Raw genomic sequence first — 122,366 nt, forward strand, 5'->3', positions numbered from 1 at the left:
CCAGAGGGAATGCAGTGGAGGAGCTCGCCTTCTTCTCTGGGAGAGGCCAAAGGCAAGAAAAGGCAACCTGCTGTTCAAACACCTCGGGTGTGATGTGAAATAATACCCTCAGTCACGCTCTTCTGGCTGCAGCTGAAGCAACTTAGGTGACTTCTTTCTGCTTTCCAGTGATGATTTGCCACAAGTCCCCAGCCCCCAGGGTGCGCTGGTAGAAGTGACCGAACCAGGCCTGGTTCTGCCCAAACAGCCCAGCTGAGCTGGAACGTCTTTGTTAGCAGGCTTTTTCCAACTTCATCCACTTTGAATTTGATTAGGCAACCAAATGCACATCATGCCAGGCTAGCAAATTTCACATGGCAGAAATCCCTCGTTTGGGGATGGGGGAGAGGAGATGGAGGTTGGGAGATGGGAAGAGTAACTTTTAGTCTGGGTCAGCTGTAAAACTAATGCCTTTTTTTTTTTTTTTTTTTTTTTTTTATCTGCAGCAATGATAAAAGCAGAATACTTTGGCAGGAAGACACAGTAACACCTGCATCACTACCAAGAGCTGACGGAATTATGCAATTCCAATAGCTTATTATAAATTAACCCACAAACAAGGGCTCCTTGACACATACAAAAATTACAGAAACACTCTAACACCTGTCCAGTAAATAGAGTGAATTAGCAGCACAGTAATAACATCTTCTCCTTGCTATTTACAAACACAAACACCCAAAGCCGCTAGGAAGGCTTGACCTACATCCACCTGCTCGTGTGCTGTATGGGTTTACGCCACAAGAGCCAGGCTAACAGTTAAGCTCCAAGGACAATAAATCCCAGATCAGCCTGTCAGAAGCACAAAGCAAGTGCTTCTGCTGCAAGATCAACAGTGGTGTATAATAACAAGACTTCATTGCGATAGAACAACCAGTATTTCGGCAGAAAACTACAAGGAAAAAAAGTCATTATTGGGGAAAAACTAATTTAAAGGTTAGAGTCAAACAGTTCATCTTTAATTGAATCCCACTGACATCTTCTCCCCCTTGGTAACACTCAGCTGGAGCCATTTAATAAGAACAGAAGGGCACAGCAAACAAGAACACATTTCATTTCTACGGCAGACCTCAAGCACATCTGACTGCAGCCAGCACCCCGTTACGGAGACCTTTAGAGCACTGTACTTGAATGAAAACTCCCTGAGCCACCAGAAATCTCTACAGAGACCAGCTACATTTGTTTTAAGAGAGAAACTCAAACTAAACCTTCTGCTTCTCAAGATGCTGCGATCAGTTCTGTAAATCCTTTGACACTTTCCCCCAAATTCTTGGGCAGCAGCTTCCAAGTGTTCAAGTATTGCATTTATGGCAGAAAGATGTATAGTTGCAGGGAAATGCAACAAAGGTTATTGAAACGGTGGAGAGGTCTTGAAGGACCATCTACTGACAATAAAATCTAATAGACTTCAAAAATACAGAAACTGTCAAACAACAAGTTAAAAATAGATAAAGGAAGATGCAAATTACTATTCATCATAGGTTTTAATTCCAAGCAGAAATAAGAGTTATTGAGACCTATTTAAATAATCTAAGGAAAAGATTTGTCTTCTGCAATTTACACCAACTCGAGGTAAGTATAAAAATAAAATAAAGCTCTCATAACACTTTTGGCAGTTCTTCATGTTCTCATCTCAGAAAAAAATCAGAACTTTCTGTTCTTTTTTACTAGTATATTTGGAAACAGAAAAAGGTTAACTAAATTTTCCATCTTGGATTATTTTAAGTTTTTATGCAAATTTGGATTATGATGTAGAGGTATTTACAGAATATGCATGGACATTCAGATCTGAGCCTCTTCCTCCCCGGTCCCCCATACACAAACGTATTATTTGATTACAATTATGTCAAAGGTCATTTCAATACAAAAGAGTAAGAGATCCATTTCATTCTGATATTGCTCTGTAAGGTACAAAAAAAAAAAAATTATGAAAACAATGAAAATATTGCTGTTGTTGTTAGGTTTCCACATCCACTATAAAGCCAACAAGGTGAGACTACAAGTGTAGAAGCACAGAAACAGGAGCTGAGGGAGTTGCACCCACCCAGCCTATCCAGTGCCCAGCTCCCTTCTCTTCCATGCCCCAGAACAACTGAAGTCAAGTATTAGTTGGTTTCAGTCACCATGCTTCATCCTTTGGCTATTAGGTTTGTACTACATTTCCAATCCCTACTATATCTTAACAAACACTTAGGAATTTTTTCTTAAACTGATTTGTCCAAGAACATCACTTTATCTTTGTCTTTCACTATTTCTTTAAATGAGAAGTTCTGAAATACGTTTTCATCACCACAGTAAAGATGGTTGAGCACAGTATAAATCCAAGGGATAAACGCTGCAGTTAAGTCCTTGGCATCTGCACAAATCAGATACCAAGGTCTTAAGCTACTCAACCTCTTCCTCCACCCCCCCAAAAAAAAGATGGATTTTCAGGAATATTTAAGCTACCACAGTCAAAGTTACGTACGAACAGAGATACCATGACAAAAAGCGTTTCACTGCCAGACTCAACTATAAACACAACATATGTAGCAGGGACACGGATCTACACCAAAAGATAGTAAGATCTGTAACAGGCCGTGAAATTAAAATGGCTTTCTCCTCTTCCCCCACAATCTCCCATGCACAAACTTTACTCTTCTGGCAGGCAGTTCCACTTGTAGTTGAGAAAAGCTATCGGTTCTGATCCCAAAATTTCAGTGCATCTTTTAGACGAAGTCAAAGTCTACAAGGAACTTCAGGTGAAGTACTGCAAGTTAAACACAATTTTAGTGGAAGCTGGTACCCAAGTACTTTGTGCTTCTGCGAGCTACATGTAGATGACCAGTCCACAGCCTTTGGGAAACGCAGGCAATGCAACGGAGCTGCAGCACACCGTGCTGCTTGGAGCATCCCGGGCACCAAAGGCTTCGTGTCCATGGACAGCTCCACCACGGGCTGAGAAGTAACAGGGATGTGTGTAACTGTGGGCCTGCTCCCACTTCGGGACACCACTAACTTGATGGTTGTTTCACAACTAAAACAGTGAAAGCCTTTAAATACACTGCTCTAAGAGAAGCCATCAGCACGTAAACTAGCAGCACACGTGAGCCAAGGGCATAACACACAAATACCATGTTAGAAAGCACTATGTGACAGTCAGTCAACACTACTAGGTGGTAGCAGGATGCAGAAGGAACAGAATGAATTTCCTCCTCCTACTCTTGACACCAGTGGCACTGAAGTTATATCCCACTTGTCTGGATCTAGAACAAACCAGGTGAAGGTTCACAGCAAGCCGATGAGATCTTACATGCCGGGCTCTCGGACTGGACGTGTTGCTGAACATCTGACAGCTCAGTAACACTCTAGCTCGGGTGTTAAGAGCAAACATTTCAGTTTGGCTTTACTTTTGCAGTTGGTCAAGGATGCACATGGAACAATTTTGATCTACTTAAAGGAATAAGATCTTTTTTAAAATCCAAAAATTTGTTAATAGGTTACAGGCAAAACATAGCATCAATGTAAGTAACACTTCAGAGCAGGGGAAAACTTAAGGAAAGTAACAGCCCTGCAAACATAAAGAGCATAAACACACACACTCAACAGCAAATCCAGCCACACATCTGAAGAACCAAAGCTGATATGCACGTATCATCTTGTGCTGACAGAGGCCAACACGCTATTTGACTAGCAGTGAGTAGTTAAACTGTACCTCAAACTGAGGATTTTTTTTTTTTAACAGAATGGTTTGTACATAATCTAAGAAATGTGGCTGTCACAGAAGCCAAATCTTTAAAAGGCTGTAAAACTCTCAACTCCCTAAAATAAGAATTACCGCATATCTTTCATCCCTTCCTTTAAACCCAGCAGATCTGTTTTTCATCACAGCACAGTTTGCATTCCACAAGGGCCAATATCACTTGCTTACATAATAGTAAAACCAACCTTGACACAGACAGCGCTAATTAACAGACATAAAAACAACTCAAGCAGCCGCACAACGCAGACTAATCCTCGCTGCTATAAATGCCAGAGACATCTCAACAAGTGCTTCATGTGTTTGCGCGTAGGTGGAGCAATCAGTCATTCAGCCCAATCTTGCACATGTAAACAAGCAAATGTGATACATAAAAAACAGAGATTATATCTTACCTTATTTAAATGCATGAAAATAAAAATTAAAGAAAAAAAAAAACAGGAGAGGGTGGTAAATCTACACACTCAAATCTAATTTCCAGTTGAAGCTACGATCCTAAGTTAATAAAATAACTTGAAACTTTTTCACTCACCATCAGTCATACAGATACAGTCTGGCAAGCAGAAAAATACACTAAGCACAATTCGTGACATGACCTCAAGCTTCCCCCAAACAACAGCTGCTGCCGACTGACAGCCCAATTCATTGTCATCATACAGCCAACAAATCTGATAGACAGACCACCAAAAACTCCCCCAGCGCAGAGGAAGCCTCCACATTATTCACAGTTCTGTCCTGCTCTATTCAGCCTTGTTCCTTCATTCACCCCTTGTGATGGATTTATGCCAAGAGAAAAGAGAGCTACAAGCAATCAAGGACGAGTAACCCTCCAGCTCTTCGTACCTTCGCAGTGCCACCAAAATTGGCAGCCCAACAAAGGAAATGCTTTTAAGGCTTCATATTTGCTGTAGTGAATTTTCTGCCACAAAATTCTTGTGAATACCTAAGATTGGTGTCAGAAGATTTAGTGCCTGTAAGACATGATTAAGAAGCATCAAAGACGTACCCATTTCAGTTAGTGTTGTACTTCATAGAAGTGGAAACAGCTTGAAAACTTTTTGCTTGCTTTGTAACAAGTATATCTAAATGTGAATTCTTCCCAGAACCTTTTAGCAGCATCATTTCGTTTATCCATAATGACTGCAGCCGACCCAATGCTCAAGGGCAATCCTGTCTCAAATTCAACATCTACTCTTAGGCTCCCTGAGTGCTTCTTGGTTTGAAGCCACCTGCCCTCTCTCCCCACCCCAGAGCATAAGTTAAAGAAAGAAAGGAAGACTTAGGAAAAAAATACACATACTTTTGGAGTGGAATTCTCAAATATTTTGGAACATCCAGGACTAAGGACTGCATAATCCAAGCAAAGCCAAGAATATGTTGCATGCTTACCTTAGATTTACAAAAGGTACCATTGGATTTCTGATCCAAAAAGACCGAATCCTTACGCAAAGATCAAAAGTGTTCCAACACAAAAGGCCGTGTCACAACAACAAAAGCAATCAACTTTCTTTTTTAAACAAAGGTAACAAAGGAAGGTGCATTGCAAATGAGAATGGCCAGGTACTTGCCCAACAGAATTCAATTTAACTGAAGAAGAATGCATTATACCAACATGCTGCCGGGGCACCTCGTCATAGAAACACATTCGTACTCCACGAAGAGGACCGAAAGCAATGAGCATATTTCATGGCACCAAATGCATTTCAAACTCTCACGCCTGGTACAAGGTCCTGCAGATTTCAGCCAGATTCTGACCTCACCACTGCAGTACCTCATGGTAACTCCAAACTTAAATGAACTTTAATTGCATTGAAGAAGCCTCTGATGCTTTTTTTCTCTTAAAAGCAATGCAGAAATACAGTATTGCAACAAGCCGGAGAAACAACCCTCTTCTAACGCAGATGTGCAATTGGCACACAGCGTACCTACCGACGTGAATCACGGCCAAGCACACGCACTTACCCGACACAAATTAAGACTACCTAATTGTTTGGAGCCACCTCCCTCCCTCCCACCCACCACAGCTCAGCTCAGCTCCGAAGTTAACTAATTCAGTTTTCCTCTGCCGGCTGGAGCCGCCGCCACAGCACCCACACCCACATCCGACTGACACAAACCCTCCCGCGACGAGCAGCGCCCGGCAGCGCTCAGGGCCGGCGCCGGCAGGAAATGCCGGGCTGTGCCTGTATCCCACCCGGGCTCTGCAGGGCCGGGGGGCTCGTTTCGTTTCCACCAGCCTCGTTTTTTTATTCGCTTTGCGCTCGAGCTGCGCTGCGACCCCTTGGAGCTGCAGCAAGGCACCCACCGCCCCGCTGCCGCTGGCGTTGCACGGGCGCTCCCCACCTCCCTCCCGCTGCCGCTGCCCGCATCCCGCAGCGCTTTCCGTGCACGCAGCGAGCCTCCGCGCTCCCCCTGCCCTCTGCCTTCCCGTGCCACAACCGCAGCAGATCCCCGAAGCCGTGCCCGGCAGCCAGCCCCGTCCCGGCAGCTCGGCGCCCCCCGCTCACCTCCCCCCCGGCGGCGGCGGCGGCGGCGGCGGCTCCTCCATGTCGGCGGCAGGGAGCAGCGCGGCGACGCCTCTCACGCGCGCAGCGGGCCCGGCATGGCGGCGGGGCGGGGGCGCGGCGGGGCGGGGGGAGGCCCGGAGGGGCGCGGGCGGGGGGCTCGGCTCTACCCGGCCGCCGGGACCCGGCCGCCCAGCGCCGCCCGCGCGGCCGCCATCTTGGGAGCAGCCTCGCAGGGCAGCGGAGCCGGGAGCATCGCTACGGCGCGCGAGGAGGGACCAGCCCCGCAGGACGCGCTCGCCGCCCCGTCGCTCTGCGGGGCCCCGGCCGGAGCGGCTGGCTCGGGGGAGTCGCCCCCCGCCGGCCCTCGTCGCCCAGGCGCCGCCCCCGGGGCTGTGCGAGAGGCGGTGGAGGTCCCCGGGAGCCCTGGGGAGGGCGGAAAGTGCGGTGGAAGCGCTGGCAGCCGGTAGCGAGCCTCCCTCCGCTCCTTGGTGCCGGGCTGGCCGGGAAGCGGCGGGGAGCAGAGCGGGCGGCTGCCGGGTGCACCTGCTGCCCGGTGGGTGCCACAGTGCTGGCACCCCCAGCGGGGTCCCGGACCCGGCATCACAGTCCCCGAGGCTGGAAGAGAGCTCCGAGATCACCCGGTCCAACCACCCCTACCACCAGTGTCACCACTAAACCATGTCCCCAAGCACCACGTCCAGCCTCTCCTTGACCACCCCCAGGGACGGTGACTCCACCACCTCCCTGGGCAACCCGTCCCAGTGCCTGACTGCTCCTTCTGAGCAGAAATGTCTCCTCACTGCCAGCCTGAACCTCCCCTGGTTGCAACTGGAGGCCATTCCCTCTGGTCCTATCACTGCGAGAAGAGGCCGACCCCCAGCTCCCCACACCTCCTTTCAGGTAGCTGCAGAGGGCAATGAGGTCTGCCCTGAGCCTCCTCTTCCCCAGACCAAACACCCCCAGTTCCAAGAGCACAAACATTACCATTCAGGGACAGAAGACAAACCCAAGTTAGTGGTTACTGTGAGGAAGACTGCGTGATTTATCTGAACGCTTAGCATCTCTCTGTGGCCTGCTTGGGTGATGATCGACACGTGCAGAGGTTGGAGCTACCCACAACATCCCTAATAGTTCAGAGACATGAAAGGCTAGAGGCCCCATGAGTAGGCACATGGAAAAATGAGCTCAGGTGAACAGTTATAAGCATAGCTTTGCAGGAATAAATAAATAAACAAATAAATAAATAAAAGTAGTCTTCATTTATTCTGCTGCTTCTGGAACAGCTTGCTTCATTTTAGAATCCTAGTCACTCTAAAGCCTACAGCAGTGCTGTTTATCAGCTTAGAACAAAGAACTGAAGCCACGTTATCCATTTGGAAATACAGGGAGGAAAAATGTAATTTCCTGAACTATAAATTGGCTGGAATACCAAAGCTAACGCCCTTTAAATGTAGAGAAATTCCATGGGTTATTTAATTGTTCTCGTTGGTGAGAGCCTCATCTTTTACATTTGACAGGACTGAAAGAAAAGCAGAAAACCCTGGTATCAGTAATGTGTGTACAAGTGGTATATGTTATTTCTGAAGAGTTATATTTAAACCAAGAGAGGAGTGGAATCAATAATAGGTTCTGCTTTATGCTCAGTTCCTTCATTAAGTTAACTTACAAGAGTTGTACAAGAAATTCACACAGACTTCTAGCCTGGTGGTAACACTCAGTTATAGTCTCTGTTCATGACATAATATTGTTCATGTATCTATCCAAGAAAAACAGTTACTACTAGTTAATTTTAATAGGCCCTTTGAACTATGAGAATATTTTTAAAGCTGAAATGCAGAAGATACTTCTAATATATGTTTTCACCATTTGTTGGTGAAATATGTTAGCCCAAAACCAAACAGCAGTTATAAAGGCAGATATACACAATAAGTTCCCACAAGTTTGTTATCATGAACAAAAGTAATGACATAATAAAAACATAAATTCTCCAAATCTAAAGCAAAGCTGCACAGCATGCACTTTTTTAGTGTATTTGCAAATAATAAAGGTTCAATGCCGCCGATCAAATAATTTCATAGCAATGACTTTTATTGTTGTTTTTGGCTGTTATAGGTCATTATCTGACAGTACTCACTGTAATGATATGTTAGAAGCACGAAGTTTCTATTAGCTAGCAAATATATATATATAATATATATATATTATATAATCTATATAATATATAATGTATTGTATACATATATAATATAATATATATAATATATTTTATATATATATATGTATATATATACATATATATAAAATGTCTTGTGCCATGGATGTGATGGTGTGGATGTACAGACATTCTAGGGGCCCATGGCAAGGGTGGAAATGGGGACTGCCCACTGCAGTAAATATGAAGATAATTTACTGAAGCAAATTGGGGTTCACTGCAGCCTCTGAAACGTGGAGGTCCATAATAAACTTCCTTGCACGCCTCTTCCCCTTTTCCATGAGGGCAACCCAGCATGTTGGATTGCATCACTTTTCTGTGGTGTACCATGGAGAATATGCTAAAACTAGAAATAACTGGCCAAGCAAGCCAAGGGGATGAGTTTGATACAGTACCACTTCTCTGGGTGCAGTAGGCCATAGTGAGCAACATACATAAGGAAGAAGATGAGGAGAGAGATTTATAGTCTTGCCTCATCTTCTCAACAGGAGAGATTTATGAGTGGCCTACAGAGAACATGGAAGAGAAGGGAAAAAGCTGCAGGAATATGTGTGGCTGATGATATGAAACAGCAGATGACATTCAGGTTGTCAGAACCTATTTAGTGATATTATTTAGCAAAAGCAAAATTTAAACAAGTTACAGAGGCCTTACAAAAATTGATATACTTAACATTCTTTTAATGATTTTTTCTTCATTTAAAGAATATCATTATATTTCAAAGGCTCCTTGACTTCCTGCTTGTGCATCTAAGCATATCAAAATGCAGAGTTGCATGGAAATTGATAAAGGAAGTTGTTCGCTCTGATTCTACTACTGGAACAGAGGAAGGCACAAAAAGAAAACAGACATCACAACAAATGATGTCTTAATCTGTCAGAAAATTGAGTTAAAATATTAGTAATAACAGATTTTAACTCCTGAGGTGGCAATTAATCATGACCCCAAAATTGTAGGCTGAAAAAAAACCACTGTTAAAACAATCCAAGTTCTTTTAGATTAACTTCTGTTTTCTGAACTTTTAGGTTGATTTTACTTCTTTTTTCAGCAACCATGTGGGTTCATATTCTTAGCAGATACTACGATTGCTTAGGAATTGCTTTTTATTCCAGCAGTATGCCTTTTATTACACCAACAGTCCTAGAACTTGCAATAAAAATGTAAGCGATGGCAGTAGCATCCTAGAAACAGAAATAGCTCAAAAAAATCTCTTAAATAGCTTTTTTAAATTGTACTCCAACTGTCCTTTAAATCTCTGTCTATTCCTTAGCCATAGATTTTGTCGTTCCTGTCTCCTTATTTCACCACAAGTATCAGACAGGACTGTACACGCAAGTGTGATTTTGCAATTTCTGAGTTCTACAGCTTTTTTCTATATACAAAAGGTAATAAGGAAAAGAAAGATTGGGTCAATGTAGGTAAATAAATATGTTATAAGAATGTCTTTAAAAATTTGTTTCTCCCAGAAACCGTCACAAGTCCAAACTTTCATTTTACGAATGTTATGCAGAATAAAGTGTTTTGTTTTGTTGGTTTTTTTTGTTTGTTTGTTTGTTTGTTTTTTTAAACAGAGTTGATGAAACATAATAGTCAGATGGTTCTTCACTGTGAACTACATACAAAAATAAAACCCTGGACAAGAACGGTTTTGTAGATTTAGATTTTCCTTCCAATAAATTATTGATTTCATTTCCACTGAGAACTGTTCAAAAGTAAAAGCAGTTAATTAAACATAGTTGCACTTACAGCAGCAGACACTGGAAAGCAGCCTGTTAAACACAATTAGTCCAACACAGTTAGTAGTTAAATGTGCTGAAGACAGAATTTTCATTTTTTTCTTGTTCATAGATTAGAAATGCTCTTCTGCAGACCCATGAAGAGTAAAACATGAACCATACCTGCATTTAATATCTAGAAGACCATCTGACAGCATTTCTTTCTTTTGCAGATATTGAAGCTAGCTACTCCAGAGTCAAAATAAAATACCAAGATGTATTTCCACCTGGAAATATGTAGATGCTTCCATCTGCAGTTCTTCTGCTCTCATAGAAGATCAGGAAGGTGTTTGTTTGCTTGTTTGTTTGTTTTTTGAAAGAAACAGGACTCTGTTTACAGTGTCCTATAACTTGAGCATTGCTGCAACTGCTTTGAAGTGTGAACCTCTGAAAGAAATTAAGGAATCACACTATATAGCTCTGTTCAATCATCTGTTACCACAGTGATTCATTCACTTCAGAAGCTCGCATGATAGCTGCCAAAGCTTGTTCAGCAGCATGGTTTAATAGCCATGCTATAATAGGAGCCAGCTAGCTTGACAGAGGTAGAGTATTTCTGTCTAAACACTGTCATCTCACATGCTGCATGTAAGATCACACAGGGCTTGATATCTGACTCATCACTATTAAAGGAGAATTTGTAAGTAACAGTAGCATGAGGTCAGAAACATTCCGAGAATTACTGTCTTATCACTTCAACTCAGTATTTTTTTTTTTGTACTTCCTGTCCTAAAAAGCAACTGTGTGTAGCACTGCTACTGCCATTATTAAAATGGCATGACCCACATGAGAGAAGGGTGACCCTCAGTTGTGCTTAAGGCAATATGATTTTAGCATGTAAAGCTTGCCTTTGTGCTTAGTGTCTGCCAAGCTGGGCACATCTAAAATCACTGACAGACATTCAAAGGTACATAGAGACAGGGCATGGGCATGACTGTGTTCAGATATAAAGAGACTCAATTTTTTTCTGAGTCAGCACGTATATTGCAACAGTCTGGCTACAGTAGCTCATATCTCCCCAAGAATGAACTTTGGACTTGTGAAAATGAGTTATGCCGAATTTAATGCTACTTGAACTTGACTACCACCACCAGAGTAAGTTTGTTTAAAGCTTGCTTCGCTCCTGTAAGTCACACTGTAATTCTTTCCCCAGCTGTATCATAGACATACACAGTGACCAGCCATGGGACGTTTACATACATGACCAAGATCATGGCAGTGCTTTGTCTGTGTTTGTGTTCGATATAGTAATATCATAAACAAAGGAGCTCCACCAAAAATTTGGGGCCTATCCTCTGGAGCCATGTGTTGTAGACCCAGGGCATATCCAGCTGTTTTCTGACAGTGAAATTTAGTGCATCATTGCATGTAACACCCCATGTTTTCATGGATCTTGCAAGTCTGAACACTTGCTTATATTAAAAGTTTTAAAGTGATGCTATTTATTTTCATCAACCCAGAAAAGCAGGAAAAAAAAATGTTCCAGACTATCTTTTAAAATGTCTGGTTGTGCATCTGAAATTCTTTCTATATCTGCCTTACAGCAGCTGCAAAACAGCTGTGAGATCTATATAGAGATTCCCTGCCTAGGTTTTTTTTTCTACAGCTCCTGTCCATCTCTCTTCCTCCAACAGCTCTTAGTGTAAAGTGAGAGTAGTCATAGAAAAGCAGTGTAGCTGGTATGTTCCTTTACCTCAGTAGTTCCTGGTTGTTGCATCAGCTGTAGGAAGTTATAAGCAGCCAGGAGAAGATTTTAATCTTCATTTAATGTTAAACCCTGCAAACACTTACACACGTATCAATTCATTTGTATAATAGGCATATTGAAATCAATGGGACAACCCTGAGAGAGCAGTTACTCATATATACATAAATGTTTATAGGATTTATTTCCTGCTTCTGCTCTGAATCATCTGGAATAATTTAGCACCTACAGTTTCACAAGGTGAATTAATCTTTCATGATTTAATCCCATTGACGGTTCAGTCCTGCTGAACAGCAAGCAATAGGAACTAACGTATTTAACTTGTCACAAAGCACCCCTAACTAAAGGGTAACAAGTTAGTAGCTCATTCCACAACTCCCAGTTGTCTCAAATTCTGCTGTGTTTCAGGTCTTATCTTACTCCCACATCTCTAAGCAATTCATTAGTTAAAAAAGCTGTTACTTTATTATGAACATACGTTTTTTTCATCTTTGTAAATACTTGCATATACGAATGTACTGTAATTCCTACAGCGTAAAACACTAAAGAGATAATTGCCTGCCATTTTATGCTATGTCAGTGCATTCAGAGTTGTTTATTCCCATTTGAGTCTTATTGGTCCCTATCATTATTTTTATATAATTGTTTCGCATCTCCTCTTCTTCACATGTACTGATGATTATTTTAAGACCGATGCTTGCTAGGAAACAGCGCATGGCACTTGACATAACTGTTGAATGATGTGAGCTAATCTGCTTTCCTGGCAGCAGTAATCTCTCCAGCAACAGCCAGCTGAGGAATCCAGTTTATGACCCTTGTACTAGGAAGCTGAGGTCTCTGTGGCATTCTCTGCTGAGCAGCTACAGAAGGTATAGCCTCCATGCATTTACCTCCTCTGTGAGCCAGTTCTGAAGGAGTCATGGATGTTAGTTATGAATGGCTATTTCTGAAACATTCCTAGACAAAAGTAACAGAAAACCATAATGGACAGCACTAGAAGCTCTGGAAGAGCTGTGAAAAGCTGGTCATCAAAGTTTAACAGCTCTTCCATCCATTTTTCTTTTCTCTTCCCTCCCCTGAGACTTTCAAGTAAATGAAATTCATATCCTACAAGATTTTAAAGAGTCCCTTTTCCCCATCCACTTTGTATAATGGAATTCACACACCCTTCTCCAAACAACAACAGAGCACTACAGATCTGCAGGTATCACACAGCATTTGGCTGGCCTACAGAGTATCTTTCACTGAGATGAGACAACCCCAAGATCTCCATGTATTATATAAATATACATGTATACTGGTTGTAGCCCAGGTGATAAATTGTAAGGCAATGCATTAGGCCTGTTTGCTTGACTGACACCTACTCTGTCCCATGTTACGTCTTCTCTAGGACAGATTCCTGAATCCTGAAACTCAGAACAGCTTTGAGAAGCCTTACTTGTTTCAAATAAAAACCTGTTTGCTATGTTTTCAGGGGAATGACCTTCTTTCCCTGAAAGTGGCATTACTGCTGACTGGAAAATACGTTGACTGGAAAATATGTTACAGATAAATGCAATACAATCTACTTCCACTACATTGACTAACATGTGACAGATTTACGGATGTAACCATGATGTTTTTGAAAAAGGAAAAGCAATTCTGGCAACATTTGAAAATTATCGTTAGGTTTTATTTTAATGTAACTATTTTTTATAACCATAGCAACAGCTTTAGTGAAAGTGTTCTGATTATAATTATGAGAGGGTGCATCATTTTGCTTTTTTCCTAGGCTCAGAATTTTCCCCAAATCTTCACAAGAAACCAATACTTTCCAGATTCAGGCCCCATCCAAGAAAGGCTTTTGTCAAAATGTGGACAAAATGCACTTAACAGTGTGGAATCCCATTCATGTCCTTTCATTCCTAAGGAGGGAAAAAAAAAAAAAAAAAAAAAAAAAATCTTTTTTCCTACACAGAAAAATGTGGAAAAAAAGCATGTGAAATGACATTGAAATAGTTTGGGTGAAAAACTCAACTCAGTCTAAAGCCAGTGCAAAATAAATGCTAACTACTAGTGACATACTGATGCTAAGGGAAGAGCAGACTATCAGGGAAATAATTATTTCTAGTGCATCTGAGAAAGGAAAGTTCAGTAGCATAATCTGAGACATCAGTGTTAGTTAACAAACATGAAGACAAAGTTCCTATTACTTTCATAGGAATACTGTTAGTGTCATCTGTGTATGACAATGGTTTCACTAACATCACAGCTGTGTTTTGTTTGAGGTAAAAAAATAAAAATAATAATAATAAAAATTTTAAGTGTTGTCACTGATTTATGTTGTAATATTATGTAGATATTATGTAACCCAGACATTACGTGTAACCTTATTGTTTTTCTTAGCGCTATGAATGCTTTTGAAAATTTATTTATTTATTTAAAGGTGGTTGATATCAGCACCTTTGGTAGATTTCACTGTGACATAAAATGAGCTTTGTTCTCTAAGAGTAGCCGTTTTGACTCCAAACTGTACTCTGAAGCCTTTCAGTTCCACAATATTGCTCTCAGCTGTAGTGATAATCAGAGATAGAAACAAAGGTGACAAAATTGTGTTAGTTCTTGTTTCTAACCAAAGAAAATAGAATGAAAATGAGAATGAAATGGAACTGGTGGAGAATGGGATGACCTTGAAATGAAGCTGAGGACATGTCATTGCCCAATTCATCCTGTCTTACAGGCTGAATGCTGTGGCATGTTTTGAACCCTGTTTCTGGTGTATATCAGTATTCTGAAGTCTGGGAGATAAATTTTCTTCCTCCTTACTCCCAGAAGAGACACTAGTCAATTAGACCTGCTACTCAGCCTAGGTATTAAATCACTAACAGAAAACATCCTGAACTCAGTTAAAAGACCCTCAGCTTTCTAATGATGCATGGGTGTTACAGTATACAGAGCTAGGGAAAAAAAAAAAAAAAAAAAAAAAAGATTTTCTACAGATTCAGCAAACAGTTTTGAACTGGATGAGCACACATAATTCTTTTGGTAGTACTGAAGAAGGGCAGCAGATGAACTTGCTTTTTCACCTGTCGGAAGCATTTGTTGTGGGTCAGTTACAAAACTTAATCATGCGTTGCAAAACTGCAACGTGCCTGCATGAGATCACAGAGTTATTTATCTTCTAAGTAGCTCTTCAGATGGACACCAGCACTTTAGATGGACCTATGAGCTATAGCTGATCTGCCTGAAGCTGTCACTCACAATCATCTCTATGCATAGATGACCATTCACAGAATGAGAAGACAAGCATCCTATAAGCCATGGAAGATGACTCTAATACATACTGTATTTCCAAAGGAACAATTAAGGTTAGTGTACCAATAGGACTATTAATCTTTCTTCTCTGTGTTCAAAATTTCAAGAATAACACTTCAGTTAATTTGCATTAAAATGTTAACTTTATACATTGATGAAACCACCAAATGACAGCTGAGTTCTGGGCTCCCCAGCATGAAAGAGCCATGGACATACTGGAGTGGGTCCATCAAAGGCTTACAGAGATGATTTAGGGTGTGGAGCATCTGACATCTGAAGAGAGGCTGAGAGAGCTGAGACGTTCAGCCTGGAGAAGAGAAGGCTCAGGAAGGACCTTACCAATGTGTATAAATAGCCAGGAGTAAAGAAGACAACACTATTCTTAATGGTGTCCAGTGGAAGACAGGAGGCAATGGGCACAAACTGAAACACAGGGAATTCTGTTTAAATGTGAGGGAAAAAACATAAAATCTTACCATGAGGGTGGTTGAGCAACAGCACAGGTTGCTCAAAAAGGTTGTAGAGCTTCCCTCCTCAGAAATATTCAAAACCCAACTAGTTGTGGCCCTGAGCAACCTGTTCCATCTGACCCTGCTTTAAGCAGGGGGTTGGGATAAGAAGATCTTGATAGATACCTTTCTGTCTCAGCCGTTCTGTGATTTCATCACTGATCTCATTATCAATTATCAATTATCATTATCTAATTATCAATTACAATCAAACTCTAATCCAGAAAGATTGCTAGGAAATACAACTATTTAAAAGCACACAGTACAATAACCTTTTGTTACTATTTGGAATTTTGTCATAAATTGTATGTTTGTTTTGTTGGTTTTGTTATTTTTTCAAGTATGGATTTTAAAAAGGTAACTGTAGGTAAGAATAAATTATTTTAAAATATTGTTCACCGGTGTTAAATAGCCACTTCTTTTTCTTATTAAATTGTAACTTAATGTCAGAAGGTGCACAAAGACTGCTTATATAAGGATATAAGGACAACTTTGTGTGAAAATCCTTTTTCTCCTCCTAAAGTGTCATTTTTAATGATGTTTTTTAAGAAACTCTTAAGCAATAATTAACATTATTATTAACGATAAATAACAATGTATTTTGCTTTCATAATTCAGTTGATACAAAGTCCCAATATTCAAATTCTATAAATTATAAGCCACTGCATTTTGCAAGTCAAATAAATCAAGGCTGTGATTATTTGGACGTTCTCAGCTTGGCAATAACTGGATGTGATGCCCATATTCACTGGTACAAAATCAGGTTCTGAAAGTATTAAACTTCCTTGATTTCAACATTTCTATTCCCTGTGTGAGTTTTGCTAAACCAAGGAACAAATTGGCTGTTCATTATGTTGTTCATGGCAGTGCACCTCAACTGAGCTTTCTGATGTGTTTTAATTATTGCACTGTCTGTATTTGAAAATAGTCTGAGAGCATGTTTAGTGTGGAAAGTACCTAAAATCTATTTATATTACCAATACTTTTCAGTTATCTTTCATGCTACACTTCTTATAGCTATTCCAAATCTCCATGTTGTACCCACAACAGCCTGCCAAACCGAGTGTTGAGTAAGAGGATTTATCTGTGAATGGATCCCTCTCCTGGAGTTACTAGCTCAGAAAGGGAAATTTTGCCTGTCTAATCATTTGGGTAAGGGCAGAGCTATCAAAATTACTCTCTGATGCAATGCAGTGAGTATGAATCTCCTGAAAAGCTGTGAGCTGGAGGTGTCACAGTCACAGCTTGTAGGGTTGTCATGACAGAGTTCCGTTTCCTCTAAACTGTAAGGTCAAATGACCTTTATTTTAATTTTGAAGATTTCTGTCTGAGAAAGTAGTAACAAGCAACCAGCCTTTTAAATATGACATCGAATGTCCACAGCTCAGTAACTAAAGTGCACTGACAAGTTTTCTGCATGGAATACTACTTGCAATTTTTAATGCAAACCAGAAGTTAATCTGATTAGTAGTTTGACATACAGAGAGCCTTATATTCATGCATAAATATGAGGATTCAGCATGAAACAGTTGCACTCATATTGGCGGTCAGGGTTCTAAAAGCTGATTTATGGAAATGTGGCTTTTTGCATAGAGAAAAAATCTGAAAGATACCCTTTAAAAATGTACAGTGTCTGTATTGAGGACCACATTGAGAATCAGCCAGCTTACCTACATGATGTTACAAAGCAGGTCTGCTAGGTTTTCTACCTGGCTCTTTTTAACGTACTTCATCTTCTGCTTTTTTTTTTTTTTTTTTTTTTTTTTTTTTTAATTTAGAAATGTAACACTAGCTTTGTATAATATGGATGGGGGAAAACAAAGAAATATCCTTAGATAAATATGATTACAGCCACAGCAGGGCCTATCCAGATGTGATATTAAATGATAGGTCCTGTTAGCAATTGTAGTTAGATACAGCAGAGATAGAAAGCGTAGAACAGTAGAAACAAGAGGTTGGTGTAGGTGCTCCTTTTCTAAATTGAGCCTTGTACAGTTCTGGCTGAAGGACCATTTAACCATGGTTGACTGAACTGAATTTGGCAGCTTTTGTCTGCCTTAAAAATAACTAATTGTAAATTAATTTGTCATTTATTATGTGTATGTGAACCATGCCTCTCACCTCTGTATATTGCCTGATTTTTCTGCTTCCACACGCTTGGATTACATGGCACTTTGTTCCAAAGCAGTCTCACTCAGAGTGCTCTTCATTTCTGTATGATCTGCCATGCTGAAAAGGGGTTTCTTGGTGTATTTATATTGGGAATAAACTGGCAGAACCATAAACACAGCTCCAGCAGTGCTTATGTGTGTAATTGAATCTCTTCCCATTGCAGCATGAAAGTGTGACAAGGTGTGCATTTTCCACCAGAATAGCTAAATCATTGAGCTGCTACTGGCATACATTATAGCCACCCATCATTAGCTTACTGTGAAATTTGCATTTATTGTACATACAAATAGGAAAAAAAAAATAAGATACAGTTTCAGTGCCAGAAAGCTGCACATTTATTTATTTATTTATTGCCAATAACAAGGAACCCTCAATTGAATGCGCTGCCCAGTTTTGTTGCTGAATGCTCATCCAACTGCCAAGTATATAATCAAAGCAATACCTGAACTCCTTGGCTATAAACAAAAGCCCTCATGATCTCCTTAACACCACCATCAACCCTAATATTCAAGGCTCCTATTTCCTTAAAGTGCTGGATGGGGAAAGAAATCTTTGCAAACGCCCAGCCTCATTCAAGCAAGAAAGTTAATTAATATTAACATTTTTCAGTTTAGTTCAAGTTCATTGAACCATGCTAGCCTGTTTTGCATTTTCCATGCGAAAAGCAAAGGTACAGAGGGATTTGCAATATCTACTGTATCTCTGAACATCTTTGGAAGGGTATATAGGTATGCATTTAATTTGCATTTGGTAGGGCTAAGCCTTAAAGAAAACATTTGCAAAATCAAAAGACCTGCAAATTCAGCAGTGACCTGGCAAGAAATCCCTGTGGCTTTGCAGGAGGGTGAGGTCACTGCAGATGGCCAGACATGTCCTAGGCCAGCTCATTTTTGCTGCAGGCCTCTTTGCTCCCAGAGTGCAGAGTCCTGACCTGCCATGGAGAAGGTGAATTGCACTGCAGAGCTTCTGCTTGTCCCTTCCTTGCTCGAGTGCTCCATCTCCTTACCTCCACGTGTAGCAGCAGAATGCATGGCCCACACTGACTTGACTTTCAGGTTATTGTGATGTGAGTCATAACCTTGCTGCATGAGATCTGCAAAGGTAGAGGAATGGGCAACTTGACCAGGGAGGTTTTGGAGGACCTTTTGGTTGAACTTCAACACTTGGCTACAGGAAGAAAACCCCAGAAGAAATTGCTCAGTGGCTGTGGTTCTTTCCCCCCAGCTCTCTCGTACAGTTGGAGGAGTATTCAAGTTACACCTGTTTAGGGAAGGTGTAACCTCTGACTTGGGCTGCCTAGCTGGCTCAACAAGCAGGAACGGGTCAGGGTGATGCAAGCCCTGCCCATGCCCTTCCCTGTCAGACTATTTGTTCCCTCACAGGTATCAAGCAGCCTCTGCCACTTTTAAGTGTGGGGCTAAAAGAGATATACAATCTTCTTTGAGAGCTGCAGACAAAAATAACCTGGCACGATTACAGCATTTCAACAGAAATACAGTTAGGTGGTTTATTTAGGCAAAAGAGTACCTATATAATGCAGAATGTGGAATTCAAGAGAGCAAGCAGAAGATAGAACAGGTCTTCGGTAAATGACTGCTGAGCCAATAATCAAATATTATGGTGTTAGAACAAGTTAGTTAGTTTCTAGCAAAGACCAGTTGTGAGTCTTGCAGTAAAAAAGGATGCTAAAAGTATTTTATAGAAGGCAAGCTTGCTAATCCTTACTATTGAAAAGGCCAATATATTCGCTGTGTGCGGAATTTGTTTTTGAGGTATTTCCAGGAAAAATATAATAGTGAATAAAGTGTGCCTCATCCACAAAAATATATTTTCAAGTGCTCTTAGAAATGAAACAGTCACCAGCTCTTATGACAGTGATTGCTTAAAAATGGATCCTTTCAAGGGAATGAGGACAATAAACCATTCTTGCAGGAAATCTCAGTTGCTAACAACATTGTTGGCCAAGTTTAAAATTTTCTGGAGAACAAAAGCTGAGGATGTCCAAAATCATATTGGGCTTAAGGTTACAAATGGGCAAGCAACGTGCTATTTTCATTTCACTGCACAAAGTTAGGTCCTTGTCCTATTTACAAGCTGCCTCTTAACAGCTTTTTGAATTGCAAAACAAAAAAAACAACTCCCAAATGCGTCACAAATTGGAATTACTTCTACAAAACATTCATCAAACCAGTTTAAGCTAATGCCTGTTGCAAGTATTCCTTGGAGTAGTTGACATTTGTGCTATGATATTTGTGTTCTGTGTGACATTCATGATATATTTGTGCTGCATGAGCAAGTGCCTCCCTCAGAAGATTGCTGCTGTTCTGCACTGAGTTGACTAATGTCACCCCTGTACAGGGAGGCACTGTGCTCTCTTTATGTCAAAGCTCCGAAAACAAGGGAAGGTGGGAGATGAATGGTGCCTTAGTCCTGTCCTGGTCTGTCTGGTCCGGGGTGACATTCCCATTTTTCGTTAAATAAATTTCAGCTACTTATGACGTACACTTTGATGGATAAGCAAAGAAAGTCTTTTGACTGTTCTTAACGAGCTAGGAGGAGGTGAGAACACGATGCAAGAATTTTATTTTATGCTGTTTCCAAGATTTCCATTTGTCTCAGAGCATTAGGAAGAATTCTTTAAGTCCTGATTCCAAGAGCTGCATGAATTAAAGGTAAATATAAACTCAGATTAAATTTCTGTCTTCAATTTTGAACTAAAGAGCTTTAAGACATGATCCAGAGATATTCTAAATTTTCAGTAAGCAAAACAAAGAGACAGCAAATAAAAAAGGATCTACATACTTAGGCCAGCCTCCTCATTCTGGGGACCTGAATCATGACTTCTGAATGCTTGGGTTAGCAATTCTGTATTTAGCACTGACCAAAATGTTCAAAAATAGCTTCTCACTATTTGTACAGCTATATTTATGCTTGCTAAAAGCCGTGCTAAGCTGTTAAAAAAAGAAACCCAAACCTTGGCAGTTAGCAGAGCGTGTTCACAAAGATCAATATGCAACATTGCCTCCTGAATCTGAAGTTCTCTGCTACTGCCACTCTGCAGCCAGAGGACTGGCAAGGGCTGTGCTGAAGAACTCCTTCAATTCTACCACTCTTCCTTTAACTCCAACACTTAAAGCAGCAGAATACAGATTGGTTGAACTTCCAAAAGGGCATGTTCACCAGGCAAAACATTTATTTCCCTTTTTTAAGTGAAAAAACCCTGTGATCTCATAACCTACGTATTTGGAAAACTGTGCAAAGTGTTCCTGATTGAACACAGACAAGCTGTAATGAATTACTTGCATTTCCTACTCTTGTCTGCCCCAGTCTGAGTTATTCGTTGATCGTATCCACTCTCATATGTCCTAACTTTTAGACAGTTGGTTCTTTGGAACAGAGACCATCACTTTCCGTATTTTTTTAAGATAACGGTGAGTAATGTGACAGAACTTTTTTCACTTGCTGTATTTTAAATGTTAAATAAATAACAATTTATTGTAGTCGCAATGTTGTGTCCAAAGCCATGACAGGGAGTACATGAAGTATTGAAAATCTATTTGTTCAGGCCTCTATCTGGGACATTTCCTCATTCCAGAATACAGGATGTAAAAGCTTACATCTGGAGTTATGCAGATAAGTTTACTTCCCTACCACATGTGTTTTCTTACCTACATATGCATTTTAGATGCAAATTAAGACTATTATGCTAAACGAGTGTTGTATGAGTTCTTTGTTGGCAGTCTCAGTGTTATACAAACTTCTTAAAATACCTCCAATCCAACTTCCTGATGTGGGCACTTTACCTAATGTCCAGAATCAGAACCTGGCCAACCCTTACACAGAGAAGTAGCCAGACTTTTCTTACCCTCCTGTGGCTTGTGTAAGTGCCAGTCAGCCACAGCTGTACCTCCTTAGTGTACCAGCTGTTCCCTATGTGCTGTCCTAAGAGAACAGGATGGAGCATGGGTTTGTCTGTCATTGTATTGATTATTGTTGATCAGTACAAAAAAAAAAAAAAAAGTAATAAAAAAAAAAGTCCTGTCTCTGTGGTGCAAACTCTCGTGTTCTGTTATTTGAGATATTTACTGTTATCTGTAATTTTCTTATCTGTACATACTTTTGTGAAGATGTTACATATATTTTAATGGGGCATATTTACAAAATATCCTGGCATATGCAACTCTGGTAATGAATCTAAAGACTGACAGCTTTAAAACTATGCAAAGGTGTTTTGGATGACTGTACACTTTGCCAAGTGTAGCTAGTCATGTAACAATGTTTTGATAGCTACTGTAAGGCAGATTCTTGCATATGATTTATTAGAGCTTAGCTTCACTTTTCATTAAATAAGAAAGACTTTGAACTAACTCTGATTTTTATTTCCTTTAGTGTCCAGCTGTCCAGCCTCCTTTGTTCTGCATTATACAGATTTAACCTTCAGATCACTCCATATTACACAGTTGGCATATGTGTGAGAGAAGGTCAGGACAAATTGCCAAGTGATTTTTCCAGTTAGCATCAGAAATGCCAATTCTGTGTAAGATATAAAAAACATGCAGGGTGAACTCTGCAAGTGCGAATGCAGTATGATCTGCTCCAGCATTTGTTCTATATCAGTTCCTTCTGTCACCTGAGTAGCAGCACTTTCTTCCCACCTTCTTCTACCTTCCCACAGGGACAGCAAGCTGTCACAGCAACAAGATACTGAAAAGCAAACAGGCTTAAATCCCACAAGAAACAAAAGTGTTATCCAGCCCTTCTGCAAATTCTAGCCCTGCAGTGGTGAAATCTTGCTCTTCAGCCAACATTCACACCATCATCCCAAGGAACAATCCTTTCAAGACTACCAATAAAAATAATAGTAATATTTTTTTCAGTTGAGCTCTTTCAGCCTTTTGTAGAAATAATAATATTCTTTCTTAGCCCGATCTAATACTGTTCCAAATTATCTTCTCCAGAGGTTAAGATCAGTGGAGAAAGGGGCTAATTTCTCAGAATGAAGGCTGAGCAGGGTTCTCCAAAATGGCCACCAAGTATAGGACAGACAGCTAAATGATATCACGTAAAGGAGAGATACAAGACAGGTCCAGTTTTGTAGAAGCCTATGTAAGCCTAAGCTCCAGTTCTATCTATCTATCTGTATATCAATCTATCTATCTATCTATCTATCTATCTATCTTTTTCCCAAAATACTTGTTTTTTGTTTGTTTGTTTGTTTTTAATATTGCATTTTCTGTAGCTCTGCCACTTTATAAAACAGACAAAAATCTTTCATTAATTGTAACTGCTATTATGCTACTCAGTTGCCTAATGAAGTGCTTTTGAAGTGAAATGCAAAACCCACATACTCTTCCAGAGGATTTAAAAAATGTGATTATAATAACACACAGTCTGTTTGCCAATCCAACTCCCAACCCCGTACCCAGCAGGAAAAGTCACAGTGAACGTAAGCATGGAAAAAAATATGTAAAAGGTCCTTGCTAGTATTACATTTGTGCATCTGTAGGGACAAGGATGACAGCTAGCCAAGTGCCCTGAGCACTCAATTTCTCCATTGAGAGAAACTGTGTTCACGGTATTTTCTCTACAAAGATGCCTCTTAGCTTGGATTCTTTCCTACGGTGCTGAATGCCAGCTTGTTCTGGAAAGAAAAGGAAGGGATTTAAAAGGACATGAAACTAAAAGGACTTCTGGATAGATGGGCAATTATAATAAAAGAAAGTTTGCACTTTGTAGGGAGGCTGAACCTCTTGCTTCTTTACTGTATGCACACAAGATAATTTTATTTCTGTCAAATAATTTCCTTTGCTCATAATGCCCTTCTTGTGTCCTAGGTAACTTCTACCTGTGAAATGACATTGCTATTAAAATGGCAGGAAGCCCTCATAAAAATTATATGACTTGGCTTTTTTTTTTTTTTTTTTTTCCCCCTGCACCGAGACCATATGACTCAGAGAGTCACTTTCAGATTGGCTGAAAGTGCAGTTCTTAGTATTAGGGAAGTGTTTACACTGCTGCTTTTATGGACCCTGTTCAACCTCTTCCTTCCCTGCCCCTCTGCTCTTTTCTGCTCGGCCCTTGGGAGGGATGTTCTGAGGCAGAATCTGCGCAAGCAGCATGCACTGGAGAAAGGCTTTTCTTGCCGATAGGTGAACAGCAGGGCTTATGGGCTCACTTATTCCTCTGAACTTCCCCTGAACTGGTTGGCAAGGACAGGCTGGCAGGCTCTGAGGCCTGCAGCTCTGTGTTCATGCCCAGAAAAGTTGCACTTTCTTCCATTGCTGTCTAAACCCATTGCATGACAAGGCCAAGGAATTTCTTCAGACCAAATTCTTCAAGCCAAATAAAAGCCAGGCTTGCTGTATGTTTGCTCCTTACAAGTTGATTTATGGCTTGACTCCTCTATGGGCAGCAGATGGGGTTCCCCGAGTGGAAGGCACCCCAGCAAGATGGGTGTCTCCTGTGCGGCTGGGCCTGGCCCTCATGAGACATGCTGGCACAGGCACTCAAGGGCCACCAGCAGCAGGCATCTAAAGCAAGGAGATTGCTCCTCCCCACACTGGTCTGTACCCAGGGTCTCTGTAGCCAGAGGCAAGCTGCACAGGGTGACTCACAGGTTGCTTGGGGGTGACCCGTGACTCCTTCAGAGATAGAGGTCGCCTCTGACTATTTCTCTCCTGACCAGAGTTATTATGGGTGACCAGCTGAGCAGAGCAGCCAGCGTGGGGTATTACTCAGCATTCATGGGAGCTGTGGGGCTGTCTTTGGCACTGGGGAGACTTCACCTCCTTTGCCCTTTGGCACAAGCCACCTGCTGTCTGCTAGAGACCACCTCCAGCATCAGGTCTTCATGGTTAATCCATACGTGTGGTCTGAGGCAAACCCTCAGACTTTATGTTCAAAGATGCAGAGTTCTCAGATCAGTCGTGATATGGCTGGTGTGTGACAAGAGGTATGGGAATGAGCACAAGTGTGCGAGGGAATGAACACATGCAGCAGAGGTGTGAGAAGGAGTCACACCTCAAGGTGTCTGTGGATGGCTTCATCCCTATCAGCCTCTGAGTCACTCAGCCAGATACCGCAGCCATGGACTGCAGCTTTAGTCACCATAGCAGGGCATATCACTCAGTGTCTTCTGCTGCCTGTGTCATTTCAATCTGCTTTGTAAAGGTAAGTCAGGTGAACTGTAATGATGAGCTGGGTTAAAAGGTTATCATCACTGCTGTTTGCTATGGCTTCACTACTTCATTGCTTTTACTGTTCAGCTGCTTTGTTCTGTGAAATGATATGAGCAACAAAGCAAACCACTCTGCCAATGGGGGGATAATAAGGTCTTAGGGCTGTGATCTAAGTCAAGTCATAGACAAATTTATTTGGAAACAGCTGTAATGGCTTAAAACATTACAATTTTCTAGCTGTCCCTTACAGTGTAGCATTTTTCTGCTGAAGACTCCTATATGGCTAACTGAGCCTTACTAATAGGTTGCCGGACTGAATGCAATGCTATTTCTCAGAGTAGACAGCTCAAGTCAACAAGTGGTCAAGCATAGGCTGCAGTATCTTACACCATCAAAGCTGCTTGTACGATGAACATTAATCCATTCTGTCTGTCACATTATATTCCAGATTATTTGAACTTTCTATGTCCTTGTAAAAGGAATATTTTAATATTTAATCAAAATAGTTTTATAAAAGCAAAATACATTTTGAATATATTGCAGGATCCAGGATGCCACCCAGTAACCCATGGTCAACACCTTGCATAGGCACCCAGGCCAGGGGATCTGCAGAGGGTGGCAGCTCACCTGCAGAAGGTGGAAAACGGAGGTGACACCAAGATACCAGAGATGCTATCTGAGAAAAATGGACAGAGCCAGAGGCAATGAGCAGAACTGACCAGGGTTTCTGGCCCTGCAACTCATTTGTTCCCTAACTTTGGTCAAGCTTCTTTTACTGTTTGTACCTCCATTTCACTTCTAAGGTGCTTTCTCCTGGCCTACTCGGCCGTATGGCACTGAGCCCTGGATCCCAGTCACTGATGTGAGAACTCATGCAATACTAAGCATAATACTAGCAATAATTATAATACTAATTATAATAATACTAAGCATAATACTAGCAATGATTAATAAGTGATGATTCTTTTAAAGGTGGCATCTTGTATAATAAAACAACAACAACAAAAAAGAGCTATCACAGTAATAATAAAAACAACACAAAACAGACATACAAAGAAACAAAACAAAACAAAACAACCAAATAAACAAATTAAAAAACAGGCAAGATTGAAACCCAAGGAAAGCAAAACACAGAAGTTTAAAGAAATCTTCTCTACTTACTGCAAATATGGTGGTCTCTTCCAGAATTGTGCTGTGCTGAACGTATACCAGGGTCCAGTGGCTTGGGTGGAGTGTCAGTGGGTAAGAAACACACTGCAGAAGTAGCAGGAACAAATTTAAAGGTCACCAAGCTCAGTCACTTTGGAAAACAACCAAACACTGTGATACTGTGAGCAATACTGTGCCTACTGTTATTACATCACGCCCCATGACTGTTACGCTACACCCTTTTCACTGTCCTTACAATATTTTTCTCGGAAGAGAACTGTGAAACATCAGATATCAGAGAAAAAAATGCAGAGTAGCAAAGGAAATAGTGTGTGCACACTATTTCCTCAGTGGAAAAGAGATGTGCAGGTACTCACATTTCATGAGACCATGACTTACTGCTGGCTGCATATAACGAGTAAGCTCCAGAATGTCTGAAGAGCTGGGTATTGAAATGATCTTTCCTACCCTGGCTGTCTTATTTTCCATTTTCTTGTCTAAAAATACTGTCATTTCCTTTTATTCATTCTCTATACTTGTTTTCCTCCAAGGTCCTATAACTCACTTCTAAGACATACACACCAAATGACAAAAGATGTACAGAAAGTCAGTGGAGGCTGGTGGAGGTAGTTCATTGCCACTGTCTTCAGGTGTTTAATGTTTGGATAAGGCCTGTGAGTGGTGTGCAGAAGCTGCCTATAGCCAAAATACTCTGGTTAGTTTCTTAACTGCTCTTCTTAGCAGCACTCGAAAGTGTTGGGTCATGTGGTAAAATCTTGCCCCCCAAATAAAATGAAGCACAGAAGCACAATGTCAGACAGAGAAATCCCAGATAACTCAGTAATAGAAAGGGTGCTTCTACCCCTGCTCCTCCCAGGGCTGTCCAGGAGAGCTATGAGCCACATGGGCCAGGTGGGAAACCTGTCAAGATAAGCTGAGTGGTGTGCTCTCCTCAGAGCATTGTCATATTGAAAGGGGCTACTGCCCAGGGGTGTGGGACTCATGATGGGATGCAGGGGGAGAACATCTTGGGACTGTACAATTATTTTGGGGTGTTTAGGGCAGGAACCAAGGGCAGAGAATGGGAGGCTTTAAGGTCATCTGTGGAGGAACAAGAGTGGGAAAACAGATGAAATAGGGGAGGAAAGGGTCTGATAGTGTGTCAACAGGTGGGTAATCAGTGGGTGCTACAGCAGCTGGAGTCAGACCAGGGGCTGTAGTGTCCCATCAGCCTGGGGTGCTAGCAGCTAGAGGCAGCAGCACGTGTACCTTGTGTGTGGGTGTGTATGTCAGCCTGTGATCACCACATATCAAGCTGGACTAGCGAGTAAGTAGGATAAGAGGCCTGGGAGCTCATTATCAAAGCAGCCATAAACCTGGCCTAGTTCCTGGAGAGATAAGAGAGGCTGAGAGGCGTCTTCCGGGAGGACAAAGGCCACCCACAGGCGTGTGGCCAGCTGTGTGCAAGTGTGCAAATGTGCATTTGGTTGTGCATGTGATGGGAAAACATGCTGAACATGCTGCCCATTGCCACTGGCTGGATCTGGGAATGCTGAGCTGCAGCAGCTCTGTCAGGCTAATGAGTTTGGCAACACCTAACAAAAAGCTTATTCTTATGCGTTTGAAGTCAGTAAAGCAAGGCCAAATAATATTTTGGAGTTTTGATGATATTTAAGGTCCCTTCTAACCCATTCTATGATTTTCTATTAATAAATTATTCTGAATTTTTATCTTTCTCTACTATGTGACTCATCATAAGCTTCACATTTTCAATTTGCTACTGTTATCGGGATCTTTATAGAATTAGACTTTGTGTTTGCATATTAAATAAATTGCTAATGCACATTGTATAGTTAATGGGTACTTGGCCTCAGTACTGAGGTCTTCTAGTTCAAATTGGCTTTACCTTTGGCCTGTTATTTTCATAGCTTTTCATAGCATTTTCATAGCTTTGTCTCTCCTTGCCCTTTTATTGCCAATATCTGTATCATTTCTTTCCTAATTACTCATTCCTCCACTTTTTATTTCAGGTCTGCAGAGCCATTCTGAGCATTTTTCATTTCAATATTTAATTCAATAATCTTTACTAGGGGGAGAAAGCACGTGCCTGTGATTTGGTCTTATGGCTCCCAAGCTGCAAGGAATTTTGCTGCAAGGAAAATTTAGTCCTTGAATTTTCTTACCTTTGGTCACACTTTTCTGTCATTTTACTCCATTTATTGTTGCAGGCTGGTTCAAGTTAGCAAGGCACCATTAGTGTTACGGGAGTGATTCAGCTCTGGAAACGATGGCTACAATTCTCTGCAGTATTTTTGTGACTTTGCAAATGAAAACAGGTGAAAGGCTCTCTCTGGGTATCATGTTTAAATTCTCCATTGCACATCTGTCCCCTCTTTCCATCAGCACTGACATTTCAGTCTTGAATCGCTTCTCCTTTTCCTTTCTGGGCCCTTTATTAATTTCAACAAGGGAGAAAGAAGCAGCAGGAAAAGGGAAAGGAATCAAGTTTCCATATAAATTTAGCTCAGTGGAATGGGTGAGGAAATAGTGAAAGAGTTGTGAATAATCTCAGTTAATAACCAGATACTTCCTCCGTATTTGCAACAGTGTGGTTACTAGTATTGTTATCATTCCGGATCTTGTGCTGTTGTACCTTTCTTCAGATAAAATGTCACAAGCAGCACTCTTCCAGACACCCACAGAGTAGCACATTTTTTAGGAAAAAAATTTACAGAAATGTATTAAGATCCAAGACTGGATTGGTCGAGCAAAAATGCAGTAGCCATGCTTTTAAATGCAAAGCCTACTTTGATTCCATCGTTCTGGCTGGTCTGAAGACCAAAAGAGATTCAGTGCCAAAAAATGGTTTCTGTAATATCTTTTGCCCAAATTGAAGTATGATTTCGGATCACATGTCCATAGTTATGCTATACAACTTGCTGCCTAAGGACTAAAAACTGGCTCCCGCATGTGTTGTATAATGCTCAGTTAATTGCAACCACAGTATAATATTTTGTAAATTGTAGGTGGACCAATTAGAAGGTACATAGAAGGTACATGTGTTTTATTCCTATTTTTGCTCTTTCCCCTCAGGAAATGAAAACAATTTGTGGAGAAGGAAGAAATTTTCATTAGTTGTACATTCTTGAGCTGTGGTCTCCAGTCTCACAGTCCTCAGTGTTAAACAACAAACAGATTGAGCACAATGACAAAGTGACAGAGGTAAAAATAAGAGAAAAAAAAAAAAAGAAAAAAAAAAAAGGGTGGGGGGACGCTGTTGAAATAAAAGCAATTCAGTGGAATTTAGCAGTATTTGTGTAAATGTCATACCTGTGCAGCCTTAAATTAAGAGATCATCTGATTTCTTGAAAGAAGAAAGTCTTCTTCCTTACATCCTTCACAAGCTGCCTGCTAAAGAAAAGAAGTGAATGTGTGTTTGTGTGTGTGTTTCCACTGGAAAAAATGTACTTTGGGTATTTTCTTTTTCTCCTCAGACTTGTTTATTGAAATAGGTAGTGTGAGGATTTCAGAAAAATATATGTAATTTCTGAATACAATGTGTGCCCTGTACCTACAGTAACAGAATAGATTAAAAGGACAATTAAGATATGTTTTATTTGTGGATTCAGGTCTGGCTCAAAACATCTTGAAACATAGATAAACTGATTTTTATCACAGAAAAGGAATATAAGTAATTCGGTAGCTGTTTTAATATCAGGATATATATTTTCAATAGCAGCAGTGTACACTGTTCTAAGAGAACAAGTGATGGATAACAGCCAAGAGACTTCACTAAACCAACTCAAGTTTTACAAGTGTGCATTAGTTTATACTTGGATGCCATACTTCTAGGAGCAGATATTTTCTTGAGTAAATAGAGTCTTTTTGTTAACTGACACATAATAATGATTTCTGAGAAGTATAAAAAAAAAAGTTACATTGCTATGAATTGAGAATATTGAGATAGTATTGCAAATGCACCAAGTATTATTCAGTTTCTTTTCTTGACGTAGGTACAATTTGAAATCTGCTAAGCTGTCTGTGCCATATTGCTGTGGATGATATTTTAGCTTCACTGATGCCTGTGAAAACTGCCCTTGATTAGAGTGGCATTTTGATGATCTCATTTGTGATGGGAATCAATAGGTCAAGCTGATGGTTGGACTCAGTGATCTTGAAAGTCTTTTCAAACCTAGAGAGGATTCTATGATTCTATGATTCTATGTACATATTGAATGAAATATAGTTATTTAGTTATTTGTCCACTTAATATTTTTATTTGCATTTGTACAAAGGAAAGAAATTCTAGCCAGTTTAAAAAAAAAAAAAAAGACAATAAAAACTAAATAATGTAAAGAATAAAGTGATCAGTGATAAACTTAAAAAAGTAGGAGGCAAAATAGAACCTGTTTTGTTGATATGAACACATTACTAATATGCAAAAATGGGTAAATTTTCTCAAAGTGTGTATGAATGCCACATGCATGGAAAATTATGTAAATTTCCCAGAGGTTCCCTCTTTTTCCCATCCTATTAGTGGGAAGCATGTCGACATGGAAGGAGCATTTGCTCAGCACATTCTTGAGAACAGATGGAAGTGAAGAAAGCTCTCTTTCCACGGGACTACTGTAGGTGGATTTATCTGATCAAATGCAGAGATCTCCTGTGTAGATGTCTCCTGCTAAGTTCATCACACTAAATTCATGCTGTAGTCAGTGAGAGAAATAAGAATTCCTATGATGCAGTTCATCCCAAAGCAGTCCTATATGTTTAGTCAGACAAAATGTTTCCAAATACCTCTCTCTCAATTGGTTGGAAAGGGAATCTGAAGGGTGAATAACTAGTCACAGACTAGTTAGAAATCAATATTTACCTAATATCTTAACTTTATCTTAACTTAGGTAAGTTGAATTCTGTTCTGCATTTCTTTTCTAGTAGGAACAGGACAAGATAAGGTGTTCCTGTATATTTCCCACAAATGGTCTGCTGTTTGACCTGACTGTATGCTCTGGGGAAGAGGTTCTGAGTTTCAGAGAATCCATATATTGAAGGATTCTTCTTCCTACTGCAGGCAGCAGCTCCTACTCAGCCAAAAGTATCTACATCTTTCTGAGGCAAAACTCAAAATTTAGGCTGTTGAAAGCCTTTAGGTACTTTTAGCCACCCTACATTTCTACATCTTGTTAAATAGCCCTTTTTAATTCCAAATTCCATCCTGTTCTCTATCAGTTCAATAATACAATTAGAATACTTGCCACTGGATCCCTTTCCTATGCTTTTGATAGGTTATCTGCATACATGCTATTTTATTATTTTAACTCAAAAGTTGTTCAGTAGTTTACATTTACAGGAAATAAATTTCCCGTCCCCACCCTTTGAAAGCTTTCAAATTCTCTGCATTCTGTTCCACCCAGAATGCTACAGACAGCAAGCCAGCATCCTCCTCTTCATTTTGCATTGTTTATCCCCTGATGAAAACCAAGGCGTTACTATTTGAACTTGGTGATTACAGTAAAAAAATCTAATCTCATTTTGGCTGTCCCTTACAAAGCTCAAATCCAGAGGCATACCTTATTTATTTCTGCTAATTTAATTTTTCTGTCATCCAGTAATGCCGTAAATGCCTGAATACCTGAAATATTTGAGAATACTTGGTATATTCTAAGTGCAGAGGAGGTAAAACAGCAAAATGGCAAAATCAGCTTGTAAAAAATGATATTTGTATTATGAGAGATCTTGAAAATATACAACTTAGCTTCTTGAAACCTGTTCAATAAGATTTGAACCTTCTTCAAAGGTTCAAAATTTGGAGTTTAAACTTCAAACTGGAACAGGAAAACCGGACATGGAAAAGTGACCCAAGACACGAAGACATCTGTATTGGATCTAGTGATGGAATCTGTCCCACTCTTGTTCCAAGCACCACAGGACAGAACTTCACACTGTTGGGAGTACAAAGTGCTGAGGTCCAAGATAGAAGAAAGCTGCAGAGAAAAATAGGATTATCTGCTCTACCTTTCTCTCCTGCAATAGAGCAACTTTTTCTACATCAGCCCTATCAGAGTTTTGTCTAACCTGTTCTTAAGACATCTTTTCAGGTGGTCATTACTTGTTATGACATGGCAGGTTGCTCTTCATGTCTACTCCAACTCTTTCAAACTCAAATTTGATTTTATCCATGATGAGTACAGAGCCTCTTGTGCAGCTGAAGGTTTCTATCGAGTCTACCTACTACCACAAAACTGCAAGGTTTCTCTTCACTACAAGAACTCTATATCTTGCAAGCCTGCCTCACAGGTAATACTTCAAAATAATTGACCATTCTTGGTGGCCACTGTCAAACTGGAAGTACTATGTCAAAACTGGACAGTTTTGATATTAAGTCTTCTCCATCTTGTGAACAACGGGAATACTCGGTCTCTCTTTTTGAAGAACTGCTATACATCTAGCTATTTTCCACCCCATATTTTCATAACTATTTTGTTTGGATGAAACAAAAGGTCTTGCATATTGCTTTTTTCTTGACTAATCCTCCAGTTTGCACAAATAATGTGGAGGGCTCTTCCTGTCCTCAGGTATACCTGAACACTGTCAGTGTTAATTATTCCATCATACAATGGGACTACAGATGCTCTAAGTGATAAAGAGCCTGGTTGGTAAAGAAATGTAACTTCTGAGGTCAAATGCCAAGACCATTGTACATTCTGGAGTGTTTTCAGTCCTTCTTTCTTGAAAATGGCAGTGCATAAAGCACAGTTGCATAACTATACATTGTCAAGCAAAAGGTCACCTGAAACCTTAAGTACTGCTTTTTCTCCCTCTGCTCAGCTGTTTTTCCCATCTGTGATGACTATAACTGTGATAAAAGCCTTCCACATGCCAGCTACCTTCCTGGACTGAAGTCTTTCTTTTCTGTCTGTGGAGCTAAGATCTTCCACAAGAGAAATTCTGGTTCTAACAAGCTGCTGTGACTCCAGGAGGAGTCTGCTTTAGGGAGACTGTGCACTTCTAGGCCTTGTCAGGTCCTTTAAAATAGTTTTCAGTGCAAAACAAACCACTGTTAGACATTAGAGAAATGCCAATTAGAGAGAATTCACTCTAAATCCTGTGAGATTTCATAGTCTTGCAAATGACAGCTCGTCCAACTCCTTCCCTGTATGTTGGTTCTTGCTTTCATGGGTTTGCAGAGTTGTAAGGGTTAACAACAGCCTTCCTGGTGGAATAGTGTGTAGGAGATAAGCTTTCAATATACACAGTTTTACAATGGACTTTGATAATTTTGCATGTGTGATGGTAAGGTGCAACTCCAATTGCAGGGAAGTAAACGGAAGGTCCTTTTCAGTCCTGCATTCCTTACCCTGTGTGTAACCCTTTTATAGCGTAGACAGCAGGGGTTGAACACTCAGAGTCTGGGATTCTATGCAGAGATAATGGCCATGATTTTCAGCAATGTTATCTACATCTTTAATTAGATGAAATGAAGTATAGCAATTTCAGAATAACAGCATGTTTAGTAAGAAGAGAGTGCCTTCACCTTTCCCCGTGCCCACTACAACCAAGTAAATATTTTTTGTAAGGACCGACCTTCCAGGTAATGTTTGGAGGTTAAAAATGGAGATTGAAAATGAGAAAATTATTAACTTCCTCTATCACATTTTTTTTTGATGCATAACTCCAGTGGGAATCAATAAAATATTTTGCACTGACACACATAGCTTCCACCCCCAGCCAGCTGGGCCAAAATGGGGATTACCAAAGCCGTCTTTCTTTCTCTCGTCTTTTTGCGTTCTGGTAAGATTTCTTTGCCTTACATTCAAATTAACAAGATTAAAACCAAATATTTTCAATATCAGCTTTATGAAGGTAGGTTGTAATTTTCTGATTTGCTGATCAGCTGCCACAGGTGCTGTAAGAACATCAGACTCACAGTAGCTCAGGATTGCCGCAAATGAAGGTTGTTTATTAAGGTGCCTGAGTATCATCTGAAAATGGTGACGTACATTCAAACCACAAATGTTAGTAAATTTATTCCACACTAAGGATCTGTACAAAATCATAAGAATCTGTAGCTCTCATCTCATCATTGAGAAATATCTTTTGTAGGAGCTGGTGCAGGTCTGCAAATGGTTGCTGTGCTGCTAACAAGTTTCTGCAAGATTCTGTTTGATTTAGGGATGGGCTTAAGATATAGAAGTCAAGTTGCAGCTGAGTATCAGATATTCCAGAGTTTCAGAGACACGTAAATTCCTGAATTGGCTTTCATGTGAAACACATCAGTTCCAACTACAGCAATTATACAGAGTCTTGCTTAAGACAACCATTCCTTCGGAGTTCAGGGTTCCCAAAATCAACTTTGAAGCAGTTATGTCTAGATGACTGGTATAAGATTTATATACTGTACATTGTATTTAAATATAAAATAGTACAATGTAATATATATTCTTACCTGCTAAATGTTTTTTGTTCTCTGGTTCTGTATCACTAAGACACTGTTTTTGTGAAAGATGAACACATCGTATACCAAGCTTGAGAAATTAGGTTACAACTGAGCTGATGTGAAAATTATTGTTGGCTGGGACAGTGCTAAGGAAACTCCTATGCTTGGATAGCTTTATAGTTGCTTTCTTATTGCTTTTAAAGTTAGGAGAAAAATAGGCTTAATAGATTAAAATATAAATTTTCAATCGCCTAAGTGTTGGAGGATTTATTTTTCAAAGAAATACAAGTGGATTTAAAAAAAGCAAAGCAATATGGTGATTTTTTTATTTTATTTTTTTAACATATGTTACTTTTTAGAAGATCTGTAAAAGCTTTGGGCACTTGGAGTAAACATTTCAGTGAACACAGTACATGATCAGAGTTTGTGCAACATAAAAAAAGATAGTACTTTCATTTAGACATTAGATATGTCAATTTTACATCTGTAGCTACATTTTTAATATAAAGTAACAAACATGTCAATATATTTTGTACAACTTCATAGTAATTCAGAAATACCATGTGACATAAATATATAGAAAAATGATACAAATATAGCAGGAATGTGCCTTGTGTACATTGGGTTATTAAAAAAAATTGGTTTATCTGATCATCCTTATTACTTCCAGGTAATGTGATACGGTGCCTCAGAGAAGCTGCCTCTCAAATATTTTTGCATAAATCCAAGTTCATTTCTAAAAGAAATAAGACAATTAGACTGGTTTATTTGTATGACTGTCCTGTTTTCCAACACTATTCCTGGACTTGTAATAGAATGGGCTTCAAACCAGGATGATGCGTATTGCATAAGTTTTGAAATCTGTTTACAATTTTTGTTTTGAAGTCCTTGTCAGACAGCTTAAGCCACATTTTCATTTTCTTGCTGATGTTTAGAGAATCAGTTTAAGTGTCACTGCCACATAAGTAGGCATGCTGCCCAAATTATCTTCTGTTCAGCTTGAACCAGCTAGGATGCACATTTCTGTATGAGCAAAAATTAAAAAGCAACTGAACTGGGACTGTTTTGATGACTGTTTTGAGATTAGAGATGGAGAGAATCACAGAAGGCTCATAAACTCATTGCTATATATTATTTTATATATATATATAAATATATATATATATATATGTTATTGCTTTAATTCTGCCTTCCAAGGTCCTCCTTGCTACCACATTTGACTAATTCAAAATTTTCCATATATTTATGTTTGTGACTCCTCTGTGTATATATATATATATATAAAAGGGAGCTTGGAGAAACGTACATTAACAATTTCGTATGGCAAATACTGAAGAAGAAGGTACAGAACAATGTGAAGTTGAAAAAAAAGTTTTACTTGCAGCTAACTTATATGTGTTGTGCCTGGATATTCTGTTTTGATATTTGATGCAGCTTCTTAAAATTTTCTAAGGAATGCACTGGACACCACAAGTGACTACATGAGAGTTGCAGATTAGGAGAGAACATACAGAAGGGGAGATAAGAAAACCTGTTTTTAATATCAACATTATGTTTTGATAAATCATATTGGACAGTGAAAAATATTTCTGTGAAAATCCATTCATGATTTTTTGACGTATGAACCTGGAAGTAAAGTGTAGTTTCGAAAATGAGATATCAGCAGAAGAATACCACACCATACATGGCACACCACCTAATGTCCATCTAGCCTAGTATCCTATTTTGGTACCAGAACAGAGCATACGCCAACTGTTGTTCCAGCCTTCTTTGACAAACTGGTGTTTCTCTGTCTTCTATACCACCATTTCCCTCTTCTTGCAGTACTGTCTACTTCCTTCAGACAATACTAGGATAATATTGAGGCATAAGAGATGGTAGGGGAGGAAAAATTTCTCTTTAACTCATGGAACAGGAAAGCTCTGTGTCTTTTCTTGCTGTGTGCTGAGAACTCAAATCAGAGTATGTCCCCTCGTAACTGGTCCAGTGTAAAAGCCACCTGAGGTTGGCCAGCATTTTGAATATGAGTCAGCCTTAGAGGACTGGTCAGCTGCCAGTACACACACTTTATAGCAGGCATATTTTACTGCACTACCCCTGGTCTGAAAGCATGAAGGAGACAACCTGAACCACGAATAGCTCATAATATAATGGATAACAAAAGAAGGTTTATTACTGGGTTTGTTGACCACTTCCAAAACTGCAGTTTATTGAAGTAATGTGTCTCTAGCATGAGTGAACAGCAACATGGGATGATACTTTATCTGTAGCAGTGTCTCTCCATTAAAAAAATAAAAAATAAAAAAAATCATTAAACTGCTCAGGATAACACTTCACACCTTTACTCAGTAACATATTTTCAGTCCATATTTCTATTGCAGGGGCTTAGACACAACTTGTTGCAGGGACCCTAATGGCAAGGAGAGGACCTGGTGCTATACTATCAACAGCTTGACACGATGGCAATACTGCAGCATTCCTCAGTATCCACAGACAGCATCAAATACCTCTGGTAAGAAGGCTGGGATACAGCTGTGCAAGAAAAGCAGAAAATACAATGAAATGTGATCATTTGAGTTGCAAAAATTTCTACTAAAGCTCTGCTAAGTGGCATTCATTGTTCATTGATGTTTTGGTCATACTGCAAAACTTTTCCAGTCATGGGTAGAAAGCAGGGCCTTTTGATCATAGGGGGACAGACAGTGAAGCATTTAAGTCTGCTTATTGACAAATTAGTTCTAGTTTTCTATTTATAATGTAAGTAAAATCAAGAACATGTCAGAAAACAAACAAACAACCAACAACAACAAAAAAAACCACACAACTAAAGATCTCTGGTAAAAAACAGAATACTTGGCACCACATGTCTTATTGCATTTGCTGGGGGGAAAGTAAAAATGAGGATGAAAGAAGGAAAAGAAAACAAAAGAAAAACAATTCTTTTTTTTTCAATTCTTCTTCTTTTTTTTTTTTTTAATCTTGAGCATTAATCTCCTAAATCTAACTCATAAAAATTGCATTTGATTAAATTTTAGATCTGTATGTGAAAGTTTACTTCACTAATAAAAACATATGCAGTGTGCAGAAGTGAAATTTAAATGCAAGTGCTCCTACCAAATACCATCTGGTGCATGAAATCTTTCCAGACACTTACAAATGCCTTCTGGTCTTTATTCTCAAACATTCCTGCAGTTGCTTACTAGTCTGTCTGAATTTTCTATCTCAACTTTACCTGTTTCCTGAAGGTGTTTTTGTTATATATATATATTATATATATATATATATAATATATATATATATTTTTTTTTTTTTTAACTTGTAAATAAAATTAAACGACTCATTTCTCTTCTTCATTACAGATGTGCATATGCCAATGTAGTCTTCAAGTGTGATTGAGATGCTTGGATTACCGTGGAACATCTCCTTTTATTGCTATGGAAAAGACATGACAAATGTGGAGATCTCTGATGCCTTACCATCACTATGGAACAACATGAGATTTCCCAAATACATAATTTCCCGAATTATGTATTTTGCATTTTTGTGTTATGTTAGCCAGTTGTTCTCCCTTTCCACATAGTTGCCTTACAGCACTTGAAAGTAGAAAGGAATGTGCTTAATAAAACAATAATAATGTCCAAATTAAAAAAAATCACCCATTAAGTCTTTTTTTTTTTTTTTTCCCCACAAAACTTAAATATAAATTAAGAGGGTCCCTTTAAATTGCCCTTAAAAAATTAAGAGCTGTCATTACTCTTCAAGAACATACTCAAGAACAGTCATTCAGGCATATGGCAAAATAGCTGTATGCTTTCCAAAACTGTCTCTTTATAAATATTTGAGAGTTCTAATAACCCTTAAAGTGCTTCAGAGAATAATACATGGAAGAATTAAACAGCTGAAATATTTACTAGTGGCCAGGAATGTGTTTTATATGGCAAAGCAATCATAATGGCTCACCCTTAGTTTTAAACTGCAATTGAAATGATAAGAGCAATACAACTAATGTGACTCCTTCCCTCTTCAGTCCTCTCATCTCATTTTTTCTCCAAATCCTTTGAGTGTATCATCATTGCTTCCCACATAAATCTCTGTTCAAACCTGGCAACAGCTCATCTCCTATCCTCTGTTCTGTCTCAAATCACAATTCTATAATGAACTGTTTTTGTTTTTGTTTTTGTTTTTTATTTTTCTTTTCTGTAGTAAAAGGTTTTTGTCTGTTAAACTGTTGGATATTTTGTCACTATTCTGATTCAAGAATAAAAAATTAATTGAGTTCTTTAAAGTTCTTGGGGAGAGGATGACTATTCCCCTCACTGTCCCATCCAACTTCCCCTGTACAAACACTTATGGTAGGAAATGCTCTGTGTATCCAGCAGAACTATTCCTGGATAGGAATCCCTACTCAAACTCATATGCATATGCATTCATGAGTCCTTAAGCCTAAAAATTAGAAGGGACTGATGAATTGTTATTCAATATCTGACAGTGAAAAAAAAGATCTTTTTAATTTTATGGTGAGCTACCGTTCATGAAAGATATGGCTGAGGTCAAAAGTGAATTAAAAAAAAAAACACAAAAGGATATTTTCTGAAGTTGCATATTTGCATATGTATTCTAATGAATGTCAATAAAGAGGAAAACTACATCGTCAGGCATTACTCAGCTAGTCAGTGTATTTGTACAGCCAATGGTTAAGACTCCACATACATAGTTAAGTTTATCAAGAATGAAATGGACATTTTTATGGACAAAATATATCCTGCTATTTATGTCATATTGATAACTTTTTCTTTGTTTGTACTTGGTAAAGATATGAATTCTGTGATATTGAGTAAAACAACAAATTTGTACCATTTCTGTACTTTACATGTCATCTGTTCTGTGAAATGTTCCCACACATTTTTGCAGGGCTCCGTACATGAGCCAAGGTGCAATATACTTATTTCTGGGGATCTAGGAAAGATTTATTTCTGAAACCTGGATAATGATATAGCCCCATGGGTCCCGTGGTGTTACACTACTGCTCCTATGGTGAGATGGGAGTACTGTAACCCACACAAGTGTGGCAATGAAGGACACCTTGTTTCACCTGAACCACCTCATGCACCAGGAGAAGCAGACAGTGATATGACAGATATAAACTAAACAAGTAACCAACTTGGGGTGAGTGTGCACTGGTGTGCAGAAGTCAAGGGCTGCATGGGGCAGGCATAGTACCAGCAGCTGCACCCCAGGAGCGTGTGTACTTTTAAGCTCCTGACCTCATCTGAGCCATTCCTGTATGTGGTCTTCTGTAGCTTCTGTTCTTTGTCCAAGTGCAACTAACATTCTACTTTTACCTATATCAAATTATTAGTATCTCTGCTAATATTTTATATGCTTTTTCTTTTGCTTATTTCTCTAATTAAAATCCTTGCTGACCGAAACTGTATTTTCCATGTGGTAAAGCATCATAATGGGCAGTTTTTGGGAAAAAAAAAAAAAAAAAAGTAGGAAAACATTAAATACATGGTGCTGCAAGGTACTGAGTACTCTGTGCAATGCCTTGCAAGGAGCAATTTTTAAACATACTTGCAAATGCACACACATCCAGATCCTTCCCTCTGACAATACTGAGAACCACTTAAGCTTAACTTTGCTTTTAAAAATGTTATCTAATTCTTCTGGCTGAAGCAAAAAGCTTGCAAATGAAAAGCTGGAAATGAAGAGATTGTAAACAACATATTGGTATCTGCTGGAGATGGCAAAGAACCTGAAACAATATCTGTAGCAACATTTTAACTCTGAAATGGGTCTAACTCTACTATATCAAAAACAGTATGATGGAGGCTTCTCAATGTTTTTGTAGTGTATGTGATAGCTGATAGCAGCGTCTACAAATCAACATATTCTTTGAACTGGTATTTTTAACAGACAAATGCTTCAGTGCAATTTTTCTCAGAGTATCAGCCATCAAAAAATCTTCTTTATGTAAGCAGGAAGGAAGAAAATTCTCCCATCTGTTTATTTCCATTTAACTTGGAATTTATCCCAATGATTCACAATAAAAATATAATTATTTTTCCCCTCCCTTTACATTATGTATTACTGGAAATAGTAAAGATTATCATGACGCAGTCACAAAAACTAGAAGTGGCAGGACTTGTCAAGATTGGTGTTCTGAAGAGCCTCACTGCCAGTTTGCTCACTCCAGACACTGATCCAAGATCCGGCCTGGATAAAAATGTAAGCAGCTGTTAATGCAGTATCTTCATCTGGTGTTGCTTCCCTCCACTCAGACATTCCCAGTCAACACCAATTGTCTGGGAAATTAACCCCATGTTCTTGGAATGAACTAAGCATCTAATCTCATTAAATTTTACTGGTATAAGTGGTCAGTGTTCTTTTAATGAGGTGGGTCCAGGAGTCCTGTCACATTCTCTTTCAGCCCAGTGGTATATTTTCTCTCTGGCTCTGCCAAAAATGATGGGTAGCACTTTTAGAGAGGACCTGTCAAATGACAAGGCTTCCTGGCCACCTGGGGACCACAAAGCCTGCTCTCCAGCCAAAGCCCCTGTCACTCCTGCTAGGAGGAACAGGTTGGAAGAACTGCCCTACAGCAGCGAAAGAGATAGAGAGTGAAAATCTATTTCAGGCTTGTTTAGCTATCTTTATACTACGATGTTCAGTACCACATACTTCTCCAATTTAGCAAATGTAGTTCACTGCACTAGGACACAGAGACACAAAAATCCCATTCTAGCTCCCTAGCAATCTTTTCTCTTCTTCCAACTCACTTTAACATGCCTCATTCCAGGCAGTGTCTTCACTTGTTCTGGTGTTTCATACTCTATTTACTGCTTTTCTTGTGCTGTGGTATGAATCATTTCCTCTACAACCACACAATTTTACAGCTCGCTGACCATTCTCCTTGTGATGTGAGATTCTTGGCTCTTCATCAAATTTCAGTGTAGTCTGGGAAGATGTCCTCTTATGTTACTGTTTCCTAAACAAAAGCAGACATCCAGTCATTGCTTTCTTTCTCCCTCCTGATAATTATGAAGATATCTTAGACAAGGGAAGAGCAGAAGGAACAGCAAGTGTCATTCTTACTAGAGAGAAAGGGGATGGACAGAGGAAAGAACAGAAAGTCTATCAACTTTGAAAACTGATTCACATGTTATTCTCTCACTTGTCCCTTCTTTCACATGAAAGCAGCTCAACCTGCTCTTCAGTCCTTCCCCTGCTTTTTATTTGTCCTTAGACCACCCTGCCCTGAGAAGGAAAGACAGTGAAGAAAATTAGGAGGCTGAAGGAGCACAGAGAACTTAGTGCTGGGTTGGAAGAGAGCAAATAAGAATGCCAGTGACAGAAGAAACTGGATGCTCTATACCGGGAACCAGTCAGTAGAAGAGACAAATTCTGTCTTCTACATTTCTGAGAGCTAACAGTAATGTAATTGATGTGCATGTATGTACAGTGTGTACATACACACAGGACAGATATGCATCCTAATATTGATTTTAAATCTCATAATTTGGGACTGGGCATCATCATTGAAGCTAACTGATCTCTGAGGAGAAGTGTGATGACAAAGGGATGTTTTCAGAGAGCAGACCTGAAAGCACTGGCAGTCTCCTCATGGCTTTGACAGTGCCAGTAAATTAAACAAGACCAGATCAAGAGCTATATCTTACCTTGTGCCTACAGAACAACCAGGCCTCATCTACACTGCTTGCTGGGAAAGTCCCTAGGCTGTGTCAGCCCCAAAATTATGTTTTGGCACTGTCTGAGACAATGCTAATCATCATGGGCCAAAGTCAGGGAACGTGTTTAACAGTTGAACAGCTTGCATGATCACAACATAGGGTGCAAGCCCAAGCTTTGGCCATAATTAATTTTCTAGTATAGACATAGTCTTTGTCCTTTCTTCACCAGACAAAGGACATCCTGGTACAAAAATCACTGCCAGTCAGACAGAAAGGAGTAGGATCACTATAAGAGCATTCCAGCTTTGGGATGAGTTTGGAACAATGAAAAGACTGCATGTATTTACTCAGGGAGTTAGCAGCACCTCCGCCTCTGGACATAGACAGCAATCAGCTTCTGAGATGGGTCATAGTTGTATATGCTGAAGTGAAGACAGTATTTTGTGTGTACTACTGAGTCAGCAAAAGATGTGATCCTGGCACCATGTCAGCTGGCAGTAAAAGCCTGGCAAGAGCAGCAGATGATTTAGGACTGGGGAGTGCATCAGGGCAAGGGAGATATCACAAGACACAACCACAGCTTACTAAAATGGAAGCAAATTCAGAAACAGATATTCTTGGCCTTCCACAAGTTCACAGGAGCAAAACTCCCAATGAAGGTGGAAAATAAACAGAAAAAAAGAAAGTAGACTTCTCTGAAAAAGGGCAATGTTGCTAACAAAACATTCCCTTTGACTGTTGCCAGAAAAAAAAAAAAAGTTCTCACACTTATTGTATGTTATGCACATGTATTTATGTGCATAATTATTTCTGACTGTCCATTTGGACAACATGTTGGACTATTGACAAGCAGAAGGGAACACAGACTGTTCTATGATCATTCTTGCCCTTTGGATGATGCATCTTCCTGCCTATCAAATGCATTTATCTTTGGCTCTTGTCTCAGACTCTAAAGGAACTGGAAAATGTGGATTTGACTGTAATATGGGTAGACAGTAAGACAGCCAGTGAACTAACATCAATTTCAGAAAGATCTTGGTCCAATTTCCAGCTGATATAGTGAAGTGAAATGAAACTCAGTTTCATAAATAGTTCTAACCTAATATTTCCTAATAAACAACTGCTACACTTCCCTCCCAAAGGACCTGACTTTCAACAGCATAGTATGAAATTCTTTATCCTAATCCACTGACTGTGTTTATCCACAAAAGCCCATAAAATAATTTAAAACAGAATTCTAGAAAGCTTCTTACACTTTTCACAGCTAGCAGAGGAGACAAGCACAATGCCTGGCGCCTACTACTCAAAGCACTGATGTGGGATATGACATGGGTTGGCAAACCATGCAAATGAAAATTACATGGTCCTTGGCCCTTCAAAATATGAGTTACATTGTGCTTGTCAGAGCAATGCCCTTTGCTGCTTGCCCAGTAATATGAAAACTGAAGAGGGGTCTAAGGATTCTCAAGTGTTTAGCTAGCTGTTTGCTGTTGAACTAAGTGGCATTAAGGCTAAGCCAACAACTGGTGCACAGAGCAAAACCCCATTCTCTGTCTATCTCTACATCTCAGGAGTTTTTAGAATCTTGCATCTTCTGCCTGCCTCTGATAACCAACCCTCCTTCTATGTTTATTGTATTTTATTTCTAATGGCTTTGAGAAAAATAAATGAAACATTATGTGCATAGGAAAGACAAATCTGTCACGAACAAAAAAGCATATCAAAACCCTGTTCAAAATTTAGATTTTGTATTAGTGATAGATATAAATTAGGAAATCAGGAAGTATTTATATCTTGAAGCTGAGGCTTTATGTTCTTTATTTCATTCCTTGTTAGACTATTGCAGAAATTCTGATGGAGGTGGTGCTACCCAACAGACCTTGGTGCTATCCAACAGACCCCCAGAAAACTTGGGAATACCATGAAATCCTCAAGTATGGTAATGATTGTTTCATAGATTCTTATAAATCTTGATAGGAAGATCACTAAAAACAGGTCAGATCAGATGTGGCTTTGCTTCACCAAGGCTTGAAAACCTCCAAGCATGTGTATTCCACAGCTCCCCAGGGACCTTGCTGCAGTACCATTCTCATTATTTTTTTTCCTGGTCTGAAAAACAAACTCTCAAAGCCAGTGTGTGACCGTTGCCCCTTGTTATCTTATCTGGCACTACCAAGAAGAGTTTGCCTCTGTTGTCTTTGCTGCTCCCCTTCAGGTAGTTGTAGGTAGCTGTAGGATCTTCTATTACCCTCCTCTTTGCCAGGCTAAACAAGCCCAGCTCTCTCAGTCTCTCCTCTAAGGCCATGTGCTGTATGCTTCTGACCCTATTGGTAGGCTCATCTGGATTCTCCTCAGAATCTCAAACTCCCTCCTGAACTGATGACTCACAACCAGACAACAAGATTTCAGATGCAGCATCATCAGCACTGGATAAAGAGGGACAAAACCTCCCTTGTTCTGATTCCCATGTTCTTTTTAAGGCACTGAAATACACAAAGTGCCTTATTCCTATCAAGAGTGCACTGCTCACTCATATTCTTCCTGCACTCTGCAACCCGCACAAATTTTGTGACATCCTCCTCAACCAGCTGCTTTCCAGCACAAGGGCTTTTTGTACCCCTGGTGCAGACCTAGGGGTCTGTCTCAGCCACCCTCCTACATTAATGCAATCCTCAAAGTTGATGATATAACAGTCAGTGCCATCATTTCGACCACTAATGAAGATATTGACCATATGGATCCCAGTTTTGTCCCCTGAAGATCACTGCTCGTTGTTGCTCAGGCAGACACTGAGTCACGGATCCCTGTGCTTTGAACCACACGTAGTTATAAACTCACCTAACAGTCCAGAACACAGCTCCTGAGGCTGAGATTTTGCTTTTGTTTTTGCAGTCTTTTATTACAGTTGTGAAAGGTAGCTTCATTTTTCAATCCAAACACAAAAGCAGTCAAAGGACAGCTGTAGATTTGAATTATGTCCATGTGCAGCTGGCAAAAGTATTTGCCTATGATAAATACCTAGCTACTTATACTAATGTCAAGAGCCCACTAAAGAAGCATTATCTGTCTCAGAGAATCAATACAACATTTTTTCTCTGCCCTTCTAGTTTGTTTGTGCAGTCAGTGTGCAATACATTGTCATTTTAAGAGCCCTAACCAAATCCACAAGAGGAAGTATGAAGTAGGATCACAAATCCTATTCTGCTGCTGCTGTGCTTTCTGAAGGAGCTATTCATTGTCACTCATACTTTTACTTCCTGATCACTGATATCCAAATGATACCAACTTAATTTGAAGTAATTTGTGGGATATTGCTATATGGAAAGTAAAATCTTAGCCACAAACTTTTGCATCAGAAGTGGCGTTACCAGTACCCTTATATCTGTTCAGCATTCTTCTTCAGAGAAATCTTCACATTTAACAGCACAAAGCTTCGGGCATGTATAACAACAAGATTTGCATAGTTAAGTGTGCCACCATTTGTGTGTGATTATATCTTACAGGCCATGAAAGCCTTCTTCCTCCAGGTCTTGCTTGGACTATGCGTGGGAAAGGCTTTAGAGCCATCTGTGCAAATCTCAGGGTTTGACTATATTCCAGGGAACCTATGGAGCAGGTGATGTCCCAGAACCTGAGCAGGTAACATTTCCCTGCCAGCATTCTTTATTAATTCCTTTATTCTGATCTCAGAAAGCTTGAAAACTGGCTGCTGATAGTGGTATATTCTTAGAGTATTCCATCTTAGAAACTGCAAAGTGTGATTTACCAAGGCATGAAGTACAGAGAGCTTGAGCATAGTATCTTAGACGAGTTCAGGAGTGTCTGTGCCAGGTGCTGTTAAGGTAAAGTACATCATCTGCTGTATCTTGTTGATGTGGCTTCTCTGCTTTTATTCCAGAGCAGAGTTCAAGGCTCCCTTAGGTGAGTCACATACCTGGCAGAGACAGGTAGGGAGAGGACAGGGATGATCATAAGTAAAGAAAAGCAGACTGGCTCATTGCATTTTGCAGAAACAGCCCCTCATATTGTTCCATAAAAAGATAAAGCAAAAAAAATTGAAATGTAATGATATTAAATAAATAGAAAAATGAAATAGCATAAAATGAAAAGTCAATCTTCGCTCTTTGCTGCCTCTAGAGCTCTCCATAGCATACACATTTATGATAGTTATGTAATAGGTAGGAAGAAGTCTTCCCTAGCCAAAGTTCAGGTTATGCTATTTACTTGCCCTTGTGCAGCTGCGGTGACATATTCACTTCACTTCTGTGCCTCCTTCTTGCACATTACTGATTACCAATATGCTGTCACTAACATATTTACATTCTTTCTTCTTTAAAGAGACAGTGGAGGACTGTTAGTTTTTATTCTCCACAACAGTTTTGTCCAATATGGAATCACCTTTTAGGGTCTTGGTTGTGCCCTGCCTAAGAAAATTTCTGTTTTTGACAGAGTTTCTAGTTACTCTTCCTGGATTAAGAACATAATGGGAGCCAACTGATCCTGGGAATGGACTGCCCTCTCCTGGAAAACCATATGCATATTAGAGACTCCAAGTACTACATCAAAATTATATTAAAATTGAAGAGTCACAAACAAATGCCATCCATTAAAAATTACTGTAAATGAACACTCTGATGAGTAGTAATCAATCTCATGGCTTGTTACCTTTTCTCTGTATGTTCTATTTCAGTGTATTCTACAATAAATGCATGTGAAGCACACATTCAGAACATGCTGTTCTGTGTATAGCTGAACCTCACACATTACTTGTTCTCACGGAAACCTATAGAAAGGTTGCATTGTTCTGGGTCTTTGCATTCTCAGTGTTTTCACTGACCTCCTGCATTTTCACATTTTCTCCCAGGGCCTCTATAGGTCATGAAGGCATCAGGCTGAATTGTGGGAGGCAGAGTTTCTTCATAGGTGGGCTTGGGACTTTTGAATGCCTCTTTCAGGCAGCAGTACGTGGCTCTGGTAGTCTACATGCCTTGGAATTTACCTAACAGCCATCACAGGGATTGCTAGGTAGCTGCCTACCAGTATGAGGATTATTGTATCCTCCAGATGCTGTGCAGGCAGAGGAAAAGAGTCAGCAAAGAACCCTCCTGTTTGAGAAGTTCCTCATTATTGATGGTTGGCAGTAGGCAGGATTTTCTCAGGGTATGGTTTGGTGCAAAGGAAAGAGACTTTGTGTGTGTGTGTCTGTGTGTCTGTGTGTGTTCAGAACTGTTAATGAGTCTCAACACTAAAGTACACATGATACAATAAAATACTTGACTCAAAAACTTTTCCATAGGGCAGGTTGATGCTAGTCTTCAGAGCACTTCAGCACTGTTGCTGCCAACCCATTACAGTAAAAAGCAAAAATGACTTCAGATCCTTAGTACCCACCTTCATTTACTGCGTAAATATCAGAGGTGGGATTTAACTGCCTAAAAATAGATGCCTATGGACATTCAAAAACCTATTGAGATTTGTGGATGGGCTGTCAGAAAAATTACAGGGGGAACCAGACCTTTCTGAAGCGGCAACTGTAGTCCAGGCTGGATTCCTTAAGAAGTCTAAACTGGCATTAGATGCTTTGCTTAAATGAGTCTCAATTGACCTGTAAATCTTCTGTCTTATTTGGGTAGGATTTATATAATAAAGAGGCTAATGAGTTGTTGTTTTATTTTTTTCCCCATTACCTTTTAAGATAGATAAATATGTTTACTGCTTGCTCATAATTTAAGCTGTACAACAGAAGAAAACAAATAATATGTAAGGTATTGTAGAACAACGTTCTCTTTGCCATGCTTTATAATATTAAAGTGGTGAACTATCAGATCTCAGCGTGGCTATTTTAATGTTTCATTTTGCACTGGTAGTAGTTCATTATTCAGTAGCTCATTCTATCATGGTCATCCCTACATCCAGACAATACTATTTCTCCCTGTGTGTGTCATAGCATTAGTTTTCTTTCTGACAATATAATGAAGTGCAATCTTTAAGAAAAAGACTGTCAAGCTATCTAGAAATGTCAATACACTCAAAAAATCATCTGCCATTCATAGCCCGAGGAATAATTTTCACCCTATTCTTAAATAACAAGCATCCTGGACTAGATTCAAATATTCAAATTGCACAAGACTTTCATCATCCTGCTCTTCTCCTTGGAGAGCAGAGAATAGAAAGGAATCAGTTTTTAAGGACTTCAGGCTGTCTGAGATGTGAATTTTGCTGCCTGTGGTTTGGTCATGTTAATTCCATTAACTCCATTAACTCATATATACATATATATGTATATATATATATATGTATATGTATATGTATATATTCCATTAACTCCTTTATATATATATATGCTTTTTTAATTTTTAAAATATTTTTTTTAATAAACTTTGTTTATTTCCCTGCAGAGTCAATATAGATATCAAAGGCTAACCTGACTTTAATCTTTCCTCTTCAGCATCAATCTTCTAAATTCCAATTAAAAAATATTGGTCTGAAAGAGTACTGTCCTAAAACCAGTTTGAAGATATATTATCAGTTAAAATGTTACTGTGTCTTTTATTCCATATCCTCATTTACTACTTTTACTGGTTCAGTAGAGCTGAGAAATCTTTGAAGAAAATAACCCAGTTATTTCCCACACTAAACATTCTGTACAGATAACGTCAATTGAATATCTACTGCCTAAAAGAATTGTGTAGAAATTACTAGATTCGTTATAATAAATGCACACTTATGCAGTAGAAAGAGAATAATGGCATAAGACAGGTATTGCTATTGAATAAGTTTTCTAACAAAGCAAAAACCTAAGAGTTGAAATCATGCCCATTATCCTGGCAAGAGCTAAGCAGATGATATATAACAGAAAACATTACAGTAACAGTTCTTTTTCTATCTCACCTATACTATGTCTTGATTCCCCTGCTATGACCTTAACTGTTTGGAGTTAGAGGTAATGCAATTTTTAATTTTTAAAGATAACATATTTTACCAGCCCAACTGGCATGGCTGGAAAAATGAGATGACATTTTGGGCAAAAAGAAGGGCTCATATGCACAAAAGCTTGTCTAATTTTTCCCACTATATTAGTTGACCTAACAGAAAGTATTAACTTTACCTGTAAAGCTTATCTTGATTATGTCCTTAGATCACCATCACAGCAAAAGCAAACAACCAAAAAGCCTTTTCCACCTTTATTTGCTTGGAGTGGAACTTTGTTCCAAAGGATTCTCAGTCTACAAAATGATTTCCACCTCTTTAGAAGATAACTGGACTGACAGATTTTTCCACCTAAATTATTCTGATGTAGTTAAACTGACAAAAATATCCCCAAATAACCATAGGTATAGACGAGTTCATGCTAATGCAGATTCTGGCTGTGCCATGTCCAGTGTGAGCTGCACTTCTGTGTATATTTTTATTCCTATATCTGTATCTTTATTAGGGTTTTCATTGGTGTGACTTTGCTAGCTAAGCTTTCTAAATGAGATCTAGCCATAGCTCATCTGTGACTTTTAGCTTAAGATGTACATAGGTAAATCACCATTCTGACCACTAAAAATAGATCCATTAAAAGTGGATGAAAAATCCAAGTCTTTGCCCAGTACCAGGAACAATTTGTTGAAGATGTCACACAGGTGATTTGTTCAATTTTGAATAGTTTTTCAGTCCAGTTGTATGCTCTATTTGCCAAGAATATTATGACAGCAATACCCAATACCCTTGACTGTGAACAAAAGCCTGGTTGCTGCTTTAGTAGTAACCCTCCTCCCTTCCTTTCTTCCTTCTCTTTTTAGCAGTAGTTAAGTTGATTGAAAGAAACGCCATTTTTTTGAACATAAATCTCTCTGTGTTCATCTCTCTGTGTGAAGGGTGATAAAACCTAATATGCTTTCTGGAAGAATTCATGAGATGGACAGCTAAAACCATCGCTATCCTAACACATCAAGTGGGCTTGTTTTGCATTGTTAATGTGTGGGCCAGGTTCAGAATAGGAATTGCACTTGTGCAACATCTCTGAACATCGAGGCCTCTTTCCCAGGGTACCTAAGTCTGCATTAATTTGCAAATGTAGGGCTAAACGTTAAAAAAAAAAAAAAAAAAAAAAAAAAAAAAAAAAAAAAAGCATTTGCAAGCCCACAAATCTGCAAATTCAATCATGGTCAAATATCTGCCGATTTGCAGGTGATTAAGGGATCACATTGTAAAGCTTCTGCATTCTTCTGCACTTCTGCCTGAGTGCTCTTTTCTCCAGGTTTGCTCTCACACCTGGAGGTGAGAGTGCAGGATATGAGAAGAGGGACATTTTCTGCAACTATCCTACCTGAAAGGGATCCACCTCCCTTTCACTTCAAGCAGACAAATTAGATCCTTCTTTACACAAGTACATCTAATGCCTCTGTCAAGAAGCAGCAAAGCCAGTGATTCTATTGTTTCAGTCTCCTCCAAGAAAAGCAAAGCAAAGCAAAACAAATCAAAACATAATCTCTTTGTGGAAATCTGCAGAATTTGACAGTTTGAAACTCTATAAGCATGGGATAGGCCAGAGGAGAACCTGAATGATGACTGCACAGAGGGTAGAAAATCATGATGCTGGGAAGCTGCTTGCTAACTCACCAGGGAAAAACGTGGCATGACCTCACATCAGAAAATAAAGGAAAATAAAAATAGCTCATTACAGCATATGTTGGCCAGCCTGTCCTAATACAAACGCAAGTAGCTTCTGCCTGTAGGAATTTAGTGTCAAGTTCTTTCCAAGGAAAATAAAACTGTGATTAAAAGGGACTTCATCCAAAAGTACATAGTCTAAAGTGGTTTTAGAGATGGAAGAGTTACAGCTCTTTTGATCTCCTAAAAGCAGGTCCTTTACAGGAAAGAAGAGTAATTAGTTTTTTTTCTTTTCTTTTCTTTTCTTTTCTTTTCTTTTCTTTTCTTTTCTTTTCTTTTCTTTTCTTTTCTTTTCTTTTCTTTTCTTTTCTTTTCTTTTCTTTTCTTTTCTTTTCTTTTCTTTTCTTTTCTTTTCTCGTTCTCTTCTCTTCTCTTCTCTTCTCTTCTCTTCTCTTCTCTTCTCTTCTCTTCTCTTCTCTTCTCTTCTCTTCTCATTTTTCTCTTTCTCCTTTCTCCTTCTCTTTTTTCCTTTTTTTTTTTTTTTTTTTTTTTTTTTTTTCTTTTTCTTTTCTCTAGATAGCCCAGTTGCCAATAAGACAAAGTTTTGAATTTTCTGGAGAGCAGGAGCTGAGGTTGTCTGAGATCATTTCAGGCTTTATGTTACAACTGAAAAAAAAACAATATATTGCTTTCATTTTAATGAACAAAGTTAGCTTCTACCTGTGTTCTGAGCTGACTGTTGACAATTCATTTAAATGTAATGTATGTAGTCATCACAGTTGTTTGGCATTTATTTTATGCTAGTGAATTTCAGTGATGGATGAATGGCCTGTGACTAGATATGCAGCTGATCGCTGTCACTTCTAACAGAGAAAAAGGAGAGGTATTGGTAGGAAATGTTTCCCTCAGATGAGAAGGAACGAGATTCTTTTTAAAGGGATGCCCTTCTTAGGACAGAAAACTGAATTTCAACACAATATATGAAAAGGCAGGTAGGAGGAAACAAAACAAATGTAGGGCTAAATAGTCTGGCCATTGTAGATGTAAGATATTGGTCAGCACTGTAGCTTGCTGTCTAAAGTCTAATGCATAGTTTTGACATTTACTTTAAACCCAATAAAACGTACTAATAAATGTCATAGCAGATTATTATCTCCATGGTTAATGAAATGTCCAAGAGGAATAAGCAAGTTTGTCCAAAAGTTTTGCGAGGTGATTGTGACAAGCTGCCCTGTGCTAGCCCAGTTCCCAGGCCAGAGACATATAGGAAAGAACATGGTGGACAGAAGCATGGAAAAAATCATGGGAAAGGTCCTTACTGATGCTACATTCATATATCTGCAGGTACAGAGATAGCAGGCAGTCAAGTGTCCTAAACATTCAACTTCTCCATTGAAAGAAACTGTTTTCACAGACTTTTTCTCTCCAGAAATGCCTCAATTCTTGGATCATTCTCTGCTGTCAATGCTGAAAGTTAGCTTGGTCTGGGAAGAACAGAAAGGCATTTAAAAGATGTGAAATTAGATGGGCTTCTTCTACACAGAAGGCATTTATAACAAAAGAAACTAATGTGTGGAGAAGTGGGACTTTTAGGTGTGATACAGGTGCAAGACAGAGAAAAAAGCTATTATTAATTTCCTTAGACTGTGGTTGTCAGCACCCTGGGGACACTGCCAGCCCTGCCCCAGCCCCAGTGAGGCCACAGCAACGCCGGGCTCCAGTTCCCCACAGCCCTGCTCCACCACAGGCCCAAATCCCAGCCCCAAGGTTCTGCCTGGAGCTGGGGCTGGGATTGCCCTGGTGCCCCCAGTGCCCTGCTCCTGATGCGGTGGGGGACAGGGTAGGCTGCCAGGCCCTGCCCTTACAGACACATGGGCAGCCACTGCTGATCCCAGCTCCAGTTTCTCAGGGAGCAGAATGGTTTTCTCCATCGTCTTTGCCATAAGGAAATTGTTTGTGCCTGTCTCCATACAGTGATTCCCTCCATGGGCAAGGTTTGAGTCCAAGCCAATACAGGAGAGGATGTACAAGAAGTGGTTGTCTGTGCAAGGACAGGTAGCATGGTCGGCTCAGGTCTTCTGCAAAGCACCCTCCACGCTGGCTGCACAGAGCTGCCTCACAGACTTCAAGAGCCATCTCTCCACATTCACCCCAGTAGTATTTATGCTGTCTCCAGCCCTGTCTGAGCTTGTTTCACAGCAGGAGCAGGTTAGAACCCCTCATGTGAAGTTGTCCTGAGCCAGGTTTTTCTCTGAACCAAAGATCTGGAAGTGTGCCCTTAGCCCAAGGCTTCCCGTCTGTCAGGAGGGTATTTATCACCTGAGGTGTTAGAGCAGGTGCAGAGTACCAGCAGGTATAGCTTTGGCTGCAGTTACGATCGAGCCCCCCTAGGACTGCTTACAGAAGAATAAACATGAACAACATGGGAAACAACAGAGATGTAGCCCTTCTGGCATTGCCTGTGTGCAAGCTTTGCTCAGACAATGAGCAGCCTGACTGGTTCAGCTGGACCACAAGTAAGTGGAGTATGGGGACACATGGCGTAAGGGTGGCAATAAGGCTGTGACTCGGCAGAGCGCTATGAGACATGGTAATCTCAAAAAGGTCAGCTCAGATATTTGCTCTCAAACAGCAGTTTAAGACATAATTGTTATAGACCTACTTGCTTTAGCAATGCTGAAATTTGTCATGAATATCTTATGAATATGTAATATGTAGTATGCATAGTTATATGTGTTTTGCTTGAGGTATTTTGTATGTAGTTCAAATCTAACATTGCATCAAGTTGTTTGATTCCATTTCAAAAAGCCCACCATTGTATTTGTTTATCGGGTTTATGTGGCAAGGCTTTGGTAGCGGGGAGCTGCAAGGGTGGCCTGTGAGCAGAGCTCAGCAGCTGCCCCATGGCAGATCAGAGCCAGCTCCAGCCAGCTCCAAAACTGCTGGCCAGAGCTGAGCCCATCAGCAACACTGGTTGGGCCTCTGGGAGAGCAGATTTAAGAAAGGGGAAAAAAAAAAAAAAAAAAAAAAAAAAAAAAGCTGCACAACAGCAGCTGGGAGGGAGGAGTGAAAACCAGCCCAGCAGCCCCCAAGGTCAGTGTAACAGGAGTGCAGGAGGTGCTCCAGGCAGGCAGCAGCAGTTCCCTTGCAGCCTGTGGAGAGGCCCCTGGTGGAGCAGGCTGTCCCCCTGCAGCCCATGGGTCCTAGATGGAGCAGATCTCCACACTGCAGCCCCCCCGTGGGTGGAGGAGCCCCCAGTGGAGCAGGTGGATGTGGCCTGGAGGAGGTTGTGGCCCATGGAGAGCCCCCGCAGGAGCTTTCCTGAGAAGGGTATGGAGTTGCCATCCTGGGAAGTTTTTAAGTGGTGGTTGTTCAGCCATCAGCCAGGAACGACATGGTACAATTGATCCCATTTGAGGGCGGATGGATTAGGTGGCTCCTGGGCACCCATTTCCAGCCCTTGTATTGTTATAGTAAAGGGCACAAATTCACATTTCGGGCGTAAGCAGTGCATTTCAAATTAGAAATTCAGTTGTTTATATCCACATATAGTAGAAGGAAAGATGGTACCAAACAACTGCAGGAGGAAATCTGTGCCTCAAAGGCAGCAAACTACAAAGACATTCCATTTTGGAAGGAGTTAGACCTAGATAACCAACTGTTTCTGACTATTAACGGAGCCATCATTCTGCTGAGTATGCTCCATCAGAGTGCTCTGTCTTTCAGGTGGGTCTCAATCGTCTACTAAAATGATTGCAGCTCATGCAGGCTAAAGTGAGTGTCAGTCTTTTATTTAGCGAGGCCATTTTTGTCAAGATATTTTTCTGAAGTCTTTTATTACCTGCTAGTTCATTATCTGGCTATTCCAGGTGAAGAGCTCTGAGCACTCTGAGCGGCACTGGGAGCGTGCAAGTAACACCTGTGGTGCTGATGCTGAGAGAGGCTGGCTGCACGGGAGCCTGAGGCAGGACAGCAGTGGCTGGGTGGGAGCCAGACCCCCAGTTTGGTGGGTGCTGAGAGAAAAGAAACTCTCCCTCACCAGCTGCAGGAGAACTGGCAGAGGCCAGGAGATCAGGCCTCAGCAAGTCTGATTTGCATGTGTTTCTCATCATAGCTGTGGGGCACTCCTGCTAAAAACAATTGAACTATCAAGGTGAGGCAAAAACAGCAGTCAAAATTATGTTGTGAAAAGCAGGAGCAAACCGACTGTGCTCTGTGTGCCCTGGGGCAGGGGGAGCTTGTATGGAAAGATGCTCAAAGTTTTATGATGAAGACATTTTGAGAAACGAGATTTCTGGACGTTCCCTGGGCAGTTTGGAAAAGAAGAGATCTTTCTTTAAAGAGGTTTATTCTGCTCAGGAAGTCTTCCTCAAGCAGGGATTCTGTGTGTTGTACTCTTTCTGAAGGAAACTAAAATGCTCTAACAGGTGAGCTGCAGCACTGAACTGCAGCCCGTGAACTGAGCAAGGCATGTGGAAATAACAGGGGTGGTTAACGGGCACAGTGGCAGCAGGAGCTCGAGTATGTAGATCTAGGAATTTTTGTGGAGTCCTGGAATTTAATTTCCTCTTTTCATGTCTTCAAGCTGTAACAGGAGACCAGTGGAGAAGAAAGGCAGTGAGCAAGTGCAAAGACATACTTCAGAAAAAAAGAGAAGGCTTACTTCCAGTGGCTTGTGGAGTGTGCTATCACTGCTGTTTTGAGGATTTTGGGGGGGCCTAAATCGGATTCACAGAATTAGAGGAATTAGAGGAAAAGGACAACAAAAAGGATTACCTAGTTCAACCATAGCGGGGTAGGAACATAGGGAGATTTGAAATGTCTGTCAACTGTTCATCAAACCTGTTCTTGAAACTTCCAGTGACAAATATACCACAACCTCCCCAGGCAAAATGTCAGTGCTTTACTCTCCATATCTTCAAAGAGATTTTTTTTTTTTCTAATCTTGATCTTAAATTTCTTTTGTATATTTAAATCCATACTGCTGGACTTATTCTCCACATTTATGATGAACTGACTAACTACACTTCTTTGCAGTATTCATTATATATATAATATATATATATACATATTTATATATTTATACATCTGTATTTGAAGGTTATTCTGTATTCCTCTTGTAATATAATCTCTGGCCAAAACAACTGATTCTTTTTTATCATTTCTCCCTTTCTCCAATCTACCCCACACAGCTTCCCAGCAAGTTCTGTTTAATTTGAAGAGTTGTTTAAGTTGGGAGGAGGAAGGTGTTGCTGTGACAGACAGACTTGTTTGATTTTTCGGGTGTATAGATCAGGCCTCATGTCAGCATTATTTACACAATCTAAATATTTATACAATCTGCAGATTTTGAACCTTACCTACCTTCTAGCCTGGTAAAAGGATTATGCTTAACAGTAGTGCAATTTTTTCCTTTTGTCTCCAAAATAAGCCTGGATTTACCTGTCCTCTCAACAGAGAGGCAGTGAAGCATGTCTCTGTTTTATAAATAGGAAACTTGCTGCAGTGTTTTATCCAGGAGACATCATCGATGGGACAGGCATTAACATGCAGGTGCCTCAGAAACATTCTTGAGCTCCTGGTACACATTAAGCAGAACCATTTCCCCTGGCAGGGAAAACTAGCTTCTTGCCTTCTTCTCATCTCCTTTCTCACAGCCACTCCCTCCTTTGGTTAGAAAGGCAAGCAACAGGCTGTTGTGAGTGGAGCTAAGAGCTCACACTCACCAGTTACTGGGGCAGGCAGTGTCCATGTGGATTTCTGACCATACCACTGCCTTGTCTATGACATTACATTTATTCACCCCTTGCCTGCTTATGGAATAAACTCTCCAGGCTTGAGACACTCTCACATCTATCTGTAGCACTTAGTGTTTTAGCTCTGATTTCAGGTGGAGGCTCTGGTATTAACAAAAATCACCATCATTCTTAGTATCCTCTAGCAAAAATGTTAGGTATCTACTAGAACAAATAAATGATTAGTAATAGACCTCTCCAATAAGATACGAAAATTATAAAAATGTCTTTCATGTGTAGCTGATGAATGGAGTGAGGTCCTGTTTTGTGTTTAGTGTATCTGAACAGTGCCCTAATAGTCCTCTTGATTCAGTTTTGTGTCAATGGAAAAGACTGCTGTCAAGCAGGAAAACACTAATGAAAGTTAGAGGATGCTGCATTCACTCCCCTTGGAAACCAGGTCGAGAATGCTGATGCTGTGACTAGATAGCTGAATATACATGTAAAACTGAAAAACAACAAAAACGGCCAATAAATACAAAAGCTGTACCCACCACTCAATATCCACTCAATGACTTCTTGTAGCTGATTTTTCACTTGCTACTCTAATTAATGCATTTTTCACTAGGAAAGAACAACTAGAGATTAGAGAAAGTAGTTTAGAATCTGGTTCTTCAGAACGTATTTGCATCTGATGGGAAAACTGGAACTTTTCCATATTTTGTGGAGGTCATGACACACATCATTTGGTTCAGGGAAGTATAAAGAGATGGGTTTCAGAGAAATTATTCTGTTATTATGTCCTTGTAGAAGGAACTGTCCTTGATGATGGATGCTTGATTTCTCACTCACTTGTTGGGAGATGCATTCGTTCTCTTTCCTGTTCCTGGATTTGTTTTCCTATGAAAGTCTTTAACTCAATTTTAACATTTACAAATCCCACAGGGCCTGTCTAAAAGCCCTCTGAAGTTAACAGAAATATTTCTATGCCACTGACAGAGTTTACTGAATCAGTGCCTGGAAGTATGTCTTTGGTTAATGGACAAGTCTGCTGTGCATCACTTAAGAAAATGTAAACTGGAAGCCAGTGCAGCAGAGCTGCATGATGTTCCATGTGAAGGTATAAAATGAACAAGCATGTGCAAATCTCTCTTTTTCTTCAAGCTGAAAGCCTGATAAAAGTATTTTACAATTTGACACTAGGCATTTTTTTTTCTGTTTTTATTAGTACGTAGCTTTATTGTGCTGTTTTTCCAAATTAATCTAAAAACATTAGTCTCAGCTCACAAGCCACTTGTTCATTTTATCCATATTTATTTTCCTTTTCAAGGGAATCTTCCTTCTCCTTCTAATTTTTCAAATTCAGGTGAAATCTGCTACACTGTCTCATTTTTTGTTGTTCTTGTTCCAAATAGGTGCCTTTATTTTTTACCACATCTTTATGTTTTTCAGTATCTTAGAATGATAATGTTTCATTTGTTGTTTGTTTTGTGTGTGTGTGTGTTTGTTTTTTTTTTCTCCACTGTTCTTTCTCACTCATTTTTTTTTCTGTTTTTCACGCTTGTATTCTGTCTTTGATAGAGGGAATATGGTTTTGAGAAAATGAAGCTTTTGAGCCTACTAATATTAAATATTCAAACCAACCAGCTTTAAGTCTCTTTTATTTCAACAATCAATATCTTTTTCAGAAACACAGAAAATGCAATAATGAAATTATTGCGTGTTTCGTAGTCTGCAGGAAAAAGCAAACATCTTGTCAATACTGTCATCTTCCTTTTGTTGGCATCCAGACTAGTGCTGAAGGTTTGTAAAAGCCAGCATGAGACCCTCAGCCTCCTTGGAGGGACACAGCTGTAGAGGTGGTGGAAAAGGACAAATTTGCCTGCAGAGTTTCTGTGATATGGTGGGGTGGAAGGCAGACATGTTTGCAAGTTGCTCCCTGGGTGCACAGTTAAATCTTCTGACAAACTTCCATGCTCTCCTTCTATCAGCAACTGAACTTTCAGTCTTGAATTATCTTTTCCTCTTTTCCTTATCATTCCTTTTCATTGTCTTGGTATTCTACTGATACTGTGGTGGCAAGGGAGGGGGAAAGAACTGAAAAAGCAAATAAGAGCATATTTGCATAGGACAGATTTCCTTATGAGTGCTGTGAGATAAAAAAGGAAATAATAAATCCCTTGGGAATTTTTCAGTTGTATGGACAAACATCTGACACCTTTGCCTATGCTGGGCGTTTAGTGTCACCCGCTTTTCCAAAAAAAATATCATCTGCTGCACCCTTCTGGACATTACCAGGACAGCACATTCCTTAGAAAATCCCAAACAAAATCAGGTAAGATTACATCATAGCTTTCATGAGCGGTTATGTGGCTTCCATTGCTTCTAACAGAAAATATGCACAAAATCACAGAATGGCTTGGATGGGAAGGCACCTTAAAGACCATCTATTTCCAGTCCCCCTTGCCATGGGCAGGGACACCTCCCACCAGACCAGGTTGCTCAAAGCCCCATCCAACCTGGCCTCAAATGCTTCCAAGGGTGTCCCACAACCTCTCTGGGCAAAATCTCTCTCTGTTTCTGATCGACCCAAGGTTTAAATTAAATCCAAGAGAAAAGGCTTTTCCATTATATTTGCTAGTAGATCTAGATTGGCTTCAGACTCCCTCATTTACAGTCTGTAGCAATTGTTATTTGAGAGAACAGCAAATAATGCTGTTGGTGGAAGAATAAATGAGGTTTGGCTCTGCATCGTTCATATCCCTGCTCTTTGTCTCCCCCCTATCTCTTGGTAAGCCCAGATCTCTCCTATACCAAACCTGAAAAACCTTTAGGTCCTCCATGCCTTCCTCACCTACAAATGGTCCCTTAATCCTTCTTCTGATGCAGATGAACCATAGGCATGCTGGTACATGGACACAACTGTCCATAAAACAGCTAACCAAGAACAACCATTTTCCTACTGATGTCTCTTCTGCCCATCCTGGCTGAAGGCTACACACAGGCTCACTACTGAGAGCCCCTTGCACTGTCTCAGAACTGAGAAAAAAATGCCACCTCCCCACTCCCTTCCTACCTGTGCTCACCTTTTGACCACTGCTTTTTCCCCAGGTGGCCAGTCTAGTCAGCAGTGCTCACAGGGATGTGGCTGCTGCATATGCCATTTCCAAAAATGTCATTCTTCCAGCACAGAGGGGAATTATGCAGGATTCCTGCCTTGCTCCTAACTTTGCTTTGTTCTGCCCCTGCCCTGCCAGCCTCAGCTGCAGGCTTTATCCACTTGGCAAACCAGCTGAAACTCCCAGGGGCACTCAGGATGGGATTGTCTGGCTTGACTTGACTGAGCCCCGTGGGGTGGATGTGTTGCTGAATTGTGTGGGACATCCTGCATGCACCTTGAGGTCTAAGAAGTCTTAAGATTTCAGGAGCTTTACCTGGGGAACAAAGGTACATGATACACAGCACCAAAGCAAACCCTGCCTCTGAAGTCATGAGCAATCCACAGCAGAAACAACCCATAACTATGATAAAACTTAGGGAAATAAGCTTCTTCCCTTCAGGATGGAAAATGAATGTTGTTGAAATAAATTCTGAGACAGAGTTAACATTATGCGTGTCTGGTTTTAGTATGTGGCTTACGAAGCAGTATAAATCAGAAGCAGTTCCAACCTGAACTGTGCAAGTTTGTGACTGAAAATGGCATTGCAACCTGGGGCAGAATACACAGGACTGTGCAGAATTAGTGTGCCTGGAGATAGTTCCCATACTTTCCACCACCATCACCTCCATCTCTGCTTTAGTAAAGTGATACCAAACAATTTGAGAACAAAAACATATCTCACAAAACAGGAAAGTGCCTTCACATTTCCCAGCATCCAATAATACAAATGTCTGAGCCTGATTTGGTAATATATCCAATTCAAGGTTGTTTGAATGTCCACTCCACGGCAAAGGGGGTCACAGCATGGGAGAATGATTAACTTAATCTGCCTGCCCTGTTTGTTTGATGCCGCCTCACTCCAGTGCAAGTCAATAAAACTTTGTGCACCGACACACACCACTTCCAGCACCTTCCAGCTGGGCCAAAATGGGAATTAGCAAAGCTGCCTTGCTCTTTCTTCTTGTGCTCAGCTCGGGTAAGAGTCCTTTGCCTTCCACTTGCAAGGGGGAGATGGGGGCCAAATGCTTTCAAGCTCCATGTTGTGAAGACGGGTCCCCAAATCCATGTGCCACCACTTACCTGGATGAGGGTGGGTTTGGGGCTTGCTGGCCAGCAAGAATTGTTGTTGAACAAAGCAAGAGCTGCGGTTGCTCTGGTGTGTTTGTTAGAGACATGAGAAGAGTAACAGCCTTGGTGTGTGCATGGGAACAAATGGCCTGTGAGAATGCTGTACTAAATATCAACGTAAGGAGAAAATGGATGTAAGTGGGGAAAAGCCCCTTTGCTGATGCAGGGGCTGGGGTTCCTCAGAGAAAACACTTATGAATTTCCCGTGTCTATAACTGATCTTGAAAAATGAAATATTTAAATCGCATCTCTGACATAACTCTGTAGCCTAATGCTGGATATGGAAATAAATTGCTGTTAAGATTAGGAACAGAAACATAGAATCTTTACAGGCATAAAAAAAAAAAAAAAAAAAAAAAAAAAAAGATTGCGTGGCAAACTTCTTTATGAGCATAAACCTTTTAGAGTTAATTATTAAATCTATAAGCATGTATTTCTACACATCTTATGCATATGTGGCTTTCCAATATAATCATACTAATTGATTTACTAATTTACAGCCTTGGATTACTTTGTTGCAACACAGATGCAGCCTTACAAATTCATTATTAAGACTAGTTGAGCCATTGCAACAAAAAACATGGTGGCCATTGTAAAAGGCCATGCAGTCATCTTATGATTGATATTTCTTGCTCCAGGGCAAGACAGCTGAGGACAAGCAGCTACTTGGTGACCAGCTCAACTGTAGTGATTGTGGGTTCCATATAGGAGGACATAAGCTCACATCATCCCAATTCATGCTTCTCCAAAACTTTAATATCAATACCTCTTCCCAAGGTTCTCTGAGTGGTCCCTCTCTCTGCTCCTTGTTACTCTGGTTTTTCACATTTCTTTTTCTCAGTTTCAAACCCATATATAACTCCATTCAGAGCTTCATTTCTGCGTCTTCCTTCTGCTGTCTTTTTGTTTGTTTGTTTGTTTGTTTGTTTTCCTATGATGTGTTCCATGCAGCTGTGTTTGTGACTGGAACACAGGAACAGAATAGAACAGGAACAGAAATTTCCTCAGAGTTTATGGCCTTTCACCCAGAATCACGCAAAATAAATAAGGACCTCACCTGTCAATGCTACGTGGAAGAGGGGACTTGAAGTCACAGATCTTAACTGCAGCATTCTCATTTTTAATGCCTGGTTCTTTTTCATCCCTTGTAGTGAAAGGAGATGTACTGGATGACTATTTAAGAACGGATGGTGTTTGGATCCTTACAAGAAATAAGCAGTTTTATGAGACAAATAATGAAATAGAATGTGCAGAGAAATGTGAAGCTGAAAGAAATTTTAATTGCAGGTAATTTCTGTTGAATCTTAAAGCTATACCTTTGTGAATGACTAGTTGATCAGTGATATGTTCCTCCTGTTGTTCAGAAGTAAGCATTCACACTCAAATTTGGATGGAAAGCACTACAAAACAAAACAAAACAAAACCAAAAAAAAAAAAGCCAACAACAACAAACACACACACACAAAAGCTAAGAAGGTGAATTACTGGGACATGCAGTTGGAAAGAGATGATTTGGAAGAGGCAAATGAGTATTTATTTATTTTATTTTATTTTATTTTAATTTTATTTCATTTCATTTCATTTTTAATTTCAACACTTATAGTGAAGTGGGGCATATTTTTGCCAAGAAACATTGTAATACAATAATACTGAGTCTTCTTCAGCCTTTTTGCTCTACACATCCAACTCAATAGCATGCTACTCAGAAACCAGGATGAGAACTTCAGTATGAGATTTACATGAACACATTTGTATAAAACAAGTCCAGAGTGCCTGGGGAACAAAAGGTGCTGTCACATGGGTGTCAGGTCATGGGAAGCCACTCCTGGAAAGCCACATTTTTTCCTCCATAGGTCAGGGCAGGTGACTGTCCAGGCAACAGGAGCTGCCTGAAGAGACAATGGCACCATCTGCACCCCTTGATGACCCAGGACAAAGTTAGGAGCCAGGTACTGCAGCTCTGCCTATAGCAGCATTGCCCATGCCTGTGCATTTGGCTTGTGGCTTTTCTCCACTCATAAATTACAAGGTCAAATAAAGGGTGCATTTACATTGCATCAGTCTTTCTGTAGTAAATGCCCAATTTCCCTCTCCTATCCAATGCTAACTGGAGAGCTGTTTATGCCTCTATAGCTGAATGCTGCCTTGTTTCACAAAGGAGCAGTGAGATGTTTTCATTTCGTTGCAGGGAAAGGCACTAACCTGCGCAGCTAGAATGCCATTGGTAATGTTTTGCCAACCCAGTAGCTAGCTTCCCACACAGTAACTTATTCACATAGCCTTGCATCCTGAAAAAGTCAGACACTTCAGAGCAGCAGAAAATGTCACTGTCCCTTGGTGTCTCAGGTACTGAATACAGTCTCTGAAAGACGTAAGTGGATATAATAAAGTGCTGTTAAAATAATAATTTCTAGAAAATGAATTAGCAATTGCACAATTGGAAACAAATTAAAAATATTGTTTCCTATGTTCTGTGTTCTCGATTTCAACAGGGCCTTCCTATTCACCAGGAAAAAGCTACAGTGTTTAACACTGGCTGAAAATACCAAAACAACACTGATATTCAGCAGCACAGATTCAGTTCTCTATGAGAAGAGAGGTAAGTATGTTATATAACACTATACATTTACATATTAAGCCTGTTTTAACTGCATCCTTGCATTCTCTGATTCAGTGCTGGAGCAAGCAGTTGCAGGCAGTGATAGTTTCAGTGAGGTGGGCTTGCACTCACCTTGCACCCCTTATGAACTGGGTTGAATCTGCCAGAAAATTTCCCATACAGCATCAAGGATTCTTACATTTGACTTGGACTGGACTCAGTCCAATCTCCTTTAGTCATATGTTACCGAGACCCTGCAGAATAAACATATCCCAAAGCAAAAATAATGCCTTTTTCTTCCCACTAAGTATTTAAAGTCCTCTGCTTCATTAAGCTAACGGAGTCCTTAGTAATACAAAATTTCAAGGCTATGGGATTATCTGTGTACCCACCTGCCTAATTTTTGTGTAATAATTCAGTTGAGAATTGTTTGACTGAAATACTTTATCTATCAGGTATATCCTATTTTCTGTTGGCACCCAGTGCAGCAGATACTGTAGGCACCTCTGTCTCAGCTGCAGTTCCCTTCAAACATCCTGGTCTCAGTCATGAAGAACCACAAAGGAGACACAGAAGGCAGTGAAAGATTTGAGATGTCGCTCTTGGCTTTTGTGCATATCTCTTGAATTTCCTTATGAGTCCAGTGTGTCTGTGCACATCTGATATCGTCATAATGGAATAAAAATTAAAAATCACCTTATCAGGTGATGTCACCATAGAATAGCCTGATATATTTATCTTTTCTGCCTCCTTATCTTTGAAGATAAACCCAAGTAGCTCTGATTCATACACTTATCTTCATATGCTGACTTCTGTAGTCTTCTGAAAATCACTGCCACCATCTTTGTGAAGTATCTGGATAATCCAAATGGCATGATATTCTACCTGTAATGGTCCTGATCCACCTCAAAATAGAGATATTTCTCATAAGACTGATTATGAGTATTGTAAAAGTGAGATTCAGCTTTCAGAAGCAACCTAATTATCATAGCTGACATCACCCAGGCTGAACTTGAATTTGCAAATAAAGACAGTAAGTCTGTTCTGAAGTCTCAGAAATATTTTCTGTACCCATCATGACTCCTCAGCACTAGGTAACTGCCTCTGTAAAACTCCTTTCAGCTAAAATAAGATGGAATTTCTTCTGCTTGAAGGAAGCAATCTCCAGCACTTTTTGTGACTGCCACTCCCTTAGGCTCATGTTGACTTTACAATCACACCTGTGCTTAATTCAGACCTTGAAGTTTGTAACAGCTGCTCTGGAGTCCTTCTTGACAGAGTTTATTTTCCTTGAGATTGGATGCAAAAGATTTTCATAAAACAACTATCTTAAAACCAAAAGATTCATCTCTCTGTGAGCCCAACAGTTTGTCTGGCTGTGCTAGGCCACACAATATTATGCAGTCACATTTTACTCCGCCACAGAAAATTTCATTCTGTATGTAGACCATACTCTGGATTGTCCATAGTCACAAAAGAAACTCCATGAACATGTGTCTCATAGTTCCAGTTTTATCTTCTCGTTGTTAATAGCAAAACTCTGTCTGTATGAGGAATCCTCTTCTGATTACAACCTCCTTGTTAAGAGCAGCAATAATCCACAATGCACAAAATAGGCTTTTGTGGACTATGCTTACTACATTATATTAAGTCAGATTTCTTCCCATGCATGCCTCCGAGAGTCTTTTCTTTGATCCTAATTTTCCTCTCAGAGTTTAAGAACTGACTTTTTTATCAATTTAGAACATGACTTTTTTATTAGATTAATTAGGCACTGAAATATTCCTTAACAACCTGGTTAGGGATTTCCCTCTCTTTATGGAGCAGCTTCCCCACTGGAACCTTAATTTTGTCTTGACATATAGTTTGGCTCTTGGTCCCATCACTCTTTTCAGGAAAGTGGACTTTCAGCAGTTATAGACCATCAGAGCAATCTCCTATATGGGACAGGAAAGTAGGAGAGATATTGGGGGTTAAGCAGAAAGAAGGCTTATTACTGAACATTTTGTTTCAGAGGGTTCGTATACCAAAGCCTCAGTGTGTGGTAGTCTCCATGTGCCATATGAGCCAGGAAGTTACTTGCTTGTTCTTCATTCCTGATACAGCTATGCAGAACCTCCACTTCCTCTCTTCAGGTGTCATCTAGACGTGCCCAGGCTTTTTATTTAGATAGGTTAACACAATGTAAGAGGTACCTGGCAACATCAGAAAGCCCATGGGCAAGACTATTAACCACAGATAGTCATGCTGGGACCTGCTACTGGAGTATCAGAGTTGAAGTGGCAGTGACAAGACCCCTGGGCATTCCAGGGGTAACCAGACAACCAGGCAGCAGTTCTCACAAGAGGCATTGTTGGTAAGACATGCAGCACAAATGATGCAAGATGTGTGAGGAGCAGCTGAGGTCATTTGGTTTGTTCAACTTAGAAGGTCGAGGGATGATTTCACTACAGCTGACAGATTCCTCAGGAAGGGGAGTGAAGGGGAAGGCACTGATCTCTTCTCCCTTCCAGGGAGAAGAAAAGATCTCTCATGGACCCACAGGAATGTCGTGAAGTTGCATCAGGGGACGTTCATATTAAATATTAGGAAAAGGCTCTCCACTGAGAGGATGGTCAGGCACCCCAGAGCAGTGGTCATAGAACCAAGCCTGCTGGAGTTTGAGAAGCATTTGGACAACACTCTCGGACATAGTTTTATTTTTAGGTGGTCCTGTGTGGAGCCAGAAGCTGGACTGAATGATTATTGTGGGTTCCTTCCACCTTGGAATTTCTATGATTCCATCATTTGCACACCCAATCACACACTGTGATGGCAATAACCATAGCAAGGTGCCTGAGCAAGGCTCAGTTTATCCTATTAGGTTGGTCTCATATTATTGCTCTATCATCTTTATTTTTTATTTGGGGATTTAGGGCATCCTCCATGTGCAAACAAATTACAGGAAAGGGGAAATTAGGGTCACTCCCAATGACTGGAGATATTTCAGTATCTGTTAATAAAAGCATCACCAATGGTCTTTGCATTCTCCCTTTCAAGGAATCCCACCAGAAAGCATCTGAGGTCTGAGTCTAAGAGGAATCAAAGGTGTCACTTCTGTGACAAACATATTCAGATAACTAAAAAATGATCTGTCCTGAAGGGATGGTTGCATGATACCCATACTGTGAATGGCCTTATGAACGATACATTTCTATTAATCCCCAGGTGATGGTGAAAGACCTTCTTTCTTATCTCAGTAATATGACAATATAAATATGTATTTCATACACAATATATATATATAGTAACTTGTTATATCTGCTTTCCTGATGTGATTTTATTAGCTTCATAACATTCTTCAAGAATTTTCCTCTCTAGTTGCTCAGTCATTTCTAACTATTAATTTTAAAATATCTTATGGAATCACATCTCTGTGTTTGCATGAACAAGAGATTCAAAACATGGGTAAATCTAAACTGTTCAAAACATGGGTAAATCTAATCTGATTAACTTCAGAGTTAAATCTGCAAACTCTCAGATTCAAGAGATGCAATGTTATAACACCACTGAATTAACAAAGCCAATTCCATTTCAGTTTACCTTCTACAATGTAAAAGAGGAATTGGGAAGGACTACAGAGGAACAGAAGCCAAAACTTGGAGAGGTATTCCATGCCAGAAGTGGACGGAAAAAACACCCCACGATCCAAAGTATGGCCTTATTTATATTTGTCTTCATGTTGTTCTGAATCTTTTCCAAGCTTCTTCATGTATATAAATGACTTTATAGCATGTTATTAAAGCCAAATGTCAGGTGATTTTTTAAGACACAATTTTGTCTTCATCTCTCTTGTTGCTTTTCATTCTACTGTCAGAGAACTGCAATGGTCTGGATAATGAAAGGCTGCATTGTCAGCTAGAGGAGCTGTGTCTATGTGCTGGGGCTCCTAAGGAGGTGAAATGCTGCTTCCACCAATTCATGATGAAAATTTTGCTATTTGTGACTGTGGGGCTAGAATTTCTCTCTTTTGTATGAGGTGTGAAAAAAAAATGAGCAGTGGTAAAATGAGCAGTGGTGTCTGTCCAGCTTTATGACTCCCCTGCTAGCCTTCATTCTAATGAAACTTGGAAACACTTATCTAGGTCTGTTGTTTAAAACCTTTTAGTCTTTTCTTGGAGGACTGCTATAGGTAAAACCATAGGGTCACTTGCTTCAAAGTCTCTGAAAGTTTGAGTCCACTTGCATTTGGTCAATAGATTCTAGAAATATTCCACTTTTAAAGCAGTAGCCTTAGGAAAAATACATCAGAAAGCCTCAGGATGCAATTAGCTGACTGATCAGCTGGATGCAAGTATTAAAGACAATAATTTACCTTTGAGATTGGCATAGTTCTTACAAGATCGTTCATTAGTGGCAGCTGGGGTCTAGGAAGAGTCTACTAGTAACGGTAATTACAGCATGGTGTTCAGATTTCATTTACGTGTTAGAACAGGGAATCTGTTTCTCTCATTTTTGCTACAAATCAATAGAGCCCAAAGATAGCTGAGAAAGCTGGGCATTTCCCTTCTGCTCTTCTGACTGGATTGAATTAAAATGTAATTTTAATACTGTTGCAGTATTACACCTGAAAAATACCCCAGTGCAGGGTTGGAGGAAAACTACTGTAGAAATCCTGATGACGATGTAAATGGACCCTGGTGTTATACAACAGATCCTGCGATCAGGTTTGATTACTGCAACATCCCAGAGTGTGAGGGACAGGTCATGCAGACTGCAGAAGCTGCAGAAGGTATGTTTATTTTTCAGGGAAGGGGCTTTCAAGTAGGTAATATTATTCCTGCAATTTACTCCTAGTTTATTCTTGCCAATTGGTTTCAAATGTGAATTTAGATCAAGCTGGAATGTAAAAATTCATCAACACAAAGGTTGTTTTCATAACTGGCTCCAGTTTCAACAAAATTTATAAATATAGAAGAAATTAACAATTATAATAATTTGCTGGTTTTGTTCTACGCTTAACCCTAATATTTTTTTTTTATTTTAACAACAGTAAAGATTGACCCAAGTGCTGTGTTACATATTGAACCCCTGCTGCTACCAGTACACATGGATACATGGCAAAGCTCCACCCTGATATATAGAGATATCCCTAAAGCTTTTAGGGATATACATGTCCCTAAAGTTTAATTCACTTGGATAGGGTGTAACCCGTGGTCTTCTGGATTCCTTTCATCATCACCTGGAGCAAAAGCCTCTAAAAGAACAGCAAATATTTATTATTTCTGCTTTCCTTTCAATGTAGTCTTTCATGAGTGGATCAGGATCAGAGTTCAAGAGCTAGTGCAAACCTTGCTTTGTTTTCATTCTGTATAGGTCCCACAGTGGAGTGCATGGTGTGTAATGGTGAAGACTACCATGGAAATGTTTCCAGAACAGAGTCCGGGCTGGACTGCCAGCATTGGGATGCCCAAGAACCTCATATGCATGGATATACACTGAAACAGTGAGTCATACCCACTGCTGAGCTGCCCCCACTCATTTCCACAGTGCCTGGGAAACCCTGCCTGCAGACAGCCTAGTTGCTACAGCTAGGCTGACTCACAAACCTGTCTTCCATTTTCGATGTGCAGCTTTCCAGGGAAGGATCTGAAGATGAATTATTGCCGTAATCCTGATGGTGAACTTCGGCCTTGGTGTTTCACCACCAGCCCCACTAAACGCTGGGAGTATTGTAACATTCCTCGTTGCAGTGAGTCTGACTTCTTGAGATCACTCCACAGGGTAGCTCTTCTAATTAAAATTATGCAGGGAGGGGAAAGACAAGAAATGACAGCTGTGAGTATCCTGAGGAAATCCCTGTGAATCAGGCAAATTATGCATTAATGAGCAGAACCACTCACTGTGTTTCTGTTGCATAAAATCATGTAAGGTCACTGAGAGTGGAGGTGTCACAAAGTGCAACAATGCCAGAGGTGTTATGGAAAACAGAATTTGTCTTCAACCACCTTACTTTTCAATTTATCTGAGAAGGCAGAGCTTTCAGTTTAAATCTCAGGTGGTAGTTTTCAGTTGAATTGCTGACTCATGGAAAATACATAAGCCACCATGGCCATTCTGTGATATTTTACCTGGATTTGGCCAGCACAGCCAACACTGCCTTTTCCTTAGTGAGAGATAAATCCTGAGAAAAAAGTTCAGACCTCAGGAGAAAATCTGATTTATCACTGAGCTAGATTAATGCATTAAGTTGAGCACACTAGATCTGGACTTTTCCAAGGACTGAATAATGAGATTAGCACTACCATTAGTAGAACTGTACTGCACTTTGAGAAAAGAAAAAACAAACAAACAAACAAACAAAAAAAACCACCTTTGCATTTCTATCTCTAGAGCTTGCTTTCTTAACATCTGCTCTTGACAGTGCTCTAAGCAACAGCATGTGTTTACTAGATCTAGTTTACTTCAGCATAAACAATTATATATGGAAGAATAAGTATATAGAATTCTGCATGATGAAGTAGATTGTGAAAGATACTATAGCATCTCCATTTTGTGCCTAAAACATAAAGTTTAAATAGGACCTATTAGAGGCCTATTTGTCTGCTCTGGAAATTACATATGCAATGTAATAGGCATGCATTGTAAATTCATTTTCTCTTTGGCTTCTGCAGGTTCTGTGGCTCTGATCATTAGTCTTACTTTGATGTTCCCCACATACCAGACAAATTCATTTTCTTTCACACTTTCTCCTGCCTCACTTTCCCAATCCACTGATACTGGAGCCTTACCTCTGAAGACTGTTGTGCTTTCTCTCAGCATTTCTTCTTAGCCCTTATCTTTACCCTTTCTGCCCTTCTACCCTACCTATACATATTATACTAATGTGCTCCCTTCATCCCACTTGTCTTTACAAGACCATAAAGGACTGCTTATTGCCTTTCTAGCTCTGCTCTCAAGGGACTGCAGGCACAACATCTGGCTTGTCTCAGCAAACTTATTTACTGACTGATGTGAAGGGGCAGACAGAGGACACCCATTTGGCAGCCTGAGTTCTTGTGGTAACATACATTTCGGCTTTGCCATGGCTTTTCACCAATGTCATCTCTGCTAAAATAAAAAAAATACACGTTCACCATTACAGACATCAAAGGTGTTTTGATATATTTGAAGGCATTCATTAGCTATGTTTTTTTTCTTTTTTCTTTTTTTTTTTTTTTTTAATCCTGTTACAGCTACGCGCCCACCAGTTTCTGGCTTGAGTTCCCAGTGTATTTCAGGGCATGGAGAAGACTATCGAGGCAGGATAGCTATCACAGAATCGGGAAATGTTTGCCAGCACTGGAACATGCAGTTTCCTCACAAACATGGCTGGATTCCTGACAGATATCCCTGCAAGTATGCTGAGACTCCTCATTTTAATGAATACCCAAGAACATAGTTAGCCCTTAGCGAACCAGATGAATAGGCAACAGGAGCACAGGTTTTCTGAGTTATGATGATATTTTCTCTCCTTTTGTCACCTTTCATATTGCTGTTCAGGTCTTGCTTTTTTTTTTTTTTTTTTTCTTTCTTCTTTTCTTTTTTTTTTTTTTTTTTCCTACGTTCCTTTTTTATTTTTAACCAACAGCTTTGATCTCATGTACTTGTCTCACCTGTACTTGCACTTCTCCTCATCCCATTGCACAGATATAGGTATTTACTGCTTTTATATTAACAGTGTGCTTTTATATTGACTTTGTGCTTTAACACACTTTCAGTGTATTACTCTCCTGAGGAGCATTGCTCCAAGGCCCAAAATGCTCCTAGGTCAGAGGAGATGGGTCTATAGAGCATTGTCAATAGGCAGGGGTAGCTGGGAATGACCAGGCTTTTAGCTCTGTATTTGGATCCAGTGGGTTATGAAATGGATTCTTCAAGTTTCCCTGGGCATGTGAAATCCTGTCCATCATCACTGCAGAAAGCTGCTGAGAGCAGAGAGAAACAAGTGACATCCAGACTTGCCTGGTTTTTGTAGTAAGGGTCAGGTACACCGATGACTTCAATATCAGCTTTTACTGCCCTATATTGGCTAAAAAACAAGAGCAGAAAGTGTAACCATTGTAAAAGTTCTTCATATAACATCAACATTTAAACGGGAAATTCAAAGGCTGTTGGCTAGCCCAGAATAATGGTACATGAGGCAACAAATCTGTAAGAATAAATATAACCTCTGAGTTGAGTTCTGCATGCAGTAATTGTTAAGTCTTGCACATAACCCTTCTTGATTTCCATGAGTAATTTAAAGCCAGTGTTACTGTTTCAGGGGCTTAGAGGAAAACTACTGCAGAAACCCTGATGGAGAGAAGAGGCCTTGGTGCTACACTAGCAACAGCAGTGTTCGGTGGGAATACTGTTCAATTCCCCATTGTGATGGGACAGAGCAAGGGAGCGCTGGTATGAGTAACTGGAGTGTACTTGAGATAAAGACTTCAGAGCTGTGAAACACTTCTTGTTTCTCATTGTAATTTCAGTTCTTGTTTCTCCTGGCAAATCTTTTTTGGTCACTTTTTCACTGTTGTTTATGCAGTTGCTTTGCTTGGCATGTTGGAAAACCTGTCAGATTTTGGACTTTCAATGGTTAGTAAGTGCAGTGAAGGCCGTAAGTCATCAGCTGACCCAGCAGAAGAATTACAGTATCAAAAAATATAAATATATTTTTTATTCCTTTTATTTTTTCCCCCAAAGGTAGGGCATTTCTAGGAAGTTCACTGAAGAATGAAAAAGAGCTTTAAAGAGATTTTTAAAAGTGCTAAATAAAAGGAAGTCCTATCTTTGGAAAGTAACCATGGAAGAGAGGACAGTAGATTCCAAAGTCCAAAAATATTAAAAAATCTCATCTGAAACATCCATCCATTCAAGCACAGAAAATAACAAGAAAGTGTTAGTGCAATCAAAAGAGTAATAGAAGAATAGGAGTTTAACATCATCTATATTTTTGAATTATTTGAGACAAAATAGCTAACATCTCTAACCTTTGAGGATTTTTCATTTTCAACTCAAACATTTCCACAAATGCCAAAATGAAACTGAGGAATGCACTTTCCACCAGCCAGCATCTGACATATAAGGGTAATCTGTGAAATCTCTAAATAACTTTGGAAATGCCCTTCCGTTTTTCACACTGGCCAAGATGTTCTCACTGGAAGCCCTCTGTATGAATGAGTCAATCCCTTCTGTTTTCTTGTCTGTTTGATTTTTCTTGTGCCTGTTCAATATGAAGATAAAGCCATGATGCAAGGGACAGGTTTCTGCTGTTTGCTGCAGATGTGCCAGCACAGATTCCCCAGGTGGAGGAGTGCTATCGAGGCAAAGGCCTAAGTTATCGTGGCACAACTTCCGTCACTGAATCAGGAAGGAAATGCCAAGCCTGGAACTCCAAGTCCCCACACAATCTTGAAAAGATCCTGAAAAAATTCCCAAACGCGTATGTATCTCACTTTTTTTAACTTTTTTTTTTTTTTTTTTTTTGCTCTGACAGTGATCATTGCTGAAATTTTTGCTATCTTTGCACATTTATGCTATTAAAAACTAATAGGGAATGTACATATAAAAGAGAATTTCTTTCACTATCATTTTACCAAGATACAGAAACATTTTCTGTTAGTCTCATTTATAAAAGCTGTGTTTACCTGTAATTTAAATTCTTAGTAAAATACCACTGTAACCCTTTATTCATAAACCTGAGCTGGTGTAACCAAATCTGGGAGGCCTGTAATCAGAGTTTGGCATCTACTGAATGCCTTTTGTTAAGAATTTGAGATGTTCATGGGGGCCTTTCTACTTGTTTCATCTGGGGAAAACACAGCATTTGTGTTGCAAACTACACAGACAAGTGCATTATGATTAGAACTATCATTTTAGATGTTCTTTGTGGTTGTAACTGGGCATCCAGAATTTCATTTAGAGAATTTTTGCCGTTGATTTATTTACTTTCTTATTCAGAGTAAAAATACTGGATTAAGTAACAACTTAGAGATCTAGCCATAATTACTAATGTGCTAGTTGTCAATAAGCATACAAAAGCAACAAGACTATTGCTATGACATCCATCACTGCTTGGTGGATTACAAGTATGGGCAGGATCTTTAGTATTTTTCTATTTTTTTGCCTTTTTTTTTTTTTTTTTTTTTTTAAATAATGTCACCCTAAATAATTTTATTTGGAATTTTTCAGTCTTTTTTTGTCATAAAAATAACAACATATTGAAATATACTCAGAGGAGGCACATTTTTTCACAGACATTTTTAAAAAATGAAATTTAGCTGTGAAAATGTGGAACTTGTGTATTCTGGCATATCTGAAAACAAACAAAAAAAGTATTTCAACTTTTTTCAAGATAGGGAAATACCACAACTCTGCAAATTGTTGGAGAAAAATACTCTAATTCCCCCCTGCCCCAGCAAGTTCAGTCATGGGAGTATTCCTGCTGAATTAAGTGTTGTGGGGTTTGTGTCTTTTTTTTGTTTTGTTTTTGTTTTTTTTTGTTTGTTTGTTTTTGTTTGTTTGTTTGTTTGTTTTTGAAATAAATAAAAAAGTTAATAATAATTTGCATGAGTATTTAATTTCCATGCTTCTTCATATAAGAAAGAACCCTCTGGCATTAAAAAATATATATATAACCTTCCAGCATATTTATTGCTAATTTGCACATTCACACAATTGTGTATGCTCATACATATTGCTTTGAAATAAATTTATTGTCATATCAAGCATTTATTTAACTACTCAGTACATTGACATATTGCAGCCAGAATTTAAATTTGTGGTTGAATTACATTTCTTTATGTATAAATATATTCATGACTCTGATGTACATGGGAAATATAACTCTCCGGTTGTATCACAGCCATTAATGTTTTTGATGGTAATACGGTACCTGGCAATAGTAAAAGAATTAATACATGTATATATCTCTGCATAGTACATATTCTTTTTGGCAAGATATTCCCATGATTACTTTCTGTCTTATGCAGAATGAATATTTGTACCTATTTTCACAGGGATTTGAGGGAGAACTATTGTAGGAACCCAGACGGTGATGACCGCCCGTGGTGTTTCACCACAGACCCCAACAAGATCTGGGAGTACTGCAATCTCAGGAGATGTGATGATCATACAGAAGACGCCACACCAAATGACCGGAAGGAACAAAGTGTTGTCCTGACTACACCCACCACGTCTGGTAACAGATGGCTATAGCTGTCACCTCCTGTCACCACAAATAGCAATATCTTTCAGAGTTATTCTTGAGTAGTACTAGAACATAGGCGTTATATCCCTCCTCCAGATTTCAGAACCATACTGCTGTCAGATTATATCCTGTAGCCTGTATCATTTTACAGTACTTTCTGTGGGATATCTTTTTCATTTAGGGGACTGAGAAGAAAATAGACAACAATTTCTGTTGTTGTGTGCTATTGAAATAAAATAACAGTAAATGTTGTTAAGAGAATTTTGCTTGTGCTGTGCTTTATGTTTTTAGGATGTTGTCCTTATCTTGCTGTATTGTTCATAGGCAACCATGTTATTGAAAATGTGTACACCAACAGAGGAAGGCTTTTGCCCTGTCTTTCATTAATACTTCCTTAATTAATATGACCTCTTGGTCAAAGCAGTGTGACTTTTCAGAATGTTTGGTAGAGCTTTCCATTGAATATTTATTTTGCAGGGGAATTTGGCGGGGTTAGATAAAAAATTCACTCCTAAATGGCAATGTACTCTTACTCACATGCAACAGGAAAAAGTAGCTGAAGTGATGCCCTTGGAAACAACAACCGCTCTCTCAGTATAATGGCCTGATGACCCTTAAACATGCTTTTCTCTTGAAAGGTGTTTACTGATCCTAGGTTAGCAAGGATCTTGGAGTCTTTTCAGATATTTGCACTATGTTACAGAAAATATTTAGCCTGAAGTTCCTTGATTTTTTTTTTGCAGTTCAATTACTCTGTATGTCCAGGAAGACATCCATCTTGACAAACTAAGAGATCACATCCCAGGGTACATTTTTGTCTTTCCACTATAGACAGTAAAGAACGTGTAAATCCTGAAAGTACTTAATCTAACTTAGTTCTGCTTACCACCACCAAATATAGATTCAACAGGTAACAATCATTTATTTTTATTTTTATTATTTTTTTTTCCACAGACTGCATTAATGGCAATGGTAAAGACTATCGCGGCACAGTCGCAAAAACTGGAAATGGCAGGACTTGTCAAGAGTGGAGTTCTCAGAGCCCTCATAGCCACAAATACTTCACTCCTCTGACTCATCCAAGAGCAGGCCTGGATAAAAATGTAAACAGTTGCTAATTCACCTGATGTCATTGAACGTTGTCTCCTTTCTCCATGACCCCTCAGTAAACACTTCATATTAAGTCTCTATAGACCAAGCTAAGTGTACCTGGAAGTCATCATGTTGATATCCTAGACCTACAGCAGTGCTGGAGAGGGAATGATGCATTTAACATTACCTAGGATGTTGTTATTTCAAGCACAGCATAAGGTTGATGATGACATGCAAACAATGCAGAAAAAAAATGATGCAGGGCTTTTCTTATTTCTGCAAGCACCAGAGCAATGCATTTTGCTGTTTGTCACCAACTGAGCAGGTTTCTGGCATACTCTCAGGGCTGACCTAATTTGCTGTCACTGACTTCAGTAGAAGGATTATGCCAACAATAGGTGTTTTAGTGCAAAGTGCTTAATCATCCCACATCAAACTTTACTTCTACAAACTTTACTTCTCAGAAGACCTTAAAAAGCATTAAATCTAGGCTGAACTCTTGGTGGATGAAGAAAATTATAGTAGCTTTGTCATATTTATATAATTTTACTATTGGTTTTGAGATAACAAAAATTAGAATTTTGTGTTTAGTGGCAACAGAAAGCACATAACACCTAATGAAGAAATGGTTGGGGGAAATGATTCAAAAATGTTGATTAACACTTTTTAGAAAGCATGCATCCATAAACTTCTTTATTCTGTGGCTAACATTTGGAGTCTTCATTCTTTGTTTTTGTAATTATTACAGTATTGCAGGAATCCTGATGGAGATGTAAATGGTCTTTGGTGCTTCACAACAGACCCAGAAAAAAAATGGGAGTACTGTGAAATCCCGCGCTGCTGTAATTATCCTTAAAGACTTCTCTGTTTTCCCATTCTACAACCTATCATGATAGTTACAAAAAGTTTTCAGTCCAGCAGCAAACAACTCTAGTAGGCAGTAGCTTTAGATTTGAATTTAGATCTGTATGGCATTTTGACAAAACCTGTAATATTCAGCCAGTTTAGATAGCGTGGTGCCAAAAATCATCAATAAGACTTCATAGATAACAATTCATATGCTCTTTATTATCAGTGAGGCTAAGCACTCAGAGTTGCTAGATGAATTTGAGATATCCAGTGGAGCTGTGGAAAGAGGCACTCCTTCCCTGGAGTGATCAAACACAGGAGAGGATTTCCTTGACATGCATGTCAAGGAGTGTGCTTTCCAAGCACTTTGTGGCAGGACTAATGCCTTGAGAACCTGCTAAAACGAATTAATTATCTGTTAGTTGGGAGTACCAGAGATTAATTTTTTATCATTTACTGACATCATTTGTATTCTGATCTGGATGTTAAAATAATTTTTCCCTTGACATGTCGCCTTTCTTTTGGGAAGTTAGTGAATTTGGTCCTGGATATTTATGCAGGTTTCCTTCATTCATTCTCTTCTGGGATAGTAATTGTAATACTGAGTGGATGTACTGTTTGTTGAAAATTCAGCAGAAAAAGATGTTTTAGCTTCTCTGGTGTCCTGGCAATGGATGCCAATAACAATTGTAAAGTACTGGGAGCGCTATGTGGTGCACCTGCTAGAGGCATCTCACTTGCTTTGCTCTTTGATCAAGGTGTAGACTGTAATGTTTTGAATATTTTAGAAATTCTTATTATATTGAATTGATCTGGGCAATAAACTTACTTTCTTTAACTCCCTTTCCCTTCAATTTCCACCCCAAATTTTCATTGTGGGGGAGGGCTCATTGTAGTTTTACCTATGTTATCTGACGACATCCAAGTACTTAGCTGACAATTTTTGCCAGGTAAATTAATGTCTTATGTCAAAGGTGATGTATTAGCTCCAGGTTAAAATACTCCAGGTAATGATAACATAATGTCGTCTAAGGGTCTGGTTGTTTCCTTATTCTTAGTTCCTATTAAAGAACATAAACAGTGAAAGCCTAAAGAAGATATAAAAATGCTTTATCTCTTTCTCTTTCATCAGATTGCACTGTGAATAGCATTACAGATGTGCATTAAAACCTTTCATTGTAGCTTTTTTTTTTTTTCTCAATGCTGTAGCTTCTTCTGATCATGACTGTGGAAAATTTCCAATGAGAAGTGGGAGAATCTGTGAGCAATATGGCATGTGTGATGCATCTCCAGGGTCTTGGCCTTGGCATGTCAGTCTCAGGTCAAGGTATTGATATTCCAGACTGTATCACCACTAGTAAACACCAGGGTTTCACAAGAAACAGGTATCAGGAAGGGACTGGTATGAAACAATGCATATGTTTCTGGAGACTGGACTTGGTTTCTACATAAAATAACTTTACATTTTAAATTAACTTTTTTTTGTTTGTTTGTTTTGTTTTGTTTTTGTGTGTGTGTGTGTGTGTCATAATGTTGACAGGTAGTTACTATTAAGTCATTAGTCCCAAACTCTCCACTTTCTCCCTAATCTCTAGAGAGCAAATTTGAACCGCAGACCTTGAATATGGTTTGATTTACTGAAATGGGGAAGTAATAATTCCCACTGAGGATAATGACAGTTATTTGCATTCTGCAATGGGCCCAAGAATGTTCAAATGTAAATTGCTGTTGTGACTACACTAGTTGTGCTAGAAGTCCTGTGAAGATCACTGTCTCTCTGTATTAAAAAAGAAAAAAAAAGATTTATGCATAGCATTTCCACAGCTGCGGAGTGGCTGAACAGGATATGAAGAAGGCTAATGAAAATTTGTATAGAATTGTTGACAATCACCATAAAAAAATAATAGCCCAAGAGAAGTTGAAAGTCCATAGTAAGACTTAGTAAATAACTAGTCCAAGACATCCCCACAGATAAGCAGGAAGTAGCCTTTTTTTAATTGCTTATCAGGACAAACGCATTACATCACAAGTGAAATTTTTAGGAAATGCAATTACTTTTATTAAATTCCTGAAAGCACACCTCTAGCCTCTAAAGTATACCTCTAAACTGGATCATTGTAGCAAAAGTGTCACCTGGGTATCAAATTTCTGTTCATATCTGTCATGTTTTGATGCAGATAAAGTTTGTCCTTTGAAAATCTGTATTTGACTTCTCTTGCGATTGGTAGGTGACAATCTCTGAGTGTTAAAAGATTTCAATATGGGGATTATTGCTTGTTTGCTAGTAGCTAGTGTTTCCCATTGGGCACAGCACAGGTGGTAGAGAATTGACCGTGCAGTCTTACATTAATGTGATTATTATCTTCTCTTTTCTAGCACCAACACACACCATTGTTCTGGCACTCTGATACATCCACAGTGGGTCCTTACTGCAGCTCAGTGCTTGCAAGAGTGAGTATCCACTAGAATGAGTGACAAGCATTCCTTACAGCTGGATGAGAAAATCAACAGAGGTGCAAGATGTACCTGCAAAGGCACTTTACTGACCTTGGAGGGCGGTTCCTTGGCCTGTGCAACATCTGCACAGTCTCTGCATGTTAAAGCAAGCAAGGAGCATCTCTAATGTCTGAAGTGAGCAACTGTGTGTCTTGGGGAATCACTTAATAAGTTAAAGCCTTAATAACACTGATGACTGATAAAGGCAATACACTCTACTGAGACATGAGAAGTTTATAGAATAGCAAAGCCATATCCAAAGTAGTAAGTTACCTGATAGCACAGTTAATGTCATTGCAAGCACTGTAGTATGGTCATTTTGGTTTTTGCCCTACAGTATGCAGGGTCCTTGTTTTGTTTCCTTTTCTTTTTACTACTCTTAAAAGCTGTAGTTCAACTGCTCCCATCATTCTTTTGGTGATGCAAAAAGAAGTAAGTGTTTCCCTTTGAGGCTGGTTAGAGCAGAACCAGGGCTTGTGTCAAGAAATTTCCAGCTGCTTGCTACAGCCTCCCAACCTACGCCTTACTTCCTGTCTTTTCTTGCCAGCAGGTAGATTTGTCTGCTGCTTCTGTCTCAGTCAAATAGATGCAGAGCACAACAGAGGTTACCTCCTCCATCTGCTGTATCTCTCACCCCAAAGCATGCTGAATGGCAGCTGTGATGGTGCTAATTGTACTTAGAAAAATTGTGGCTAGCAGCTGACCCTCAGGGCTTCAGCAGTTAAGAACACTGCAAGAAGGTGCCACATTGTTTACAGCTCATGGGATTTTTCATTACTATAATAATCAAACTGTCAAAAAAATCTAATTTTTCTCCTCCCCAAGAGTAAATGTGGACGTCCATAGTTACAAACAGCAGCCTAGCCATCTTGTTTATTGCAGTTCTCTTGGGAAATGAGCAAATTTTATGAGTGACATTCCTGATTCTATGCATGGGTCTATAACGTTGCTACTGTCATTTCTTCCAGGTCAACAGATCCCTCTTCCTATATGGTCTTTCTTGGGATACAGAATCTAAACGCACCAGCACCATCCCTTCAAATACGAAGTGTTCAGAAATTATTAAAGGAACCAGGCGGAGCTGACATTGCCCTGCTAAAGCTGCACAGGTGCCATTTCAATCCGAGTTTTCCTCACTTTCCTACATCTTTATTCTGAAGTCGTGAATTACCTTAGCCTAGATTTGTGTGAGTGTGAGAGTCCCTTTGAGTATTAGCTTACACACCTATTCAAGGGCAAATACTGAGCATCTGTCCTCCTGAAAGACCCCCCCCTGTGTGAGCCTGTGTGAGCTACACACACAGTTTAGGAAAGACAACCCCGGTTTAGTATGGGAGGGATTGCCATGGGGGATTCCACTCACCACCTGCTAAGTGGTGTCTCCACTGAAACAGGGAGTGTGGAAGTAAACCAAAGCAAAGTTGTGGCTTCGAGGCTTTTTCTGCTCAGCCATGAGGGCTGTGAGCACCAGCTGAAGTTTTGGCCAAGAAGCACCACAGCTTCTTTATGGAGCAAGTGGAAAGGTCCAGTTTCCTTGACAGTGCTGCAGGCCAGGTCATACGCATGTTTCATGAGCACCAGATGTGGCCAAAAACTCTGTAAAACCAGACCCAACTTGTGATACAGTGAAAATCCCTGTGCATAATTGTAATTTCCTGAAGCCCTCTTTTGTGTCTCGCTTATGTGTCTGAACAGTCTGCTCAAATCTGTGCTGTTATTCCAACGCTATTAGTTTTCTTTTGGAATTCTCCTGCAATTTTTTTTTTTCTTAGTCATTAGTTTTCTTCTTGTTCTTATGCTCACCACACATAGATTAAAGAGAATAAAAAGCTTGTGTTTGACCCAAGAATTTCTCTTTAAAACATTCACCATAACATTTTTAATTTTAATGAATTTAGAACATTTCCACTAAATTTCAAACTTAAGTTCTCAGGTGCTTGATTAATGAAAATTCCACTAATTTCAGGTGAGAATAAGAAACTTGTGCTCCATCTGTTTTTCTCTTGCCATTGCTTCTAACTAGTTCATCCATTTCCTCTTCCATTGTGTGCTCTGTGCACATTTGCATGGTAGATACATGCATGCTACAGCACTGCAGTCAGTTTTAGATCAGCAGCACTCACCATCTGAACACATTCTGCATGTGAGATGCCATAAATAGCAGATATGGATATGGACACAGATCCATCAATTTCTGACTTTGGATCAACTTTGCTTATTTTCAACTGCATTAAATCCTCCCTTCATATTTTTTTTTTCACCTTTCTTTGTGGGCCTCATTATTTCCAAATCATACAGACCATACCTACAGTGGAATTACACCTGAGTTGTTAAATACAACCTTGAAGATAAAGGTACTGGAGAAAGAGTGATAGAAAACTGGGGGAGAAGCCACCAAGCTGAGCTTTCTCACTTTATTCTCCTCTTGCCTATCTTGCCTACAAATTTTCAGGATTATTTTTTTTTTGACAAAAATGGGCTTTATTGAGAAGTGAATGAACAATTTTTGGAAACTACAGAACTGAATTTCGTTCCTAAAAGAATAAGGAATTATGCAGGATTAATTTAATGGAACTATGAGAGAGTGGAGGTTAGAAATTCCCATCTTGAACTTCAGAGATCTGGAGGATAGAGTTCAAAATGGTGGGTAATGCATTGGCATATCTGTAGCTTTAGCAAAGGAGATGGTTAGCATCTCCTACCCTTCTGGACTGTTTCATTCAGATCATTGTTTTGAAGAAATTTTTACTATCAAATGGGTCAGAATCAGTTCCATTTAGTCTTCCATTCTCCTGTATCTTCATGGGGCTCATGGCCCTTGCACAGCCTAATTAGGAACGGGGGATTTATTAGTTCCTTTAACTGGACATTGGAGATCTTGTTGGCTATCATGTCACATACTTTGAAAATCATTCTGGGCCTGAAAAGAGCCCATATAAAGAGAGGTTTATTTTACTCTGACCCAACATTTGGAGTTTACTCAGATCCTTTTGCTCTCTTTAAAAAGCAAGACCAACCTTTGCAGGGATGGTTCCTGACAGTGTTACATCTCATTTAATATCTTCTTCAGACACAGCGTTGCTATACTGAACCTTCCCTCCTCTTATAAAGTCTCTAGAAATATCCTCTGAGTCAGGGAGGATCTAAGAGAAGTCAGGCTTACCCCACCTGCAAGGGGTGCTAAGGCTGTGCTTGGGCTTGTATATGTTCCTATTACGCTACCTGGGTAACCAGATATCAGCTTGTTAGCACTATGCTGCAAACACACTCACATTGTGGCTGTGCCCACAAACACATCTCAGAGACTTTTGGTTGCTGGTAGGTAACCTGCTGGTAGGTAACTTTAAGATGCTGTCATCTTGTCCATCTTTCCCCATCTACCCATCTACCCACTTCCTGGCACAGCCTACTGAATAAGAAGACTGAACAAGTAGATGATCATTTTTATAAGTATCTTTCTTTTTTCTTTGTTTGTTTTACAGTCCTGTAAGAATTGGTGACCATGTAAAACCAGTTTGTTTGCCTGAAACAAGTCTTATGGTGGAAAGAAACTCAGTATGTTTTCTAACTGCCTTTGGAAAAACAAGAGGTAAAGCATATTCAGTGAGACTGAAAACTTAGGAGGGTTTTTGAATCCAAATTCCAAAATATATGTACTTTGGGAGCCTGGAAAAATTAATTTTATTTAAGATTTAACTAAGTCAGAAGTCACTGGGCAACATTATTTGTCCTATTTCTTTCTCTCAGACCTCGATCTCATCTCCTCCTCCTTCTCCCCCCCCTACCCCCCCCATCACTCACATTAACTCATTAACTGAATTCATTAAACAAGAGAAAACAGAGGTAAATTTTTCTCTCTCTCTTTTTTTTTTTTTTTTTTTTTTTGTGTGTGTCTTTCTTCAGCTTACACATATGCTGTATTTGCACAAATAAGGACAATAGTCAAGTAATATCCTTGACTTTAACTTTGGTATTACGATATAAGTTTTTTAAACATATGAATGAAGTTTGTGCTTGCCTTCCTTTGGTTTAAACATTACTGTCTGCAGAGTCTTCTGTATGTTCACTCCAGACAGGTAGGATATACAAGCAAGCACAAGCCTTAAGGCCTTATTCCTGAAACAAGAGAGCATCCCTGGAACTGTGGCTCCGTTCAGTTAGAGCTTACTCAGACCCAACTACACAGGCAAAGGAATTCAAGATGAAGGTTTTTAATGTCAGTAAAATCTCCACCTGAATTTGTTTCAGAGTCTAGAGTTAAAAAATGACCTATGTGGACTCCTGCTGCCCATCTCTCACTCTACCTGTGCTCAAGGGTTGAGAATAACCAGCCATTTTCCACTCGCTTTTGCTGCAGCATTATCAAGCAGCATTATCATCAGCATTATCAAGAAACACTTTTCTCTGGTGTGCTTTTTGTTGTTGTTGCTTTTGTTTAGCTTGCCACACGGTGGCAGCTGCTTGCCATGTTCTTGTGATCACAGCCACAAGAAAATGGTACAGGCTAGATTTTTTCTGGTAGTGCATTAGGGTGGGAAAATCAACAGACTATTGTTGTTCTTAACCCGTAGGAGAGGGTCCTGCCATGTCATGCAGCTACTTTCTGAAAGGGGGAGCAGAGCTAGAGACCCACATCTAAATATACTCTGCTTTGGGAAAATTCAACCTTAGTTTCAAAAAGCTTTGCTTATCTGTAAAACGCTATCTTTAGGCTTGAAAGAATTCAAAACAATGCAAAGTAAATCCAGGCCTTTTCCCTTTGAAATAAGCATGAAATAATGAAAGCCTACAATAGGCACAATGTTTCTGCATACGAAGCATCTGTTTTTATGTATTTTGAAACTCTCTGCAAAGAAGAATAATCACTGCTTATTGAGAGCAGGCATGATCCAATTACATAAAATTTCAAAGATTTATCAAGGTACTTCAGGACCCCAGCATCTATAGTAGAGCTGGGGACAGATCCCAGTCCTTTTGTTACTCAGGCATGACAGTGCCTAGGCTACCATTTACAGGTGCATTTTCTTGTTCTTCACAAAGGTACTAATGCAGGCAAGACATTAAAAGATATTGAATTCCCTGTGCTTGAAAACAGAATGTGCCATCGCCCTGACTTTTTACATGGGAGTATCAATAATCATGAATTTTGCGGTGGATTTACTTTTCAAAGCGTACGTTACTGCGAGGTAAGAATAATCTAGCTTTGAGTGCGAGCACATCAAATGGCAGTTTTTGTTTTCAAGGCTCAGAAATAGCTTCAGTGTTTCAAGGCCTCTGCATGAGGCATAAGTCCTGAGGTATACAGAGCATTTTTTCTTCCTTCACACTGTCAACCAGAGTAGCTGGGAAATTGCATAGGGTAATTTCTCCTTCCTCCCCAAAAGGCATCCTGACATGTCCTACTGGTAGTAGCCCAAGACTGTGAATATCCCATCCCAGCACAAATAAAGACAGTGATATACTACCTGCACTTTCCTTTGTTCCTAGGCAGAGACAGAAAACTAGTGAATGCTTCAGGTGTCTACCTGGTGTTGTACCACATTTTTATTTAATCCCCTGATTGCTAATGCTCGAAGTGCTTCCGGTTTTCTAATTTTCACAAGCATATGAAAATACTTTTAAAATGTGATTTTCTTAATAGAGGATATCATGTCAGATATTCTTCAATAAAAATCTGTTGACTACTTGGTGACAGAAAGAAAATGGTAGTCTGTGTGAGCAGGTATTCAGTGCTAGTACAAATGCCATCTCTGAGAGTGTGGATGGTGCATTCACTGATAGGCACATAAATTACTGGACAAGTTAATGGACAAGGTATTCATATCCTACTATGCCTGGATTTTAAGAAATAACATTATAATTATAATCATTTTGTCTGGAATTAATTAGGTCAGAGGATGTGGAAAATTGAGAGACTTCCTTTTGCTGTGTAATTGGCCTCACAAAGATCTGAGGATATTCCTATATCCATGACTGGTACTTGGGTCTTTCTTCTTCAGACCAAAGACATGGCCTGTGTGCTTGAGAAAAGCTTTTTCCCAAAAATTTTTGTGTACAAAAGGTAGAAGAAAATACTCTCCCTCTCTCTACAGTCCTCAACTCAGCTATATTTCAGAGTTACCACAATGCTTCAGTTACCACAGTCTTATTCCTGCCAATGTTTTGTTGTTTGCATGTCTAGTGTCATCACTAGGGGACTTACCTTATTCTCTCTTCTTGTCCTTAGGCTGAAGTTGGAGGACCTCTGGTCTGCCAAAATAAAGACAGATTTGTCCAATATGGAGTCACCTCTTGGGGACTAGACTGTAGCCAGCCATCAAAGCCTACTGGTTTTGTCCAAATTCCTAGCTTTCTTTCTTGGATCAAGAATGTAATGGCTGCCCACTGAATCTGGATGCAGGCTAGCTTTTCTGCGTCAGAAATGGCATTCCTAGTATAGTTTAAAAATCAAAATAATTCATAAGAATCTTAAATAAATATTGTTACTGGCTGAGAATAAGTAGTTATCAGAAAGAAATAGCTATGTTGACCAATTATTACCGTCTGTCAGTATGTTGGTGTTGTGCACAGGTAAGTCAGCCATGCTGCATGTGGCAGTGGCTGTCAGGTTCCTGCTTCAAACCTCTCCTCTGAGAAATGCTCCAGCTCATGAAAATTACTTCCTTTCTGTTCAGACACCCACCGTTCTGCTTTGTACATGCAAGCAACTTGCCTATTTCTAGGCACTAGGTCTTCCTAAAAACCTGTGCAAGAAACCTTCTCCCAAACAAGCATGTTCCTGTACCCACCACTGCCATCTGTCCCCCTTTCTGCTGCTTCTCCAGGACTGGGAAGGTAACAACCAAACCCAGACACCACCTTGGGTAAGGACAGGACACTGTGACCATGCTGCCAGGAGCTGGTGGCTTTGCTTCTTCCTGGGGCTAATACCCCCATTCTCACCACTCTAGATGAGCTTTGAATTGTACTGTGCAATCACCTAAATTTCCTGGGTTTACATTTGTATGGAAAAAATGACTGTCTATTCCAGTGGGCAAAGTGGTGAGCTGGATGGCATGTAACATGTTTGTGTGGCGCTTGCACAGAAACCCTGTTTTCACTTGCAACACCAACAGTTCACCCCTGACATTGACTTTGGGAATTAAAATTAACTGTTCTTCCTCAGTTTATTTCCAGAAGAGGCAAGGATGTCTCAGAGGGCAGGGAAGCTGGGCAAGGGAAGCTGTGCACCAGGGCACTGCTGCTTGACTCATTAGGCTTGGCAGCCTGTGCTCTTGTGTGCTCCGCAGCAGGGAGGTAAAGAAAGCAAGGGAACCACCAGATTAGTCAAGCCTCCCAGAGCCAAGAGATGTGGCCTGGTTGCCACTCAGAGCTATGGGAAAAGACTGCTATCAAAGCTGTCAAGAAAAGCTGAGTTGGAAAATGTCTCTTCAAGCAGCAACCAAAGGAAACCACAGAGATGTGTTCCAGGAGCAACAGAAACCCACCTGTCCCATTGACTCCAAGTCAGTTACTGAAACTAGTTCCAGCATTTGCATATGTTGTTCCATTTTTCTGTGTATCAGTTTAAAACACACCACTTCCAAGCAGAATACGTATTGTCCTAATAGCAGAAGCGTACGCCTGTTGGTGGATCTGTAATCTGAACATGTATTTCTGTATGTTTTAGTCTTCCCATTTTGTGTCTGATTTGAAGTATACTACAAGTCTATATTCAGTACTTAGGTACTTTATTATTGCTCTAAGGAACTCTTTGGAGATGAGGCTTTATAAACTCATTTTAGGATTAAAAAAAAAAAAAAGTTTTAAAAAAAGAAAACATTTGCAGATTCTCTACTCACTCCTTGGTGTTTTCTAACAATTCCTCATGGTTTCTATTAAGACCAACTCAGCAATTTCCATTGGTCATTGTGATACTGTTTGAGTAACTGTTCTCTAACCCAGTCTTTCTTGACAATATCTTCTTGGATTCCTTCCAGATTCTTAATATTGTCTCCATCTCCCAGCTCCTGCTCTCCCTTCATCCAGTCTGCCCGTGTTTATGTACTCCCACCATGGCCACAGGAGCAGGCCATCTTTTTTAAAGGATGTGGCCCTAGCATGCAGTTTCTCACACTGCCACAGATCTCTGTGCTCTGACCAAGAGGAGCTGGAGATGGTGGTGGGCCTCTTTCACTTTTCTTCTGTGTGATCAACTGAGCATGTGACAAGCTGCTACAGGATAACATACTTCAGGCTACGACCACTTCTGCAGCCTGTCATTACCATTCACCTCACTTAACAACCTGTGAGACGTGGTTGGACCAGCACTTGAAGTGTGTCCCACAGGAACAGTTTGTTTTGCTCTGTCACCAATATAGCACACTCTCCAGTGGCAAAAGTTTTCTTCTTAAGTATAACTCTCAGTGTTTCCCTACGTAGTTCTCCTCTAGTAATATAGCCAGAGGAGAATATAGCCAAGGCATTTCTTGAGGTATATGTTCAAAATATGCTCAGTAAACTTGGATGCTTTCAGAATCTGTTGAGTGTAGTCCTTCCTTGAGCACATGAAAGGCTTCCTGCCATCTGGCACTTGCTGTCTATTCCCCATGTACTGGTGTTTTGGTAAGTTCTGCCAGTAGTGCTATTCCTTCAAAAAACATTGGCACAAATTCTTTACAATAACTGGCCAGACCTAGAAACTGTTCCTGTTTCTCCTGGTGTCTGTAAGCTATTCCTCAGTGCCTGCAGGTATTGCCTAATGGAATTTTTGAGTATTTGTTATCTTTTGCTGGCCTATGCTGAGCTCTGCCTGCTGGTAGTCTGCCTGCCTAAGCAATAGCATTGCTTGCAGAGTCTTTGTACAGTCTGATGGTAATTTGCAGATCACGCAGCACAGACCTGTGCATACTCCACTTGGAACCCAACAACACTGTCTATTTGTTACTGAAATGTTGCTGCTGTTTCATATAAACCAAAGGCTACCCTTGATTTCAACATTTAAGAAAGGCCATTCCGTGTGGAAGCTCATATCAGAGTACCTCCCAATAGTAATTAGTTAGATTTGGGTTGACTTGGATTGATGTAGCTCTCCCTAAACACCCTAATAAATATGATGGTTTTCATGTGACTATTCATCACATTTGGAAATTGGGTTTCTTTCCCAGAAATCCATGAGATTCATTAGCAATCCATCCTACCTCTACACTATGCTTTCAGGGGCAGAAAACTCCACTTTACTTTAGCCTTCACTTTACAATATTCTCTGAATATGCTTTATCTTCATTCTGCAGCTGAGTCCTTTCTGGATGTCTTTTATTCTTGATAACTGCATACATCAAATTTTCTGAGGTGCTGGTTGCTTTTTTGCTGTTGTTTGTATGTTTGGTTGGTTGGTTGGGTTTTTGTTTGTTTTGTTGTTGTTGTTGTTTAGCATTATGAGGATACAGTTTGGAAATCCTGCATTATTTTCTCCAGATGAGAAAATGACTTTATATTTACAGTGCAACACATTATTACTAAGACAGGATCAACACATTGTCACAGAAGTTAGGAACATGGACCCTAGAACTGATAATAACACCAGCACTATCATCAGATGGCACAGTACATCCGTGGCACACAAGTACCACCCTTTATTATTTCATCCATGCTTTTTGTGACTGCTTTGTTGCTCTGTATGTTTACTATGTCTTACCTGTAAATGTACCACTGGGTCTGGTTTTACCTGTATCCTAAGCTTGTAGACAACAGCAGCACTTCGAACCTTCCTGACTGCTAGGAGTATATTTTCTTGAAGAAGTTATTGTATACAAAATGTTATGACAAATGGACAGTTGCTAACTAGGGAAGGTGTTGCAAACTTTGAAAGCAAGTTTTGAAAAAAAAAAAAAATTATGAAGATAACTCCAGTTGCTCGGAGTATCACCTACTAAAGTTTTCACCCCACTTTCATCCTCCTTCCATCTCATTGTTTGGGATGAATCTTATAATTTTGCCCTTTCTCTGGCAAAAATAGAATACAATATGTTACAGTCTTTTGGACACATGACATATGTTAATGGCATATATTTCAGAAATTTAATTTACATTAAAATATAATAGAAGGAAATGATAAAGCTGATCAGCAATTTTTCTATGATTTCTAAAGCAAAGCTCCTTGAGCTTAGCTGAGAATTTTACACATGAAAGTTTGGGGGGGTAGGGGGGAGGGAATTAAAAAAAAAAATAAAAATTCCTGTGCTGCCTCCTGCAAATATATATTATGGATTTTTTTTTTAATTATTATTATTTTTAATTATTTTGGCATTCTTTTTGTAGTGCTCAAAGACTAAAAGATTTTTATATAACATGTATTAAGCTGGAGCCATCATAAATGTTTTTTTAAACTGCTTAAAAACACAGATGTTACTGCTCGTGTTAGCACTGGGAGGTACCTCTGCATTGATGGTTTACCAAACACCAGGTTAATTTGAGGCATTAATTGGTGGATCATAGAATCATAGAATCATTAAGGTTGGACAAGACCTCCAAGATTATCTGGTCCAACCATCCCCCTACCACCAATGTCACCCACTAAACCTTGTCCCTAAGCATCATGTCCAACGTTTCCTTGAACACTCCTGGGGACAGTGATGCCACCACCACCCTGGGCAACCCGTCCCAATGCCTGACTGCTCTTTCTGAGAAGAAATGTCTCCTCATTGCCAACCTAAACCTCCAGACTTCTGTAAATAACTTCAGACTGTCACGGGTATACAGAGTACAGGACTCTAATGAATGACGTTGTTCATGTTCTTAAATAACAAGGACCAAATAATTAGCTATTGGGATAAATCTAATCTAATTCCATTGTTGACCTTCCTTTGAAAAGTAGGTTGGATTAGAGAGCACCCAGGGTCCCCACCAATCTGAGTAATTCTGTGACTCTGTGAAAAACACATGGAACACAACCTTGGACTAGGAACGTAGAAGTGTCAGTGCAAATACCTCAGACAAAAATCAATTTCTTTCTTAAACATTCACACATACATAAACACACATGCTCATACTCATATGTGCACAGACACACACACATAAAATCTGTTCATTTTTCTAGCAAAAATATTTAATTCTGCAGGCAATATTCTTACTCCACTGAAATGGTGGTAAAAGTCTCTTTGACTCAAGTGGGTTGAACTGATACCACTCAACACAAACCTTGAGTGAAATATAACATAATTTAATAACCTTTTAGCAATTAATGCAATTAGATTAAACCAGTGAGAACATCCTTCCTCTGTGCAAGTCAAGAACAAGCATGGAAATAAACCTACATGTAAGTGATGAGTAGAAACCACACTGACAATTTCAGTATATGTATATATTGCATGAAAAACGGAGGTAGCTTATTCCTCATTTCTGAGACTGTCATAAAAACAAGGACTTACAAACATTCATCCTATTTCAGTGCCATTTCTAGACAGCTGATTTCATAATTAGTACTCAGATGCTGAAATCATTGTTAAATTATACACTGCTACAGGGATAATTGTGTAATGTAGCTACTCAGTATTGTAGTGTGAGTAGAAAAATACCAAAACCACACTTTACAAATCGCAGACATTTGCTTGGGTCTTGGAAAGCATTTTGCAATTGTTGGGGAAAATGCAAAATCTCTTTCTTGACCACATTACCAATTTTTTCCCACACTTTCTCTCTTCTGCTTTTCTTTCCAGAATTGGAAGAGTGGTTATGCTTTTTTTCTTTCCCCCCACCCTTCATTTTCTCTTCTACATTCCACTTTCAAACAGCCCTACCCCTACGGAAGGACTGATAAGAGTTCAATAACCCTACCTCCGCACAAGCTCCAGAACAGCAGTCACAGCTGGGTCCTGTGATTTGGGGCAGCAGAGACAGGAAATACTTTCCAGCTAAACCCCAAACAGTGTAGCCATGACCCTCTGGGCACTGGTCTTCGAGGAGCCCAAGTGCAAACAGTTACTCTCTTCTTCATAGACTTTTCCAAGAAGAAAACAGAATTAAAAATAAATATAGGCATGTGAGTAGACTTTCAGGCCCTATTATATGATGCTTCTCCATTTCTGTTGTGCATCCCTACCTTATGGAGTGTCTAGCACTTGCAGGTAGCATAGTATTCTTATAAAATAACAAATTAAAAAAAAAAAAAAAGAAGAAGGTTGAAGGCAGACATGCTCCCACTCACAGAAATGTGCAGTAGGCTACAGCAGATCACCAAAGCAGTGCTACTGCTGGGCATCACATGCTGGGACACTCAGGCAGGACTCAAAGCTGCCCACTGGGTCTCTGTGCTGTACGCCACTCTTTAACCTAGCTATAGATTCTCTGAAGTGCTCTGTCTCAGAAATGGAGAATGGTTTTGCCCTCTTACTTGGTATCTTCTGAGTTTGCTGCCCAAAGTACGCTTTGTCTCTGTGACTCAGGGCAAGTGATTCTTGTTGTTTTTGTCTTTTTCTGATTCTGAAATATAAGCAAATTATGCCTATATAAATTTATTTAATAAGGTATGACCCATGTTCTGACACTGTTTGCAATTTCCTTTGCAGGGGATTTTTCTGAGCTTACAGTAAACCCAATTTCAAGGGTCAACTTCTATTTAAAAAGCCTTCTACTGTTGTTTATATTTTAACCACTGTGCTAACTAAAGTACCCTGACTCTGAAACAAGATCTGATAAACTTCCACCTATGGTAGGCCTCACAGTGGTCAAATAAACGAGAACAAACACTACAGGATCAAAACTGGGGAAAGATTAAGACAATATATGGATCTTATGACAGAAAAGAGGAAAGGAGGAAAGACAGAAGTAGACAGATAACTCAACAGTTTTAAACAGCTCATTTTAAACATGATGCCATGAGAGGTCACTTCCTTGTCACAAGACAGTAGTGAGGATCATCAGCCTGGCTGATGAAACACTTCTTGCATTTTGACATTTGCACATTGAGAACTTACAGAATAAGCATTCTTACACCAAAATAGATTTCTGACTATACTCCCATATCCAGTTTTCTAGTACCAGATTCATTAACACAGAGATAGATTATTTTTTCCAAATTTGGATTATCAAATCCAGAGTTTCTTTTCTCAGATGCACTGAAGTAGACACATTTTAACCAGGTTTAATGCAATGAAATTGAGACAAGAACTAAGCCTAATTGAGACAAGAACCAAGCCTAAAAGAGGAAACTGCTACAAACCCGCAGACAATATGTGGGCCTTTAACATGAAGAAGGCTTACAAGAGAGTGCTTGCTTGCATGGTGCCTGAAAATGTTCCCAAACATATGGACTCCTGGATGGAGTGATGGATGGAGCAACACATCTTTGGCTACACGGAGTAGATCTTTCGGTTTTGAAAACTTTTAGAAAAAGCTTTTCTGACTACAATTCCTAAAACATCATGTTTATCAATGTTCTACAAACTCAGTTTAAAAGATTTTCAAATCCTCCCCCTTCTCCCAAATAAATTGTTGTTGTTGTTTTTTTGTTTGTAACTCAAGCAAACTGAGCCATGGACAGTATAAACAGCTTGCTCATGAGAACCACTAGTGTCACCACCAGCAAAGGGCAGACTTGGATACTTGGAGGGGTTGTCCTCCACCTGCAGCCTCATGTCAGGCCCAGATGATATATAACATGGTGTGTCAGGTACGGCACTCATCCCACAGGCACTTGCAACTCCCTATCCCTAGCCTCCCAAACTCTGCCTGCTCACAGAGGCAGCTGATCAACCTGACACTGAATCAGCCCCTGGCAGGAAAATGGGGACTGAGGATGGTCCCAAGGCCCTGCTGGGAGGGCCAGAAAGGAGGGGATCAACTCCAGTGTGCATAGGAGAAACAGCCACATCTAAGCCAAATATATAGCTCTGTTCTTACACTTTAACCACCAGATGGGCGCCGTAATGTGGCAACCCAGAGAATACCTCTGGAAATGCAGAATGCAGAGGAGTGGGGAAGAAGGCAGAGGCACTGGAGAGGGCAGGGCTGTTCTGAGGAGGAAGGAGAAAAGTGCAGCCAGAGAGCAACCATATCCCACCAAGGCATTGGGCCCATGCAGCAGCTCCAAGTGGCCAAACCAGACTGCACCAAGGCTGTGGGGCAGCACTGTGTCCACCAAAGGTGCCAGCTGCCCCCTCTGTGTGTGGCAGTGCAAATTCAGGAAGGTCATAGGCAAGCTAACAAGACATGAGGATAGGTGAGCACACACTGACTGGGCTGGGCCAAGATGGTAGAAGGGGCACCAGAGGTATGGAATGGGTGAGAGGAAACCAGGATCTGGAGTGAAAACAGAAAATGGGGTTAAGATTGTGAATATCATGTGGGACTAAATGAGCCTTCAGTAGCTCTCCAAAGCCTGTTTGCCACAAAGCTTACTTTGTGATACGCTCCTTCATTTCATCCTTCTTTCCCAATGATTAATTGTTCCTAAAACTGGTAACCCCGATCCCACATAATTGCAAAGCATCTAATTCCTCTCTATCACTCTCCAAGGGTTTTCCTCAGCTAGTCCAGCTCCCATCAGCTACTCTCTTGGGCCCATCTGCTTTGGTTCCCTGCTGGTCTCCCAAGATTCTACAGATAGCCTATGCTTTGCTGTATTTCACAAGTCACATTAAAATAACATCAAACATAGAAAAATAGATAACACAGTATTACAGCACCCTACACAAAACTACAAGCAGGACCAGCTCTGGAGTTTTCATAGAATGTGTAAAATAGCAGCTAATCTGGTACCCATTTGTAAAATAGCAGCTAATCTGGTACCCACACTACAGTTCTGCTCTCATATACATTTACTCCTTCATCCCTAACCTTATCCCAGACTCTCACTACAATGTGGGTTAGACTTAAAGTAGGTGCAAAAAGGTCATGGATAGGCTTGCTATTTTTTAGATACAGCACATGATTCTACGAACTTTTTGCCTTCACTTGCAAAAGTCTGAACTTCTTGGCCCAGTGGTGCACATTCAAGCCTGTTTTCCTCATCCAGCATCCCATCCTGCCTCAGGTGAGTCACTAGCATATTTGATACCACAAATTGTTTTGAAGCTCCAGCAGTGACCTAACATGCAAGAGAAGCCATTAAACAGTTCTGCATTGTAACTTTTCCAAGGCAAAGACCACTTGGGAAATGCAGAGGAGAGCTGATGTTGAAATCAGTGTAATAATGAACAAAGTCTGACACCCTCACTGGATGAGTTTATGCGTACAATATGAGGTTAAATGTCTGGGAAGGAAGAACACCAAATAGCTATCTGTGGGTCTTAAACATAAAGTTATGACATGCTAGGCATTGAACCAAAACGACCTCTAAGTCTTACAAAATAATAATAATAAAAAAAAACAAACACCACCACCAAAAAAAAAAATCTAAGAAACATAGGAGAGAATGAATTATTTGATTAAAAATTAATTAATTAATTAATTAATTAATTAAAGTTATATTAAACCATCTTTCAAGTTAATATTGTCTCAGTCTGATAATACCCTGAGATTACCCTGAGTGCTTACCCTGAGATTAAAATGAAGTTGGTCCTTACACACCAGTATAAGTGTGCATGGCTGAAATTACCAGTGGGACCCTAGTGTTAAGAAAAAAAAAACAAGTTCTGCCTGGACAAACCATTTCCCATGCTTCCCAGTAACATTGTTCTTGACTATTCTCTAGCAAAGTGATACCAAACAATTTGAGAACAAAAACATGTCTCACAAAACAAGAAAGTGCCTTCACATTTCCCAGCATCCAATAATACAAATGTCTGAGCCTGATTTGGTAATATATCCAATTCAAGGTTGTTTGAATGTCCACTCCACAGTAAAGGGGGTCACAGCATGGGAGAATGATTAACTTAATCTGCCTGCCCTGTTTGTTTGATGCCGCCTCACTCCAGTGCAAGTCAATAAAACTTTGTGCACCGACACACACCACTTCCAGCACCTTCCAGCTGGGCCAAAATGGGAATTAGCAAAGCTGCCTTGCTCTTTCTTCTTGTGCTCAGCTCGGGTAAGAGTCCTTTGCCTTCCACTTGCAAGGGGGAGATGGGGGCCAAATGCTTTCAAGCTCCATGTTGTGAAGACAGGTCCCCAAATCCATGTGCCACCACTTACCTGGATGAGGGTGGGTTTGGGGCTTACTGGCCAGCAAGAATTGCTGTTGAACAGAGTGAGAGCTGCGGTTGCTCTGGTTAGAGACATGAGAAGAGCAACAGCCTTGGTGTGTGCATGGGAACAAATGGCAAGCATTTGCCAACATGCCAAATGGCCAGAAATGGTGGTACCTTTGGCAAGGACATGTGTTTTTCATGTGTAATTGGAAAATATAAAAGGGGTCACAATTAGAAAAGTGTATGAATAGGTTTTAGCAACTAGAAATATTAGAGGCAAGTCCCAGCATTAAAAATTCTAGATAATGTTTAATATTAAGAATAATCATCTTTAAATTCTAGTCTCTAAACTGAGTTTTTCAAAAACACCCTAAATCAAATCAAATACACCTCACAAATAAGTAAGAATTATATAAGGAGGTGGAAAATATAGGATTTTTACTTTTGTCTACAATACTCTATTTCTGCTTGCAAGTCTTTCATTGAATAGCTATAAATATTTGCATTTCTGAAAAAGGCAGTAATATGTCTTTGTTATACTGAAAAAATCCATAGACTTTGAGAAAGTGGTAGCAAGAAAATGTATCACATTTTTACTGTAGTTGCATGTAGTTTCATTGTTTTCTTAAAGTGTTATGCCCTTCCTAACAAGTTATGACCCAATCAATATTGTTAAAAAATCAAATGCTATAAATATTATGATAATGTTATGCCAAAGAGTCAACAGAACAGAATTAAGGTTGCAAGGAGGCTACACCATAGAGGGAATTCTTCGATTCTTCACTTGAATCTCTTGATGTTGTGGAAAGCATTACAGCACCACTGTGACATTTTATTTTTTTAATCCAGGTTAATGTTTTCATTCACAATTGACTTAATCTAAATGTCATTTTTGTTTCGAAATATCTAGTGGAATCTGTGAGCCCTGTGCCTGTCATGTGAATTTTTATTGTATCCTTTTCCACTTTATCTTCATTTTATTTTTAACTATGCTTTTCTTTCATGCACAAACTGTCACCACTTAGGGCTACTCTGTCCCATAGCATACACACAGAAAAAAACATCTAGTAACCTCTCTGGATTTGCAGTGGTATGAGAGGAAGTATAGTCTAGCTCTTATATCCATGTTATCAACTCTACATTGTAGATGCAAATTTATCAGAAAGAGCAATACTCAACTGCAGGCACTCAGTTGAAGGAAATTAACTGTACCAGGACTCATGCCAGCCTGTTTCACACTACAGAAGAACGTTTCTTAGGGAAGGGTGAAGTAGTTGCCTGAAAGAAATTTCCTCAGTATCAAAGACATAACTAAATAGCCCTGCAAAGTCTCTTGATCAGAGGCTATAGGTCTGAGTTGAAGGAGGCTTCCTTCTCCCCATCCTGCTGCCATTGGGCAATGGCTCAGAAGGAAAAGGGTTAGAAGATGAAGAAAGAAGTTCCTCTTTTGCATGTCTGTCACTTATGAGGGGGAAGCCATGATTCGTAGCCTGTATGCCTTTTGTTCTGCAACTGTGTAAATCAGAACGCAGAACAGTGGACAGAGCAGGACGGGGGTATGCTGCAAAGACCATGGGCCAAATGCCTGTTTGGGGTTGAAACCATGCAGAATGGATAACTGCCAGAGCCAAATGTTTGTCAGTAGAATCATAGAATCATATGCTCATCCAATAAAGAAACTGTAAAAAATTCACAAGACTCCTGCAACTCCATGTCCCTGCAGCTGTGAGTCATGAAAGTCATAGTCTGGTCAACTATATCTAAGCACTCAGAAATTGCATAGCTGCAATAGGAAACAAACAAACAAACAATAACAATAACAACAACAACAACAACAGAAGCACTAAATGGCAAACTCCTTTACAAGAGGATTTTATTTGAGCATTTTTGGTGTTCATTGGTTCACACAAGACTACCTTTTAGTGTCACATATATGGATCACGCAGCTGTAGCTCAGAAGCTGTAAGATTAATTTATTTACCGGTTTATTGTCCTGTGTTCTTTCATTGCAATAGAGGGCAACATCTGCTACCTTAATAATTAGGTAAGATCAAATACAGACTTATTTTTTAAAAAATGATAAACTGAACATGACTACAGTGATAACACCAAAATGATGGCTCATTTCTTGCAAGAGAATTTTAACAGATATAAATATGGTGTGACTAATAAAACTGAAATGGTCCCATATGGGTAGAGATCAGCAACGGACAACAGTTTTTTTGAGTCCCACTTCTACACTTTCTCCAAAGTATGGACAATCAATATATTCTTTATGTCTCTGAAAACACACTACTTTTTTTCATTTTTCTTTGTTCTCTTCACTTTATACATTAGGTTTGTATTACTTTTAATGAGTTTTAGAATGACACAAAGCACTGTTCAAGCCACATCTCTGTCTTGCTTTCCACTGGGTTTTCAGTGACACCACCCTTTACCACACCATGCAAGAAAAGCCTTTTTAAATTAATTAATCAGCTAATGTCACCATTAACTGATTTCTTACTGTAACTAAATGATGATGTTGCTCATCAAGGTGACAAAGAATTTAACATGGAGGTTTGAAATTAATAATTTCTGCACTCACATTCTTACCTCTTTCTCTCTTTTTCCTTTTAGTGCAAGGAAGCATACTAGACAGCTATGTGAGAACAGAGGGAGCTTGGCTGCTTAACCCAAAAAAGCAGATTTATAAGACAAATACTATAGAAGAATGTGCGGAGCAGTGTGAAACTGAAACTAAATTCACTTGCAGGTAATTTCTGCTGGTTCCTATATATATGTTTCAGATGGTGGAAACATGCACATGTACAGATGATGGAGTAGTCTACTTTATCTATTGACTAAACTTTAGAAAAATATCCCAGGAACATGTTCTTCTGAGGTTTGTTGGAAAACCAGAAAGCATATAGAAAGTTAATGCCTGAGAGACACGGATGAAGACAGAGAACAATTAAGAAAATTATGTCAGATTTTTACTGGAAAATATTATTATCTCTTAATGTCTAGCTTCACATGCTGAAAACCAGCTTGACATAGTTTCATTAGGACTCTTACACTCCTTTTGCAGTAGAGTCATAAGTAATTGCTTGGAAATCTATGGTAGCAATAATCACATTGCTCATGTTCATTGCCTTACGTATTATCTTGAAGACATGTCCATTATTCTGAATTTTACATTTTTTGGACTTGGGTAACTTCTATTTACTGTGAGAAGGAGACAGGCATCTAAATCTAAGTCATTTTTCTGGCCAAGCACTCTCTCTGTATTTGCATTTAACAAGGCCCAGGGGATTAGGAAGGGTGAAAGATGTTAACCAGTCTATACAACCAGCTTTTGCCCAGGATCCTGTCTTAGCAGAGCCTCTTGCTTTGAGCCTAAGGCTTCTTAGCCTTCCAGACATCAGCTTCAGGAGCCCATTCATTTTATCTCAGCTGTAAAGAAGGCAACTGGAGTATTGAGGAGAGAAAACCGTGACTGCAGTGAGAGGCTGTCCTCCCATTTGAGGCAGGGAGGTTTTCTCTTCTAATCATCATGAGTCCTTGATCTACCACTTCTGCAGGATATCTTTTTGAACTCAGAATATTGACTGTCTGCAGCGCTCTTTCCAGCACTTGGTTCTTTTTCAGGTTTTTATCAGGCAGGGATACCCTGGTGCTGACTGCTTTATGTATTTTATAACTTTGTGTTTTGAATCTGAAAAAGGTGAGGACCTGACAGTAAAAGGGAAAATGATGCTTATTTTAAAGAGATATAATAACCCTAAAGGATGACAGAGGTTTGCTGACAGCATAAAGTATCACTTACTCCCTTTGATCTGACTCCCCTCTCTGAAAACTACACAGAGAAAGTAAATCTTCAGTAGTACTTAGCCCAGGCAGGTAGGAATGAAGGCAGAGAGGATGAGAGTCTATGTTAAGATTATATATTCACAATTTGTAAGGAGTTATTGCTACCTTTTGGGCTCAATATCATTCCTTATCTTCTACCTCAGGTCCTTAGCCTCTACCTCAGGTCCATCACATGACAGTGGAGTGACTTTAGGATGTTTTGTCCTTGCATCCCTGATTAACTGTGAGATCTCTTAAGACCAGTAGAGAACAGGCTCTATCTGGCAGGGAAGAATCTGGGGGACAAAAGGTAGATGTTAAGCAGAATTTCAAGACCAGGCCAGCACAGTCATCTCAGTGCTTCAGACCAATGAATGTAGGCCAATACTTCTGCCTTAGCTGACTGTTGGACCATGCTTGTAAGATCCAACCATAATGTAAATTTAGCGTTACTAAGAGCTTGGTTTGGATCAGGGGGAAGAACTGAGTTCACTTTTGACCTAGAACAACCAGTACTTCTCAGAGAACTCACGGACTCAGCAGGAAGTTCAGATGTGATCACTCCTCTGGGAAGAGGCTGTGCGAACTGAGAAGTACAGGCACACCTGGACCATGCCGGTTGATCTCGGGGCTACAGAGCAGTTTTGTCATTGTTTAATTTCCTAGAGTAGACCTGCCTGCTTAATGCTATGTTTCTATTGCTCTTCATTGGTTCAGAAAAGTCAACAATAGAAATTACTCAGCCTCCCAAGAGTTTTCCTTGGATACAGTTGTAAAGGTTACACCACTAGTTTTGCAGACTTAACAGCCTCGACACTTACTGAACAAATAGCTGTGTTTTCCAAAGTGCTTACATTGCTTCAAGTAATGATGACCTAAAACATTTATCACAAGGTAATTTATGGTGTTGGTTTGTTGTGTTTCACCTGTTCCTTGGTAACTGCTGAATACTGTAGAATATTCCGCTTCTTGAATGAACACGAATATTTTTGAAACAAGGTCAAGGTCCTTTGTGCATGTATCCTCTTTGACATGTTCTCTGGCATTTCTGGCACATTATAAATGTTGGTGGGATTTTTTGTTTTGTTTTGTTTTACCTTAGGCATGATTTCGTCATATAGCTCCTTTTCAACCTGACTTTGATATGGAGACTCAGAAGTCAAATCACCACTGAAAATGGGAGCTGGGATACTAAGTGATTTGTGAAACAGTGGCTGGATCTTAAATGTTGCTGAAATGCCATGCTTCCAAAATGATAACTGAATACTAGAAAGGGTGTTCAGGAAAATAATGCACACATTCAATTACTGTTTCTTACTTTGCTCTCTCCTCTTAATTTCAATAGGGCCTTCTTATTCACCAGTAAAGACCAACAGTGTTTAACATTGGCTGAGAACACCAAAACATCAGTGATATTCAGAAGAACAAATGCAGTTCTTTATGAAAAAAGACGTAAGTTTACATTTTGAAATTATTTCTCTGAGATATCCTTTTGAGTTAGACTAACATAGTGTTATTGTAGCTAGGACCACATCCTCACTGGGTCACACAAAGTGGGTAGATCAGCACTCATCTAATACCAGGTTTCTGGAACGTTGCTGGAAAAGCAAATGCCAGCTTTTTTTTTCCTAGATTAGTGCTCCAGCAACTTCCCTCTTCCCTAAATTCTGGGGATCCACAGGACGCAAAAAAACACTGTTGCTCTGAGAACACAGATAGCTCTAGAAGTAAAGGAGGTGCATAAGGGTCCCTTCTCTCCTTTTAAACCTGCCACTAACCCATCTTCTCTGCCATTACCATCTTCTCTGTCTCTGCCAAGGGTACTAGGAGGAGCTACTTTTGCTGGCAATGATTTCTAAGACAGACCTTTGTCCAGTGGAAAACTGGCAGAAACTACCGAATAATTTCATATGCATCTCTAAAGTAATCATAGTTTACCTCAGGGGTACTCAAATCAATTTTATTTTGGTTTCATTTGTTCTCAGAATTATTCATGTGTATGATATAATTAATTGATGTGGTGGTATTTTGGATTCTCCTTTTGTATGTGTTTTGTTTTTGTTTTTGTTTTTGTTTTTGTTTGGGGGGAGGCAGTTTAGTCATAGATTTTTTTTTTTTTTTTTTTTTGTCTAAAGTTAATTTGATTTCCTATTCTATCTGGCAAATAGTAAGTCTACCTTTAAGAAATGGAACCTATCCAATTTTTAATCATCTCTTTAAGAAATCTATCACCTTATGCCACAGGCAGACAAATGATTGGGTTCTAAGACTATTTTTGACTTACATAATCAAGCACTGATCCCTTGCTATATAGAGGGAAGAAGGAATGTATTTCATTTTTAAAGTAATGTAAGTTTTATTGTATCATTCCCTGACTTAATAATGCACCAAAAATAACCTTACCGATCAACCAGACGTGAGATAATCAGCTAACCTTTTAATAGAATCAGTGATGCCCTCTGTTAAATGACTTTGTCATCATTGCATTTCACCATTTTTCAATTTGTAACTTTTAAGAAAATATATTAATACATTTGAGAATGTTCAGAAATTGGAAACTCTAGTAGGTAACATAGATATGGCCTCCTTCAACAAAGAAAGGAAATGAACTGGTCTCTCAGGTGGTACAAATCATCCAGTGGTCTCAGAAAGACAGTTTCTTAGCAAAAGTCAAGACTCCCAATAATTAGACTGTAAATACCAGTTCGCTCCACAAAACTGCATTCTTACTCCTCTGTTGACTTGCAAAGCTCAAAAAATAAAGTAATGTTATGTGATTAGCTCACATAAGATTTTACACACTCATTTAATAACTTTATCTGGGTTGCAACTGAGCATCCAAATGAAATTTAATTCAGATATGGTGGATATAAGTTTTCACAGGAGGGTGGGAAAGCATTGGACCACATTGCCCAGAGAGGCTGTGGAGCCTCCACCCCTACAGGTATTGACTGCACAAAGCTCTCAGCAGCCTCATCCAGCTAAGAAGCTGAATGGAGGTTTGAGCCAAAACCTATGAGGGTCCTTCTCAGGCTAATATTTTACATATAAAAATACGCATCTGTGTATTTTTTCTTGTTTTTATAATCTTTGAGGAGATGTTTGATTTTTTCTCTGACATTAAGGTCAACTCATAATTCAGTTTTTGCTCAGGGAGAACTCCCAGAACTAGTATATTTAGAATATTTAGTAGAACTACTATAATTAAAAAAAAATAGCAAATGTAATACTAAATTGCCTTTATTAACTCACTGCCTGGCTTGAAAATCTTTGATGTTTTAAATGGTCAGATTAATATAGGAATTATTTTTTCTGGCAGAGATTTATTTTTACCCATCTAAAATAAGTACTGATAAAGCTCTGATGCCCATAGACAGTTTCCCTTTTTGTATATATAATTGATAGATAATTTAATGTTTTGAACATAAGATGTTTTTATTATAGCCATAAACTGGTGGGAATTTCCCTGAACCATGATTACTAAACAATCTGCTGCAGTTGCTATTGTAGAATGAAAACAGAATGGATCTATCGGCAAGTAAGAAAATTCAAAAATCTAAACAAATGTCTTACTTTGAGATATTCTGTAGTGATTTTGTTTCAGTACTGTGATCAGAAGACTGTTATTCTGGCTTACCCTATCATTTTTGAGACATCATTTGGATTCACTGGCATTAGAACCTGGATGACAGTCCTGCAATATTCAGAGATAATCTGTTATGGTATCTTTCTGTGATAATAGGCATGGATTTTAGTTTCTTGAAAAAGAGAACAACCGCAGCAGTAGATATGTAAAAAAAAAAATGTAGTTTTACTGACCTGGAATGTCAAAAAAGTTGTTCTCTTTTCTGGTTTACGAGTTTTTGGTTACTGTTGGGGACATCTCCAAGATTCATACAAAGCATAATAAAGTCCTGACTATGCATATATATATGCATGTCTGTGTATATACACATAAGTACAGTAAAGCTGTAGGAAAAGCTGTGAAACATCCTTCTTTGGATAGTTTTGAGATATCAGACAGTATGTTTATGTAGCCCTTAGTGTGTATGTGTCAGATGGTTTCTCTGTTGCTCATCTCTTCATTCCAGAGGGTCTTAATTACGTGTCCATTCTAATGATAACATCATTTTAATCGGCTGTGATGGAACACAAAGGAAAATGTAGTTTATACCTAGGCAGACCATATCACTGTCCCTAGGACCTGCTTCCATCCAGGTACTTCAAGGAAATTCCTATCACATGCCCAGATATTTTTGCAATACGATTGCTGAAGCCTTTATTATTATTATTATTATTGTTATTGTTATTGTTATTGTTATTGTTATTGTTATTGTTATTATTAACATGTTTATATTAATAATAAATATATTAATATTTATTATAATAATAATGATAGTAGTAATAATAATGATAATAATATAAAAATAATCACAGAATTTACAGAATCATTTTTGCTATGGCATGTGGTATAGAACAGGAATTTGACCTTCTCTGGGTTATAGAAAGAGTAATTAAAAAAACTAGAATAAAATCTAGTGTTTGGGGATTGCTATGCACATACCTGTTTGTAAATAGTTAACCCAAGGGAACATGGGTTGAGTTTGGGGATCAAAGTTAGTTATTTGTCATCAGACAGAAAGAAACTTAAAGGTTATATAAACGGTCAAAAGTTTATGCAAACAGAAAGAGTCAGTGTTTGACTGATTCAATGTTCAGTTATTCAGGTTTTTAATGTTAATTTATTGCAAAACTGTTTGAGGGTTCCAAATGGCTTCCAGCTACAGTTTCTAGAATAAACTTGCCCATATATATACATTGAAGTGAAGATAGGCCTAAAGGTAGCCTCATAAATCTAGTTCTAAACTACCTGTCAGCCCACAGAAGATCTGGAACTATTTTCAGATTCAAGTGTCAGTTCTTTTCACTTTTGTTAAGGAAGATCAGTGTAAAATGACAGTCTTTCTGTAGGTGTATGCTAATCTTGTGCTTGTACATCAGCTTTGGTGTAAGAAATGATGAGAAAAGCTGTTGCAAAACCGGATCTCCACAAATATCTGATTTGGATGTTGCTTAAAGACACTGAGACAAGCCAGGTCACAACCTAAAAGAGAAGTTGCTTTATTGCAGCTAGAAGGGAGGAACTGGCTGATGAAACATACCCTGTGCATAATAAAATGTTGAATGGGGGGGAGATGTAAAGAATGCTGAAATTCCTGGGTGGGGAGGGGAAGAAAATAAAATGAAAAAAAATAATAGGTTGTTGTTTCAATTCAATCTATACTTTTAAAGTAAAAATGCTTTATGAAGCTTGTCTTAACCAAACAAATAAGTGGCTAACAAAAATTATTCATTTCATCTGCTAATAAACACAAAAGGTAATTTCACTAAGAAAGATTTAGGAATCTCATGGCCAGCATGTTTGGACTTTGGGGAAGTTGAGGTGGGGGGGTGGAGGGGAGGAAGGGTTATTGATAGATTTTACCATTTAACCTTTACTGGCTGTTTGAGAAGAGAACAAAGTTGACATCATTCTCAGTTCAGAGACAGTGAATGTGCAAGCCCTGAGACTGCACGAGTCTGCACTGTAGACCAGGCTTGAAACAGATACTTTCTATGATGCATTTTTTAATGCATTAATTTTAATGATGGGTTCTGCACAGAACACAGTTTGGAAAAATGGTGCACTAATCAGTGTTACGGAAAATTAATGAGAGTTTGAAGTTCTGCTTTGTTATGGGTGTCTGATATTTCTCACCCACTGTTTTGCATTTTTTCCCCATACCGTCATTGAGGATATTTTTTCACTATAGACTGTGAGGCTTTTTGGGAAGTTTTCTTTCACGTTAGGTCTTGTTAACAGCATGACCCTGTCAACAGTTGCACTAATGCAGCTGTGCAGGTGCTGTGACAAAGCCTTGGGAAAAAAAGATGCAGTTGGGAGCCAGGAATACCTGAATTCAGTATTGCTGCTGAACCATGTCATGTAACCCACTGCTTTGGGCAGAGGATCTATTGAGTTTCCTGCTTCATTCTCCAAGCTGGAGGGCGTACTGCCTGGCAGTGACTCTCCCTAAATTGCAGAGGCAGAAGCTCCAAGGGAACTTGCAGACATCTAAGTTTGTTCTGCTGTGGCAGAGCCACCACTTGCATGCCAACTCTCATGTCACAGCAATCAGCTCTTTGCTTGGAAAGATGGCTGTTCAGACCCCCCAGGGAGATCTAAAAGGCTGCAGTGGATTTGTGGTTGGTCCCTCCTCCTTCCAGGAAAAAAGTGACAACCTTGTGGTTTCAGGTCTAATTTTATGTAAAGGTTAATAATTTAAAAGAATTTAATGTTTTCAAGGATACCAATGCAAACATCAGGCTCATGTCAACATTAATACTCCCCTTGACTATTATAATGACAGGGTTTCATTACTAATCCTTTCTCTACTTTTTCTTTTTTCTTTTCTTTTCTTTTCTTTTCTTTTCTTTTCTTTTCTTTTCTTTTCTTTTCTTTTCTTTTCTTTTCTTTTCTTTTCTTTTCTTTTCTTTTTTCTTTTCTTTTCCTTTCTTCTCTTCTCTTCTCTTCTCTTCTCTTCTCTTCTCTTCTCTTCTCTTCTCTTCTCTTCTCTTCTCTTCTCTTTTCAAGTGACTACTAAGTTTTGAAAGCTAAGGGTACAAAAACATGTATAATTTGCACTTTCAACCAACTACCTGTTTTATCTTGTATTTTATCTTGAATTTGAGCATAATATAACAAATTAATTAAATCTCATTTGTGACATGGTGAACTTTAATGAAAAAATTGATTCTGTATATGCTGAATTCCAATGGACATGTGATGATACTGATTAATTATGCATGTGTCATTTCAGTTTATCTTCTAGAATGCAAGGAGGGAAAAGGGGTGAATTACAGAGGAACAGAAGCCAAAACTCAGAAGGGTGTGCTGTGCCAGAAGTGGGCTGATAGTATACCCCATAAACCTAAGTATGGCCTTTTCATATTTGTATTTTCATGTTTTTCTGAAATGTTGCTAAGCCATTTATGTATGCTGAGTAGTCTTATAAGCAATGCATTTGGTGTTCAAGTTTTTATAAAATAATTTCCTACAATAATTTCCTTCTTTAATCTGAATTGGAATGCAGACACCTGCGTAATTGGGGCTGCATGATCAAAGGGGAGTTTTTCAGTCTTGTCAGTTGCGTTTAATTTTGTAGTCATTACATGAGCAAAATGATAGACAGGAAAGCTGTTGGTTCTTCTGAAATAAGAATTTTTCATTAATCTCAGCAGAGCAATTTCTTCTCCTGGCTGAAGGTATAAAAAGAAACAGAATACATCATTCTATCAGTGAATCCATAGACAATCAACAAGGCAGTATTTATTGTTTTTAATGAAAAACAACCAACCAACCAGGTTTACTTAGCAACCACCTAGTGACATAGCATAGCATTCAGGTCAGAGAGAGCTCTCACATTTCAGCAAAGTACTTCTCATAGTATCTCCTGGGAATGTGTGCCAAAGGAGACTTTTCTCTGTGTATTAAAAAGTACCTTGGCTGAGCAAAAATTATTGGAAACTGGATAGCTGGAGCGAATGCAAGTATTAAAGACTTTTCTGGCTTTAAAAACAACAGATTTCCTGAATTCTACAGCTATGGCACTGGTAACCCTTCAGCTAAGGCACTCAGTAGCTGTTAGGAGACTTCTAATGAATGACATCTTCATAATGGTCATCTGATACAGATTTCATGTCTAGAGTCCTCAGATAAACAGTTGGGATATTTGTCTTATTCTCTAATCCCATTTTAATTCTTTTTCAGTTACACACCTGAAAAATACCCTAATGCAGGCCTGGAAGAAAATTACTGCAGAAACCCTGATAATGATGAAAAGGGACCCTGGTGTTACACAACAGATCCTAATACCAGATTTGATTACTGTAACATCCCAGAGTGTGAAGGTCAGGATATGTATACAAATTTTTACCCCTTTTTGGAAGATGTGTTCAAGACTGTGAAGTTATTCTCATACTTTTAATTTTAATTGATGATTTGTTCCATATTTGAGGTTAGTTCAGTTTTTAGTAAAGTTAGTAAAGTTTTTCAACAGCAACCACAAAGATATCAAAAGACTCCCAAAACAGCTATACAAATGATTTTTACTTAGGCAAAAGAATGGTATAAAAATATGTTCTTATATCTTAATCCTAGAATTGAACCACATGATGGTTACTAATGCAAAAGTCAACAAAACATGATAGAAGCAAGGCACAGATTTTCAATTATATCTCAGTCATTCTAATAATTCATCTATTTTAAGAACTATAGTCTGTAATGTATTTTTAAACAGAATACTCTAAAAGTAATCAATTAATTGAATTCAACTCACCTAGAAAATGTAGCTTTTACTTTGAAAAAAAAGGCTGACTTTCAGCCATGGGTTCTGATTAGACTCTTGATTGTCAAGTGAGGTGAGTGTGAATGTTTATGGATCAGTTCACAGGAATTTTCTGTTTCTCTTGTCTTCGTTCTGCCTTGTTCCTACAGTGGAGTGCATGCACTGCAGTGGAGAAAACTATCAAGGAGTAGTTGCAACAACAGCATCTGGACTTGAGTGCCAGCGCTGGGACTCCCAGCAACCTCACTCTCACGGATACCTCCCTGAAAAGTTAGTCAGACTCTGTGATGAGAAGTTTATCATCAAGGTGGCCTGAAGACCACTCTGCCCCAGACAGGCTAATTGATACAGCTAGCCATTAGTGACTTTATTTTTTTGTTGTTGTTTTCCTGTTCAGTTTTCCAGAGAAAAATCTGAAGATGAATTATTGCCGTAATCCTGATGGTGAACCCCGGCCCTGGTGTTTCACTACCAGCCCGAATAAACGCTGGGAATTTTGTAACATTCCTCGTTGCAGTGAGTCTGACTTATAGAGTTCTAGACACAAATACATCTAGACACCTCCTGTTCAGGGTGGTGTAAAGAGCTAGAACAAACAGAAGAGCCACGCCCCACCCTACCCCACAAAAAAGAGGAAAGAATAAGAAATACTGACTTTTAACTCAAAAGAAACAGGAAAGTAAGAAATAATAATAATAATAGAAAGAAATTACCTTGAAATGAGCCTCTGATAGCTCTTTTGAGTGTAAAGATTTCTGTCACAGATATTCCTTCTGTGTTCCCTTTTTGATGGTAGTTTAATTCTTTCTGATAAACTTCTATGTTTATTATGTTTGTTTGTTTTTCACTTCTGGTTCAATTTCCTTTTCCCGTGAAGGCCTGGCCTTGCCACCATACTGGTGGCTTCTCACCAGACATCATCCTTGTCGCCCCTAACTCTCACCAGTTAGTGTACACCTCTTTTATGTTTGCACTAACACCTGTATCTGATGTGCCACTTTCACCCCAGTTTTCTTCACAATATTACCATTTGCTCACTTTCCAGTCGTGTTCTGATGGGGCTGCTAACACTTTGTTGTGTTGTTTCCTGACTGCAGCTAAGGGACCATGTGGCTGCTTGTGAAAATGTTAAAATTAAAGACAAAGAAGATAAGAAAATATTTGTAGATATTTTCTGTACATTTTGGACTTCCCAAACATTTTGGTCTTTAAACCTTATCTGCCAGGAAAGCTATAAATCTGACCCAGTAAAACTCTGTGTTTAACTCTGCAATAGCAACACCCCCACCAGAACCTGCACCAGGACGTCAGTGCCTATCAGGAAGAGGAGAAGACTATCGAGGCACGATATCTGTTACTGAATCAGGAAATACCTGTCAGCACTGGAGCGCTCAGTCTCCTCACAGACATGCTCGCACTCCTGAAAACTATCCCTGCAAGTAAGTGAAACCTCTCCTGTATTCGCTGCCCATGAGAAGTATCAAGGCGCAGAATGACTTCATTTTTCTTCAACTGTGTTGCAGTCTTCAAGCTACACCAGTGCCAATCATCTTTTCAGTTGTTTTTTCACACATTTTCCTATTTTTATTAACTTCTTGGTTTTGGGTAATAGCATGTCCTCTTCTGACTTTAAAGCTCTGTTTAATTATCTTTTTCCCTCTTCAGTTCATCTTTTTACTGTATTGTTGCTTGAGCAAGACTATGTAAAATAAGAAAGTAATTATTATGATACTTGCTTTTGACTAGATATTTTCACTCTATGTTTCTTCTGCACTGTTCTTGGCCTCAAAGTATTACATGAAGCACAATCCTCAAATCATCTACTCATCCAGTAGGTGTCTGATTTAGCACATCCAAAACATCAGTGCGTTGCAATTATTCATCTAGTAAAGGGCATCAGTAAATGCCTATAGCAGTTACCCAGACGTAAATACAGCAGTAAACTGGACAGCAATATACATTCCCTCCTTGTTCATACCCTTTATAAGGCTTCCATGAGCGGCTTTTCTTAGCCACGTTTTCTGTTTCAGGAATTTAGAGGAAAACTACTGTAGAAACCCTGATGGTGAGAAGATGCCATGGTGTTACACCACCAACAGAACTGCTCGGTGGGAATACTGCAACATTCCCTCCTGTGATGGAGTAGAGCAAGACGCTGCTGGTAAGAACAATGGGAGACATCTGAAGTAGGGAAGTGTTGTTGAGTTTTATTGCAAAAAACCTTAGGTGGCCCTCTGCTGAGTTGTATCATTGTTATAACTCTCAGTAATGTTATCTAGTAGTTGAATTCCTGAGCCCGGTGTGGAGCCTGGGCTAGTATGTTCAGTCTGATGGAGAAGTGCAGAGAAAGTACTAAGCCACCTACTGACCCAACTTGGGAAAAATTACAGTAACAGAGGTATTTGTCTTTTACCGGAGGGTGGTTCACTCCACTTCTAAATTTTAAATGTTCTATGGAAAAATTAATTAGCTTTACATGCAAGTTCATTGCAAATTGAGTTCAAAGCAAAACCTAAGGTAATTTATAACCACTGTACCTAAGCTTCATTAGAAGTAATCAAAATGATATTCTCCTTACAGAAAGTAGGCTTATTTCATGTGCAAGTGTGTGGTAGTCACAGACATTCCCCTAGTCTGCAGAAATCTTGATCCACGTGTGAATATTTTGATTGTTAGCTGAAATAAACATGCATGCGTGACAGTATAATTGATGTACAAGTGCTTTAAATCTAGCATATCATGAAATTTCACAAACATTTTAGTCTTTTTGATCTACAGTTTGAGAAAGATTTTGTTACAAGGAGCATGCTGTGGCAGTCAGTGAAGTATTCTGGCTTGCTGTCTTCTGTTGGCTTTCTGTGTTCACATATAAATGTCCAAGTATAAAGATTCAAGGGAAGCGTTTCTGTTATTCACTACAGCTGTTGATGGGCCTGAGCAAGCTCAAGTTACTGAGGAGTGCTATCGAGGCAATGGTGTGAGTTATCGTGGCACAACATCTTTCACTGTCACAGGAAAGAAATGTCAGGCCTGGAACTCAATGTCACCACACCGTCACAATAAAACGTCAGACCGGTTCCCAAATGCGTATGTGTATTTCCCATTTCCATGTTTCCTTCACGAATGACCACTCGTAATCATATTTTTGTTTTTAGCACCTTTAAACAACAGTGATTTTAAAGTTGGCAAGGGAGCATACTTGATAAAAATTCCTTCCTTTTTTTCTTTTTTTTTTTTTTTTTAATATGGAAACATTATCTTTTAATATCATCTTGAAACAAAACACAGTTGTTACTATTATGCTTTAGACTGTTAACTGTTTCTATATTGCTTTTAAACAAATTAAAAATTTTCATAAACTTTTCCTTATACTGAAACAAACCATTTCTATACAATAGTTTATTCCTGAATTTAAGTTTTTGCTTCCTAGTCTTCACGGATGAGTGAATTTCTTATTCTTAACACTTAGTATTTATTTATTTTGAAATTTAAAAAGATATGTCTTCCTAAAATCTATTACTATATTTAGAAAAGCAAAAAGAATTAGAACTTTAATATACATATCTGCATTTACTTATATGGATTTATAAACAGTATTACACAGAATCACAGAATCACAGAATTTCTAGGTTGGAAGAGACCTCAAGATCATCGAGTCCAACCTCTGACCTAACACTTAGTAGTATATGCCTTCAACAGTGAATAAGTACTTGTCATAATTAAATTTTCTTTCATAATTAAATTTTAATTTCAAAATTATTTTCTTTTTTCTTGATTTCCTTATGCTGGAAATAAGATATCTGTTTGACATTGTACATGATAAAAGATATGCACTATCTCTGTTCCAGTCCTGCTTTCTTAAATATAATTTCAAGTTCTTCTCAGACCTGTGGCATGGATGGGCATATGATATGCTTGCATTTGTAGGGACCTCAGGCAGAATTATTGCAGAAACCCAGATGCTGATAGCCGGCCGTGGTGCTACACCACTGACCCAGGTGTGAGATGGGAGTACTGCAATCTGAAGAAGTGTGATGACAATTTACAAATCACTCTACCGAAACCTCCTCAGACAACTCTGGAACCAGATCCTGGTGAGAATAATTTCTGCTCCTCTCAGGAATAACAGAAAAAAAAGAAGTTGCTTTTTATGCAAAAGTCATAGAATTTAGTGAGAATGAAAGAGAATTCTAAATAATTACAGAATTTAATATAATAACTCATCCACTCTCATCACTTAATGAACTTTCTTGTAGAATTTTATAGGATAGTTTCTGTATTCAATTTTAGATTAATATAGGATCTTTCATCTGTGATATCAGGCAATATTGAAAACACAAGGAAACAAATGGCTGATAGTCTATACACTCTGGTGGGAGGTCTGCTAGCAGTGACAACAAATACGGAGGTCATGGCATTTTGCTGGAAACTGTTCCAAGAATATATTTTCCTGTGCCATATCTCCAGGGCTCCATTTCCTACCAGACGACAGCTGGCCTTTTGAATTCAGTTCAGATACAATTTTGTTGTATCCAGCTTTCTTTTTTTATTCTGTCCTGTTTTTCAGGTTGAAAAGTAGTAATTTTGGATGACTATGTATTACTGCCTTTTACGTACTGTAAAACATGGTGATGAACAGGTAGCAGTGCCTATAAGGAAAAGACTTCATGAGTGCATGGCCTTTGTGGTCCTGGCTTCTGGAGTCAGAAGGGGTCACCTGAATCTAAGCTTCTTTGATTTATAGCTTTCATAATCATGAAGAAAGCTTTTCAAATGCAAGCAAATTAAAATGTGACTGCTAGAGACCATTGACACTACCTTTTCCTCCTTTCCATGTACACATATTAAGTAGGACATATAAGTCCTAATAACATTTCTTCAAATTTATTTCTGCTACACCACCATCAAGAATGGATGTGGCCCAATAGCTCACAGCTGACAATCATAACAGTCATTTCCTTTTCCTTTTTCTTCACAGAATGCATTAATGGAAATGGTAAAGATTATCGTGGCACGGTAGCGAAAACTGCAAGGGGCAGGACTTGTCAAGATTGGAGGTCTCAGAGACCACACAGCCATGACTATTTCACTCCCTTGACTCATCCAGAAGCAGGCCTGGATAACAATGTAAGCAGCTGCTCATTTAATATTTGCTGTCATTGATCTTTTCCTCCTTTTCATGGCCCCTGAGCAAGCATTTCATGCCAGGTCTTTGTAAATTGATTTGTTTTCCTCAGTTCAATCCAAGAACCTGATCACATTAATTCATGCTGACATGATCAGTCTGTTCTTCATCGGAACGCACAGAGATCCCAGCAGCAACACCAAATGCTTTTGAAGCATAGTCAAAGGGCTTCAGATCAGCATTTGCTTCTCGCCACTGCTGAGCACTATCTGGAGTTGGTCTGTGGGCAGTACCTCTGCCTCCTCTGCCAAAAATATACACCAGGGTCATAGGTTTCAGTGTCAAGAGTGACAGGTGAGATGTGGGGGGTTCAGTGTTCAGTCCAAGTTCCTTGAGATATATACATGATGGTTTGCAGCCCTAAGCCTTTACTAATTCCCTCCCCCTACAAAGCCCTCCAACTTCTGCTGCAGCCCATCATGCAAGGATATAAATGCTTCTGACCCATTCTGTAACTCATTCTCCATCTCTAAACTTTATCTCTAGTCTTAACATGTGTACCCATTAAAAGATTTTATGTTTCCAGCTGTATGTTTCCAGCTTGTAACATCCCACATACATGCTTGTCCAGTTTGTGGCTAGCTGTGAATGTGACATAAAGAGCTTGCTTGATGCTGCCAGCTTGATTTTTTTTCCCAGGTACATGACTTTAGAGCTTGTTTTAGCCGTTTCTCTGATAGTGTCACATAGACTTTATTGAATTCCAGCTCAGACTGGGGGAATGCTCTATGAAAATCTGCTCACCATAACCTTTTGGCACTTGCATACAGTAATTAGTAGGGACTCTTGTAGAAGGGAAGCAATTACCCTCTCCTTTTTTCTAAGGCATGGGTTATAATTCAAGAGTATAGTTTCTTCTATAACTAGAAAAGTACCTGGTAGAATTTCTTAAATAAAGAGGAGACTACTATGGGAAATCAGAGTCCAGGAGCTCAAACTGTTTTCTTTTCTTGTTTCTAACTTCTGTGGGCAATGTGGCAGTCTGTCTCTGTCTATACCCCATCTCCCCTCCTGTCTGCATTACTTACCGAATGCTAGCTCTGGGCAGGGCACAGAGGGTGAAGATGTTCTGGAAGACCAGGACTGTGTTAAGCCTGTAGGAGTGAGATGCTACCTCAGGGCTGAGTGGTCTTGCTTTCTGTCTTTTAGGGTGGTCAATAAAGGCATGTGCAGATGGTGGGATTTGATTTGAGATGACACTGCCTAAATTCACATGCTTCCATGTGAGAGCTTGCAACTGCATGATGTATCTGCTGATGGAGATTAGTCAGCACAGCCTGTGAACCCTACACAGTAGGGTTCATCACAACAAAATTCAGCTAACCCAAAACCCTACGTGTGTGGGTGAACACTACACCCCTGCCCCTGGGACTCATAGGCAACACTAAGTTGAGCAAGATCACCTTACACAATACCTACTTACCCCACAATCATGAAAACAGAGTGGGTGTGAAAAGACCTCAGAGCTGACACTGCTGTTCCTGCTAACTACAATGGAAGTAGGAGTTGACAATTCAGTGCTTCAGAAAACCTCTAGGTCAAGATCTCCTACATTTCTTGAGAGGTCAGAAATCCAAGCTTGCTCTAGAGAAGCTTGCTGCCAGGAGACAGTTGAAGAGATTTTGTTTTTACTATCTTTTTTTAAACTCACACAGAAAACAGAAAAATTACACTTTTTTTTTTTTTTTTTTTTTTTAATGAAATAGAAACAATTTATCAGGAAGGAATTGAAATTTATTTCCCAAATTTAATTTGATTTTATTCTGAAACATGCATTAGATTTTTTTTTCTTCCTCTTCTTGTTAATAGCTGGTATCTTCATTCTTTGTTACAGTATTGCAGGAATCCTGATGGAGATGTGAATGGACCTTGGTGCTACACAACAGACCCAAGAAAAGCCTGGGAGTACTGTGACATTCCCAAGTGCCGTAATTATTCCTTTAAAGACTAGTGTCTCTCTTTCTTATATGACCATCTTTTATGACCTCTGGAGAGCATTCAGTGATTAATCTGAAAGACTATTCTAAGACAGTGAAATAGCTTTAGAAAGATTAAGGCTTTGGGGAAGTAATGCTTGAAACTAGTGTCTGAATTCTTAAGAGTAGTGCTTACTCCTCAGAAACCCCAAGTAGAACACAAGATTTTCCTGGAGCACACTGAAGCCCATGGGGGTTTTGCCAGGTATTTCAAAATGTGGCTGTCCTGCAGAAATTGTCCCTGCTCCTGCTTGGTCACCTGGCACAACTGAGTCATAAGATGCGTGTGGCCAGGCTGAACAAGGAATACTCTTACCTCAGCAAAATTTTTGCATCCCCTGCTCATGTGACTCTGGTTCTGACCTGGATGTAAAACAGATTGTCCCTCTTCTGGCCCCCAGTATTTAACCAAATTCCCTTGTCTTGTTCACTATTAATAACGCAGTTCAGAACTCTGAATGAGGTGGTGTAAAAATGTAGATAGTCATAATGTTTTACGGCATTTTGATTTCAAATCCTTTCGTGTCCATCACAACAAAAGCTAGGCCAGGAAATAGTTCCCACTCAAAACAAGGGTGACTTTCTTGATGCTTTATCCTCTCAGCTGCAAGCAACAGAAAATATGCTTATATGTTTATGTACCTCTGATCAAGACCCCAAAACAGAACAAACAAGAATAAGATGCTCTATAATTTGCACATAGCGTAACTATGAAAGTACTACTGCCTTGAAAGTGTTGGGCTGGGACTTGTAGGGGAAAAAATGCATTTTCAAGCGATTATTGTCTTCATTTGAGGATCCAGTTTCTTTTTAAAGTACTTTTTTTTTGTTGTTCACTTAAAAAACAGAGGAAATATGCTTTTGCCTTCAGCTTCGTTATTTAGTTCCTTTTGCTGACAAAAACAAATCTATATGCCATGTTGTTAAGAGTCAGTTTTCCATGGCTAAATAAAATCTGCCATTTTTGAATAGTTCTGAGACATCTGAAGCCTGGCATAAGAGTGGACAGATTTTTTTTTTTCCAGAGAGACAGGGATTGAATTTCATGTGCTGTACCACTAAGATTAGTTTGAATACAGCTGGCTCTGCAGCTTTTGCATTGCTGTCATTTGTAAGAATACATTTAAAGATGTTGGGAGAATTTATTTCTTCTTTCTCTTTTCTTCTTCCCTCCACTCCTTTTTTTTTTTTTTCCACCTCATTGGAGTTTTAATCGTGTATTTTGCTAAAAACCAAGAAGCATATGAGAAAAAAAATTACCAGACATTTTTAAGCGTGGCAGGTGAAGGTAACCTAACGAAACATAGATGGTATGTAGTATATAACTGCCTGCAGATCAAAACGTGAAGAGATAAGTATAAGAGGTTCAACTTCTAGTTTTCTGAGTGCAGAGTGAATACATATAGCAAATACTCCAAAGTTCCTCATAGGGAATTTTTTTTTTCTTATTCTGCAGCTCCTGCTCAGTATGAGTGTGGGAAATCCAAGGTCAAACAAAAGTTGTGTGCTCAAAGGATTGTTGCTGGGTGTATTTCACATCCACACTCCTGGCCCTGGCAAATCAGTCTCCGAACAAGGTATAGCCATTCACCATTACGCTAGACTTCACAATCAAGAAACTTTTGCATCTCACAGGATGTTACTGTACATGGTTGCAACACTCTAAGGGAAAACTTAATTTGCATTTAAAAACTGTAGAAGGCTTAAATGCCTCTAAACTAAAAGTTGAAAATAAACTTTATTAGGCTATTCATTTATTCTAAATTAGGTTGTTTAATAATCTTTTAGAAGGTAATTTAGATAACCCAGAATACTCTTATTTTATGACAAATACCTATAGAATAGGCACAATTGCTAATTTGAAAAATGCTGTTATTTCACTAAAAGGAAGAAAGAAGTTAAATCTGTTATTATGTCCTGCTGTAGAGTCAGTATCCTACAAGGAGAGGAAACAATTTAAATTAATAGCTACTACAGATCTTGTTTAGGAATCAAGGCCAGTTCCAAAGCTTTCTGACTAGGATCAGAGCTGGATAAAAGCCATGATCTCTAAAAAAGTATACATAAGTGCATAAAAAGTATACAAAGTGTGCATAAGGCTTTCCACTAATAAAAACACTGGTTAATAATAATAATAATAATAATAATAACAACAACAACAATAAAGCTGTTTTTGTAAAAATGTCTACACAACACTACTGTCCTTGTAAGAAATATTGTTCAAGGAAAGTTAAGTGTTTGATTCCTAATAAAAATGCAGAATAAGAGCTTCAGTTTGTAAAGGCTGTGCTAGAAGGGTTAACTGATGAACTGCAGTGATGTGCAATTGACTTGCCCACCTTAAACCTTAATTTCTGCTGTATTACAGTTTTGGCCTGCATTTCTGTGGGGGAACTCTGATAGACCCACAGTGGGTTCTTACTGCTGCTCACTGCCTAGAAAAGTAAGTATCCATCATAATCTGCATCAGAATTCTTAAATATGAGATAGAAAATAAGAGGAGAAACAAAATGGGCCTAATAACCAACCTGAGCTGTCTCTCTACTCAGTTTGCACATACAAGAATTGAGCCAAGGCTATTTGTCATTCATTAAAGCAGAGTTTTGACTGAAAAACAAGGAGTGAGAAGTGATAAATTTATCCAGCAAGGTTTGATTTTGTAGGCCATAATAAAGGATTACAAAACTAAGCTTATGCCAAAGCTGGCTTTACTTTTCTTCTTTTGATAGCAGAAGGTGCCCAACAGTGTCATAAGAGTTCTACTTCCTGGGTGTGCATTCATCAGCTCATTGTGTGCAATCATTTCCAATAGGTCATCACGGCCATCTGCATATAAAGTATATCTTGGATTACACAGAGAAAGAGCATTGGAGTCATCAGTGCAGAAAATAGATGTTGAGAAATTGTTTAAGGAACCTCACAGAGTGGACATTGCTCTACTAAAACTGAAGAGGTATCATTTCACCTGAAGTGTTCCTTCATTCTGACAGGACAGTTTTGGTGTGCCTCTATTTTGACTAAATAGTGATTGGTTGGGGGTGTCGTTGAAATGTATATTTCTTTACATGCTGTGGCCCTCTCTTTGTTCCCTTTCTGCAGAAACTCCAGTGGAAAGCAGGGTGATTCAGTTGCAGGGCTTCAGAAAGGGAAGGGGCTGCTTTGGGAGGGGAGGATGACTAGGGATGGTGACACAGGCTGGCAATGTGCTTGGTGCCAGCCATTGTGAGGCAAGGTGGAGGCAGCAGAGTAGATGGAGGTTGTGCCTAGAAGAGCTTTCACTGTGCATCTCTCCCTACACACTTCTACTTTGGTAAGGTAATGAGGATTGAAAGCTGCAATGTTAATATGTGTGAACCCATACTTTTTCCATGATAGAGTGAGGGGATTTTTTCCAGTAGTTGTCCTCTGTGCAGGCAAGTAGTATGAACTTTTGATACAATACCTTTGGTTGGCCCTGCTTGCATATGTTTCCATTGGTATGAAACTCTCTCCAACATGCTGTTGGAGACAACACCACCACCAACAACAAAAAACATTTACCTGAAGCTTAGGATTTCAAGGGAAAAAAAAAAAAAAGGCTGACTGTATAAAATCTCTTTAGAAAACTGAAGGTACTATGAAGGATAAATGCTTTAATGATTGCTCCTGAATGAGTGTTTTGTTTGTTTCTTTCAGCCCAGCAATCATCAATAATCATGTAATCCCAGTTTGCTTGCCTAAAGAAAATTCTGTGTTAGGAGGAAGAGAGGAGTGCTATGTGACAGGTTGGGGAGATACAAGAGGTGAGACAGAATTAACACACCCAAAAGCTCCATTTTTGGAGCTGGGTATAGACTTGTGTCCAAAATACATTCACTGTGTGCCAAAAACACTCAAAAAAGAGCTTGTAAGTGTCCATATTTTCCAACCTAGATGATTCTATAATTTTATGATGCTTCATCACAATTCATCAGGTACTGCTTTTCTTTCCAATGTCTCCTGATTTAGATTGTCCAAAATCACTCAGACTGATGTAAATTGAAACTCCCTAAACAAGTACTAAAAGAGGAGAAACAGACCTAAGGACATCAATTCTGTGATTCTGTGATATTTACTCATTTCTCAGTCCACTGTGCTTTTCCTCAAAGTGGTCTTTTACACATTCAGAAGGAAAGTTTTTCTAGATTTAGGCTATTTCTTAATCACATGAAGTCAGTTTGCTCATTCTCTCCAGTGATTTTTCTCCCAACCAGCCTTGTTCACAAGGCCTCACTCAAATATAAACATGCTCACATTTTCACACCTCCTACTTTGTCTTGTCTGAGAAGAGCATCTTATCTTCTCTGCCTCCTTGCTTCTGCCCGTCATGCCATTTTCAATTGCCTACTTCCTACCTGCTTTCTTCCACAGAGAGAAATTCTCAGATACTGACAAATAAAATGGCTTGGGAATGACTCCCCCAAATATTGTGGGTACTGAATCCATATGGATTTACTGTTGGAACAGTAAGGGCAAGCAGTGCAATGTGGATTTTGGTGGGTGGTAGAGGATTATAAGTGCCATGATGCTGATAACACTTACTGATTTTGGAATCACTCTATGTTATACATGGAAAGTACATGCATAGTGCACAAATGCTACACTTATTTTACTGCTTATTCCTATCACAATGTTGTTTTGCAGAGATGCTCACTTACCTTTGTCATTCATTGTGCTGTTTTTTATTATTATTTTAATATATATTGTTCATTTGCAAAGGAACTGGTGGTGATGGCTACTTAAAAGAAACTGGTTTCCCTGTAATTGAGAATAAAATATGCAACCGCCCTGAATTTTTGAATGGGAAAGTCAAAAGTCATGAACTGTGTGCTGGGAATATTCATGGAGGTACAGATAGCTGCCAGGTAAGAAATTCTATGAGTATCAGTTTTTATTGTAAATGTTTTCCGATCAGATAGTACGTTGCCTTCTGTTCCTTAGAGGCTTAAAATTAGCCTCAGGATGTTGCCACACCACCTGGTTTAAGGGCTGAAAAATGCATGTGGATTCTATTCTTTCTTTGCTCCTTCATATGCTGCTAGGAAGCACGGCAGGTAATTTTTCAGATACTTCTGAACTACAAAGCAAATGGAAATACATGGCAGCCTGAGCCAGGTGTATGGGAACCAGCCTGGAATGACTAATGGTCTGATGTTTTTCCAGACCACTTTGTTTGTCTCAGTTAGACTAGCTCCAATACTATAGCTAAGTTAACAATCCAAGTCATCCCAGTTAGCATTAAAGGATCAGTAGAGTGGAGTTTGCCATTTAGGCATACCAAAGGCCAAAGGAACAACGAGTTACCAAGCATCAATGCCTGTGCAAGTCACTCCATATGAAGCAATCTTCATGCTGAACTTTCCTTTTGCTGAAAAGGAAGAATATAGTTGGCAATTGCTCGTAATATCTCACAAGCAAAGCATGAAGGCTTCTCCGGAATTCTGTTTTGAAATTTAGTTCTTTGGTTTATTTAAATGCATGAAAAGGCTTAGAAATGCTTAACATACTGAATAAAACTGGAGACTTTTCTTCCCTGAAAAGGTAGAGATGACTCTGGAAAGAAGTCCAAAACCAGCAGATTGCCTGCCTCAGTAGGCAAGTCAACACCACTGCCAACACAGCACAGCTACCCTATTCACAAGTACGGTGATGGTCAAGCAAGCCATTGAGGGATGTGCATTCACGTCTTAATAACTATGTCTTGAATGCATGCACTCACTTGGTCTCTGACCATGAAGCTGTAAACACCTCAGAGAAGAGACTGAGGAAGGAAGCACAGATTAACAGTTACTAAGGGCAGTAAGATTCCTGATGTTGACATTTATTTGACTAGAAGAGTTGACAAGAAGAGAGAACTTTACAGTATGTGTTAGAAAGCTCCTTTCTGGTTAAAGCTCCAGTGCTTTCTTTTAACATATGAAGACCTCTCATGCAAGAGATATTTCTGTGCCTCCTGTAAGAGTGCCACGCTTTGCACACTGGTCTTTCATTCTGTTCTTTCTCACTCTGTTTAGGGGGACAGTGGAGGACCTCTAGTCTGTCTGGACCAAGATAAATTTGTCCAACATGGAGTCACTTCTTGGGGCCTTGGCTGTGCCCAACCCATGAAACCTGGAGTTTATGTTCGAGTTTCTAATTATATTCCTTGGATTAGGAGTGTAATGGAAAACAACTGATACTGGGTATGGACTGCCCTCTCCTGGAAAGCAGTATGCACATTAGAAATTACAAGATTCCAAGTGCAATATTAAAGCTACAATCATTCATTTAAAAAACAAACAAACAAACAAACAAACAAAAAAAGTAAAATAAATATGATCATCCATTTAAAATTGATATAAGTTAATGTTTATTGCCAAGAAACCCAACTGATGGTGTGTTACCCTCCTTCTGTATATTCTGTGGTTTGCTATGTCTGACAATAGACCTACCCACCTTTGAAATACTTGTCAGAAAAACAACATCAACTGGAACTGGACACCTGCATTTCAATCTTATATGAGACTCTACAATGACTTTTTCTTGTTGTATTTCCCAAGATGTTGTGTCTCAAACAAAGGAAAAAAGGAGAATACTTCTCATTTTCTATGAGTTGTTTCATCCTTTTACCAATTCAGGGACACAAAACAAAGAAGAAACTCACTGTATTTGTCTTTTATGCCTGTGAAGTTTTATTAGATATTTCTGATAGCATTAAATACATAGAACAGAAGAAAAAGAAGCAAACACAATTGGTTTGTATTTTCATATTTTTTATTGACATATAAATATGTGTCAGCAGAAGTACAAATGTTCCATCAGAGATATAAAACAGTGAATAAAAAAAAACCCTGACCACAAAGTTAGCCCATAGTGAAGACAAAGAAATAGCTGATGTCAATCACTACAGCAAGTAATGACAATGCATGTAACATATTACAAACTTTCATTGTCCACAGTACCAGTCTTGTTTCACTAACTTTGTTTTACTGTATAATCGTTACTTGTATTTTTTTTTCTCTAAAAGAAAAGGAAGTACACAGGCTTGTGGTTACAGGAAATGAAATCTGTTCCCCTAGACCAACATCTCTTAAAATACAGCTACTTCTATGTGGTGCTATAATGGCAAATTTCTTCTTGATGTTTGAAAGAAAAGACCAGAAAAGACCCCCAAAATTCAATGCTGATCTGCTGAATATACATGTGCAGTTATACACACTAGGGGAAAAAGCTCTCCTGGTCTCTCTGCCAAGTAACGACAAATTTCTGAACCATGAAGCATTTCAGAAGTTACCTCTCTTTCCATTATGGGGATTTTATGTTTCATTTTACATTTTTTATTTTTTCTTTATTCTTCATCTATTGTCTGTTTTCTGTCGTCCAAAAAGAGATTTTCCTCCCAAAACACATCATAAAAATAACTGATTTCAGTTGTCCAATAAGTTCCTGCTGTTTGTGAATCATGTCACCCTCCCTAGAAATGCATTCACATTTTCCATGGCTTCCCCCAAGAACAAGTGCCCATGGAGGAGATGGGCTGCATTCTAGCAGTTTTTTGTTTTGTTTTGTTGTTTTTTGTTTGTTTGTTTTTCTCCCGTAGACTGTAATGGG

General features: G+C 39.3%; 2 protein-coding genes and 1 long non-coding RNA gene across 8 annotated transcripts in view; 2 read left to right on the forward strand and 1 right to left on the reverse strand.

Moving 5' to 3' along the window:
• The window catches only part of MAP3K4 (mitogen-activated protein kinase kinase kinase 4), a 92,233-nt gene extending 65,813 nt beyond the window's left edge, over positions 1-26,420 (reverse strand). For 5 of the 6 annotated variants that reach the window (XR_014691538.1, XM_084514699.1, XM_084514697.1 and 2 more), the window contains exon 1: positions 6,283-6,469. Coding sequence is in view for 4 of the 6 variants with exons in the window: in XM_084514699.1 (XP_084370825.1) it covers positions 6,283-6,323 (41 nt within the window). In the remaining 2 variants the exon portion in view is untranslated. Of the gene's footprint in view, positions 1-6,282; positions 6,470-26,288 lie in introns of those variants that run through there. The other variant, XM_084514700.1, reaches the window with a different exon arrangement.
• A 2,969-nt stretch (positions 26,421-29,389) lies between these two features.
• On the forward strand, positions 29,390-38,313 carry LOC311435083. The gene is made up of 3 exons (XR_014691919.1): positions 29,390-29,498; positions 37,095-37,225; positions 38,073-38,313. It is a non-coding gene; the product is annotated as an uncharacterized lncRNA (long non-coding RNA).
• Positions 38,314-60,749: 22,436 nt separating this feature from the next.
• LOC311433237 (apolipoprotein(a)-like) lies at positions 60,750-121,112 on the forward strand. The gene is made up of 39 exons (XM_084512159.1): positions 60,750-60,873; positions 62,177-62,312; positions 63,518-63,624; positions 67,202-67,316; positions 68,223-68,395; positions 68,980-69,109; positions 69,237-69,355; positions 70,839-71,001; positions 71,909-72,039; positions 72,910-73,069; positions 74,646-74,827; positions 75,791-75,939; positions 76,677-76,770; positions 77,987-78,104; positions 79,154-79,228; positions 80,242-80,382; positions 82,756-82,862; positions 84,314-84,459; positions 85,500-85,652; positions 94,214-94,283; positions 95,211-95,279; positions 97,999-98,134; positions 100,556-100,662; positions 106,071-106,185; positions 107,021-107,160; positions 107,747-107,867; positions 107,995-108,113; positions 108,874-109,036; positions 109,628-109,758; positions 110,519-110,684; positions 111,525-111,691; positions 112,576-112,724; positions 114,617-114,710; positions 116,215-116,335; positions 117,127-117,201; positions 117,571-117,711; positions 118,434-118,540; positions 119,496-119,641; positions 120,791-121,112. The coding sequence occupies exons 1-39, from the start codon at positions 60,825-60,827 to the stop codon at positions 120,950-120,952; spliced, it is 4,947 nt and encodes a 1,648-aa protein (XP_084368285.1). The 5' UTR covers positions 60,750-60,824; the 3' UTR covers positions 120,953-121,112.
• The last annotated feature ends 1,254 nt before the right edge of the window (positions 121,113-122,366 follow it).

The sequence above is a fragment of the Aythya ferina genome, assembly GCF_964211825.1.
Source record: "Aythya ferina genome assembly, chromosome: 3".
Classification (NCBI taxonomy): Eukaryota; Metazoa; Chordata; class Aves; order Anseriformes; family Anatidae; genus Aythya; species Aythya ferina.

Bases quoted from the DNA above. Each gene is read 5' to 3' on its own strand.
- LOC311433237 (XM_084512159.1), top strand. From the start codon at position 60,825: ATGGGAATTAGCAAAGCTGCCTTGCTCTTTCTTCTTGTGCTCAGCTCG. The intron at 75,940-76,676 runs GTAAACAGTTGC...TAATTATTACAG, and splicing joins GAGCAGGCCTGGATAAAAAT to TATTGCAGGAATCCTGATGG. The intron at 116,336-117,126 runs GTATAGCCATTC...GCTGTATTACAG, and splicing joins CAAATCAGTCTCCGAACAAG to TTTTGGCCTGCATTTCTGTG.